Source organism: Desmodus rotundus, chromosome 3 (genome assembly GCF_022682495.2).
Source record: "Desmodus rotundus isolate HL8 chromosome 3, HLdesRot8A.1, whole genome shotgun sequence".
In the NCBI taxonomy this organism is placed as follows: domain Eukaryota; kingdom Metazoa; phylum Chordata; class Mammalia; order Chiroptera; family Phyllostomidae; genus Desmodus; species Desmodus rotundus.
The window spans coordinates 166677117-166821295 of NC_071389.1; the positions used below are offsets into that span (position 1 = coordinate 166677117).

The 144179-nt window shown below is 38.8% G+C and overlaps 1 protein-coding gene and 1 long non-coding RNA gene across 6 annotated transcripts; one reads left to right on the forward strand and one right to left on the reverse strand.

Moving 5' to 3' along the window:
- Window positions 1–3764: 3764 nt before the first annotated feature.
- Window positions 3765–76734, reverse strand: STK38L (serine/threonine kinase 38 like). Of its 4 annotated transcripts, XM_045184099.3 has the most exons (16): window positions 76656–76705; window positions 71413–71488; window positions 32252–32396; window positions 28459–28510; window positions 20026–20148; window positions 19729–19812; window positions 14860–14983; window positions 13138–13292; window positions 12740–12842; window positions 12258–12319; window positions 10265–10382; window positions 9705–9828; window positions 8594–8689; window positions 6526–6617; window positions 6257–6421; window positions 3765–4346 (listed from the first exon to the last, which is right to left on the reverse strand). In XM_045184099.3, the coding sequence occupies exons 3-15, from the start codon at window positions 32383–32385 to the stop codon at window positions 6294–6296; spliced, it is 1395 nt and encodes a 464-aa protein (XP_045040034.1). In that variant the 5' UTR covers window positions 32386–32396; window positions 71413–71488; window positions 76656–76705; the 3' UTR covers window positions 3765–4346; window positions 6257–6293. The 4 variants fall into 4 exon arrangements, with proteins under 4 accessions (XP_045040034.1, XP_024431161.1, XP_071077160.1 ...); XM_024575393.3 differs by having other exon boundaries at window positions 3765–6421; XM_071221059.1 differs by lacking the exon at window positions 71413–71488 and having other exon boundaries at window positions 3765–6421; window positions 76656–76734.
- A 120-nt stretch (window positions 76735–76854) lies between these two features.
- LOC123478178 (uncharacterized) lies at window positions 76855–101889 on the forward strand. Of its 2 annotated transcripts, none has more exons than XR_006653314.2 (4): window positions 76855–77052; window positions 85517–85695; window positions 86989–87076; window positions 100744–101889. It is a non-coding gene; the product is annotated as an uncharacterized lncRNA (long non-coding RNA). The 2 variants fall into 2 exon arrangements; XR_006653315.2 differs by lacking the exon at window positions 100744–101889 and adding an exon at window positions 87745–88479.
- Window positions 101890–144179: the final 42290 nt, after the last annotated feature.

The following is a 144179-nucleotide window of genomic DNA, read 5'->3' on the forward strand; positions in this document are numbered from 1 at the left end:
CACCAGGGTGGGGCGACCCACGTGGCTGCGCTGTGACACCATATGTGGGGGAGGGGTCCAAGAGTGAACAGTGCCACTTGTAACACTTTCTGCAGGTTTTCAGTCACTTCCCCCACAACCTACAATCAAACTGGGCCCTTCTGGTGCTGATTCCCAGTGGGTGGGCTTGTGTATGTTCTGGGACTGTGCAGATCTCTCCAACGAACTCTCCTATGGGGCTGGGAGTTTTTCCTGCTGCCACCTCAACCCCCACGGGTGTTTTCAATCAGAGGTTTGAGGCTTTATTTCCCTGTGCTGGAGGCCTGAGTTGTTCCTCCTGGTTTATCTGCACGCAAATGTAAGACCACCCAGTCTTCAAGACACTGCCTTGCAGGGTCCGCCAGCCGCTGCCTGTCTCTGCTCCTCCTAGTGGTCTGGATGAGTATTTGTTTAACTCCTTGGTTGTCAGACTTCCACACAGTTCGATTTTCTGACTGTTCTGGGTTTTTGTCTTTACATTTGTTGTCCTTCTTTTGGTTGTGTGAGGAGGAACAGCATCTACCTACACCTCCATCTTGGCTGGAAGTCCTAAGGGAGAATTCTCCAAGTTAGAATTCTACAGGAGGATTCTTCAAGTTCTGTTCATGATTATCTTACCCAAGAAGACAAAACAGGCAAAAGACAGCTGCCCTTTTCTTTTATGTGTTTCTCCCTTTGGAAGACACTTAAAAGCCATCCTGTGTAGGGTTTAATAAGGAATGCTTTAGTACGGTCAGTAAAGGAATTCAGAGATACCTTTGTGGCAGTGAGCACAAACTCATCTGGGAAATGTTTTTATGTCTATTAGAGCCCATCTTGTCCAGCCTGGGGTGTCCAACCTGCGGCCCGCGGGCCGCACGCAACCCAGGATGGCTGTGAATGTGGCCTAACACACAATTGTAAATTTACTTAAAACATTGTAAGATTTTTTTTATGGTTACATGTCACAATGTATTGAATGTGTGGCCCAAGACTCTCTTCTTCTTCCAGTGTGGCACAGAGACGCTAAAAGGTTGGACACCCTAATACCAAACAAAGCAGGTAAGTCAACAGTCATTAGGCCGCCCCACCCCCATCTGGGTCTTGGGGGAAAGCCAGTGAGGGTCCCTATTGTTAATATAACAGCTTTGGGTGGAGGTGGATCAATAAAGTGGTGAATAGGAGCTGGGAAGCATGGCAAAAGACCAATTTCCATCCTGTATGATGTACAGAGACCCACTCCTATTCCTTGTTCTCTGAAGGACAAGAAACCCAGGATCCTAGTAGCTGAGCCAGAGTCTAGCGCAGTGGCACGTGGTACTCCTGTCTTAGATGGGACAGGAAGGACCTCAGTGGACCAGCCCTTCTGTTCATACACAGGCAATGGCAGAAGCAGTTAACATCCAGGTGCAGTGTCTTCATGTAAAAACCATCACTATAAACCTGTGTGGCACCCTTTTCTTTTTTTATTTTGGAAGCTGTTAAAAGAACTCCAGTTTTATTCTGGTATCAGGTGGTCATGTGCTCTGGATGAACATCACCCAAGTACCAGGATGTGAATTCTGATTATTTTTAAGTCAATAACCATGCCAGGTACTGTTGGAGGAATGAACAGATGACATAATCATGGCCAATAAAATATGGGGGTTATTTTGCTTAGAATGCTTCTGAAAAAGATCTTATTTGCTCTTTTAAAAAGGGGGGATTCACAGGAAGTAGTACTCTTTTAGAGCTAACATGGTGCATGAGGATTTGATGCTTACTTAGTCCCTGTAGCCATCTAGCACCTGAGAAAAGACTGAAGATGACCAAGTAGAAAAACAGAAAGAACCTGCATCCTTGGTGTTTTTAAGATGCTAAATTGACTACCCTGGAAACTCCCTATCTTGTGTCTTAGTGTACATGAGACATTCATTTTCCTTGTTGAACATATTTTTAATTGGTCTTCTAACATTTGCTGTCAAAAGTACCCAAAGTAAAAACTGTCACTAGCTCCGTATGTATTTTTCTGAGGTCTAGAAGCATATGATGTAATTTACCAGTGAAGCATGCCCTGTGATTTGAGGGAGCAAAAGGAACCCTGGACTTGGATTCAAGAGCAATTTACTACCTGCATTTGGGTAAGTCACGCTCAGCCTTGCATTCGTCATCTGTAAAACTATGCTAATTATGTTTATTTCGGAGTAGTAAAAACTCAAATAAATAATGGAAGTGAAAGCATTTTCTATATAAATGTAAGTGCTGTTTAGCACAAGATGCTTTCGAAAGAAGATGAACTTAGAAGTCTCCAAGTTCGCCCCAGGGTCCCAGGGTCCCAGGCTGGACTCGCGCTGTCGGCAATGCCGTGCTGTGTCTTCACCAAGCATCACTGCGGCGCTGTCAGTCGGGGCAGTTGGGAGCATGGGCAGGCGGGGCAGGATTGTGACTGGCTCCTTCTGGGCTTAGCAGGAGTATCTTGATTCTGAATGTCTTTCATGGGACAGAACGTAGTGGTTCCAGGGTACTTGACCACTTATGTTATTGGTTTTCTAGCCATGTTGAGGCATTTTCAATTTCAGTTCTGACTGCTAACTGGTTTTCGCCAGTGGCATAGCTGTATATAAACCTGTACAACTATCTTGATTGTTTAAATGTAATACAACTGAAACTTCAACTGTTTATTGTGTTCTTGAGGTGGTCTTTAAGTGTAAAAGTTAGATATATTTACAAAATAGTCTTTCTTGAGTTTTGGGTAACATCTATCTCAAAACTCAAAAATGAAACCCAAAAAACCCTCTCCAACAGAAATATTATAAACGTAGTTTTTATTCTTTTCTTACCTTCAACGAAAAAGGGCCTCATGCCACCAAAACATTTTTTGAAACTCAGTAGCTGAACACTGAGCTCAAAAGAACCTGATGATTATTTTTCTAGACAACTGCTGAATAATTTGTATTGCTTTTTGAAAAATACCTAAGATGTTTTTATTACTTTGTTCCTTTTTAAAGTAGTAATATCCCCTCAATTTTTTCATAAAAACACAAAATATCTCTAGTAGTCCCAAGTGTCTTATATTTACATTTGTTCTAAGTGTTTTTCATTAAAATTTCTCTGAAATAAGTGCACTTCTAAAGAGAAAATAAAATTTAAAGACAGGAAGAAATAATCATGATTGTAGCAGTTATTCTGAACATTCTGAATCTTAGCAATTCAAATTAAAAATGTATTTAGTAGCCTGGGACCTCTCTAGTGATTAAAATTTCAATTCATTCACCTGTGGACCATCAGAAGATGGACAGCTGTTTATCTTACCAGCAGACACCGAATGATTCATTTTCTAAAGGTTTTTCCTCAACGAAACACCAAAAATAAATGTACTTAACAATATTTTAAAATTTATAGATTTACATAAACAGGTGTTTAAAAAAACAAAAAAAGTGTGCTTTTATAGATATAAATAAAACCCCATTTTAAGCATTAGCAACCAAAGAACGTTTTGAATGTTCCATTTGTTATTTTCCATTCAACTACTAGCTTATTAAATCAGCTATATATTTAATTCAAAAAAGGTTGATTTATAAGAAATTCCTTATATTTAGATAGCACTATGCTTCAATATAAATATTTAAAGCTATGTTAATAAGAAAAGCATAGAAGAAAAATAACATAACTTGCTTTAATACAAAGTTTTTTTTAATAAAAAAGTCAAAGTCTACATTAAATCAGGAAATCAATAAATCTGAATTATACAAGCTTTCTATATACTTAGAAAAACCAAAAACACACAGTTTATAATAAAACTCTTTAATTCAAAATAGAGTCTAATTTAAAGAAAATGTCATTATGCCCAGTTGAGTAGATAGGGTTTTGTCATTTAAATTAAACGGTTCTCCTGAAATATGGGAAATGTACAATAGAGAAAATTCAATCTCAAGGGTACTTCACAAATTGGCTAGCTAGCTTGCATCATGAATTAAATTCTTAGCTTCCAAAGGGCAGACACAGTCTTTAATTGCTTTTAGATAGGCACTTAAGAAATGCTTTTGATAAGGAGGAAACCCCAAACATTGTGAACTCCAGGGAAATGAGACTCTAAGACATAATAAGCTTCCACAACTGCCTTTCACAGCCAAGAAGTCACAACTATTTCCAAGTTCCACCTGTTAACAAGAATGAGGGAGAAGGAAACTAAAATGCTTGATTTCTTATTCAATTAAAAAGTAAATTTAGACAATTCAGTTCCTTTATCTCTCTCTGTCAACTTGGATTGATGATAGTCTTCTGTACCGGAACAGTTACCATGTAAGAACTAGGGAATGCTGCAATTTCCTCATGTATCACGCATTCACTATAACAGTAGCAAAACAGTCCTGTAACAAGGAAGGGGGGTGGGAGCAAGGTGTGGTGAGAAAAATCTCCTAAAATTGAGCAGAAGTTAAAGATTTTTTTTTCAAATTAGCAGCAGTTATAATTAGAAAAACCAAGTTAGTAAAATTGAGATAACCCCAGAATTTTAACAGTTCTCTCTCCTACTTGGCCACGTGATCTGAACAAAAAAATGGAGATGAATTATTAGAGGAACACATAGTAAGTATCAAAACAAATACTAGAATGAAAGAATGAAAGGGAGGAAGGAGGGAAGGAAAGAAGGAAACGGAGAGAATTTGGTGCGGGAGTCCCCAGAATGGCCTTATTGAAACATTGTGGAACTACCTAGCAGCAACATTTGTAACAACTTTAATAATCCTATGCAATTCTTCCCAATTAGGGAAAATATCCCTAAAAATAAATCATCATTTCAGATTTTGCTCACAGATCATTTGTAATGGTTATAGTTGTTTATCTTTTAAAAAATTCAATCAACAGCTAAGACAAACATTAGGCCATTCTTTGATAAGTATTATTCCTTAACTAGTACTTATGAAAGTAAAACCACAGAGTGTCATCTTAGAATTAAAATGTTGAGCTAGAAAGACTTAATTCTTAGGGAAATAGCCAGAGAAACTGATGCTGACATCATCTCCCTCATCATCTAATCACAACACCTCTGGCCTACATCTACCTCCTCCATTCCATTCCCAGTCTCCACAGTGATGTAGCTACACACGAACGACACTGCCCTTCAGTAAGCTGATTTACATCAAAGATCTGCCATGTCTGATTACGGTATTCCCACAAGAAAGCAAAATTCCACTTCACTGTGAACATCCACTCTGTTCAGGATCTTTGGTACATTTGGAGTATAAGAAAATAATGGCACAATCATACAAGTACTATCAAAGGAAAAATTTTCATTAAAAAAAATAAAAGTTAACCAGCCATGATATGTAACAACTTTCTAGAAAACCAAAGTAAATAGCTCTTTGTACTCTACAAGTCCATTTACATGATCAGAAGTTTGACATTTAAAAAAATAGTTTAATAAAAATACACTAGGTTCTACAAGCAGCCTTCATGGTCATTTCTTATAGTCAACTCACCATAATCAAATTAAAATAATGCATGTCCTCTTGTTAAAAAAGAAGTCCTCTTGTCACAAGAAAAGCAACTTTACATTTTATATAATATAGTACATCTCCCCTATGAGTACACAGACTGAGTATATAAAGGTCAGCAGTGTTTCTGAATGCAAAGTAAATATACTCGTGGAGTGCTTGAGTGAAGGTGTTAAACTTCCTCCTTGTTATGAACTTGTCACTCCCTACTGTGGAGTTTGTGTTATAACATGATGATAAATTCTACTTTTTAAATAACCAGTGTACTTCCTTTTTAAAATTTCTTAGAACCATTATAGAAATTGTCTTCATATGTATTCTACAGATGTCCAAACCAGTAGGGCAAGTGTTCTGACACCAACTATGGAAGATGGCTTTTATTGATTATCTAGACCCATCAGATTTGCAGGAAAACAGCAATACTGCGGTGTTACCTACAGGTTAGCCTATGTTGCTTTAAATGGTATGTTTCTCCTGAATTGATTAAAGGTGTTACAGTACAAAGCCACAGCACACACAGGCAGAATGGACCTTAATACGCATGTAGGCAGTGCAGTTAGAAAGGGATGTACGTTTCTTTTATTCCAGTACCTTCGTATAATAAAGTTAACAAAAATAATAAAATATTAAAAAAAAAAGCCAGCTGGCACTGCCAACCAATTCCTATAGTAGTCTTAGAAATCCTAATCCTGTAGAATTTCCTCTTGTAGGCATAAGCACCACCGTCTTCAGGAGTATTTCAGTGTATTGTTACCTATGCCAAGCAAGCCTGGTGATGCAGCTACCTGAGTTCTCTTGGTTGTGGGCGAATGTGATCTTCACTCATAACTTCCCAGGTTTCATGTAGGTGGGGATAGAGCCACGCTGAGTCAACCCTTCAAACCTTTTATATGTATAATTGAGGAAAACCCAGTCTTTGGATTTGTAGTCTGGTTCTGTGGTGTTTGGCACTAGAAAGATAGAAAAATTAACCAAGAGCAAAAGAATTTTATTAGTGAAAATGTCATCATTTATAGATTTTTATTAGTGTTAGCTGTGTTGTCGATTGCCTTACCTGGTTGTAAAATATCCGATTCAGGAAAGTCATCAAAATTTGAAGTATCATCAATGCTTTTGATCTCTATAGGGATGGCTGCCGGCCTCTCCCTGTAAAAGGTATTGAGCAGCCATGATAAATTTTCTTGAACACCGAATTTTCCAAAAATAATTCTACTTGAAAATCCTTCATGTTGTTCTATAGTATCAGAAGAGCCAAGGAAAGTTATTATGGATTTGAAAAGTTAGGTGGATTCATAATTGAGTATAATTTTTTATGAAAATAGTATCATTTACTTGGAATTTTTATTTCTGTGTATAAAGACTTACTCATGTTTTTTTCCAATGGAAAACTAGTGTTAATGAAAAAGAAAGTAAAACAGATTTTATTTAAAAGATCTTGTAATTATATTAAGTACACCAGGGGGACTGGATCCTACCTAATTAACTTAGGAATATAATTCTTCTAAGAGAAGAACCATACACCAAGTCACTTGGGAAACTAAGGGGCTCCAAGGGTGATGGGACTACACATTTGGAATGAAATCTGAATCCAAAAACTTCTTAGGAGTCATATAAATTCTAAGGGAATCAGGGACATTGGGTTAAATTAGGACATTCAGTCCTGAAAATGCCTTCTTACCAGGCTAAAAGTTTTAAAGTATAGGAATAGTTAAAAGAAGTTATCAATTTTTATTGCTTCTATAGTTTTAACAAATATTTATTGGGTGTATTCAGGTTAAGTTTACACAAAAGCATGTGTATATTCTTCCCAGAATTATTCCAAGTTATTTATACGCAATAAGAACCACAGACCCTAGTCCCCTCAGATCTAATCTCTTTTCATTAACTGGCAGTATGACCTTAGGCACGTAAGTCTCTATCTACTCTGTGACTATTTCCTTATTATTAAGCCAAGACACTAGACTGGTAGTCTCTAAGCACCTTGTAACTGTAAAAAGGGGGGAATCACAGTTCTGTTCACTGAGATGGTTGATACATGTACAGTATAATATGACGCAGCAGGATTCCAGAATAAAATTGCCCAGGTCCAATTCTGGTTAGTAATTCTAGCTGTTTACTAGCTGTGGCACTGTAGCAAGTCACTTCTCTATGCATTAGCTTCCTCATTTGTAAAACGGGGAAAATAATAGTGCCTATTTTATAAGACTAATTATAAGGATAAGAAATCTACATAAAGTACTTAGGAAAGTGTTGAACCTATAATAAATGATCAGAAAATTAGCTGTTTTTATAATAGGGTGCCTAACCCACAGTAGGAGCTCCAGTGAAGACCTCCATGGTAGAAGTGGCACATAAGCTGTCTTAGAAGATGGAAAGGAGAGGGTGTGGCAGGGGCAGGGGCTCAAATGAGGGCAGGGAGGACATGAGCGTTTCAGTCAGAATGAACAGCAAATGACGAAGCTGTGAGGTAGGGGGAGCGGGAAAAATGACACAAGATGAAACCTGTAGCGATGAGGTAGGAGTCACACTCCACAGGCCTGAAATGCAGTTAAGGATCCTTAAGTGTATTCTAAGTGCAAAGGGAAGGAAGAAAGTGGCATGATCAGATTTGTTTCTAAACTGTTCCTATGTGGAGAACAGATCAGAATAATTGAAGATAGTTTGGCCATAAACTGAATAAAAGCCAGTGCTCACAATTAACAAATATAAGCAAATTCTTATGTTACTTGCAGTATTTAACTTTCCTCACAATGTTTAAAAAGGCACTGAATCTTATAAATTAATAAAGGAGACAAAGGATGGTATATTAACAAGAGGACAAAATTGAAAGGTTCTAGAGTGAAATGGAAATGCAATTTGGTTGTGCTACCTGCCTTCATCATGTAAGTCTGGGTGCAGAAGTCAAACAGTGTGTGATCTTCCCCTGGAAGTGTACGCCAGTTAAAACCAGCCATTTAGCTATATTTCAGTCTCACTCACTTACATATTGCATAATCTGAAAAACACTGAGTTAATAATATAACAGTGTTGCTTCTTGTATTTAATCCAGCAGAATCAGAGACAAATTAACCACTGAATCATTTTTTACTCAGCCCTTTTCCATTCAAAGCTTATGAACATACCTGATGTGCCCCCAGTCTACACCTTCAAAAAAGGGATGGCCTTTTATTTCTTCTACTCCACTATTCCCAATTCTGTTTTCAGAATCAATACAAAATCTAGGAAATGGACACAGAAAAATTATCATATGCAAATTACATCTAAGGTTTTCTATTTTCATTATTTCAAACTTTTAACTTTTGTGTTTACTTAAGTTACCTCTGTTTATTATGGGAAATGTGGGAGAAAATATAAATTATCTGTAATTGCATCATTCACAGATAACTGCTATAAACAGTTTGAAGTCATTTCCTTCTAGTATTTTATTATAATTTTAAAAACATTATGTTGATAAATTATTTACTATTTTAGGACATTTTTTTCACTTAATATATTAAGAAAATTCCCCAAAGTCATTAAAAGTTTTTCTATAACTTCATTTTCTAAAATTTATATATGGAAATATTATAATTTATTGAGCCAGTGCACTACTGCTGAACATTTAGATAGTTTTCAATTTTTCATTACTGAAAACAGTATCATGATAAACATATTGTACCTAAATCTTTACACACATTCTGTATAAACAAAATTACTAAAAATAGAATTGCTGGGTCAAAGGTCATATACTGCTTAAAGATTTTTCATAATATGCTGTCAATGGCTGTTCCCATAGTTGTCCCAATGTATATTCCTTCCAGCCATTCACAACGGAATCAAAACACTTCATCTTAACTGAGACACAGAATGGAATCCTTTGCTTATATAAGATTTCATATAAAGACTTTTGTGATATTAACGGCTACTAACAATGTAGTTTTCCTTTTCTCTTTAATGGCATAGGATCACTGCAGTCTCCCAGGAGTGACCTTTGAAACAATACAAGGCCTCTGCTCTCTTGTTAACTCTTAGTTTGTTTTTTTTCCTGCAGACTTCCTTTTAAGAGTTTGCATGAACAACAACAAAAAAAAACCCAAAACAAAAAAAAAACACCTTTTCTTTATCGATCTCTTTGACTGTATATATCAGTGGTAGTCCTTTCCCTCCCATAAAATGAAATGGCCAATTTGGTCTTTTAGGTACCTGTGAAGTTTTAAGGTATGACAAACTCCTCTAGGGACTTTAACTACTGACCTAAGAATTAAATCCTTGGCTTTTTCAGATATAGGCACCTCTGGAGGAAATACCAGAGTTTCTTTCCAGTTCATCACTTTTCTGTATGTTTCTTGAGGTGTTTCAGAGCAGAAAGGTGGATACCCTACATGAGAGACATGAGAGAAAACAAAAGTTGTGTCAGCTTTTAGGATCAATTATGCTCTGCACCTGCTGTACACAAAGCCCTGAGTGCTCTAGTTAACAATAAAAGATGCCACCAGTCATCAATTCATGATGAAATTCCTAATGAAGTCAGTAAAATACAGGATTTAAAGCATTCCCCTCCTCCCACTTTTACCTGAAAGGCCATGCAGATACAATTTTGACACATGGGGGTTCAGTTAAATACCTACTTCTTGAAACTGGATCCCTAGGGAGCTCGTCATGGAGTGGGGTGGGGAAATGTGGAGGTGTGTGTGTGTGTCAGAAATTGGTTTAAAAGAATTCTGTTGTGTTAGCCCATGGTATCTGCATATGTTCAATCAGCAGTACTCAAGGCAATTTATATAGTATGCACATAAATGAATGACAAAACATACCTATCAGCATTTCATACATAATCACTCCCAAAGACCACCAGTCACACAATTTGTTGTAACCAGTCTGCATGAACACCTCTGGCGCAATGTAATCTGGCGTCCCAACTGTGGAATATGCCTGCAAAGGAGTAGCTTGTCAAACCAGTATTCTTAATATATTTTTTGAAAGATGTGAGCATGACTATCATAAAAAGCAACATATAGCAAAGTTAGTTTTCTGATACTTGTTTTGCATGTTTATCATGTATAAGGCTTAAGTGATAGGTACGGAGTCAGATAATGTTATTTAAGACATGATTTCTGCCCCCCAAGAAGCTCAACTATTGTAAGTTATCAATATATTTAGTCCTAAATCCATTTCAAAATGACTAAAAAGATTAAGCCCAGTAGGCCTTGCTCCCCCCACCCACTCACTGTTAATATGTTCTTAGGCAGGTTATTCCACCTCTCTGAGCCTCAGCTCCTGCTTACATAAAACTGGAGTAATAATTGGAGTCTGCCTGTACAGTTGATATGAGGATAAAATAAGAAAAGGAATGTGCTTTGTAAATTACTACAACCTACTATATATAAACATCAGGTATTTTCATTACAAACTGAATTCCAGGCCACTGCTCATCCATTAGGAAGCAATTCTTAATTCATATAAAGCCTGAAAGAAAAATTACTTAAGGAAAGATTTCTCCACTAAGGGTAGTACTCTAAGGGCCATCTAAAAATGTGTGACAGCAGATTTTGTCATTTCAATGACCTGGATGGAGGAGGACACAATTGGCTTTGGGTGGGCAGGGGATACAGGTTCTGAAGGAATTTCCTGCCCCAAATTCAATCAAGCCCCCTCTACTTCTCCATTGGGGAACACCATATAACTTATGATGATGGCCACAAGAACAGTAAAACATGCACAAAAGTAATCATCTGCAAATATTCTGAAAATAAGGGGTTACAGAATTCCCATCATATTTTTAAGCAGTATTCATTTTTCCCTTATAAAGTAGGAAATACTGTAATTCTTTTCTCAATGGTAAAATCTAATCTAAAAGTGACACATTTAAAGTAGAAGGAAGTTTTTGTGGTTAATGCGTAACTCGACACATTTTAAAAACATTTTTAAAGCCTTTAAAAGCACAGAAATGTTCTACTCGCTCAGGAAGCTTGCAATTACGTGCTTCGGGCTGATGAGAGAATGAGCTCAATAGTGCAAAGGTCATTTTATTTGGTGTGAGAGGGTATCCTTCTTGAGGGAATGCTGAATTAATTTCACGTTCATCACTTTGTTGAATTTAACATATTTACACAGTATCTATATGTGCGAGGCATTGTACAGGAAATTAGGAAAACAAAGTCAAAAGGCACATTTCTAACAGTGAGAACGTTCAAAGACCTAGTCAACAGGATAAAGGAAAAGAGGGAAGGGGCAAGTGAGTCTTATATTTGCAAAGTAAAAGATAAGAAGTTGTGTAGGGTAATGAAGAGATAGTGTTTCTGCACAAGGAAGGAGTAATTTATCTGTGGTAAAGTCTGCTTTCTAATTTTATTTATTGGAGGATTGTTAACACACCAAGCTTCTTGTTTACTTTATAAAGAAGTTCTTAGAAACACACAACCCCATTACAAGTGTTGATTGATATTTGTTGTATCAGGACAAGTATAGAACATGGAAAAATGGACATCACAAGACTTTCACTACAATTATGCTTATCTCAGTGAGTTTTACATAAAGTGCTACTTACTAGTAAATAGAGTATTTATATGTGGATATGCTGGATAAAGTACTCTAAAGTTAAATTATAAAGTAAAAATCAGCACTTCACTTTATAGGTAAGGCGACATTACAGAGAAACTAAGGAAACTGTGTGACCTTAGAGCAAGCTCCATCATTGCTGTAAAGTAAGTAATGACCCTTGAAAAAGCACAAAATATTCAAGCAAAAACCAAAGGAGGTTGTAGAACCAGGGCACACAACTGTTTCTTAAAAACGTGGCTAACTCACCAGTTGTCTTCGATTCTTCTTCCATGTTTCTGCTTTCCTCTTGGAGTTCATGTTCTGAAATGCTAATTTCAACAAGACAGAGTTGTAATCATGAGAGAAAAACTCTCACCCCAAAACAAATTCACACATATATGTTTAAAATGCATTGGCTGCCCTGACCAGTGTGGCATTTTTGGTTGGGCATCATCGCACAAAGCAAAGGTCGCCAGTTTGATTCCGGGTCAGAGCACATGCCTGAGTTGCAGGTTCAGTCCCTGGTTGGGGCAAATACGAAGAGGCAACCGATCGATGTTTCTCTCCCACATCAATGTTTCTCTCCCTCTCTTCCTCCCTCCCATTCCCTCTCTCTAAAAAAATAAATATTTTTTTAAAATGCATTGGTTTAAGGAGTAAGGAGCGGAAGAGAACATTTACTTCTCAACAGCACTGAATTAGAACAGCTATACTATTTTCATCCAAACAAAAACAAAAAACAAACTTACAGAAGTCACTTGGTGGGTTGTGTGTAAGGTTTCTGTAGAATTCAGTTCTGTGAGCTTTCTTTAATCCCGTGCATAAACCAAAATCAGATAATTTTACATGACCCTAAAAAAAACCAAAAAGAAACTAGTAAAATCAGTGGATTATATTGCTATTAACTTTGAAACAAAAGCTTTATTATAAACCCTTTTCAAAATTCAATTATTATAAAAATTCTTAGCTTATAATTCATACAAATGAAATGTAATATAAATATTTGATGATTGCATCATACTATGCAATAATGTATTACAGTTTAGCAATAATAAACTGCAGTTGTCAATTCCCAGTCACAAATCAGCTCTATTATTTCTCCATAAAATACTAAGCAACCTAATCATTCACCAGTTTATTCACATGCCTTGGCATCCAACAAAAGGTTGTCTGGTTTAATATCCCGATGGATAAAACCCAACTGGTGGATCGCGTCTATTGCCAGAACAGTCTCTGAAATATAGAACTGTGTTTCCTCTTCTGTCAAGGTATCTTTCTTCATTAGCAATGTCATCATGTCACCTGTAAGTGAAAAATAAGGGGAAAAAAGTTTCATGTGTTGAAAATGCCTCAAAAGCTTTCTTTGTATGTATATAATGCTGCCTGATTTTTGCATTTTCTGATCCACCCAGTATACCTCCAACCATCTCTAGGGCCAAAGAAAGAGTATCATTGCATAAGCAGAAGTTTTATGATATTTAGTGGGTTTTAGATTGAAAATAGGTAAAATCAAATCAAAGCAGAGATATAATGAAGTTATATCTACCACTCAACATCCAGAATAAGTTGCTGAGAAAAACATGTCAAATTGGAAAACAAATCAATAAGCACACCCAGAAATGGAATATACTCTTTCAAATTCAAGTTTCAAAAACACTCAGAGCTCTTCGGGCTAGCAAAAATAGGGCATCGTTCCACTAAGAGACTCACCTGTAGACATTCTTTATTTTCAAGGGATTTTTTTCTTTAAAAGGAGGTAAAGAACAAACACTGGTGAACTTACAACTCAAAATTGACAGCTGTCAATATATTTTCACGATGCTTCAAGACTTCTTTAAAAAAATAACGAATATTCTTTGTCCTCTGTTCCCATTCTATTCCTCTTTCCCTTTTTGCTGAGTAAACATTATCATGCATTTGGTTTGATGTGTACCCTTCCAACTTATTTTTAAAATGTGTTTTCATATACAATATTTATATATTAATCTATGGACTTATAGTCTTTTGTAGGTTTTTTAAAATTACAAAAATGGTATCAACTGTACACATAATCACACAGCTTGCTTTATTACTCCACTCTGTTTCTGAGACCTCACTGTTGAAACAAATATAGCTCCTGACTTTTAACTACTGTAGAAATGTCCTCACATAATTATGCCACATCTTACTTATCCATTCTTTCATGGGTGGACATTTATCTTGCATCCAGTTCTTCGCTATTATGACAACGCTGCAATGAGCATCCTTTTACAGGTCTCTTGTACGTGGGCACGGGGGAGGGTCTCTAGACAGTAGAGCTGGTTGTGGAATTGTGAGGCTGCAGGACATCTGCATTTTCCACTTCACTGCTGTGGAAGAACTGCTCTCCATAGAGTTATAATTTATATAAACGAGAGGCCAGTTTCTCCACAGTCCCATTGGACTTTTATGTTTTTACTAATCAGATGAGTATGAAGTGGTATCTCATTCTTGTTTTAATTTGCATCTCCCTGAATTTGGTGAAGTTGAACATTTTCCTATATATTTATAGACTAGCCAGAGTTCACTTCAGTGCGTTGTCTATCATTTGCCCATGGGGTTGTCTTTTTCTTTAGTGACTTGTTCTTAATTCTGGACTGAAAACATTCTAATTATATACAGTAAACCCAGAATGATAGTACTTAAAATGTGCCAACTTTATCATTCCTTCAAAATAATCTGATTCGTGGTCAAAATTAGCATTATTATGGGAGCAACCATTAGAAAACCATGCCTGACTATGTGAAACCTCAGAGCTAGGAACATAACAGTAAACCTAATCAATGAAATTATAATTATACACAGTGGTTTGCTTGTGTCAGTCTGTCGGTGCTGTTTCGTTTGCTTTTACCTCCAGGGAGAAACTCCATGATAAGATAAAGGTTCCTCTTATCTTGAAAACTGTAAAACATCTTCACCACCCAGGCACCATCTGCTTCTACCAAAATATCTCTTTCTGCTCGAATATGAGCCACCTAGATGAATGCATTTTGAAAAAATAATTGTAACACATCACACATTTTTCAAGCTTACCTCTTACAATTATCCATCCATTTCCTTAGAAGTCACGAAGGAAAGCTGGAGTTTTAGAAAAGATTTGAAACATATATGCATGTTCATATTCTTATTAAATATGGAGAATCTGAGGAAATAGTTTGTTTTAGCTTACATATTTAGGCCTAAAAAAGTGGCATCCACAGGTATATTAGAGGAAGCTTAGGCCTCTGAAGTACAAAAATGACTAGTCTAAAACCTTTCTGACAAGATTCTCTACCTGGGCAAGGATCCTGGCTTTGTCTTATAAATTTAGGCCATAGCCTGACTTTTAAAAATTAATAGTAAGAAAGCTCTATAAATTGGCATGGTAGTTGCTAAAGTCAGGGTCCTTAGCAGACTATTTTTAACTGTTAGGAGTCAAACAAAGGACCTGTCTTGGTCTTTAACCATTTGGTTGTTGTCTTAAGAAGCAGAAATGTTTCTAATAACTTTATACTATTTTGTTATAACCCAAAACTTCTATAATATCTATAAACATGATCTATAACAATTTAATGTAATTTTGGGGGGGATTGCTACTGACTTTTGTCAGATGCACAATTACTAGGGGTCCATTTTATAGGCTGGAATATTTTATAAACCGAGTAGTTTGTGGAGTTCATATAATCAATTTTCAAGTGTTTTTGCATTAATATATTTATACATTCTTTCTTGAAAGACTAACAATAAGATCTGATTTTATGCTTTTGCTATTTACATTGTGCACTATCATGGAGTCAGGCCCAAAGCAGATGACAACACGGAATTTGTAAAGCTTTTCATGTTAATAAAATATCTGCTTAAAATATCCCATTTGAGATTATTATGTTATGTAGTATGGTAAATGCTCTAAGATCGAAGCTGAAAACTTAAGAAATTGTTTTCTGGCATCAAATAACTTTGTAATCTCTCTGGATCTGTTTCAAAATTCTTACTCATTGTCTTTTACAAAACATTCTAGGATGATAAAGGAAAAACCTTAAACTTTTGGTGTTGCCTCTGGTTTTGTCAGGCAAAACAACCACACCACCAACTTGACTTGGTTATTTTTAAGTATCTTAAAGCCAGATGACAGAATATGTTCTCAAAATGAGCCTATGGTTCCAAAGGACAGCAAGTGCCATGCACAGTAATCTGGTACCACAGCAGTGAAGACAGAAGTTGCCACTTAACTTTGTGGGTAATTAGCATTAAACTAAATGAGATAAAAACTTAAAATTAATGATGCATTGAAATTCAGTGGGAAAAGATTTTCTAAAATAAAACTCAATGGTGCCAAATGCAGATTTATTCACATAGGAGAAAACCAACCCCAAAGTGCAAAGTCCCACTGAAACCGCCCCTGCACAGGAACAAACCATGGTCAGGGGCTCTTCAAATTCTGGCAAAATATTCTAGACCAGATCTGTCCAGTAGAAATACAATGCAAGTCACACGTGTAATTTAAAATTTTCTAGGAGTCACATAACAAGTAAAAACAAACAGGTGAAGGTGAATTTTTTTAAATAATAAAGTTTAATAACTTCATATATCTAAAATTATATTGGTTATATATTTAGTATAACCAATATAAAATTATTGAAATATTTTACACTCTTTTTTTCATACCAAGTCTCCAAAAGTTGCTGTGAATTTTCCATCTGTAGCACATCTCAATTCAGACCAGGTACTTTTAAGTGCCCAGTATCCACATGTGGCTAGTAGTTAAAGACAACAGCTGGACCTCACCGCTGCCTTTTGCCCTTAAAAGCCTACCCAGGACCAACCCCAGTGTGGCCTTGTCAGATTTCAGTTTATCTCCTCGTCTCTAAAGCTCTGCTTGACCCAGACACCTACTCCCCTCATTATGTGTAACCCTCTAATACAACTCAGTATCTCGACCTTCTCGCCTTCCAAACCCTCTGTAATCAATCTGTCTTCAACAAAATCACCTGATCTCTGCATGGTTCCTATCACCTTCTCATCCTAAATGAAACTGGGCTGGCTGTCTACTGAGAGTTCTGCCATCCTGCAGAGTGAGTTCTCAAGAAGGGCCTGCTTTTCTCTCACATGTTGCTGGTGAGGGGCTGGGTTTCCTACTCATTTCCTGGCTGCTCATGAACCACTGCGACACTTTCCTTCCCTCCAGCTCCCGTGAAGCACATGCTGTGAGACGACATCAGCCCTTGTCCTTCTTCACAGCTGTCCCTTACAGAACTCCTGGTCAATCCCCCCTCCTTCATGACTTCAGCGCCTGGCTCACCCCTTCCCAGAGGTGTGCCATCCAATACCCTATCTGCACAATGCCTCGACTTCCTCACCTCCAGTGATCCCTTCCCCTACTCCCCTCAGCCACCCACGGTAACCTTCTTGTCTTTCTCGGTAACCTTCTTGTCTTTCTCGTCACCAATAATCGTCCCTCCTCTAAAATCTCAACTCTAAGGAACCGTTTCTGATATCCACCTTTAACCTTCCAGGTCTCCTATTCTTGTACTTCAATCTGCATTCCACGGACCCTAGCACTTGTTCCCTATTACTCTCCTCACTACCTCATTCCTTTTTCTACCTAGCCTAGATTCCATCACTATGATCACTCTCTTGCAAATACCTTGACTTCCCTTGTCCTTCTCTCCCTCCATTGTATTTGCCTGGCCAAACCCCAATCCTAGTTAACCTCAATTTTCTGTCTACTGCGTCTATTCTGCCCCACAATTAGGTATTAGCAGGGGGAAAATCCCCTAATGATACCACTGGCTTCACTTGACATTCCTGACTACAAATCTCAGTGGGCATTTAACCGTACTTCCCTAGCATGTCTGCTTCCCCACATCGCAAGTCGATAGTTGGGACTATTTCACAACTTCCCTCTCCTTACACCTCCAGCAAGTGACCTTCCTCCTCTACTCCAAGCTGATGACCTCATTTATTCATACTCAGGCAGCAACTTGGCACTTTATTACACTCGCAGATCAACCACCCTGCATTTGCTCTAATTTTCTCCGCTCTTCCTTCCTGTTTTAATGAATCTGTCCTTACTCCTATCAAAGATTGACGCCCGTCTTCCAGTGCACTCCTGTACTTACCTGCCCTTTCTCTCCTGCACCGTCAACTTTCCTCTTCCTAATGGGTTCTCCCAACTGGAATGAACCATTCCCTGTCAAGTATGTGTGTATCCATACATATGATAGTAGCCACATGCCCTCCACTTTACCAAACTATTTTTTGTTCTGCTTCACACAATTTATCTATATTCTCTATCTCCACTTCTCAATTCCCATTTTCTCTGCCACTAACCCAATTAGGCTTTTGCCCTCCAGTACATTGGGAATTGCCCTTGCCAAGTTATTGAGAATCTCCACGCTGTGACACCTGTTTTCAATAGCTGTCTGCTTATTTTCCCCACTCCTATAAAAGAACAAGGATCAGGTTTGTCCTGTTAACCGCTGTATTCCCAGAACCTAGAACATACACATACTTGTTGGACGAAAATGAAAGAGAAATAAAAAGAATGCAGTGAGAATTCAAGTGAGCCATACTTAAATAAAAATTAATATTACATTGCTACAATAACAAAGTAAGCTTCAGCCCTGGCTGGGTGGTTCAGTGAATTGAGTGCTGGCCTGAGAACCAAAGAGTCACCAGTTCAATTCCCAGTCAGGGAACATGCCTGGGTGGCAGGCCAGGTCAGATCCCCAATTAGGGGGCATGTGAGAGGCAACCACATATTGATGTTTCTCTCTCTCCCTCCCTTCTCCTCTAAATAAATAAAATCTTTCTTAAAAAAGTAAGCTTCAGGGGAGCACTAGAAGACTGAAATAAATCATTACGTACAGAGCGGCGCCATCACCCTCTCCACCTCCACCCCCACTGTGGAGACCTTCATAGCACATATGCTCAATTTAGGGTTTTATAGAGTATCTACCCAGACTGGAAACACAGGTGAATACATAAAATAATACTATTGATGCTTTTTAGGATTTATGGCCGCTGCATAAACTGCATTAAGTCACAGGAAACAGAGAGAGTGAGCCCAGGAATATGAAATTAGAATGATTACAGATTTGGGAAATATATAAAATCAAAATCAGTAAATTCTCAGGAGACTGGTCTTACTTTTTTGATATGTGGCAGGGGTTGAGGGCACTAAGAACTATCCTTTATTTGCACTGAAGTCAGAAAAAAAGGTATTTTCCTATGGACCAAATGTTTGTATACCCCCAAATCCCCGTGATAAAGCCCAAACCCTAAGTATAACTGGATTTAGAGATGCGGCCTCTAAGGAGGTAATTGAAGTTAAGCAAGTTCAAGGGCGCGGGCAGTTGGGTGCCTTATAAGAAAAGACATCAAAGAGTTTTCTCTCTTTCTCTCTGAAAGCCAAGAAAAGAGCACTCACCAGAAACCAAAACCTGGCAGAACCTTTATTTTACACTTCCACCCTCCAAAACTGCTAAAATAAATTTGTTATTTAAGTCACCCAGTCTGTGCTATTCTGTTACAGCAGCCTGAACAGGCTAATGCATAGTTAGATTATAAATTTAGAAAATATGTTACTATAAGAATTGAGAAACAATGAAACTGTCTATCACAAAATTAATAGATTATATAGTAAGATGTGTAGGTTTCTTTAAAAAAAATTCCAACCTCAATACTTCCTCTAACACTTCATCAGTGGATGTTCCATTAGTTAACATGTTGAAGAACATACCTGCTCTTTTTCAAGCATATCAGCTTTTCTTAGTATCTTCATTGCATAGATATGGCCTGTGTCTTTCTTCTGGACCAGCCGCACCTAGAATGTAAAGATTGATCACATTATAAATGTTAAACAGTCGCTACTACTTATTTAGGAGAAACTGTTTTAAAGAAAACAGCGTTGCAATTTGCCATTCATGGTATTTAAGGAATTCTATTCAAATTAAACTATGTTAACACATATTAAATTATTTTAACCTATCTTAAGATACATACTTTCAACAGCAGTGACTTTAAAAAAGAACCACACCTCTCCAAATGCTCCTCTTCCTATAACTTTCAGAGACTCAAAGTCATCCAAGCCAAGTCTGGTCCTCTTGAGCCGTAAGAACTCTGTTTCCTTGCGGGCATGTTGTGATCGGCGTAACTTTTTCTATTAAAAAAACAAAAAAAAATAGTTTAAAAAGATGACTTTAGAATCAGATTGCTTCAAAGGAAACCTACAGCATTAAAAGGTAAGACACATAAAAATGGGGGTGAAGTATCTTATATTATTATATACTGGTGTTATAACTTATTTACCAAAATCAGGTATTTATTAAACATAGAAAGAATAAAACAATCTAAAGAAATTTTTTTTAAATTTTAACAACTGATAAATCTTTATTCTTGCGGTACACGCCATTAAATATTTCATCTTAACTAATTCATTGTATTCTTTCATATATGTGCTAACTTAATTCAAAAATAAAAATTAAACTTCAAGAAATGCTAATAGTATTCTGATATTGACTTTTACTGTCAAGAAATCTACTTTGCTTCAATTCTCTAAATCCCAAGGTTGCTCTGTCGTAAGTACTGAGACTTCAGACACCAAAAGAACACAACAGAGATTCCATAGAGATTTACTTAGGGTAGAATTTATTCCTGGACAAATTTTAATAAACTGCATGAGACTTGGCACACAACTTTCTGAAAATATGAAATTGTAACAAAATAATTACACAAAGTATTCATTAAAATATTCAAGTCAGGAATTTCATAATTCATTCTCCAGAGATCACAAAAAATAACTAGCATTAATAAGAAACATTATGAAATACCTTCAGGTTACATTTGCAATGGGCATTTGTTTCATTGTTCTATTGGATTGGCCAAAAAGTTCTTTTGTTTTTTTCATAAGATGGCTCTAGTAGCACTTAGTTGTCTTCAATTTCATTTGAAACAATTTTGTTACACTGTATTGTGATAGCTGTTGTGTCAGTGTGCATTAAAAAACTTATCTACATGGGTGAATTTTTGAGTAGCCATTTCAATATTGAAGATGGAAGAAAATACGCAACATTTTCAGCATATTAATTATGCTTTATTATTTCAAGAAAGGTAAAAATGCAACTGAAACTCAAAAAAAAAAAAAAAGGGTTTGTGTAGTGCTGTGACTGAATGAAGGTGTCAAAGTGGTTTGTGAACTTTCGTGCTGGAGATTTCTCACCGGATGATGCTCTACCGTCAGGTAGACCAGTTGAAGTTGATAGTGATCAAATTGAGACATTAATTGATAACAATCAATGTTGTACCATATGGGTGATAGCTGACATACTTAAAATATCCAAATCAATAAAGTTATCGGTGAAAATGAAAAATGCATCTTTTATTTCATAGAAAAGAAAACATATGGACTTTTTGGCCAATCCAATATATTTTTTTCCCCCCTCACCAATAAAAATTCTGTTTTTGACCCATCTCCTAGTAGAGGTAACACAGAGGGGGAATAAACAAAATCAGTGGAAAAAATCAAACTGCTGTTCATCTCTGAAACCCACCCCTATCAAGCTTTCAGTGGTTCAGTTCTAAGGAGGAGACAAGTCAAAATAACCATAAAAGCTCAGAAACCTAAATGCAACTCAAGTTGTAACTATTAAATAGTTGTTCCTGACCCTTGTATATATGTTTTCAAAAGGGTAAGGTACACTATTAATTAGAAATATATAAATATGCATATCAATGCAATGGAATTCTGATAGTTCTAACAAAGTTAATCTAAGAGGATAAAATTAAGAAATTACGTCTTCGATCTAAACATCTTTAAACAGCTAAATGAAGTTACACAGTCAGGCACATAAATGCTGGAAACAGTGAATATTATTTTTTTTGTTCAAAAATGCCTTTTGAATAACAGTTTAAAAAACTGAATTACTAGTAAACAAAAAGATCAAAACAGTAGTTTTAGACATTAAGACTATAATTTGAAAGGCCACATGGTGGCAGTGTAGGGCTGTCTTTCAAAGTAAAGAGACCGTTCCCTCTTTAATGACATAAATGAATACATACAAGAATTTTGTGAGGCATTCTAGATTTCTGACTTGGGTTATAAAACAGTACAGTGGAATATAGTTTCAGAAACCTGTCTAATCCGAATAAAAAAGATGACTTAGTTTCATAAATTACACTCAAAATTGACAGACGCAGCCAAAAGAAACTGTTTATTAATATTTGGTAGGTTGTGTAATGCAACAAGTAAACAATGTTTATGTGTGGGAGACAGCTACTTAATAGCAAAAAAGCAGAATCCCAAGTGTAGATATATAATCTTACCAAAATCTATTCCATGGTATTAGTCTTAAATCTTAAAGTCCATGTTATAGTTCAGAGGTAGCTAAAGAAAATTTATGAAAAAAAAAGCATGTTGACATATCTGTTCACGACTTGTGTTGATTAAGTTGCCTTGAAAAACAAATAATATTTTTGTGGTAATCACATCTTTCCTCTCCAAGAAACATCAAAAATCTGTGTACAAGGTCAGTATTTCATGGCTCTCTTTTGTGGCTTAAACTTGCCTGTACTGGTTTTCCATTAGAGTAAATGATATCCCCTGCTTAATGGGATTTTCCTAACTTCAATGAAGCTAAAAATCTATCCCTTTCTTCCATTCTCCAGTCCTTCTTAAATGGGTGTTCCTCAAACTCAACCAGCAGGGTGCTCAGTTTTTGTGTAAGACAGTGTGCACAGAAGTCTGGGGGCATAAAAAGGTCCGGCTAGCACCTCCCCTCTTGATGTATGCTTTTCATGGCCACATTACATAGTTTAGTTTTTACAAGTAACTTTCACGGATAATTTTCTATTACAGAATGAGTTAAAGATGAATACCAGCTTTCATTGAAAAAAACTAGATTCTTATTGTAATTAAACATAAAGATAGTTCCAACAATTTTTATATTAGGTTGAGAAAGTATGTCTTTTTCATAAAATTTGACATAATGCAAGACCTCACCTAAGGCCCACAATAATCATTTGTGAAATTAAAATATCTTTACTGAAAATTGTTAGTTTTATAAATGGTTATTATGGGCCATTGACTATTTTTTAGGGGGAAAATTATCTCACAGTTTCTCCAAGTTATTTAGAGGAATTAAAGAAAACAGTCCTAACATACTCAGTACTTCCTGGTGCAGACGAGGTTGCAAACCGTAGGCTACACACTGTATTCAATGTACAGTGTATCTGACTCGGCCTGCAACGATTTGTAAAACATTTGAATGACATGTCAATACTTTAAAAGGCAAGTGATTTCACATCAAGTCCAGATTTCCAGCTTCTCTTGAAAAACAGCAGGCCAGTAGAGACAGCCCCCTTTGGAGGGGCGTGGGTTGTGTGTTCCCCACTGACACCAGTCACCAGGTGACGTGCATAAATGGGCTGGTCCTGTCATTTTGTTTTGTTTGGTTTTTTCAGTGAGTTAAATGTGGTATGACTTTATCAAAAGATAAACTGCAAGGAACAAATATTTTAGAAAAAGAACAGAATTTCTTTTAGAAGTAAAAAATAAAATTCTTATGAATTGAATATGCAAAGTATATTAGATCAAAATAATATGACCGAAGATGACATTATAAAACTAACCTAGCCCACTTCTCTCATTTATGTTACTTGCCTGACCTGGGGCATCTGGTTTTGTAAGCTCTCCTCCAGATTTCAAATTCCGATCTTATGCATAAGATTTCTGTATCAATATAATGATGCATAATGTATATCAATGTATAATAATTATAATTACAAGGTTATTAATGAAAAGAAAGTTATTAACACTAATGAATAAAAATGAGGAAAGATGTGCTTAATCTTATTTTTCTTCTATAGACTGAAATATAGATCTAAACTATTACCTTTCTCACTTAAAATTTAAAGAAATGAATTTGATAAACAGTAAAATTTGAGTTTTCTACATTGATTCAACCAATTAATAGAATAATCATAAATCGTAAAATATTTTGTTATTTGATTTAATATTGCAAATATAAAACAAACACAGGTACAATCCTAGGAAAGGTACAGAGAAGATTAGATAATGGTTTGATTTTTAAATCATCATTTGGAAGACTATTCTTTAAATACTATGGATTTCCAGTCAAGATGGAGGTGTAGGTAAACATGGCTTGCCTCCTCCCACAATCACAGCAAAAATTACAACTAAACTACAAAACAGCTATCACCCAGAACCATCAGAAACTGAGCTGTATGGAAGTCTGACAACTATGGAATTAAAGAAGTCACATTCCTTCAGACAGGTAAGAGGGGCAGAGAAGCGGAGACGCGGAACAGGAAGTCCCACACCCATGTGTGGTGGATAAAGATCGGGAGGGATACCTCAGGAGTGAGGGATGCCAGCCCCACACCAGATCACCCAACCCAGGGTTCCAGCACCAGGAAGATAAGTCCTCATAACTTCTGGCTGTAAAAACCAGTGGGGGGTGGGGGGTGGGGCAGCAGAAGAAACTGTGGGATTCTCAGGTGTCTCCTCTTAAAGGGCTTGCAACAGACAGGACTTACTCAGACTCACTCCCTCTGGGCTCCAGCACCAGGGCAGCAGCTTGGAGAGCACTAGTGGCATATGGGGGGGGGAAACTGAAGTGTCTGGCATCAGGGCGAGTGAGTGCCAGCTTCCTCCTGGACAAAAACTCCAGAGGCCAGGCAGTGGCCAATGTCCATTTTCCTGTGTCCCTGTGTCCCCACACAGAGCCACAGAGAAGTGACACCATATCTGAGACTCCATCCAACTGCAGGGTGTACTTTCCTACAATAGACCACGCTACCAAGACAGGGAGTCAAAGCAGCTCTACCTAACACACAAAACCAAATGCAGGGAAGCTGCCAAAATGAGCAGGCAAAGAAATAAGAACCAAACAAAGGAACAGAACAAAACTCCAAAAAAAAACTACACAAAACGGAGATAAGTGATCTAACAGATGCAGAGTTCAAAACACTGGTTATCAGGATGCTCAAGGAACTCATTGGGCACTTCAACAGCATAAGAAAAACCCAGGCAGAAATGAAGGTTACACTAAGTGAAATAAAGAAAAATTTACGGGGAATCAACAGTGGAGTGGATGAAGTCGAGAATAAAATCAGTGATTTGGAACATTGATGGGGGACTCAAATGTTGGAAAAAGTTTAGTTTCAGGTAATAGCTAATAAGCTTAGCAATCAATGTATATATAAAAAGCTATTGTTCCAGGAACTGAAGGTATGACCCACCTTGACTCCAGGAGACCATAAGCAGTTCACCTTTGTGCCTCAAGAGGACTGCAAGCAATTGAGACGGTACCTGAGCCATTGTGCTCCAGGGTGAGACATCCACAGCCCAGGGCACAGATAAAGACCACCACCCAGGGCACAGATAAAGACCACCACCCAGGGCAGAGATAAGACCACTTCCGGGGACACAGATGAAAGAATGCTGCAGCTTTTATCTGATCAACTTTTTCCCTGAATTCCAAACCCCTTACCTATACTTTTCTTCTCCTTATAAAAAGGGCCCGTTTAAAATGATATTTAAGACGGTCTGTTAGGATACATAACCCGTCGTCTTCTCAGTTCGCCAACCATCTGAATAAAGTGCCCATAAAGACTCAATTCCTGTCTCTGCTCATTGGGTCTGGTAGGTGACAGACAGGCAGCATTAACACTGGCTTTTCCAGTTTCAACATAAAGAAGAAAAAAATTCAATCAAAACAGCAAGAAGAAAAAGATCCCCAAAACAAATATGAGGATAGGGTAAGAAGCCTCTAGGAAATCAAAAGTACCAACATCCAAATCATAGGGCTGCCAGACAGAGAAGAGAAAGAGATAGAAATTAAAGACTTATTTGAAAAAATAATGAAAGAAAAACTCCTTAATTTGGTGAAGTCCAGGAAGCACAGAGAGTCCCAAACAAGATGGACGCAAAGACAACCACACCAAGACACATTATAATTAAAATGCCAAAGGTTAAAGATAAAGAAGGACTCTTAAAAGCAGCAAGAGAAAAGCAGAGTTACCTACAAAGGAGTTCTCATAAGACTGTCAGCTGATTTCTCAAAAGAAACTTTGTAGGCTAGTATGGACTGGCAAGAAGTATTCAAAGTGATGAAAAGCAAAGACCTACAACCTAGATGACTGTATCCAGCAAAGCTATCTTAGAATTGAAGGGCAGATAAAGTGCTTCCCAGACAAGGTATGGGTAAAGGAATTCATCATCACCAAGTCATTAGTATATGAAATATTAAAGGGACTTATTTAAGAAAAAGAAGATCAAAACTATGAACATTAAAAAGGCAGTAAATCCACAACTATCAACAACTGATTCTAAAAAACAAACTAAGCAAACAAGCAGAACAGGAACAGAATCACAGATATGAAGATCATTTAGAGGGTTATCAGTTGGGAGAGGAAAGGGGAAGAATGAGGGGAAAGATACAGAGATTAAGAATAACAAATTGGTAAGAACTGAATAGACAGGGGGATGTTAAGAACAGTACAGGAAATAGATTAGTCAAAGAACTTATATGTATGACCCATGGACATGAACTAAGGGGGGTTTGCCAGAAGGAATGGGGGGTACTGGGTAGAGGGGGCAAAGGGGGGCAAATTGGGACAACTGTAATAGTATAATCAATAAACTACATTAAAAAATTTAAATACTATATAAATTCTCTGATCATTGGAAACTGTCACACCAACTGATCTAGGTTGCTATCTATCCCCATTGCCTAGAAAAAAAAAATACAGTATACATTTCCTAGTAAACTATTCCAAGCCTAGCTTTCTACTATGTGCTGTCAATTTACCTTGCTATTTCCTTTACTGCACCCTTTATTCATTATCCTGCATATACAGGGTCCGGCACAAATCACGTCCTTTTTTATTACATAATCTTTTATTACAAAATCATAAGCATGTGATTCTGTAACATAACAATATCACACTCCAGCACACCATGTGACATTTTAGGTGAAATGTTCAAATTGCTGTCCATCTCATGTGAGACATTCACATACCCTACCAACCTCACTCAAGCAAGCCTTACTCTGCCAGGCCCTGCATATTCATCATTTTATATATATATCTCAACTCTTATGTAAATTCTAACTACTTTACTAAGGTTCAAGTCAATTGTTACATCTTCCATAAAACATTTTTTGATTCCCCTGAATTAGGGGGGAAAATCCCCGTGTTTTTAAAAAATTTGCCACATTCTATCTTGTACACATTTTACACACACACCCACCTATGTAATTTGTCCTTCTAATCAGTAACCTCCTGAGAAGTCCATTATTGTGCACCAAATATTTATTCTAGCCCTCTGCCAGCTTTGGAGACGTAATGCTGAATCAGTCGTTGTGGAGTTTCTGCTCTGAGAACATGGTATTTTAAGGCTACCACAGGGACAGGGACAGCATTATGATAGAATGTAGAGGTACCTCAAGGGATTAGGGAAGATTTCTCCATGGAAGTGATGCTTAAACTGAGACCTAAAGCTTCTTAAAGAATGATGGGAGTGAGGCAGGCATAAGGAGGTTCTAAGCAGCAGAAATAACATGTGAAATGGTCCAGGGGCAAGAGCATGGAAGTTAAAGCAATTCAGTATGTTGGTCAGCACAGGGGTGAGGTGACAAGAGGTGAGCCTACAGAGAGAGAAGCAAAGGCCAATATGGGACCTTGTATACCAATGGCCAAGAGGATGCTCTTACTCTGAGAGCACTCAGGGGCCAATGAAGGACATTTAGCAAAAAAAGAGCGACGTGACCCAATTTGTTTTTAGACAAGTAACTCTGGTTGCAGTGTGCAGAAAAACTAGGTGGGAGTGCAGTCAAGGCTAGAGGAAGACAGACGAGTTTGGGGCAGTTGTTCTTCGTGGGAATATACGATGGTGTAAACTAAGGTAGTGGCACTGGACTAGGGAACTGGATGGCATTTAGAAAAAAGTTTGAGATGTGGCAATTGATTGGTTCTTCTTGGGAACCTCTTTTCCTGTTCCATCATCCTCGAATACTGCAGACACTGTTCACTAAATCTCTGTTCTTGGAATTTTAAAAAAAGCTGCTTCCTTGTAAAGATATCCATCATAACAACAAAGAAGCCCACATTCAAACAATGAAATACACGTCATCAACGTTGTAAAGTCATCTGACATCAGTAAGTGTACATGTCACTAGGGGTGCTTTTGTACGGTAAGTACTGACTTCCCCCAGCTTCATTCAGAAACAAATGACACACAACACTGCATAAGGTTAAGATAAATGACGTGATGATCTGACCCACACAGATGCAGTGAAACCATTACCACAGTAGGGTTAGTTACTGTGTCCACCACCTCACATAACTATTTTTTTTGTGGTGAGAACACTGAAGATCCACTTTCCTAGCAATTTTCAAGTATAGAACACAGGTTGTTAACTACAATCACAGTAATTACAGCTAACATTACCTCTTCATCTGCTAATCCTTCTTCTTCCATGGCCACTTCTAATTTCTTCTGCCTTAACAAAAAAATAATAATTTAAATTTTAAATGCATTCCTAACTATTCCCATTTAAAAATATGTTTATTTATTCAAGTTTACCACTTCAATTTGTTATGCTAAAATTTTTTCAAGCTCACTCAAAATAACCACTAAATATAGTTTTCTTTCTCAAAATATAAACCCAATTCAGATTTAGCTTTCTCATATTGGCCAAATAAAATTTACCTCTAAAACTGCCTAAATGAATTGTTCACAAAGGTGACTAATATTCTCAGAAGGAAAACTCTGTTATCTAATGTTCAAACCACCAAAATCATTAATATTTATCAAGTTTATATTACACATATATAAAGGTAACTATAGCGACTAAAAGTCTAAATTTTTAACGTGGATATCCATTTAAATCATGATTCTAATACTAGCTAAATGAGCTTGTTTACATCCTTCACTTAAAGTCTAAGCTTAATTTCTTAATCAAGGAAAGATGTTAAATGCAATTGGGTATATTTTATTCTATTATAATTCTTTATAAATTAGAAAGTCATCTATGTATATAAAAAGTAACCCATTAACTACTGGAAGGAACATTTACTTTTCAAGGTATAGCCAAGTTCAGTTATTCATTATTTTTAAATGGCACCCCTGAAGTTGGTTAAGCTAAGCATTGTGGGGGTGGGAAGAATGGTGGCGGGACAGGACACATGAACTAGTAACTAGAGAATGGTTGTGGTACAAGTTTTACAACTCATTTCCAACTGAGTATTAAGTATTTTATTTCTATTGTATTGGTTTTCCCTAAGGATAAATCTAAGCGAGCTCTTCCTAATAATTTTTGGAGTATGCTACAATAAGAATAACTTTCCAGGATTTATCCACATGGGAATGGGGTTGAGAATTGAAACTATCACACACATTGTTTGGTATTTTTTATAACAGTATGTCCAAAAGTAAGTTCTTCCCAAATCCATTAGGATCCCTTCTCTTTTTTTCTTTAGAAAAATTCCTAGCAGAAATGTCTAAGGCATGTTCATAAATTAGCACCCAAATGGAGTAGATAAGACCTAATATATTCTTCACCCACTTCCTCAGCATTTGTAATAGGTACCTTGCTGCTTACCACACTGATTTTTATCTTTGTTTACATATTATTCCCCTAAGCCCAACCTTAGAGAGGAATAAGCGCCTAGCATCATGCACCTCTGGGCACTGCGGAGCTGCTTGTTGAATGATTTTTGAGTTCTCCCCTCTGCAGAAAGAATCCAAAGAGTAAGAGGACCATTAATCTGGGAGGGATAGCAACATACAAGCAACTCTGTTCTGTCAAATCTCCAATGCCCCCTTTCCCTGCCAAGACTGACACTTCATCAAATCACCCTTCATTCAGGGGGGAAAGGAAGTAACTTTCATTTGTTCGCACCTTAACTAAGCGGGAACACCTATGACTTTCTTTTACCTTTTTAAAAAATCATTTTCCTCCTAAAATGCTCTGACATTTTGTTCTTTCATTGGTACTTTATTTGGCTTATGTATTTATCATTTAGTTAAGCCTTAAAAATTCATCACGTTTTCTTAAAGTATAAACAGTTTTTTTACTATAAATATTTTAGTATTAATTATTTTAATAATGCAATAACTTTTTATCTTATTTTTTCAACTACAGTTAAAATGCCGTGTTATTTTGTATTAGTTTCAGGTGCACAGCAAGGAACTTAGACAATGACGCACTTTACGAAGTACAGGGTGACCTGCCAATGCTTCCCTGGCACTACCATGCTGAGACCTTTTGTTTTTTTTTAATTTTTTAAAAAATTTTTGTTCAGTTACAATTGTCTGCATAGCAGCAGACACTTTGATTCTTACTCTCCTTTGTTTGGCAATCTATAGGTCTTTCTTTCCTGGGTTCTCTGCTACTTTGTTCACTCTCCCTTGATGACTTAATCACTTCCAATGACTTTCATTACATTGACAATTAGTGTAATGACTTATGTACTTGGATTTATTTCTTATTTTGTGGTTTCTATTTGTGTCCACTATTTGGTATTTCAGTTTTTCATTTTCTCTTGCCTTTTTTGAACAAATTTGCCCTCCATTCCTCTTTTTTCCTTCTACAACTTTGGAAGTTACAAACTTTATTTTTATTCTGTTAGTGGCTATCCTAGAAATTACATATACACTTAATTTGTCTAAGTCTGGAATTAATCTTTACCCCATGCTGTATCGCAACATGTATCCATTCTAGAAATGCAAAGATATCTAAGAACACTTTAATCCCACTTCCCTCCTGTCTGATAGTCGACTGTTAGAAAATATTTCAATTCTACTTTTAAAAAACGCTTAAGACATCATCATTGTTATTGTTATTGTTTTTACACAGTCGATTTTTGTTGGGGTTTACCCACCCATTTACATTTAAATCTGTAATCACTTCCTTTCTGTCTAAGTTCAATCTTTTGAAATTCTTCCTGGTGATGAACTTAGTTTAACTTTCCTCTGCTCTACTCTCTTTCCTCTCTTCCTTCAGGAACTGTGATTAAAGGTATGTTAGCTTTTCTCACCAGTCTCTGTGTTTAACTTTCACATTTTCTTACCCTGACTCTCTAGGTGGACTCCTGAATAGTTGTTTTATCTTCTAGTTCTAATTCTCTCCTCGGCTATGTCTGATCTGCAGCAAGACCTGTTCAAGATGAAGTTCGAAACCTGATTCTTCTTCTTGAGTCCTATTTCACTGAAGTTGCACCACTCTGTTTGCCCAGGCATGACACTTCAGAGCCAGTATTGACTTGTTTCTCTCACAGTTCATATTTGGCTAGTTTCCATGTTTTTTTCCAATCCTTCTCACCCGTCAATTCTTTTCTATTGTTGCTGTCACAATCCTAACTCAAGTCTCCTTTCTAAATATTTGCCTGGACTGCATCACTAGCCTTTCCTGCTTCTAATCCTTCTTCCCACAGTCCATTCTATATACCACAATTGAAGTGCTCTTCTAGAGAAACACCTGCAATCACTTGATTCTTCTGTTCAAGCTCATGCAGGCCCTCTACTACCCTGAGGAAGAGCTACACTTACAAAGCATCCAAGGCTCCCAGGAAATGCTGACATCCAGCTTCAGCTAAATTGAATAGTGCCTGACCTAGCACTGAAGGTGGTTTCTTCTGTCTCTAATACCTTTCCTCCTGCTCTTTTACTTTTTTTCTCCCTTTGATGTATGTATAAATAGGACTTTTTCTTTTAGAGCCCTGTTTAACACCACTACTGTTTATGCAGCGCTCCCAGTCGCCTCAGACAAAAGCAATCTCTCTTCTTCGCTTTTCTCTTAGTGACACTTTTCATTCTTTCATGCAGTATATATGTGCATTATCTCCTTTATTATATTTTCCTGAAGGCAAAACAGCATGTCTTTCATTTTTAATTCTACCATTCCCACTTATATGTACACAACACCATAAAAGTTTTTGGATTAAAGTCAATTATTCATAACGCATCTCTCTAAAAGCAAGTAAAAAGCTGTATCATAATTTCATGGTTGGAAAGGTTTTGTTTAAAACATCAACTGACATTTGAAATAAGCATATGGGCGCACAGCACAAGAAACTATTCTGCAAAAATAAAACAAAGAACTAGGTCCACTGGCGGCATGAGGAAAATAACACAGGGATCTACAATATTTATATCATCATGAGCAACGTGCTCACACTGCACTCACAGCATTACCAGCTTAGTTAATTGAACGGAATATTTTGACTAGCCATCACTATACCTGGTTTCTCTCTCTTCATGCTGTAAAATTAGGTTGCTGTAAAAATTCTCCAACGTGAGCTTGGCCACAGTCACTCTCTCCCGAGTATGGTTGCTCATGGGGAAGGTGGCTGTAGTCCCTGCCGTCATTGCCATAGCAACGGAAACTGAAATAACATATAAACACAAATTATTCAGTGGGAAAAAAAACTTTTTTTCCCTTTTAACAAACTCTAGAAATGGTTTGATTTCTACTAAAAAAATCATATTCTAACGGTTAAGATATCCATTATTTCACATTATAAATAATACAATAATTCAATACTAGTAAAGAAAGAAAGATGCACTATTCCCAGGGCAACAGAAATTAATTTTTTTGTGCTGGCAAAAATCAGGGGTGAATAATGAATGGTAAGGAAGCACCAGTGTCAGTCTATACTCAACATAAATACATTTATATAGAAAACGTTCTATTCATCAGGCATTTGAAACAAGAAAGGTTCAATCTATTCTGTTGCTGTTTTACTTATTACTAAATAAAATCCACAGGATTTTGCTAATCTTATGTCCCCAATAAATGCAAGTCTTCTAAGAGTTAATGTGGTTTAATTAAATAGTAAGAAATGGCTTCTGCTATATAAATTTTATGAAACATTAAGTGTTGTATCAATAAGCACACAAACATCAATCTGAACCAATTCTTGTGGGTATATGTTTTACAGGAAAACACTTTTAGGGAAAAGCCCCTTTGGATGGAGTCCACGGTTGCCCCATTTCATTCTGAATTCTGTCATTTCAGATAGCACTATAGCAAGGTCTAGTGTACTTTTCCAAACTATGCGGTCCATTTCACTTTCAAACAACACTCAAATGCCTGTAGAAACCAAGCAGGAAACACAAGTGTGTGAATCAAGCCAGATGACAATAGGGAAGTTTTGTGTATGTCTACTTAAAGCTATTCAAGTGCCACCTTTGAAAAACCACTGGGACAGTCACACAGAAGAAGACCTGGACAATTAGACAACATAAGGAATGTAACAAAAAGGCTACTTCACAGGGGGACAGATTAAACTCTAGTGGCTGCTTTGGTGGGCAGTGACCCTAAGAAATTTGCCTACCACAGTCCACATCTGGACCAAACAAACCTAGAATGCTTCCATATGTTAACGAGATCTTTGCTTATTTGGATGGGGGTCACAATAGACCAACTTAGAGAAGATCCAGATTGCCAAGAGTGAGCACCTAACATAGCTGGAAAGTACTCCCCAAACCTGCCACCTACTCCCCAACACCTGCCTCTCCTTAATTAGACAAAGATACAGACCCCTGTATATGGACCTGAACTGGACTGGAATCCAGGGATAAAGGAATGAACCAAAAGGGCTTTCCTGTGCTTCAATGTCAAGCACAGATTGAAAGCAAGCAATTTCCTGTCATGGAAACCGTCATGGTCTCCTGTCATGTTACTGAGTTTATACCTCAATGTACTGGAGGAGCCTCAAATCCTTTATGTCTAAAACACTACTTCGTTAGCATCATAAACTTGTTCCTCTACTGACTAAGTCTTTTTATAAGAAGAAGCTGATCAGTTACCTGTTTAAAATCACTGACACCTCCTCCCTTGCCTACAGCAAATCAGATTAGCTTAGTATGGTAAAGACAACTCACAGACACTAAATGCTAGTATGTATCAGGAATTTTAGGATACTTTATTCACTGAATTTCCCTTTTTTCTCCTCAGGATTTAAGACAGTGGCACTTCTATGCATGACTGCATTTCATCCTCACAAGGACCGTGTAAAGTAAGGAACTGAAGCTTAGAAAAGTCAGAGCTAGTGCGCTGTGGAGTCAGGACTCCAAGCGCTGTCTCCAACTTGCCCTTCCAGCCTTATCTGCTGCCCTTCCTCACCACGCACTCTTCTCCCAACAATATACCTGGCTCTTTCATTCCTCCAAGCCCTCACCAGACCCATCCCTAAATCAGTTATGTCCTGAACTCTCTTCGCAGGAATCCTGTTGATGCTTTAAGGCACAGTCTTACTGCGAAGACTTCTCTAACATTCCCTACCAGGGGAGACATCACATTTGGCATGCTTTCAAGTATGTTCTCTAGCATTTGTACCTAATAGATTCCAGGTACTGGTGCTTGTCACTCCATTTCTCTATCCCACTAAACTACAAGCACCTCTGGGCAAGAACTTCTCCTGATTCACTCTTGACTATTTATCACAGTAGCACTGATTCTGACACATAGTAGGCATTAATGAATGAATGACTCAACCTATCAAATGTGGGGTGGGGAAGAGTTGAAACAACAACAGTAATAAGCAAGTGTGGAAAAAGACATTACTGAACCCAAGAGTCAGAAATTTAGAGATCTAATCCAGACCCTGCTGCTGAGTGATCACATGGTCTTACTCAAATCACCAGCACACTCCGAACGTGTCACTTTTCCCCAGACAGCCATTATATTTGCTCTGCCCCGTTCACAGGTATAGTCTCAGGGCATCTGAGATAATATACAGCAAAGCTACAATGGCTATACAAATGTAAGGCATTATTTTAGATACTTAGTTTAATTTTTTTGACATGCTAAATGCTATAATAATAATTAGCATTATTTTTAAAAACCATAAATAATAAAAATAAATGAAACTCAAGAATTATCATGGCCAAATGATTTTTAAGCATTAAGCTGTTCTTCTTGGAATGCTATCTAAGGCAACACTATCAAACCATTTTTGGAAGTCTCAGAATCACTGGGTTCATGTTCTGTGTTTCAGGATCAGATGCAGAAAAATCAAAGAAGGAAAAGAGAACAGGGGTGGTGTTTGGCAGGCATCCCAAATCATGTTTGTTAACTGGGATCTGGGGGTTGGGGCACAGGGAAGGAAGCTGGGGAGGATGGACTGGAAGTTGAGGAATTCAAATAATTTGAGGAAAACCAAAATATACAAAATTAAACGAGTTTCTTATTGCAAGACTTCCCAGCATCTTTAATATGTTTATGTGTATCCTAAGTCCTCAAAAAGGTGATAACGTGTACAATTTGCAGTAGTATTATAGGGAGCCTTCTTTAGCATATAAAATTTGAGTTCACAGGCAATTCTCTTCAAACTCTAGTTAAAAAGTGCCTGTCCTTTTTAACAAACTTTTGGAGGGGGGCATAAAAGCTCCAACAAAGAGCAACACCTAGGGATTTTAGAGTCCTTTCTCAATTGTCCCAATCTGTAGCTGACAGAGAATGTTCAAATTGGTTTGCCAGTTCTTAGGGGGAAAACAGGTCAAGACCCAACTCTAGTTGTCCAAGGTCTGTATTTTCCTTTCCAAAAGATTGTGGCGAAAAAACAAACAAAACACTTTATAATGCCTCTAGAAAAAAAAAAGCACAAAAAAATAGCCGTAAGTAAATATTTCAGAAGTCAAAAAGAAAGATGTACCATGAATTCAGGGTGTGGCTGTGGAAGGCAGCTGACTGGCTGCCCAGGGGCCCCTCACAACAGGCTGCCCTGCTCAGTCGGTCAGGGGGCAAGGTCTGGCCTGCAGCTGTCAGCGTCCCAGGGCAGTCAAATTCTAGAAGCTGCTTGTCTTCAGAGAGTTCACAAGAGATGGATACGCAAGACAAATGGCAGCTTACTGATTTACACAATAAGAAACTGAGTAACAAGGAACAGATCCTTGCATCCTCTTGCACATGCCTTCTGTCCTTGTAGGCAAGCTAGATATAAAGCCACAAGGGTCAGATTGCTTGGCAAGCCTGGCATCAGGACAAAGAGAACTGTTATTCAATTTAAATGTTTAATGGCATCAGGATAAGGTAAACTGGAAGGAAAGAAGGCAGGAAGGAATGAGGGAGGGAGAGAAGGGAAGGAAGGAAGAGAAGGAAGAGAAGGAAGGAGGGAAGGGGAAAAAGACTAACTGCTCTCTAGCCCAGGGCAATTCTGCCCACTTTAAAGTGGCTGGAGATGACCAGTTCTAAGCTCTGCTGCGGGGTGGGCTTTCCCTGAATGAAACATTGGGGAGCTAGAGGAGGGCAGAAATATTACGGAGCAAAACTTTTGGGGAAATTTTTATGAAACGTAAAAAATGTGAGTAAACTCAAAAACAATTCCAAACAACTAGGAATTATTTGCAGTAACAGTACAGAAGTAAATACAAAGTTGTTTTAGATCAGGATTTGTGAACCTGAGGTCTTTATAAAAGAGGGGTAAACAGAAGATCAGGTTTCTCCCATCATAAGAGGATGTAACGTGTTCAACTCCCAAATCCAGAAGTGGCTATCAAGAAAAACAACTTCCAGACAATTTATGATTTAGTCATTAGTACTATATTCTTTCCATTCAAATTACATACACATGCAAGTGTGTATGCCTTGTTCACAAACCTTAATCAGAGTAAATCCTATGTCTACTCATCTTTGTAGTGAAAGTATTACAGCATCTGACATACAAGACACAAAGTACCAAGCACACAGCAGGCATTCTATAAATAAATGATGGTGAGTAAGGACCTTAAACTCAACGGACTTTCCATAATATGTGTTTCACATATAATAATTTCCTTCAGGTTATAAACTACAGAATCATTTAGTGTTACATTAACCTTCAGAAACAAATCACACTTGAGTGATACAATTGCAGAAAAGGCCAAAAATTCTACCCTTAATCTTGACGAAATAGTATCTCTTAGGGATTAGCTTTAAAATTAAAATAATACATTTCCTTCTAACCAGACACAAATAGGTTTTAAAAATTCAAATTAAACAAAACTAAGACCAGCAGTGACCATACTATTACAAAGAATGATCTAGATGACTGGCACTTATTATATTGCAAATTTATTCCTCTAATGGATTTAACACTGTTCTTTGTCTTTAACTAAAGCCCTTTTCTTTAGCCAGAAAAAGAACAGGATACAATTTGCAAGTCTAGAATTCCTGGACTGATAAAAACAACACTAGGTGCCCTTGAATTTCCTTTTCACATGTTTTCTCCAGACTCCCCTATTCGTTAACGGGGACACTACGAATAGTTAAGTCCAACATTATCGAGCCTGGGGAAAGGAGATAACAAATTTGGCACTCAGGCCACCTATAAATAGATGTGGTGTCTCCAACCACTTACCATCAAACTTTTAAAAGTAGGAAAACTGAACTGCTTTACCTGACAGGTAAAACACACTATTTAATGGGTGGTTTCATGTACTAAATTTCAGAGGAAAGCGTATCTTCAAGGCTACTGTAGCACCTCGGATTATAAAAATTTTCCTAAATTCAACATTAGGTGCAACCATTATGCCCTGGGCTATATAACAGGTCTTTAGGTCGGATACTGTATCCTATGCTGTATCGTAAAGGCAGAATAGCCAGGGCTTCTTTCCTCTCTGAGGTGTAACCCAAAGAGGAAGAAATTCATATTCAGGTAAAAGTTCAAGCCCCAGCCCTAACTTTTACTAGTTGTACTATTTTCAACCAACATCTATTGTAGATGTACACTATTTACTGACACTGCCCACAGTACTGAGTCTATGAAGACTGATAAAATATAGTCCCTGCCCTTAAGGAGGTTCACAACCTTAGGGGAACACAAAGGGAGAAATGCGCTCTTCAAGAGGAAATGTAGTGAAAGGTTTAATAGAGGAGGAGATGCTAGAACTGAATCCTGAGGTGAGTAGGGAAGATAAGAGTTCACAAGCCAGGTGCACAGGGTGTAAGAGAATCACGTAGACTGACACGGGTGTGGAGGACGACTCGAGTGCATTTAGTGGAATAGCAGAAGACAAAGGTGGAGTGATAGGTAAGAATAAAATACCTTTTTTTGCCATGTTAAAAAATTATCCTGAGTATTAAGTGGGAGTCAGTCAAGGCTTTTCATTAAGTGAAGAACTAACTGCCAATAAAGAACATTTATTAAGTGCTTACTTAAGTACCAAAATGTCTTCTAAGAATGTTACATGCATTCATGCATTTAATCCTCATAACCCCCCTGAAATCCTATCAGAATGCCACTTTGGACAGATCATGCTAGTATGGGGTGGGTGGTAAAAAGGCTGGGAGTAGATTAGATCAGAGGAATATAAATAAGGTTAGTAGGACTCAATAATAAATAATCAGGGGTTATAAACTGGTGGCCTACAACCACATTTATGTTGGATTGTACTGTGATTTAAAAATTGGAAGATTTCACACAAAAACCCAGATTTTAGGTGCCTAAATATTCAGATCTGTCAAATATAAGCCCACATTCCTGCCTGGAAATAGACTGCTGGAATAGAGAAGCAGCGGCCTCCTAGCAATACTGTTACCGTAGGTAGTTAACTAGTTATTAATAAAAAAGAAGGCAAAGGCAATTAGACATTGAGCTTAATAAACTGGGGGGCATGAGCCTACTTGCTTCACCAGGAAGCTACAGCTTCACACCCCAGGGGACCACAGCATTTCTCTGCCAAGGGGATCAACACTCCTCCCTTCCCCCCTCCAGTATCAGATTATTGGGAGCTGAGCAGGAGGTATCAGACCATAAAGGCCTGTCAAATCTAGCTAAAGAATAGACCCATCAAAAAACCCTCAAGAGCCTGGGAAGTTGATTGGTTCTTTTGAAAACCACCTGGTCCATCCCAAATCCAAGCTAATAATCCCAGGGGAACAAAGAAGTTTTTTCCTCCCCACCCCGACAACTGACACCCAGTAATGCACTCTCCACATGCGTTAGTGTGCTCTCTCTTCTGTGAGCACGTGCAACCACGTGGGTTTAGCAGCTACCAGGGCCTGAGTTGGACGGTTCAGGCTCCAAAAGGACTGAGTTTTAACATGAAGGGGAAGCTATGGACCCCCTTCAAAACAGAAGCTATGGCTTTTGTTTTAGCCTTGCTGAAGACAAGGTTGAACTTTTTCCATGGCAGGAGACAGAAATGGGACATTGGAAACTCAGGGGGCAGCTTCCATTTCCACCCGATAAACCATCTTGCCACACCACAGTCTCCCGTGCGTGGGTCTTTGGAATGCTTTCCTCACAATCCTGTGGAAGAGCCTCATTTCCACGGACAACCATACCACATCCCACAGGAGTCCAACAACTGTTTACTCCCTTATGCCCAGCTTCCTTCACTCATTTTATTACCTGTAAGCTTTATTACTTGCTTGCTGTGGGCATTTGAGATTACAATCCTTTTTAAAATAGTAGCAGAAGATATTAAAAGAAGGGCACGGCTACTCAGCTGGGAAGTTTGAAATCTGTAATTATCCCCGGATTTCAGATTTGGATGACTGGGCAAGTGGTCCTCTCTTTTATTAGTAAGGATAGGTGGTATTGGAAGAGCAGACTTGGTGGGGAAAGAAAACTACTTCAAGGCTGATCCTGTCGGAGTTATTTAACCGCAGTTGGGATCCACATCACTACAATGGAGAGAGTACGCACCAACCTTAGAGCATGGGTGTGGTGCTTCAGGGGTGGCAGCAGAGCGCAGAGCTGAAGGGCCAGAGTGCCTGGATCTGAATTTTGGCCCAGACACTCACTAGCTGTGTGACTTTAAGCAAATTACTTAAACTTTCTGTGCTCCAGTGTTGGGTTGATACAAATAAAGGTAACAATGTCCAACCTGTGTATGTGATGATTATGTTAATGTAAGACTTTTAAGAATTAGGAAAGTTAATACTTGTGAAAGACTTAAAACAGTGCCTAGCACAGAGAAATGTCAGGTAAGTGTTCAATAAATCAATAAATTAAATAAGAAAGTATTTTAAAACATGTCTTGACTCATATTAAATGTGCAAAAGTGATTAATTTTCTTCCCTTCCCTGCCTAGTCTTCTGATCACTTCTACCACCTTGGGATGCTATCCTAAGTTAGTTTGCAAATTTAGTTTCTAATGCATATTCACTATTTTTCCTAATCTTAAAAACTACTTGATTTGACAAATTAGGTTGCTTTTAATGTAGAGAAGAGAGAAATGTATCAGAAAGTACATATTAGTTTCTTAAAAAGATGAAGTGAGAAAAGAAGTCTTCATAAAAGTATACTAGAAGTTTGTAGTGATTTGGGGTTATAACTAGGGAAGAGAAAAGTATTCCAGGGAAGAACTAACCACTTCTCTCACAAGATGCAGTAATTCTTACGAGGTAACAGACCATTTGTTTATAATCTGATTCCTACATTTGGGGTCAAGAGCTTTTGTTTTGTTTTTTAATTAATGTGACTCTCTACATTTGTTGTGTGCCCTATTCACTAGTCCACAGGAGTGAATTCATAGATACTTGCTTTTTCTTTTCTTTTTTCTTCTTTTTTTTGTGAGTCATATGTCTGGCAGAGCTGGCACAATGGTGCTGAAGTTAACATTATCATTTTTATTAGCAGTATTGCTTTTAGAAAGAGATATTCTTTATTTTTTTCCCATTGACAAAAATATCTTCAGTGCTTGATTTCCCAAATGCTTATCTGGCTACAGTAATGCTGTTAATGGCAGACTATCTGACTATGTTGATCCAAATAATTACTAAAAACTCCTCTGAACCTTTCTTTCTAACTTCCAGAGGGAGGGAAAAGTGTTTATGAACCAAATATAAACAAACAAACTACAGAACCAAGTATAAATTTGCCAAAGTAGCAATTTTCCCTAAAATCTGGCCAGTTGATAGATCTTAATGATTAGGTAAGGCAGAATTTCATTTTTCTCAAAAATATTGAGAAAGCCATGTCTTCTTATAATATTTACATAATTGAATTTCGCTATTGCTATATCCCAATCTAGTAATGCATTAGAGTTTCTCTGCAAAAGACAGTTGACTGAATCTACCAAGTTATAGTTAACCTAAAAAAAGTTATCTACCTCAGCTCTAATGCCAAACAACTTCAGATATTTATAATTAAGCACTACAATGGAAAAACAATACCAAATTTTGGACAGTCGAGGTATCCCTAAAAGAGTTAAATCTATTTCTCATAATTGGTGCATATACAAGCACACGTAAGAATACACCTTGATTACACTTAAAGAGAGAAAAATACCACAATTTGCAAGGGAGGAAGTGGAGGACACAGGGAGGGAAGGGAGAATGGGGGTGAGGGAGGACCAAAGTAAGGATTTCGAAAGCACTTGTAAATGAGAAACTATTCAGAAGTATTTCAAAATAAAACAAAAATAACATGGAAAACAAAAATTAATAGACTAAATATACATAAATCGGTATATCTTTATTTTATTCATATATAGAATCCATGTATTTGGAAATTTATGGAGTTTATGGACATGAATTTAGTAGCCTACGGAAATTCTTGGGAAAAACAGAGCATGAGAGAAACAGAAAGGGGGAGAGAACAACGATCTAGAGAATTCTGGTCTACCAGATTTAACCTATGACTCTGAACTGGGGGGTCTGGACCTAGGACAATAACAAAGACGTCAAATGAACAGGAAAGGAACTACCCTCTTCTTTACCTCATCAACTGAGCCATGCTTCCCTCTACTTCCCACAACCCAACACCACGTTTTCCTTTGGATTTGCCACTTCTGTTACAAAGAATATAGGTCAGTGAATGTAAATTTCTTTATTGCTCACCTGAGGATATGCTTATTAATTTTAGAAAGAGAGGAAGGGGAAGAGAGAGAGAGAGAAACATCAATGTGAGAAACATCAATCAGTTGCCTCCCGTACATGCCCTGACTGGGGATCAAACCCACAACTTTGGGATGTGCCCTGACCAGGAATTGAACTCACAACCTTTTGGTGTAAGGGACAATACTCCAACTGAGCCACCCAGCCAGGGCATCAAAATTATTTTTTAAATAAAGAGTTCAACTTAAAAGTTTTAAATGTATCCTTTACAATGCTAATTTTAAAGGTATGCATTTAAAAATGAGAAAATAAACCTGTTCACAAAATTAGCAGGGAGGAAGAGATGGAGGACAACATTCATAAAATACCTAAGAATAATGCTGATTTTAAAAAGTTTGCTTTTTTATCAGGTAAAAAATCATAGATTATGGAAAGTATTAATTAACAGTGTTAGAATAACTGGTTATATATTTGAAAAACAAAGTAAGTCAGACATTCATTTCAGTCCAAATGCTAAAATAAATTTCAAATGGTTTCAAAAGGGTGAACATAAAAACTAAGGAATAAAAAGGGAAGGAAAGGAAGGAGTATGGCAATAAATGTAAAAAAAAATTAAACTTCAAAAAATTACAAGAAAGTATAGATAATTACAAGTAAAATTACTTCTAAGTATACATAAATATACTTACAAGTATATTTATATTACAAGTAAAATTACAAGTAAAGTATAGGTAAATATCTAATCTTTAAAAGGGAACTGACTGTCCTAGAAGGAAATCACAATGAAAATAGTGCTAGGTATCATTATATAAAAATTTGGAATATATACATGTGTTTATCAAGCAAGATTAAAAGACCATAATTTGGGGGCAACTACAAAAAAACATTGTATATTACAAGTATATATTAAAAAGAACAAATTGTATTTCTTAAAAAATATATAAAGCTTATAATACAACTATTTTAACATTAAAATTACAAAGGGACCACAAAGATCCTAATAATAAAAAGATAAATAATATTGAGACAATATATAAATAAAAGTAGCTAACAAACACATGAAAAATGTTCCGTTTTACCAGTAAATCAAAGACATGGAAGCTTTAAAGTAATGCATCATGTTCCCTATATAAAAATAGTGTTACTAGTTAGGGGAAAATCCTCAGGGTCCAGTTGGCCAAAAGATTCCTTTCTCATGTACCATCTGTACTTGTACATGGTTTTCTTTTTGCTTCTAGCTTTATTGAGATATAATTGATAGGTAAAATTGTGTAACTTTAAGGTGCAGAATGTAATGATCTGTGTGCACATGTTGTAAAATGTTGCCACAGTAAGGTTAGTTAACACATTTATCACCTCACATAGTTATAATTTTTTGTGTTTGGTGGTAACTTTTAAGATCTACTATCTCAGCAAATTTCAAATACACAGGACAGCACTGTTAATTAGAGTCACCAGGCTGTACATACATCCCAGGACTTATAACTGGAAGTTTGTACATTCTGACCATCTTTATCCTTCCCACCTACCCATCTACCCATGGCAACCACTCTTCTGCTCTGTTTCTGTCCTTCTTTTAAGATTCCACATATTAAGTGTTGACCTTTTTAGGTTCAACCTATTTGAAGTCTGTTGGGCCTCTTTAATCTGGATGTCCATTTCTCTCCCCAAGTTTGAGGAGTTTTCAGCCATTACTGCTTTTCAATAGGCTTTCTGTCCCCTTCTGTTTCTCTTCTCCTTCTGGGATTCCCATAATGCATACTTGTCTCTCCTGATCACGTCCCACAAGTCTGTAGGTTTTCTTCACTTTTTTCCATTCTTTTTTCTTTTTGCTCCTCTGACTGGATAATTTCAAATGACCTATCTTCTAGTTCACTGATTCCTTTTTCAGCTTGGTCAAGTCTGTTGTTAAAGCTCTCAACTGAATTCTTCAGTTTAGTCATATTCTTCATGTCAAGGTTTACGTGTGATTTTTTTTTTATATAGTTTCTATTTCATTGTTGAACTTTTCATTTTGTTTACAACTGCCTTTCTTATTTCATTTAGTTGTCTGTGTTCTTGAAGTTCACTGAACTACTTTAAGAGGGTTATTTTAAATTCTTGGTCAGATAGTTTATAGATCTCCATTTCTTTAGGGTCGGTTATTGGAGTTTTATTACTTTCCTTTATTGATATCATGTTTACCTGATTCTTTGTGGTTTTTGATTCCCTGTGCTGGAATCTACACATTTAGGTTAAGTGGTCTCCTACTCCTACTTACAGGTTCACTTTGGAAGAGAAAGACCTTCGCCAGTCAGTTCAGTTCGGGATACTGGTAGTGCCTGTGGGCAAGCAGCACTTTCTATCGGGGTCTCTAATTGGGTGAGGCCACTGCCCATGCTCTGAAGTTGGGGGAGTTGCTGCTGGCTGGGCTCTGTGGTTGGGTGAGCCCACTGGCTGAGCTCCACATTCAAACAAAGCCACTGGGAGGACTCCCTAACTGGGTGGGGCTGTTGGATGTGTTCCCAGTCAGGATGGTGCCACTGGCTAGACCTCATGATTGGACACAGCTACAGCCTGATCTCTGTAATCACTCCTGGTTGGGTGGGATCCCAGGCTGTGCTTCCTGACCAAATCTTGCTGCTAGCTGGACTCCATAATGAGGCAGGGTCAAAGACAGGGCTTGGAGGTCAGATTCAGCCTCTGCCTACACTATGCAATCAAACAGGGCCACAGGCTGTATCCTGAAGTTGGGCAGGGCCTCAGGCTGGGCTTTGTGATCAGGTAGGCTGTTGGCTATGCTCCACTATTAGACTACCTAGGTTCTCTGCTTGGGAGGGGCCTCCACCTATATCCTGAATTTTAGTACGCTAGAGACTGTGCTCCATGGTTAGGCAGGGTTGCTGTCCAAACTCCCACATCAGGTGAGGTTACAGGCTATATTCTGCAAATGGGTGGGGTCACTGGCTGGCTCCCTGCCTGGATGAGGCCACAAGCCATGTTCAACAATTGGGCAGGGCCCTAAGCTAGGTTCTGAGGGCTGTAGGGTTGGCTCCACAGCTGAGCAGTACCACAGACTAACTAGACTCCAAGGCTGCTCAGGGTCATTGCCAGGCCTCCTGGTTATGTGGGTTCAGAGACTATACTTAAAAGAGCTGCTTAACAGTATCCAAGGAAGGCTGCAGGAGGTCTGGGATGGAAGGTATTTCAACCTCAGCCCTGGGTTTCAGGGTTTTGCACTGGTGTCTCACCACAGATAGTTGCTAGTTGGTCTGTAAGGGGGACTGAAGTTGGGAATGATCTATGTCATCATCTTGATAATACCACTCCCTGTGCTTATGTTAACTGGTAGAGATGTAATACTTTCTAGCAGGGACAATGGCAATTTGTATCAAAAACCTTAAAAATTTTTATGCCTTTTGACATGGTAATTCTACCTCTAGGAAACTATCTTAAAAAATTAATCAAAATCTCAGCCAAGATTTATAGAGTTTTTTAAAATTAAATCAAAGCACTGTTTAAAAATAGCAAACAAATGTTTAATAGGTAAAATGATTGTTGGAATGATAATAGCATGAAATGCCATAGAAATAACAGTGAAGAAAATTTCCTCCCCAAAACATAATAGCCTGAGAAATGTTAAATAAACAAGATACAAAATTCTACCTTTATATAAAGTATAAACTCTATTATGTGAAGAAAAAAGGGGGTAAATTATAGATGATTTAAATTTTGTCCTTTATTTTTTAATTTTCCATTTTTCCATAAGGGAAAGAACCATTTTTATAGTAAGAAAAATGTATTTAAGAGCAATTGCATATAAGTAGACAGGGGAGCAATAAAAGAGATTCTCTTTTCACCCCAAAGAGGTGGTTGTTTTCCTAGGTACCACTGGACTTGGATTTTTTTCCCTATGAACCAAATTCTTAGTTCTGGTTTAGTGGAGGATTATAAAGAACAGCAAAAAGAGTTTGAAGTCATAGAATAAAAGTAAAAACAAACCATGAGACTAATGGGAATTCTGAAAATATGTTCAGTCATCTCCTATACCTCTTTTTAGGGAGAGTTTTTTGGTGGCTTTTACTTGTGTGTATTTCCAAGGCCTCAAACTGTCAATTCCTTCCCAAACAGCCTTTCTACTGGTGACTTGAAAGGCCCTTACTCAAAATCAAAAAGCAGGCAGCACAAATATTATTAGCTAAGTTAACTTCAAGTCTTATTTAAAGCAAGAAAACTACTCCTCCAAAATCATAAAAAGAGACAAAATAAATACTCTAGCTTTAAAGATGATCCGCATTTTCCTTTACTTCTACGTAGTCTGTTTTAAAGGAAATAGTGCCTGATTCAAAACACCAGGACAACCAAAAACATCTAGTTTGTGCTAAAAAGTGAAGGTCTGGTGTGACCAGAGAACAACCAATAAGTGGATAAGGCAGGAAAATGAGGAGTGGTGAGAGGTGGTGTGACTTGCTGGTAAAGGAAAGGGGAGGGGCAAGCTTTGGGAAGCAGCCTGAACACATGAATCACTAAGCAGCCCAACTATAAAAAACGTGGTCATCTTTGAATTCTTGCCTTTCACTTTCTTCAAAGTAAGCTTCTAAAAGAAATGAGAGACAGAGAGGGAAAGAAACAAATTGACATTCACATACAAAATAAAACATGAAAATAAACTATTTTAAGTGAGGATGTAAAATATAAATTTCTAAGATATCACTTTAATTGAAAATATAAACTCATATTTTAATTTTCCCATTCACTCGTAATATTCAAAGCTTCTTCATCATTGAGAGCTTCAGGAGAGATCAATGTGGATTCCTCCATTGTACCAGTTTCTTTTTTTAATCTTCACCCGAGGATACGTTTATTGATTTTAGAAAGAGAGGAGGAGAGAGACAGAGGGAAACAGAAACATTGATATGAGAGAGAAACATCCATCGGTCACCTCCCACAGGTGTCCCCACCAGGGATCCAACCCACAGCCTAGGTGTGTGCCCTGACCATGAATCAAATCCACAGCCTTTGGGTGTATGGGATGATGCTCCCACCAACTGAGCCACACGGCCAGGGCTGTACCAATTTCTCTGATATCTCTTAATTTCAACTTGAAAATTACTGTGTTATTTTGTTTATGGTTCCTTTTCAAATGAAAACCACTTGCTGAAAGAGATCAGACTAATTTAACAACTTAAGGGCCAGAAGAAGCAGTCCTTTTCAGGGCAAAAATTGGATTAGACTAAAATTGAAACATGGCATCATCAAGTTTACAATTTTAAGATATAAGGAGCTATGAGTTAGTTTTAGTTATTTTGAGTCAACTCTCCCAAGAGACTTTTTGACCATCACAAGTGACCAACGAAATCTGTTCCCAGCTAAAAGCAGACACTCCAAGTGACTCATCAGACTCAGATATTGTGTTAAACACACAGACTACTTGACTTCTGCAACGGTGAGAAAGTCCGGGGGTATCCACCTCATTCAAACACCAGAACTTTTAAAAAAACTTTAAGGTTAGCAACCTTTGTAATTAATATCCAAACAACTTACTATCTAAGCACCAAACAGGGCCACACCATTTTATTGACTTCTCTCTAGAACACAATTCTGGTTTATTTGTAAAAAAATATAGAAGAGAAAAAAATACCTAAAATGGAACATAAAGTAAATTGTACAGTTTGTGGATATCAAGGGTATCTTGTAATTCAAGTGAGTATACTGGCAAACCCTCCCATAAATCAGCTTACAAATTCAATTCTGTTTTCACAGTGGATTTCTAGAATCCACTATAAGTCTAAGATTGAAAATTTAGTTCACAAACAAAAATTAGATTACAGAACTTGAAAACAGCAACTATATTACCTGGTCCGTCTCCCTCATTTTATAGAAGTGAGGCCTACAGTCACTTGGCTACCTGGTGGAAAAGCTTGGGCTAGAACACTCAGCCTTCAATCTAGCTGGAGATTCCACAGTGCCGTGCCAGCTCTAGGACAGCGTACTGACCCTGCAAAGAAACTGGCTCTCAGGACTCTTGATACGCCAGGCCCGAGGTCTGGACTATGTGGTATCTGTAAGTTCTAACACCCATGTCCCCGTCTGACACTAAAAAACTGATGTATCAAACACTTATTTGATCGATCCATAGATGATCCATTGATCGATCTATGGATCAAATAAGTGATTCCTACCTGCTTTTCTCAGAGGGCTAAAGAATGACATTTTACTCCATTCTGGAAACCAAAATATTATGACTAAAGGCTTCTTGAAAGCTTTAGGATTTTAATTACAGAAAGTGGTCACCATGAAATGCTGTAGATTTAGGTTGGATCCATCCATCCATTCATTTATTACCTATCTATTCTCACACCTAAACCAAACTAGTTAATCTTCAGAGCTGTAAAATATATTTTGGGATCTGGTTGAGCAAGTTTCTTCTCCTTTCCTATGTCTTCCCCCCAAATTCTTACACTCTCTTTTATATGAATTTTAGAATCTGCTTGTAAAGTACAATTAAAAATAATGTTGGGATTTTAATTGGGTATCATCTTTTTGAAAAGAGTAAAAAACATCATTTAAACAACACAGCCTCAGACTCAGGCTTAAAATTACCATTTTGATTTGAGTTCCTCTGCCAAGGTATTTCTACCACCCAAGGAACAAGTATTCAGATTTGAGGTTAAGGTTTTTTAAAGTCCCTTTTAAAAAGCTGCATCCAAATTTACAGTGTCTGTTATTTTTTTAATTAATTTATTTATTTTTATTGTTGATCAAGTACCACTCCAGTGTCTGTTATTGATTTTAGAAAGTAAAATAAGGTATTTAGTAAACCTATCAGGCGGTGCCTGCAAGACAGCCAGCGCTGCAGCTAACCAAAGACAGAGAAACAGAAGGGAGACACTAGCTAAGGTAATAGTCCCACTGACTCCAGGTAGGGCTGGCATCAGTAGTGCCTGTCATACCCTGGACAGTATGCTAGTGGGAAGAGACCCAAATAATAAGAGAGATGACAGGAGCTCTCTATAATTCCATAATGTTGTGGGAAACAGCAAGACTAACCCACAAAAATAATTAGTACACGTGACAAATAAGCTGGGTGGGCCTTTCTGACACAAGCAGGGCTTCAGAACAGGGAGTGTGGGCTGCAGTGCTCAATGAAAATAAACTGGGTAGCTCAGCTCTAGCTTAATCGAATCCCTGGCAGTAATCAAAATTTAATAACAGCTATTGAGAAACCCATGTCAAGAAAAACAGCGATGATCTCAACTTGGTCTAAAAATCAAGACTGAGCCACACTTACAGCATCCTACTAAAAGGTCAGAGATCCTGTAAGCAAGCATCTCTCATTGTTCTTGCAGCTGCTACTTCAGATGATAGATTACCCCAGAGAGAAATCCCTAAATGCTGTGTGGCTTGGGGGACTATTCAATACCAGAAGCTGATCCTACTTCCCCCATACTTGGTCTGAAAAGTCCCTATTCCATTGGACTCGCATACACAAAAACTCCACCCAGTTCCCTGACATTATGGAAATTTACCAGTTCACTCAGAAAACCTAGTATGTGGGTTCATCTATTTGTGGAAAGAGTTCTCTCCAAAATAACTGAGTCAGAAATTTTTAACAGCACTAGATTTGTTTTTTTTTTAAAGAAAAAAGGGGAAAAAAGAACTTCTTTTTGTCATTGCTGAATAAACAGGATAAACACTGAGTCCCCTTCCAAGTAGCAAAAAAATAATGCTAAACATAGTTGGGAATACTGGGAGGAAATACAGTAAAAACTTTTTAAAGAATTTAAATCATATGCAAACTCTACACTTGTTTAATTTTTAAAGTGTTAGATAATGTAGAGTAAGACATTTCAATGACTTCTTTACCAATCTGTCATGCCTGTAAGTGTTATCTAGGGAGGGTGGGTATCTTCTTTGAAAATGAGCAGAAAACTTACCTGGAAGTTAAGACTATTTAACCCTCTAAGGTTCCTGCCAGTCCTATTATGCTGTTTGTATTTTTAAAGGTAACTATTGGTACTTCAAATTAAGCAAAGAACACAGCAGGGTGTGAACAGTTTTCACAAAGAAGCCTCAGAACTCTATTTGTAATGAGATATACTGTCAATCATAAAACAGTACTTCACACCCTATAGCTATTATTAAGTAAAACTGAGATAATTTGGTGGGCTATAGATTTTTAGAAATGAAGATCAAATGAAAGAGGTAAAATTGCTTTATAAAAGGCAAGAAGACACTGTTCAACATAAGTTTATACATGCACTGGGAACAATACAAATTCTCAATACAGGATAATGGTTATTTCTGGTAAGGGAGGGAAGGGAAGGACTAGAAAGGCATCTCAAACTCTATCTGTGATGTTTTGTTACTTAAATAAAATCTGAGGCAAGTATTACAAAATATTAAGATTTGTGCAGCAGACACATAAATATTCCTTTATTTTTCTCCATAATTTTGTGTATGTTTATAATAGTTGATAATGAAAACTGCAATGATAAGTTTTATAGTACATCTTGAGAAAGTAAAATGACAAAGATTCCAAGAAATTTTAAAGGTGTCTTGTGACTATTTTTTTTTAAGCTACTTAACTTTACACATGGAGTATCTCACTTTGTACTAGCTATTTTCCTTATTAATATCGTCGCCATCTTTTTTTCCTTACACCTCCATTGCACAGAGTTTAAATAAAAAAGCACAACTCCTCCCAGAGCACAGGGACAAAGGAAGCTCCATGAGATGGGCTCCGTGGGAGTGACGGTTCTGGGAGCAGCTGGGTAGAGGAAGGAGAGAGCACCAGACAGAAGACCTCCTAGCCAGTGCCACGACTTTTTAGAACACCAGAAAGACCCCCTTTCAAAGGTCAAAAATATATACCACAATACTAAATATTTCTGGGTGAAATAACGAAACACCAGGGCTGTGCTACAAAATAACACAGATGCAACAAGCCTGGTCATGGCTGGATAGCTACTCAAGCTGGTGATGGTGCCTGAGAATACATTATAATCTCCTATTTATTTCTGTGTTCACTGAAATTTTTCTGTTACAAAGTTATTTTTAATTCCAAACTGAAACAAATGATTGAGCCAGCATCACATTAAAAATCTCACCCCGTGTCAACTATTAGGCCTATTCATGAGAAGGGGATCAGGCAGCCAGGCCAAGGTTAATCCTGAAGCTGCCACTAGTCAGCTCTGTGCCCTGGTCTCAGTTACCAGTCTCTTTGCTCTTAAGTTTATGCATCTCAAAAATGAAAGGGTTGGATGAGATGATATCTAAGCTCCCTTTTAATTATAACATGATTATTAGAATCATAAAACACAGTTACTGTATAATACAGTTAAGAACTGCAAATGTTACTAATAATAAACTATGGCCACGTGGGAATATCCTGAATCCCTCATTTATTTATTTGACAAACATTTAGTGAATGTGTACTATGTGCCAGGCAGTGTTACATGTAGATAGAATACAAAGTCAAATGATGCAGAACTCTGCCTTCAAGATCCAGTCTAATCATAGAAGATACATGTATAAACATATGAAAGCAATACAATGTAAGGGATGATCATAGAAATGATGGAGTTGAAAATACCAAAAGGCTTTCCTAGTGCGAGAGAGAAGGGAACTGCAAAGGATTTCGTATACAGATGGTCAAAGAAAGCCTCAGGAGATGAGACTGGACAGGCAAGTAGGGACTGGAATGAGAAGGACCATGAATGTAATGTCAAGATATTTGGATGGTATCTTGAAAAGTGAGAAGGAAGGCATTTTAAAAATTCTAAGCCTGGGAATGATACAATCTACTCTGCATTTTAGATAAATTTCTGGAACCAGAATTTAGACTTGGTGGTGGTTGGTGGGGTTTGGAGGACAGAGGAGAGAAACAAAGAAGGGAAGGGAGGTTTATCTAGTAGTTAGGAGGTAACTAAAATGATTGGCAGGATATGGTGAGGGCTTGAATCAAGGCAGTATTAGCGGAGATTCCTGAGGTACTACTGATAAAGCAGTATCTTGGGTTTTGGAGTAGGGAAAGGAAAGTATACTGAGTTACATTAGTAAATGGTTGTTAATGTACAATTAAAGATAATCGGTTCCTTCTTGAAAGTACAAAAGAATCAGATTTTTTAGAAATGCAGATTTTAGTGACATTTCTTCCCCCACTTTTCAAGGTAATATAGAAACTGTAGCATGAAATGCTAGCATTTACTCATCATTAGTGGGTTACAGCATCAAGCACAGTGTCTAGCATACACAGTTTGTGCTTAATAAATGTGGGTTATGTGTTGAATGTGATAAATTAAGAAACAAAAGAAATAGTGCCACGTGGTGCAGGGGTTAATTCTCTGTTCACTTGATAAAACTCACAAGTAAAAATTATTTATTAGGTGATTTTATGTCTCTCCATAATTTTCCCCTTAAACACCATCCCCCTCCCCCAGCTTTTTAAATGGTATCAGCAATAACCCTCAATGTTATTTCTTAAAACAATGAAGTGGACAGTTAAATTCCTGTGATCTAAGAGTTAGACTACTTCCCCCATGTAGTATATAATAGAAGATATTTTTTTCCTTATAAATATTATAGAGTGCCTTTTATCTGTGCCCCAAAAGGCACTTCTAAGAGAAGTATTAGAAGTGCTCAGTCAGTCCCAGGTGCCACAAACCATATGGACTTTTGTCTCAATTTTTATAAAACAGCAGCAATATTTTTCCCTTAAAAACCACTATCTTGCCCTGGTCAGGCGGCTCAGTTGGAGCATTGTCTCACGTAACAGAAGGTTTTGGGTTTGATTCCCAGTCAGGGCACATACAGTAAGCAACCAATCAATGTTTCTTTCTCACATCAATGTCTCTCTGGCTGTGTCTGTCTGTCTCTCTCTCGATTTTTCTCTCTCACATCGATGTCTCCCTCTCTTGATGTTTGTTTCTCTCACGTCAATGTCTCTGTCTCTCTCAGTATGAAATAGCAAATTTTGCCTGTTTTTTTAATTATTACTTCCTTACATTTTGATTTTCTCAGAAGTAAGCCTGTGGCACTAAACATCAAAACCTTGAAATCTATCATTCTATTCCATACACATAACTTTATAAAATGTTAATACCACCCCAAACGTTACTGACAATAGCAATGCAAGGTGGGGCAAAAATAGGTTTACAGTCCAGAGTACTCAAAAGTTTATTCTTGTATTATTAATTAATAACTGTAACCTACTGTAAACAACTGTAAACCTACTTTTGCCCCATCGTGTATAAAATTCATAATAATTAACAAAATATTAATCATGTGCCAAGTAATATGCTTAACACTTTATATATGTATTACCGCATTTGATTTAGATCTTTGCATTAACACTAAAAAGATGTACATAAAATAACTGCCATTTTACCATATTAAAAAAAACGGTCTATGGCCATACCACCCTGAATGCACCCGATCTCGTCTGATCTCGGGGAAAAAATGGAGCTTAGAGAAAATGTGTGTTTTATCCAATGACATACAACCAAAACAAGCCTGTCAGACTCAGTCACCCAGGACTCTTCACAACCATGCTTTACTGCCTCTCCCGAGCTACGTGAGGTACGTGGGCAGGTATCACTATCTCTATTTTAAAAACCCGAGGCTCAGAAAACTGCCAAGACTTGAATAAGGTCACACACTCAGAAATGGAGCCGGCATCAGGCTTTTAGTTCAAGGCCTCTACCACTCCACCTCTAATACTGGACCAGTTCCATGAAACAAATCATAACCACTCCACGGAAATTAGCAAAGTATAAAATCCCCACCCTTGTTTTAAAAAAATCAAACACAAAATGGCTTTGTCAACAAAACATAAAGGTCACGAGGTTCCAAAAGAGAAAAGCCAATAAAGTTCTTTTTCTGACACATCAAGGCCACCTTTAACTCAAATCATAAAAGGAGCTGATTTAGAAAATAATGCTTTTCAGATTTCTGATGTGTGCATTTGTTTTCCCAATATTTATGTTTCTTTTACAGTCCACATTCAACTGCCAAGTACTTATCTAAGACTTGGGAAAAGGTTAAAGTGCAGTTTTGTGTCCCCAACCCAAAGAGAAAACAATGTCTACAATTAATCCTCACAGACTCTACTGCCAAAGAGCAAGCAGGTGCAGTATTTCTCCGACGCATTGTGTGTGGTGGGGGCGGGGGGAGGGGTGGAAGAGGGAAGAGAGAAACATTAAAAACAAACCACATTTGAGGGGCTCATTTCTTCTAAGTGACTTACATCTCATAAGGCATTTGGCTGTTGACAAGATGATCCTGCCTTTGAATACAAGGAAGTTGCACCCAGTCTCACAAAGCTCAGATTCAATCACCCCAAACAGAAGTCTGGCCTTTCCTCCAAGACAAATATGGAATTCAATCTGTGTAATGCCTTGAATGCAGTGCATTAATTTGCCATCTTTTATTATGACCATACAAGGGAGGGAAAAGAGCTACCTTGTTAGTCCCTCCTTGAGAGGGAAGCAGTAGAGGAAAAAGCATATTATTTAAATCCCATAGCAAAGTTTTCAAACTTTTCCAGTAAGATACACACCCTAGCTGAGTCATCTGCATAATGCCCTCCAAGTGTATCTATCACCTCAATACTAACTACCTTTCCTATACATGATTGTTCCAACTTGGCGCTAAATTCTACTCAGAATAGTTAAGAAGCTATAATTTGCTTCATTCTTTTCATTTAGTCACTTAACCCTGTAATTTTTAAAGTAAATGCACTGACCTTAATTCACTTAAGTACTTAATCTATAGCTAAATGAATAAGCAAACTACAGTTGCGTGAAAATTATATCTGAAAATAGCCAATAGCCAAAGTACTAATAGCAACATAAAGAAAACTGTTTCATGAACCAATGAGAATGATTTAAATCCAAAATAAAGATTATGAGAAGGAAAATTCTCTTAATCTAAAGTTAGGATGTGGACACTTTTTCCAATATGTGTAGCTATTTACCAAACAGTTGCATGAGAGTTCCTACAGCATAGCCTTTTAGGAGGGGACAGTAACTATCCAAGCTTGAAAGCCATCTGGAACCCTCTGGGAATTTGAAAAACTATTCTCACTGACTATTCTCCAAATACTTGAACATGGCACAAGGGAGATTGAATTAAAAGCTATGAATTTCCTGCAATCTTTTGCAGGCCACGATCCACTCACAGAGATACAAAGTTATTGTTAACGGAAGCTGGCACATCAGGCACCTCCAGCTCCAAGCTTTGCTCCTGCCTTAAAAGTACTTGATGCCATTTACCACACTGAAAATGTGTTTCCCATTCTTTAGCCTTCACATTAAACAAAAAAGTTTTAGGTGAATTCTTCTCTTAAAGGTAAAAATGAATTAATACTTCTTTGGATACCAAGTTGATAAATATCTTATTGATCTACTTCTAAGACTCTGCAACTAGATTGCCTGAGTTTGAATTCCTGATTCCACTCTCACCAGCTATATGATCTTAGAGAGGTTAATTACTCTGTCCGAGCCTTGGTGTTCTCATCGATCAAAGGGATTCTTATGAGTTAATAAAAATTTTGACCAGTACCTGACACACAGTAAGTGGTCAATCTAAAGAAACGATTATTATTATCACCATTGCTACCGCCACTCTTGTTAACTTGAAAATTATACTGTTAACATGTCCCACATGTCCCTTTTGCCATTTCTCCAGTATGTGGGAAAATCAATCAAAAGATAATTAGATCTCTGAACTACTACCAAGCTAAAGAAAATAATGCATTGACAGTTTGGTCAGCAAGTCACATATTAAAAAGAACTTAAGTCTATGATTTAACATCATAAGGACTCAACTATAATAGTAGTTTAGGATTCATCTGGATCTCTTATGGGCAACTGTTACGGATTTCTTTCCCTAAGTCATGAGTACTAAACTTTGGAAATCATGAAGCTAAAAATAACCACAATACATTTGGAAAGACAGATGCATCTACAACTAGGCTACAACATAGAAAATAAAATTAATTTGAACAGGGGATTAAATGGGTTAATTTTTCCTGACATTAAAAGGAGGAGAAACAGCAGCAGAAACAAAACAATGGTAATAAAGACTGAAAAGTTACAGGTTATGAAATATATGCAAAATGAATATGTCATGGTTATTACTATGTTTCCAAGGTTATTTATATAAAACCCAATTTATACATATTAAAATACTAAGGTAAAAAAACAACAGTATCATAGAAGAAAAAATAAGCCACAAAATGATGTATCTGCAACACCTAAAAACACAGAATTAAATACAACAGTAATATATTATATATATAGTAATAACAGCTATTTTTACTTAATTCTTACTATGAATCAGGCACTGTTCTAAACAATATTAAAGTGTCTTAACTTCATAAAGAATTCCTATGGCCCTGGCTGCTGTGGCTTGGTAGATTGAGTTCTGGCATGTTGACGGAAGGGTCACTCACTGGTTGGACTCCCGGTCAGGGCACATGCCTGGGTTGCAGGCCAGGTCCCCATTTGGGGGCGTGTGAGAGGTAACCACACGTCGATGTTTCCCTCTCTCCCTCCTTTCCCCTCTCTCTAAAAATAAATTAATAAAATATTTTTTAAAAAAGAATTCCTATGAATCAATACAAAAACACACAAAATAGAAAATGAGCAAAAATCCCCAATAGAAATTTCATAGAAAACACAAATGACTTATAAATAAAACAGAAGGTTCTCAGTTATAATTCTAATCAGAGAAATGAAAATTCTCATATGTGACACACCCCAATCAGAGATATGATTCCACACACCCAGGTAGGCTAAAACTTAAAAAGCTGTCAGTATCCAGTTTTGTTGAGGACCAATGGGAACTTTTATTCACTGCTGGTGAGGGTATAAATTGGTACAACCTCTTTGGAGAATAGTTAGATGCCACTCAGTAAATCTAAACATGCACATCCCCAATGCCCAAGCAATTTCCACTTCTAGGTATATACCATAAAGATACTTTATCTCCTGCACATGTGGAACAGGGGGCAGTGCTTAACAAAGTCACAGGAACATTGTTTCTACAGACAAACAACAACAACAAAAAATAAACAGGAAGCAACACAAGTGACCACTAACATAAGTGGAATTAAAGAAAAATACTATTGCTCTGGCTGGGGTGGCTCAGTTGGTTGGAGCATCGTCCTGTAAACCAAAAGGTTGCAGATTCCACTCCTGGTCAGGGCACATGCCTAGGTTGCGGCTTCAGTCCCTGGTCAGGGTGCGTGTGAGAGGCAACCAATCCATGTTTCTGTCTCAATCGATGTTTCTCTTCCTTTCTCTCTCCCTCCCTTCCCCTCTCTCTAAAATCAATAAGCATGTTCTCCAATGAGGATAAAAAAAAATTACTGTGGTATGTTCATGTAACTGAAAATTACACAGCAGTGAAAAAAACAAAGAACCACTACATGGATAAACTCAGAAACAAAGTTGAAATAAAAAGCATGTCACCAAATATAATACATACTATATGTGTCCATTTATACAAATTCAAAACAAGAAAACCTAAAAAATAACGTTGAATCAATGGGGCATATTCCAAAGTGATAAAACTAGTAGAAGCAAAGCAAGGGAATGCTTCCCACAAAATTAAGGACAGTTGTTACTACTGGGAGGAGGAAGGACATACAGGGACACACGGGGAGCTGCTGGGACATTGGTAAAGTTCTATTTCTCAATCACCATGGAAGGTGTGTTGGTGTCTGTTTCATTATTTTTCTTTACAATGTATAGATATATTTTAAATTCTCATATGTGACACACCTCAAAATTTAAATAAACAATTTCACATTTTCCTTTTAGCTGAGTTGTGGGCAAATCCATATAATGAATTCACCACCATCAAAAAAAATAAAGACAAAAAAATAATAAAATAAAAATAAAGACATTTAAGACCAAGAAAGTAACTATCCTAGAATAAAGAATATAATAAAAATTTAAAACCTGAAACAGAAACATCCAGAAATTTTAAAATTGAACCTAAGTGCCCTGGCCAGGTGGCTCAGTTGGTTGGAGTGTTGTCCCCTGCACCAAAAGGTGGCAGGTTCCATTTCCCCGGGGCACATACCTATGTGGGTTCAATCCCCAGTCGGAGCGTGTACAGGTATGGGAGGCAACTGATTGATGTTTCTCATACTGATGTTTGTCTCTCACACAGATGTTGTGCTCGATCTCACTCTCTCCCCACCCCCCAATGCCTGCCCCCTTCCCCCAAATCTGTCCTCAGATGAAGATTAAAAAAAAATTTGCACACATGTATTTCTCTTAGAAATTAGTTTATGGGTGGCGATGAAACACATTTTTAAGAAAAAAATTATGAAGCACAATGTATCTTTATCTTTTTAAAAAAGATTTTATATATTTATTTTTAGAGAGGAGAGGGGAGGGAGAAAGAGAGGGAGAGAAACATCAGTGTGTGGTTGCCTCTCACATGTTCCCCACTGGGGACCTGGCCCACAACCCAAGCATGTGCCCTGACTGGAAATGAACCAGTGACCCTTTGGTTCATAGGCCAGTACTCAATCCACTGAGCCACACCAGCCAGGGCACAATGTGTTTGTATCTTAAATATGATAAAATACTATTTGAAAAGAGTCAAACACCTGTCTTTCTAGGGTACCACAGTGATTCAAATTGAAAAATGTGGTTGGTACTACCATGAGTTTCTACCAGGTAAAGGCTAGAGGCTGTCTTCTTTAGAGAGTTCTCTACAGAGTGGTATTTATTACCTTGGTGATTAACCACAACCCAGACCCAATCTACAGCCTTACAGGAATTCGATTTTATTAGCATCAATAAGGTAGCTCCACATTTTACAAACAAAAATTAATCAAACTTCAACCGAAATCAGAATATAAATTTATTAATATAGAATGATAAATGTATCTGTGACAGAAGGAAGAATGCTTTTCCGTGGTCATATATAGCCAATACTTTAATTACAGCTAGATTTACATGGATAGCCAAATTATAATCAGAAGGTTCCTGGGAATGCATGGAATCTAAATTGAGAACATAAGAGGAACTGAATATTTAATGGTCTGGTTTCATTCTGTCAATAATTGTTTTTTTAGTTAAGCTACTACTATGTCTGGGCCTCTCCTAGATGCTAGGGATATAGAGATCTCTGCTTTCAGAGAGCTCATGTCTGAGAACAGCTGAAGAGTATATATTTCACAGAAGTTTACTGTAATATTATTAAGAGCAAAAAGTGTTGGAAGCAATCTAAATGTTCAACAATAGAGCTGTGATTAAATAATGATAAATCCAAATGATGAAAAAAATTGCAGCTCTTTAAGGACAGTATATTTAAGCAGTAATTCATGATGGGAACATTATCATGTGCAATGTGAAATGAAAAAAGCAGGCTATAAAAGTGTACATAGTACAAGCATATATGTATGTACTTCCTATCCTTTTATATGCACACAAAAAGTCATCAAAATACTGTAAATTATCTTTTTTTCTTTATATCTTTTTGAATTTTCTAATTCCTGAAATAGCATTACATGCCTTTTATCACCAAGGGAAAAAAATACCTGTTAAAATAATTTCAATCAATACAATACTAGGAAATCTTCAGATTTATGTATTAGAAGATATCCACCAACACCAGTCCTTGAACCTCTGCCTTTGAACTCTCAGAGAGAGCTCATCCTTTCCCACACCTTTACAGAATATTCTACAAGGGTAAGTAATGTAACTGATAACACACCCTATGTCTTTATCCAACCTGTACTCTCATACTTCCAGTTGTCTGCTGAACTTTCCAACTTAAATTCCTTACAAATAACTCATATTTAATTATGTCCAAAAATAAATGCATAACTGTCCCCCACAGCCAACCTTCTAGCAACCACATTACTATCCACGGCAATAACCTTTCTCCCAATCAGAAAGCTTGGAAAATAACCTTAATTCATCTCTCCCTTTCCCATTGCAAGTTCATCAATAAATGGATGTCAAAATCTCTCTCCCAGTGCACCCTCCTCTTCATTCTCACTTCCACCACCTTATCAGTCCGGGCCCTGACGGCACTATCAGGCAGCATCACTGTTCCAGCCTGCGAGTGGGCTTCCTGACGTCATGCCCTCCCACCTCTAAATCCCGGCTCCTCAGACAGAACTTGGATGATGTCATTTGTTGGCCCCAAAACTATTAAAGCCTTCTCCTTTCTTCCACTCCAATCTATGCCTAGCTTTTATTAAACCCCATAATTTGGATCCGCCCTAACTACTTAACTTGGTTTTCCATTATTCTCCAGTCTCCCCCTCATCAACCAACAGACATGCCATAATCAACCTTACAACCAAGCTGTGGAATATCTGAACTTAGAAACAGTCCTTCCTTTCCCCTCGACTTGTACTTAAAGAACCTAATGAATTTCCCTCTTCTACAAAGCCTTTCTTGACTGCCCGACCTCACTTGTTTCACTTTTCGTCATTTGTCTAGCACGTATTATGAATCTCACCATCAGACATTTATTCCCACACTCTCATTGTAGGAGGATTTATTGTCATGTATGTTAGTCAGTTAAATTCCATACTCCTTGAGGACAAGAGCCACACCTTATTCCGTCCCCTAAAATATTTAGCATGATGCAGAGCTCACAGAACGTGCTCAGTATTTATTGACTGATCCAGCAAGAAATGACCAACTTCAGCCTCAGCCTCTCTTTAACACGTATGTAGCAGTTTGCACAGGTCAAGCGTCATCCTAAGGGATACCACAGCAGCCTCAAACACATTCTCATGGAGCCCTGTAAGAAATAATACTGTAGCAATGACAGGGGTCTTTATGCCCCATACCAGGAACAAGAAAGACAAAGTTTTAGGAAATGATACTTGGGGTTCTCTCTAAGTATAAACAACTTCCAACCTCCATGAGAACAGGTCTTTTGAAAGAGTACTTTGATTGGAATGTATGTCAAAGAGAACGGCATAATGAAACAAAAGACCTGAGCAGAGTCCTGCTTATTCATAAGATGGTACTGCATAAATCACCAAATCTCACTGAGCCTCAGATTAACTTAAGAGATGCCATGCTGCTATTGGTTAAGAGATAGTAACTGCCAACTGGTAAGAAATATCTTCATATGCATACTTGTAGTGCCCATATTTATGAAGTTCTCTGAGTCTTCAAACAGCTTTCTATATGCATGATCTTTAATTATCTGACCTTTCTTTCCTACATACAGAGTGAAATGGACACAAGTGCCACTTAAAACAGAGTTCATATATAACTAGTATTTTGTTTTATTCTGTATCTACTTTAAATACATTTACCTGCACTAGCTGGTGTGGCTCAATGGATTGAGCATCAGCCTATAAACCAAAGGGTCACTGGTTCAATTCCCAGTCAGGGCACATGCCTAGGTTGCAGGGCCAGGTCCCCAGTGGGGGATGTGCAAGAGGCAACCACACATTGATGTATCTCTCCCTCTCTTTCTCCCACCCTTCCCCTCTCTAAAAATAAATAAATAAAATCTTAAAAAAAAAATACCAGGTTTAAACTTCTGGGTTTTAGAGTAAATAACTCCTACAGCTACATCAGTAGAAGTATCCAGGAAAGAAGGATGAGAGAGAATTAAAGAAAGAGAAAGGAGTCAGGAAAAAAACCTCTATTTATTTTAGTCATGTTAGAAGAGTAAAACTTGAAATAATCTGGCATAAAAAAATGGAAATCTGGTTACAAACTGCAAAGGATATTAACAACAGAGAAAAGGGGATTCTGAAAAAACTGGCAGCACAAAGTGCTCTCCATGAACCAAGATTTTAAAAGACATGCGTAAAAAATAGAAGGCACAGATAACATGGATGACTATCAAAGAACATAGGATGATGTCAGGAAGGCAAATGTCCAAATAAGCTGAACTTAAGAAAACCATTAAGTGCTACAAAGAGGGCTTTTGAATATATGTCTGGAAGAGATAATGTATGAAAGGCCTGGTAAGTTGGTTAAGGTAAATGGTGTTTAATATATGACAGGGGGGAAAAAAAAGAAAAATCCCTGCTTCTATTTTGGTTTTTAAAAAATCTCACAGTCCTCCCTGGCTGGTGTGGCTCAGTGGATTGAGCACCAGACTGCAAACCAAAAGGTCACTGGTTTGATTTCCAGTCAGGGCACATGCCTGGGTTGCAAGGCCAGGCACCCAGTACAGGGTTTGTGACAGGCAGCCCCACACTGATGTTTCTCTCTCTCTTTCCCTTCCCTTCCCCTCTTGTCTAAAAATAAATAAATAAAATCTTTAAAAAAATTCTTACAGTCCTGGGCCCTAGCTGGTATGGCTTAGTGGATTGAGTGCTGGCCTGTGAACTGAAGGGTCACTGGTTCAATTCCCAGTTGGGGCACACGCCTGGGTTATGGACAGGCTCCCCAGTTGGGGGAGGGGTGTGAGAGACAACCGATGGATATACCTCTCACACATTGATGTTTCTGTCCCTTTCTTTCTCCCTCCCCTTCCCCTTTCTCTAAAAGTAAATAAATATTAAAAAAAAAAATCTCACAGCCCTAGCCAGGTGACTCGGTTGGAACATCATTCCATTTACTGAAAGGTTGAGGCTCTGATTTCCCATCAGGGCACATACCTAGGTAGCAGGTTCAATTCCTCAACAGGGTACTTACAAGAGGCAACCAATCGATATTTCTCTCTCTCCCTCTATCTCTCTCTCTCCCCTTCTCACCTCCCACCACTTCTCTCTGGAAAAACAGTAAACATATCCTTGGGTAAAGATTAAAAAAGTAATAACAAAAAAGTAAAATCTTTGTTTTATTCTGGATCTATTTTAAATACGCATACCCGTATCATTCTAAAATTAGGAGCTACTTCGGAAACTGACTACTCAATGATTTCATGAGTTTTCTTCCATAAGTGTAATGTTTTTGAATGCTTAAACCTATCAATACCTACCTTGAATACCACTTCAGAGTTTACATATTCCTATTTTACAACACACCCTTGAGAGGTAGTCACCACGCCTGTATCTCTTCATTATAGAGGAGAACTCTCAGTCCAGTGTGCATCCCACCACTTGAACTCTGCCTCTCTTCTCGGCCTAGGAGAATGCAGGCCAACCCGAAATGGAGTGCTGGGACATGAGAACTGAAGCGCAACAGACAGGAGGCCGTGGAGAGCTGCCCCCAATGCACTGCAAATCTCTGACTTGGCCAGCTGACCAGTTCACACATCATGACCCTGCACACAAAATGTGCAGAATGCTAGAAGTGCTCTTTGGTGGATTAGAAAGACCAGAGAGCTTTGCTGAAAGACAGGAGACAAGCCACATAATCTTTCAAAATAAGGAAAGAACATGAACATTACAAAAGAACATGGACATTACAAAATATTAACTGTTGCACTTACCATTCAGCCTGAGGAAAGTTCTACAACAGAAAAGAAAGCTGATGGTTTTTGAATAGATCAAAGCTGGGTAGTCATTAAAAATCAGTATATGCTCAAGAAGAACATTCATGCTGGGGAACTTTATTTCTTTTTCTGGCATATCTACAGGATAAATAATCTATGTGAGTCTTTCAAAGATTATTTAATAAGCTCCACTTTCCAATACTTTTGGGTGGGAGGAGGAAGGAGGGAGAAAGATGAAGAAAAATGGGCTAATAGACATTTATAACTGATTAAGCAACAGAACTCAGAATGCTCATAAATAAATTCTGCAAGACTCTTTGGGCTTAGGAAATTATATTACAATGAACTCAATAAAACTTTTGACAACATCCTTATCAAAATGTGAGGATGATCAGAACCTAGAGAGAATAATCAAAAGTGGGACAGCAGAGTCAGATCTCAAAACAATTTTAACAAAAGATTAACTTTATCAAATAAAACTTAATAGGGAAATGGTAAAGAGTTATATTTGGATAAAAAAATCAAATGCTAAGTATAAATTGTGATAAACTATTTATACATAAAGAACTACAGATTTCTGTTGAGTAAAACTTGACACAAATTAAGTGTGAAATGTCTGCCCCCAAACTTTACTCAATCTTAATCTTTCTTTAATTTAATTAAGATTTTATTTATTAGAGAGAAATAGGGAGAGAAACATTGATGTGCGATAGATTCATTGATAGGTTGCTTCTCTCACATCCCCAACCAGGGACCTGGCCCACAACCCAGGCACATGCCCTAGCCTGAGAATCGAACCAACAACCTTTTGGCTCACAGGCCAGCACTCAATCCACTGAGCCACACCAGCCAGGGCACCGAGTTAATAGACAGGCAAGATCAGGAACAAGGAAGATGAATGTCATACTCTATACTGTACTGGTTGGCTCATACCTGAAGAAGTTTTCAATACTTGGCAATGCCTTATGGTCAGTACAAAAGGACAAAGTAAAATGCCCTCATAATTTGAAAACTGTCACCTCTGGGAGTAATATCAGCACGAATCAAATGGAATGGTAGAAAGTAGCTGTCAACATAATTAACTCCAAGAAAATGTGTGACTGAAGGTACTTGGGAACACACAAGCCCAATCAAAAGTGAGCAGGGTATAGTTTCTGAGAGGCAGGATTAAAATGTGAATTATGAAAACTGAAACCTCATTGTTTCTTCTGGCTAAAAAGACGGTGTTAACAGAAGAGTGTTACGTTAATCTGGGGGGGGAAGAAGCAGGACTTAACAAGCAAGATTTTGCCTGCACTCCCCTAACACTCTCCAGGGTGAAAAAGGGCTGACTACATCTAGAGCAGTGCTGGGCAGGTGCGTCCTCATAAAAAAGAGGCTCCCTCAGGCTACCGTGGCTTAGTGATACTCCCCATTGAGACTACCCACTCTGATAGCATGACTGGCTTCCCATCTAGGTTGTCCCATTGGGGTGACGGTGTGCTGGCCAAATGACACAGGTTTCCATTCTATTCACACTAACGTTAACAAACTCATTAACTGGCAGTCTTGTTTTTACGTCAGTCTCTTGGTCACTTGCTAATATAAGTCAATTTCCATAATCCTGATTTATTTCTGGACGCACACACACACACAACACTCACATTAAGGACCTGGAAAAGTGAGGCCTACACCTTAAATGTGACAATCCATATCCAGATACTACATTCCTGCGAAGTCCTGCCTCTCTTTATGACAACCGTAAAGTTATCTAAAACTGAATCATACATCTTAAGAGAGAAAACTAACAAAATATGATACAAAGAAAGTGGTTGGGAAGGTAAAAGTCCTGAAATCCATGATATTTAAACAAATTAAATGAACATGCTTAGCCAGAAACAGATGATATGAGACAGCGGCCCCCAACCGTTTTGGTACCAGGGACCTTTAGGGGGGGGGGGGCGGGACCAGGAGATAAGAGGTGGAGCTCAGGCAGTATTGCCAGCAAAGCTTTCCTCACTTGCATGTGGCTTGCCTCCTGCTGTGCGGCCAGTTCCTAACAGGCCACAGACTGGTACTGGTCTGCAGCCCCGGGGGGCTAGGGACCCCTGATGTAAGACAGCTGTCTTCAAATATCACTCTGTTGTGATAAGGAATTATCTCTAATTCTGTGATTAAAACCAGCTGAAACTTGCATAAGGAAGAACTTTCTAATTAATACTGTTCCATGCCTGGCACATGGTAAATACTCACAATGTTAGCTATGGTTGTGTTTTAGGATATAAAAAATGTTGTAAATGAGATATACACAAGATGCTATGGGAAAGCAAAGGAGGGGCACATAAGCCAGACAAGAGGTGGGAGGTCAAGGAAGGCATCCCTGGAAGTGGAGATGCCTAAGCACAATGCCAAAGAAAGTACAGGAACTACCCAAAAGAATGTGGGGAAGGGCATTCCAGGAAGTAATATGTAACACCTAGGGACAGAGAATGCTAAGTGATTACAGTGAGCAATGAAAAATAAGGCTAGAAAACTGAAAAGGCACCACTTCTTAAAGGGACTCGGACTTGCATGGTTTTCTAAGGAGTCTGGAGGAGGCTATGAGGAATCATTGGAATTTTTTTAATTTTATTTTAGAGAGAGGAAGGGAGAGAAAGAGAAACACTGATTTGTTGTTCCACTAATTTACACATTCATTGGTTGACCCCTGCATGTGCCCTGACTAGCGTTCAAACCCGCAACCTTGGCATATTGGGGCAACACTCCAACAAACTTAGCCACTTGGCCAGGGCCATTGGAAATTTTAAGCTTGGGAGTTACATGATCAGAATTATGTTTTAGGAGAACCTTTCAGCAGCCACATGGAAGACACACTGGAAGAAGTGCAATACTAGTAAAAGAAAGATGGCTTTTTCAGTAATTTGGAGCTTGAATAAAGATACTAACACTGGAGAAAACAAAGAGAATTCAAAAGGTAGTAAGGATGACTTAATTGGATGTAAGTGACAAACAAGAAGGAGAAGTCAAACAAGGCTCGGGCAACAAAATAGAAATAATATCATGCACTGAGAGAGGTTAAGTTGCATGAGAAAAGATTCTGGGAAAAGAGAAGATAGTAAGCTCTGGGCAAGTTGAAATTCTAGTTACCTACCTGTAGAACATAACAAGGTGGTGGTGGTGGTGGTGTGTGTATATGTAATATGCATGTATGTGTGTGTGTTTTTTTTTTTCTTTAAAGATGGACAATGAAGTCTCAAGCTCTTAGACCTCTTAGAAGGGAGGTCTAAGCAAGGTACACAGATTTGGAAGTAATCATTACAGAGTGGTCTCTAAAGGTATGAGAGCACATGATACCATCCAGACCCCAGAGTGGACTCGGTGTAAAGAAAAGCAGACTGGGACCGAAGACAGGAGATAACCATGCAAGGGAACGCAAGTTAGCTATCTTGTGAACTATTAGGTTTCTTGTCTTTAGGCAAGAGACTAAAATCTTCAGGCAAATACTAAGCATCCACTTCTCGGGGATTAGAGGGCATTCACAGTAGAGAATTCAACTAGATGACCTCTACAACATCTTTCAACTCTGGAAGGGAGTCAAAGACATTAGTTCAATCCAGTACTTCTTACAATCTGAGAAGTAACTTTCTGTTACCATTCAGAAAAACTAAAATCACACCTATTTTTATTCCCTGGCTTTGTTAGTCCAATGATGAAAAAACATTTTGAAAAATTAGTTTTTTAGTGTTTGATAATGCTGTTTTCTGAAAGGGAAAGAGTACCTGGATTACCTGGCCAAGACAGCTCAGGCTCTAGATCGAATTTCTCACCCTATTCTCCCCTCTGTGGGCCCAGTTATATGGTTGGTATGAGAATACAGTTTTATCCAAACACACATTCTACTTATTTTTCCCACACCTGGGCCCTCTTTCTGCCACCTTCTGCCTAACTAGGACTATACATGATTTATGGGTTTAAATTTTAAATGCTTTACATTTCAGAAATGTACCTATAATTTTCACTCATTATTTTTCACAGTGTGTTGGTGTCTCTTGCCCTTTCTGCTCAATTCTAAAAACAAAGAAACACAGGTACATATACATTTTTTACTAAATCTGAAGATATTTTATTAAAACAAACTCACTTTGGCACAGTAATACACGCAGAATATTGCTAGACAAGATTACTGGCAGTTTGACTTAACCTTAACATAGGGCACTGGTCCCACCAAGTGACACCTGGAACAGGTGTTAGAGAAACTTGACCTCTTTTAACCACATGCACCTTTCCCCCTTCTGCCACTCCCCGCCTCTCCCGCCACACTGCAAGCCTTCCTTTTCTTCTCCTGTTCTCGTCTTTCATTTTTCTTCCTGTAGTGCCCATACATTGTTATCACTACCACTAATAGCACCAAAGCTAACACAGCTGCCAACCCAGAGTCTAGAAATACAGGGTCCAGCAGAAGTAAGGCCTGCTTGAATGTGGTTGGGAGGGTAATATTATGGGTGTAATAATTTATAGTTTTAATTTGAACATTTCACCTAAAATGTCATATGGTGTGCCCAAGTGTGATATTGTTATGTTACAGAATTACATGCCTATGATTTTATAATAGATTTTGTAATAAAAAGGGGGCATTATTTGTGCCGGAACCTGTACAATGGATATAATTATAACTGGAGTCTTAATTTTTGGTTGACCCCCAAAACAAGTTAACTATATTGTTTCAGTGGCCCAATCCACAGAATGGAAAAATAAACAGCTATAGAAAGTAACCCATGTGAAGAAAAAACCTAGAGTTCTTCTCAGCTCTAGCAGTCCAACACAGATTGTACATACAGAGTTCAGAATCGTGATTTGCAGATGCAGGTTTGTGAACGAGCAAAAAAGATGGGGGGTGGAGGGAACTAGAGACAATGTTTGGTACCATTTGAAGTTCAGAGTCATGTTAAGTTAGTTATTAAAATATAGGAAGGGTTAAGTAGAGAAGATGAAAAGAAATCAAGGCTAGGATTAAAATTAAAGAACTCCAGCACTAGGTATTACAGTTCTGGGAAATTTTTAAGGGTTCCATAAACTTTATGGGAAAGGTAAATAATTATGTTCCTACCACAATCCCTTCCCTCAAGTCAAGAGCTCTTGAAGTTAAGCTTTGATGCTGCATTCTCTTTATACAATCCTACTTGCTCCACGCATTCATCAAAGAAAAGGTTTTTCATGGATTTCTTTCTCTTTTTATCTCTATGGCTAATGGTATCCTTACTTGCTCTGTTTAATTTTGCAAAAAGGAAGCAAGAGACAACTTATCACTGGCAGTAATCTTCCAGGTGGGGGCAGGGGTGGGGGAAGCACAGCACAGGTTTTCCACTAGGCTGCAAGAGGCAACAGAAACACTTAAAAAGCTCAGAGTGCTAAAGCTGGATAAAATAAATATGTTTAATGCGGCACATAAAAAGTTATTTTATAAGGACAACTTCATTTATCCTATCTAGACTCATGTCCCAACACTAAAATAATACAGGTTCTTGTGGCTGCCTAAACAGTCTTTACATCTCTATGCTATCATGTCCTCCTACTGCTTGTTGGCCTGAAAAACTCCCACTCACCCTTCAAGTCTAAGCTCAAACACTACCACCTCCAGGGAAAGCTTCTTTGATTCTCCCAAACCCGTGCTCCTTTCCCTTATGTGCTCCACTCACTGTTCCTTCGTTATAACCGCAATATGCTAGCGCAATTATTTCTATACCTGTGAGTGTGGCCTGCCTGCTTTCCGAGGGAGCACTGTGTCTTTCCATCACTGCGTCTCCTAGCACACAGGACACACCCTAAGTCCCAACACTGATCAACCCAAGTCTCTTCTTTCCAATCCCACCGAGTTTAGAACTTCATTACCTATTTCCTAGATTAGTTAAATTAGTCTCTTCATTGGTCTTCCAATTTCTGGGCCATCTTCCCTTGAGTCCATTCCACATACACTACTGCCACTGTAATGTTACTAAATTATAACTTTAGTTAAATGTGCCAGGTTGAGCAGTTGAAGATGCAGAAAATGGAAAGCTGAAAAATACCTGTTTTCTAAATTCAACAAGCTTAAATGCAATAGGGCAGAGAGAGAAGTAAATAATTAAGTAAATAAGTAAATAATTTATCAGGTGCTATAGAGGTATATCCAAGTCATGCTAACTCCTTAGCCTGGCATGTCCTTCACTCTTAAATGGTCAATTCATATTTCACTTTCTGTAGGAAGCCTTCCTAATCTCTCCAGCCAGGAGCAATCTCTCCCTCCTCTGCTCCCACAGTACCTGGTCCGTTACTCGCTTATCACTTTCTACTTGAGTTTGTACTCATATATTATGTCTCTTACTGGATGAAACCTTTCTAAATGGAAGGGTGATATATTTTATTTGTCTCTATTTTGCCATGGTACCTAACACAGTCCCATGCAAATTAGTGATAAATGTTGAATTATGATGGTTAACCTCACTAAAACATTATGAGCCTGAGATTCCTTTAGGATTTGCCAGCATTAAGAATACCAATGGGTCAAATACATGCAATTCAAGACTGAAATTTTTTCACTCTAGCCACTAAAATAGGAAAAAGTCTATTCTGTTTCACTAGATGATAGTGGGCATATGGAGAATATCCTCAACCAGATTAGAAAGATGTGTCCAAATGAAATGGACCTCTTGAGAAAACACAATAAAAGGTAACTCCCTCGTGCTGTAAGCCAGGCAGCCAGCCCCTGCTGACAAATACAGAAAAATTACTAAGGGCAAACACGATGTGATGTTTCCATAATGGGGGCGAGTCAATGGGCAACTGCTTAGCTATGTCACAATGTCCACAGCTTAGTAAAAAATTAAGTTCATTAAAACAAGACACTGGCGCAAGAAAATATTTCAAAAATGGCTCATTAAATAAGCTCTTTATAATACAAATATTCATAATACAACTTTCCAGAGGTGAATACTGACAGCTTTTATACATACTTTAAAGTCTACACCCAATTTCCTGTAACAGTGCTACTATAAGATACCTCAACAAGTCTTTATTAGGATCCCCAATTCTTTAATTTTACTTTTGAAACTGTCTGTCCTCTCTCCACCCCATTCCTTCATCATAATTGTTTTAGTTAAATGCAACAGTTATGTGCAGAATGAGGTAGAGTAACTTAACTATCATTCACTGAATCACAAGAATTGAAGGCTTTTAACATTTCATGAAATGTTAATGAAGACTTTAACATTTCACAAAACGCAACACTAAAATTCCAACCTCTCAATTTTGGCTAAAAACAAAGCTCAAAACTATAACACCTTTTAAGAAAATGCTGTGCTATAGATATGTATCTGCTCCTAATTGGCTTGAAAGAAGTCAGAACATCTGACTGTATCATTCATTTCAGCATTAAAATTGCTGCGGGCAAAAACTGTGTCTCATCAACTAACTGTGGAGTCTGTAGTAAACTGCCTATAGCAACTTTTAATCTAAAGACCCGAGTTTAAGTTTGCAGTTAGAATTAAGTAACAAGATGTATAAAAATGCTTTATAAAACTCCAAAGCACAAAACAAATAAGGTATTACTAGTATTATTCTTATAATTAGCTCTCTCCAAAACCAAGTCCTCCTCTATAGGAAATCTAAATAGAGCTGGATTATTTCTGTATATTTTTCCCAAGAGAATTTATGTATGACATTCAAAACTGTAAGTAACTCCTACAAAAGGGTGGGAGGAGAAGGAAAAAAGATAACTCAGGTGAGACTAAAAGAAGGAAGTATTGTAAATTGAAAGCAAAGGGGAAGTTTTTGCAATAAAATAAAGCAATACAAGAGAAAACAAACCTGGATCTTAGAGATCCATTTCTCTCTTTTATTAACTATATATATATAGTTAGTTAGTTAGTTAGTAACTATAGATAGTTACTATCTATACATGCGACCCTTTCTGGTCACTTCACCTGGCTAGGCTCCAGTTTCCTCATTTTTAAGTAGAAATGGTACCCCATAGGGTCACTGTGGGGATTAAATGAGATAATATTTATATAAAGTACTCAGCACTATGTCTGGTACATAATAAGTGATAAGAAAATGGTTACTGTTCTTGACTGAATTACTATTATACCTGTACCCTAACTGGTGACATTCAGGAAGAAAAAGGAGCCAAAAACACGTCAGGGGAAGGTGACATACAGAGAACTAAGTTTATAGATTACTGTTAAGAGACAAAGTCTGAGAAACGTAGATTGCACAAAGCATTTTTCATATTCAATGTCCAAATTACTTACTGTGTCTCCAGGACTGCTGAGGAATCTAGAGAACCGAAGCCAGTGTCTCCAAGTCATAAAAGCAGAATAGCAATGACTGTATGGAAGGAGAGAACAGGACCAAAAAATGAAAAATTTAAAAATGTGCTCATTGACATACACAGAAGTTTCTCTGTTTCCAAACTTTCAGTCTTCTAAATTTGCATAGATAGAATGAAACCTAGGCCCCGCAGCAAAGGCACAACTCTGCTTGCCAAAAATAAATGGTATTAGCAATCATGCACCGCCATTTAAGTTTCTGACATCTCATTCTTTAATCTGGGGAAGTTGTATTTGTGGTTGATTTTGAGGTGTTAAATAGTATTAACTCCATCACAGTAAGTAAATGCAAAAGCAATAAAAGTGTTCCAAAATTAGGAAGAAGAACAGAATACCCTCCTGAATCAGATGTAGAAAGAGCAAATAATTGTAAAAGGTAAGAAAACAATGGATGCTCCCTGTGCGTAAGAGATCAGAGACTTATATACTGTAACACAAAAAATCCCTACCTGCGGAATCAGTAAGAATCAGCAAAAGACAAGGAAAACAGGAAACCTGCATGTTTGGCCAGAGACTCAACATCAGTTCTGGCTGTCAACTGGTCTAGTGTTAATTAACGGGATGGCAAGGAGCTTAAGAATTTAAAAGTTGAGCATCGTACAAGTGCTACTATCACAAGCTACAGATAAACTGTCAAAGTTTGAGGCAAAGTTCAAACTTTTTTGAACTTACACAACACCAATGTGAATGGTCAGCCCACTAAATGAAATTTAACGAAGGTCTTCCTGAAAACTGGTGCAGAGACCATCCAAGGTAGGGGGTTCCCTGTCTCAGAGGATTTTCAAGGTAGACAAAACTAGTCTACTACAGGAAAAGATGCGCCTCAAGTTCTGTCAGCAAGGAGGTGAGAGTATATATCTGGCTTCTTTTTTACTAAGAATAGCTGTTCAAAACCCAACCTGTACTTAAGAGGAACACATAACTTTCTTATAATAAAGCATAATTGACTTATAAACTCATCTCCATGAAATTTCATCTCCATGAAATTACAGGCTCAGATCCTGAAAATTTTGTCAGTCGGCATGGTAAATGCAAAAAATATCCCATCCCCTATTAATGTAAACTGAGTATAAAAAATATTTTTTAAATTTTTGTTTTTGCCACTTGTACCTTATAATAATAATATAAATATATGGGCTTTATATCCTGACTTTAGTTCTGCTGCTTTTCCTGTTAGGTTTTAAGTTCATCCACCATAAATTATCCTACTCTGGGAGATTTCTAGAACCTACCCCACTCAGACCAGGAAAGAGCACTTACATTCATTCACAGACTATGCCTCTGGAGTTCTACTTAAAACTGAATCAAACAGAGCACTGACAAAGGAGCTGAAGGGTTCGCATCTTGCTTGACCCATAGGGATGGGCAGTACCCCTACCACTGCCTAGGTGCACTTTTTTTCCCTAATCTTTAAATCCACTTGAGTTCATTGTGATGCCAACACTTAGATAACCAAGAACGAATGGGAACTATTCCTGAAACTTCATCAATACAATCAACTGAACCATTCATTTGACAAAGCAGCATTCATTGAACAGGCCGATGCTAGGCACAGTGCATTTCTATAGCACCTTTTATTTCACAATCCCAAAGAGCTTTCAAATTGCCCTAACATAAAGTAGCAGTGATTGAATGTCTCTCAAATTATACATATACAACACTCTATTCAAAACCTTGACTACGATTCAGGCATTATAAATTTAGCTGTTTATGGAAATAAAAACTAAAAGGGCTTTAGACTGGCATTTGATCATTAAATAAATTCCAACTTCACAATTCAAATACCCAGTGCCAAGTGAGTTTTAAAAATGCAAGCCAAAATATATGATTCAAAATTCCATTAAGCGAAGGAGTTAACATAGTTTTAACTTATTTCTAAATCCTTATGTGTATGCTACTAGGTATTAAGTCAAACTTATCAAAAGTCCCACTCACTATCTTTAATCTGCACAAAGAGCAACTTCCAAAAACTGACTAAACATCTAACATGCCAAAAACAGCTTATCTACTAGATTTTCATTAATTTTGGAGCTCTTTCGAGAAAATTGGTCCCTAAATTCAGGTGCCAGAAAGATGTATTTTCCCAAATCAATTAGTTGAAACCACAGACCTGAGAAAGATCACCAAGAATGGGAGAGAAAATAAGGAGAATGATTAAGCACAGATAAAAAAAAAAGGGGGGGGGATACAGATATAAAAGCCAGAAAGCCTGGTTGTAATCCTTGTTCTATCATTTTCTAGCTCTCTGACCTTGGTACCTCAGGCACTCCATCTGCAAAATGGGAATAATACAAATATCTACTTCATGTGCTTGTTATAAGGCTTAAATCCAGGTAAATCAATACATGTAAGGGTTTATCAGCAAGAAGCATTATATGAAGTATTTGCTTGTTATGATTATCATAAGATTATATCATCTAAATCATCTACACAAATGCCTTTCCCTACTCACAGCCTTCTTTATTTGGTCTAGTGAAATTTAATCCCTCCCTCCTTAACTTCTCCACAAAATGCACTGTGTATTTTATTATTTAGATATAATTCCCTCCCATTAGATTGTATCTCCTTGAAGACAGAGACCACATCTGAGTGTAACAGGCAGCAAATATTGTCCATCATTGCTTTTCATTTCTCTCTGTAAAGGTTCTGAATAATAATATCCTGTTAATTAGCAAACCTATACCTGGAGACAGGAGCTTTCTGTTACCAGTACATTTAAATATTGGTCACACTTTGATAAGTATTCTCTTAAGACAAACAAAAATTTGGGGGGTGGAGAAGGAGAGGAGAAAAGAATGATTCACTTAGTATTTTTAAACTACTGATCAAAAATGTCTTTTAAGATTAATTTATTTTTTAAAATATCCTATGCTTTAAAAGCTTATTTTCATTATCTCATTCCAAAAGCCCATGGTGTTTTTAATATAAAAATACAGTAGCATAATTTCTGCATATGCCAAGTATAACCTAATCATAACTTTGCCCATCTGCTGATTTAATGTAATCATGGGCATGCTGGATGACAATATACTTGCTTGATTCACCCTACATTATATATGTAAAATAAAATCATTACAACTTTATGTCAAGATGTAAATCTTTCTGGTTTTGATTTGCGCCTCTTTCCTCTTAACACAGAGCTGTGTGCGCACGCACCTCCAATTTATCCAGGATTACCTGAGAAAGCACATTCTAAAGTATTATCCAACTTTGGTAACTCAATGAGGTTGCTCTTTCTTACAACAGAACGTTTCTGAAACAAATGCCAGAACTGAGTCTCTTGCTTTGTTACCATTTTCTACAAAGTATAATTTTCCCTTTGTTTTTATAATGTGCTACCTTTTGAAGTAACTTCTCAGCATAAAAAATGCTGAGGACACCTATTTACTTGCACAAATATTCCTAGTCTTAATTCTCTAACTAGGATTCTTCAAATTTGATTCTCAACTTTAAAACAAACATAAAAACAAAAGACTAAAGAATAATTGCACCCATTTAACATGGTTTTTCTAATTTTTTCATTCCCCACACGGCAGGGTTTTTCAAAGGAGCACAAAAAGTACACCCTATTTGTTTCTCATTCTAAACACATCCCAACCAATGGGAAGCATTATCAGCCATCTTAAGGAGAAGAACACAAAGTGCAAAAAGCTAAGACAGACCAAACCAAAAACATTTTTATTCATTGTACTTCTTTTCAGAAGAGAATTTTTCACATAAAAGTACTTTGATGAACCTATGCAATAAACAAAAGTCATCATAATTTAACAACATATTCTAGACTACTTTCCCTCCCCTCAAAAAGTCACAAGAATGGCTAATTCACATACAATACCTCTCAGCTACTCGGGAGAGAGTATAATAAACTTAATTGTTTTATACATCCTGAGGTATACGAAGAAAAGCAAATTAAACACAAAGAGATTTCCATTACCTTAAACACACATATATGATTGAGACAATGAACTTTCAAAAACCTTCACTGGATAAGTAAAATGGCTTTAAATAACAGACCCTGCCTTTAAAGTAGTGACCCGACAAGTTTAAGCCCCCACTCCATCCGCAACCGCCAAAAGGCAGGGTCTCATGTGTGCATCCCCATCTGACAACAAGGAAGCACAAATTAAAACACTTCAAGTTGTTTCCTCGGACTTTACCCGTAATAAAGCTAATACTCAGGCCTTTTCTAAGAAATTGGCTTCTAGCAAAACTTATCAGGAGTTATGTGAAATAGACAAGAACGTTGGTTCTGCATTTTATCAAGAGAAGAACAGAACCACACTTTTGGACAAGCCCCTATTTCTTCCAGCACCACCAGCTCAACCCCGCCCAACCCCGCCCCCCCCCATTTCTTTTTACATCTTTCCTCTAAACTTACAACCCGAAAAGCGATCCACAAAAGTAGCATCAGTAAACGGGAGGCCACTGGTTCTGAAAATAAAAGTTTGCTCTTCTGCTGTCAACCTGACAACTTTCTAAAGGTGAAATGTCTTGTACTCAATCGGGGACAACCCTTCTCATTCGCATGAAAAGACCACTCGTTTGTCCGCAATAGTAAAGGTGCAGAAAGGAAGTGGGAGAAAATGATGTGCAAAGAAGGGTCGACGGTTCCAGGGACCGGTTTGGAGAACTCCGTGGCTTCTGGGAACAGGGCGGCTTTACTGTGTCTGAAAAATGTTTAGCAATCTGACGCATCAGTTTTTAGGAATGGTACACAAATAGCCCCCACAATTGAAGAGCCATGCCTAGAATCCTTCCCCTCGGTGACATCAGCTGGAGGGCAAGGGACAGAAGAGCGCGAGATACCAGGAGAGGATCCACGACATTTGTTATTGTTTACCAAGCCCAGGCAGGGACTGGGAGCCGGGCGCTCGAGGGCCGACGAGTAGAAGGGTGAGAGGAGCAAGAAAGAACAAAGATTCCTCCCCAGGCTCGAAGCTACCTCTCCAGACACACGGGGCCAGTATTACCCCGGGGAACAAGAGGGCCAAGGCCGTGGTCGAAGCTTCAGCGGAGGTATTACCAGCCCCGAAATTAGCCCGGCTTTCCCTGGACACCCAAAGACACACAAGATCTCTTTCTTCTGCTCGCAGAGTTAGGGCAGGTGAGGCGAGCCCGGCCCCCCTCCCAGCCCCGGCCGCCGAGCGCCGCATCCGCGCACTCACCTGCCTCCGGTCGCGCCCGCGGCCGGCTCAGCCTCCACACGGACCACAGCCGGCCCGGCGCCCGTCCGCTCCCTCCTGCCAGCTCCGCCTTCGCCCCGCCCCCGGGAGGTGGGCCTGGCGGCCGCGCCGGAATCTCGGGGCAGCCTCCCTGAACTCTCGCGAGCCCTCCCTCCTCGGATTCTTGGTGGCTGGGCCCGTCCAGCTCGGCCCTAACGTCACACGCACCACAACCGGAAGTAGCCTTCTGTCGTCAACGCCGACCTCCTGCCCCACCCACCTCCGCCTGGTGAATTTTTGACTGGCTCTGGAACAGTTGACTGGAAAGTCACCACTTGCCTCCTTCATCAACCCGACCTCATTTCCCTCTTGCTACTCAGAGCTGGCTCAGGCTTCTCTGGTGAGTGGCCCAGTATGTTATCACAGCAGTCACAGGTCCTGTAGGTGGTCAGAATTTTTTCCAAGACTTCACAATGAAATGCAAAGTGTGTTAGAAATAGGGGTTGAGAAATATCCATAAACCCACACGTTCTTCAGATTAGGAAAATGTGGTCACAAAGATGGATTGGCTGACCAAGTCGTTTTTAGGCAGTATCTATGGGATCTAGAAGCCACTCTGGTTCCCTGACCCTTTTCCATTTCACCATGGCTCACTTCTAGAGACTTGAGAGGGGGCTCAGACTTGGAAAAACCACAAAAATTTGATGGCGAGCATGGATATTTTGCCTGCATTGTCTTAGAAAATCTAAAATAACTGACAACACTGAGCTGCTTTTCATTAGGATCAGAGAACTACGAGGAAAATCTCCCCATAGTACGACGCGGAAGTGATGGCTTTGGGAAGGTGATGCATTTGCGTTTTAGGAGAAAATTTATTGGGCAAAACAAATAAGAGAACTGTTCCTAATTATCTTTAATGACAAATTTATCTTTAATATGAATATTGGAAGTTTTATAAAGTACCCTTAGCTCTTAAACTACTAAGAAAATTCACAAAGCTGGTACTATGCTTGCAAATATATAATTCAGAGATGCCAACCATTATCCTTAGTTTCACCAAGAGCAGGTGACCCATGCAGAAGATTTAGGGAAGAACCATGACATCACTTCTCTCTTTTTTATACTTTGTGCTTTTCCATACATAGCTAGGTAGAGGAAAAAGCGCTAGTCTAATAATTAGTATATTCTTGGGGAAATCAGTTCCACCTATATCATCTGAACATTTGGAGGCTCAAATGGCAATTGCCATATACAACCATAAGGAGGTCTAATTGTGACCCAACACGCTTGACAGAAGCCTGTACACCTCTCTCCTGTGTATGTGTGTGTGTACTAATTCAAGTGGGTACAACTGAGAACAGTTTATGGAGTGTTCTGTAGCAAATTTATGTTTTCTAATGTCTCATACTTTTTTCATAGCACACGACTAATACGGACTAGAACAGGGTATCCGATTAGGATAATATGAGATAAGCTAAGCTTTGACCTCTAGTTTCTAAATTGAGGCCATTATAAACATATTCCCCCAAGAGGTTGTTGAAGGTGCCTGAACTGAAACAAACATAGAGCCATGTGTCCTAGTGGAAGTTTGTTGAAATCTATGGACCCTTTTTCAGAATAGTGTTCTTAAATGCAAAAAGTACACTACCCAGGGCTGCAAAGGAAATTGATTATATTAATGTACAGTTATCAAAATACTAAAAAGTAAATTTGTGATATAGATATGTGATATAAATACAGTTATTCTAAAATGACTCCCAATAATCCTCACCTTCTGGTATTCCTGTCTTGTTCTGAGTGTACACTGGACCTAGAGACTTGGTTCTGAAAGAGAATATAGCCAAAGTGATGGGTTGTCACTTACATTATTAGGTTACAAAAAGACTGGCTTCCATCTTGTTCACCCTTTCTTACTCTCTCACTTATTCTGATGGAAGCCAGCTGCCAGTCTGTGACCTGTCTTATGGAGAGGTCCATGTGAACTGACAATGGTGTCCAGTCAACAGTCTCCAAGGAATTGAGGCACTCGGCCCAACAACCCATGAGTATCCTGCCAACAGCCACGTAAGTGAGCTTGGAAGCAGACTTTCCCCCAGTCGAGCCTTGACATGACTGCAGCCCCAGCTCACACCTTAATTGCAGCCTGGGAAAAGACTCTGAGCCAACAGACCCATGCCAGATTCCTGGCTCACAGAGACTGTGAGATAGATAGTTGTTTTAAGCCACTGATTTGGGGTACAGTTTGTTACATAGCCATAGGTAACTAGTAGTTACATACTTGATTCTTTATTAATGCATTTTATAACAAGATTAAGACCTACAGAAATTTTGCTGTCATGATGCACATAAATAGTATTTTCAGATATGTGCAACAACTTTTATGCGGTAGTAAGTGTGTGTGATTTACTTTTGCCCCCACTCTACTGGGAGCAAAGACACAGATTGTTGCTATTAGCTACATTCATAATATAAGAAATGCTCATTTTCTATTGCAGTTTACTGAAATATATAAATATACATATACGTTAATATGTAAGTATATATTATATATACATTATATATGCTTATTTATAATTATATGTAATATATATACACATATATATACTTTTTCATCAAAGTTCACAGACCCAGATTAAGAACCCTTGCCCTAAATAATAGATTATTTGTAGGGCCTTCCAAAACTCTTATTAGCAATGTTTTCAGATGAAGAATTAAAGTTCAAGTAATAAGCCCAGGTAACAGATCTACACCATGGACATTACTAACTTTATTAACCTATAGTTGAATATGAATGGCTATCTGCTATCTTTCACTTATTTCCTCTTCAAATTTATGCTAACTGTAGTTTGATAAGCTAAAATTGTAGGCCAGAGAGAGTGAAAAAATTTATGGTGAAAACTTTTACAGCACTCAGAATTCATCTGATTTTTGTTTTCAGTGGAATTGTAAGCTCCTTGACCATAGGGATTTTTAGTATTACTTTCACTCTCCTGGCATTAGTAAATAACCAATAACAATGTCAATGCCAAATGACAGTAGTAAATGATAATAGAAGGAAATTACCACTAAAACCTTTCCACCAAGTGAGTAAAGTTGCTTTTCTGTATATGCAACTTTACAACTATAGGATTCAGCCAGAACAGTATTTACAAAGTAAGTCATTGAGTTGAATGTATTTAACAGAATACACAAACATGTAAAAGCAAATGAACCAAGCTCTCAACTCAGAAAACCTGAAAAAGAAAACAAAATAAATCCAAAGAAAGTAGAAGGATATAAAGATTAGAGCAGAAGCCCCTCCAGAGGTCCATGGTTAAGTAAACCAAATATTATAGATGAAATATGCAGCCACTCCTATATATTACTCTATTTTTCAGATGGATTTAAATTCTATTATGATTAACAAATTCAAATTCAATAGGGAATTTTTTAAATTAATTAATTTATTTTTATTCAGTTACAATTGTCTGTATTTTCTCCCCTTCCCTCCACCCCACCCCAGCCAGTCCCACCTCCCTCCCCTACCTCTACCCTCCCCCTTGATTTTGTCCTTGTGTCCTTTATAGTAGCTCCTACAGACCCCTCTCCCCACTATCCCCTCCCCACTCCCCTCTGGCTATTGTTACAATGTTCTTAATTTCAATGTCTCTGGTTATATTTTGTTTGCTTTTTTCTTTTGTTGATTATGTTCCAGTTAAAGGTGCGATCATATGGTACTTGTCTCTCACTGCCTGGCTTATTTCACTTAGCATAATGCTCTCCAGTTCCATCCATGCTGTTGCAAAGGGTATAAGCTCCTTCTTTCTCTCTGCTGCGTAGAATTCCATTGTGTAAATGTACCATAGCTTCTTGATCCACTCATTTGCTGATGGGTACTTAGGTTGCTTCCAGTACTTGACTATTGTAAATTGTGCTGCTATGAACATTGGGGTGTGCATAGGTTCTTTTGGATGGGTGTTTCAGAGTTCTTAGGGTATAATCCCAGCAGTGGAATTGCTGGGTCAAAGGGCAGTTCCATTTTTAGTTTTCTGAGGAAATTCCATACTGTTTTCCACAGTGGCCTCACCAGTCTGCATTCCCACCAACAGTGCACTAGGGTTCCCTTTTCTCCGCTTCCTCTCCAACATTTGTCTGTTGATTTGTTCATGTTGGCCATTCTGACTGGTGTGAGATGGTACCTCATTGTGGTTTTAATTTGCATCTCTCTGATGGCTAGTGATGCTGAGCATCTTTTCATATGTCTCTGGGCCCTCTGTATGTCTTCCTTGGAGAAGTGTCTGTTCAAGGCCTTTGCCCATTTTTTAATTGGGTTGTTTGTCTTCCTGGAGTGGAGTCGTGTGAGTTCTTTATATATTTTGGACATCAGGCCCTTGTCTGAGGTATCATTGGCAAATATGTTTTCCCATACCATTGGTTCTCTTTGTATTTTAATGCTGTTTTCTTTAGCCATGCAGAAGCTTTTTATTTTGATGAGGTCCCATTTGTTTATTCTTTCCTTTATGTCCCTTGCTTTAGGGGACGTGTCTGTGAGGATGTTGCTGCGTGGAATGTCTGAGATCTTCCTGCCAATGTTTTCCTCTAGGACTTTCATGGTGTTACAACTTATATTTAAGTCTTTTATCCATTTTGAATTTATTTTTGTGTATGGTGTAAGTTGGTGATCAAGTTTCATTTTTTTGCACGTAGCTGTCCAGATCTCCCAACACCATTTGTTGAAGAGGCTATTTTTGCTCCATTTTATACTCCTGCCTCCTTTGTGAAGGGAATTTTTTTTAAAGACTCAATTTGACCAATAACAACCGAAGTCTGATTCTTTGAAAAGTCATGAAACTGGAAAAACTTTGGCAAGGCTAATCCAGGTTTTAAAAAAAAAAAAAAAAAGACTAGACACAAGCAGTAAGAATGATAATGGAGATGTGGAGAATTTTAAAGCATAAAAATTATGATTAAAAAAAGAGAGACAACTATTGAGACAAGCTGGTTGAGCACTCCCTTCTGTATGAATAAAAGAGTAGCTAATACTTACTGAGTTCTTTCTGTGCAGCAAGCATTTGGCTCCTTGCTTATACCATCTTGTTTAATCTTTACAATAAGCCTGTGAGTTAGGTATTATTACCCCCAGTTTATAGATGATGAAACTGAGACTCAGAGAGCTGTAGTAACTTACTTAAGGTCACCCCAATAGCGAGTGATAAAGCCAACAATCCAGATTCCAAATAGTAGGTAAAATAACAAGTACAAAACAAATAATCTAGAGACAAAGAAACCGGTATGTTTGAAGCCACTTGCTTATTTAGAACATATTCAATGAATGTTAGCTATTACTATTATTATGAAAATCCCCATACTTTAAGTGGTCTTAAGAAGACCACCCCTCAAATGTGTGGATATATGGGCAGCAATGTGCTTTCTAAGATGTTTATCCTAGCATCAAATGTTAACTGCAAAAAGTTGGGACCAATCTAGATGTATAAAATGGGGATTAGAATAAAAAGTTATGGTGGATCCATACAATGTAATACCATGTATGTGTTAAAAATCATATGTAGGTAAATGGCTAATGACATAGGAAGATGTTCAGAAGATATTGTTAGCAGTTCTTTTAAAGCAGGTTACCAATGGTATAAGATCTTTTGTATAAAAATTATTTGAAAACTATATATGTGAGCATGTGTATATTCATAACACACATTTGCATGTATATTGAAGACTGAAAAGAAAAACGCTAAAATGAAGTTACTCTCAATGTGATTATGAAAGTGCAGCCATTAGGATGTACATTGTTATGCCAGTAGACTTTCTCAGAAGAAAAGGAGAGAGAAAGAAAGAATAGGCACTTTTCATGATCCTGGAAGGCCTTCCTAATAGAACTCCATAAATTTTTTTCCTATGGTAAATTTGATAGGAAAAAATTAAATTGAATGGGCTTTTTTAGGTTAGCACTATCATGCTAGACTCCTAGCTCTTCTTTTCATAGCCATGAGTTTCTCTTTTTCAATTACATTTTATAGATTAGGCTGTTAGAGTTGCCCCAATTTTTCCCCCTTTGCCCCCCTCCACCCAACACCCCCCACTCCCTCAGGCAATCCCCCCAGCATCGTTCATGTCCTTGGATCATAAGTGTAAGTTCTTTGGCTACTGCACTTCCTATACTGTACTTTACATCCCCATGGCTAGTCTGTAACTACCTATTTGTACTTCTTAATCCCCTCACCTCTTCACCCATTCCCCCACACCCCCCTCCCATGTGGTAACCATCAAAACACTCTCCATATCCATGATTCTGTCCCTGTTCTTCTTGTTTGCTTAGTTTGTTTTTTAGATTCAATTGTTGTTAGATATGTATTGCCATTTTATTGTTCATAATTTTGATCTTCCTCGTTTTCTTAAATAAATCCCTTTAAGGACTGCTTAAAGGGAGTCACAGATAGAACCGCTGTGACTCCTGAACTGCTGTGACTCCCTGACTTGGTACGTGGCCTAATGTAGTAGGTGGACTGTAGGGTCCAGTGGCACAGCTTCCCCTATCACCAAAAGTGGTTACTCAAGGTGTGCCCTTGGTGTGGGCTGAGTCTACCCTTCTCTTGTATTTAAGCCTTGACTGCTGTTGGCAGGTCAATGGGAGGGATTTAGCTGGGCCAGTCAGCTGCAAGGACTGGCTGTGAACACTGACCACCAACCTCCACCCTCTGTGGAGAATCAGCTGTGTGGGGGCAGAGTAGTGGTGCTCTGACATGCTCTGTTGCTGTCCACTGGGTGTGCAGGCTCTGGGGCTTCCGAGTCATGCAGGCCAAGGTTGGCACCCACCTGTATTTTTCCCCGAGGCCACCCTGCTTGAGCTACAAAACAATCTGAGATGGCTGCTACTTGTGCTGGAATTGGAGATTCCCTGGTGAAGCCAAGCTGTGAATCTAGGCTGTCTGCTGCTAGTGGTTGGCCTAGAGCCACTTAGCAAGAGGTATGGGGGCTGGATGCTCACTGAGACTGGATGTTGCTTGTTTGAGAGCATTTAGGAAGTTGAGAAGCATGAGCCAATGTTACCCATTCATATGGAAATGTCACTGTTAACAGTTTAGGTGTGCCAGTAAGAGTCTCAGGGGATCTCCAGGGCAGGGCAAACAGTGTTAGACAGATTGATGGAGTCTCATATATGGCACCTGCCTGCCAGCTCTGTGGCTATGTGGGGGTAGATCTCAGAAAAGGGACAATGGCCTCTGCCTGCCTTTCTGTTGTGAGAAAGCTGTCCTCCAAGCTCCCACTTTGATGCCAGACACTTCAGGTCCTCCCTGTGTGCCACTGGTACCTTACAAGCTGCCACCCTGGTGCTGGAGCTCAGAGGGAATGGGTTGGAGTAAGTTTATGTGTGGGTTCTTTAAGGGGAACTTCTTGGCACTCCAGAAGTTTCTTCCACCAACTCTTCCCCACTGGTTTTTGCAGCTAGAAGTTATGGGGACTTGTCTTCCGGGCACTAAAATCCTTGGCTGTGGGGCCTGGTGTGAGGCTGGGACTCCTCACTCCCAGGATATCCCTCTTGAATTTTTATCCACCACACGTGGATGTGGTACCAGCCCATTTCACATCTCCACCACTCCTACCAGTCTGGGTGGATGTGGTTTCTTTAATTCTGTAGTTGTCAGAATTCCATTCAACTCAATTTCTGATGGTTCTGAGTGATGGTTTTACTGTATTTTATTTGTAATTCAGATGTGGTTGTGAGTGGAGGCAAGCTGTGTCTACCTATGCAGCCATGTTGACTGGCAGGCCCACCCATAGCCATGACTTTCAAAGAGGAGCTCGCTCAACTGGGCTAAATGCAATTGAGTTTGTTTGTTTGAAAATAAAGCTCGAACACATGACATTCCATTCAGAACTCTCATCAGACTGCCTTCTGCAAAGCAGTTTGCAAACTTGGAAACAATGACTTCTAATTGACCCCTGCTTTAATTTTTAACTGGCTTGACTAAACTGCTAACTATATATTTATCACCTAGAGTTTAAAGCATTTCAAGATTTAGGCTATTTCTCTCCAAAAGATATATCACCTATGTAAATCAGAAGCCTGAAGAAAAGCATTAAAGAAAAGTGAAAAACATATTATGTATAATTATCTATTTACATTATGTTTATCGCTCTGCAAAGTGTAGCAACTATACGGGATTTATATTCCAAGGACCTGGTACTGTTACCACCTTATACCTAACACATCAAAAGAAGTTCTCTGAAGTCCCATTTCCTGTTCTGTAAAATGGGAGAATAATAGCCCAATAGTTACTGCAAAGATAAAATATGATATTATATGGTGAAAGTACTTTGCAAACCATAAAACACCATTGCCATAATAGAAATAATGCTGGTTTGAAGAAAGCTCTGTTTGAATAATAGCTACCGCTTAGGATCACTGTGAGATTAAGAGAAATTAAATGAGGTAATATAAATTAAGCACCTAGTGTAGGATCCAGCATATATTCACACTGAGTTCAAGGTACCTATTATTATTACTGCTAATACTAATAATTAGCGATATAACAAAAAACATGTTTCAGAATGAAACTCTTCTTTTGTCAGCTACAAATAGAATATGGATTCTCTGCATTTAAGGAACATTTCTGTGAAATTTACATTCATGAAGAGAGAAAAGGTCCCTGTCAGACTTTTCTTGGTTTCATTCTTATCTCCTCTATTAATTTTTTACAAATTTCTGATACTAACAGAGATACAGATGGAGTGGATTTTCCATCTGTGATGCAGGAAATACAGGCATAAGTAAGATGAGGCTAAGTGGTGCTGCAGTAACAGACCATCACCGGATATTGGTGGCTTAAAATAGGAAGGATTTATTTATTTATGCTTTATGACCTTTTCAGGTCAGCAATAAGACTTTGCTCATCAGAATCACGCATGGTTTCAGGCCAGTGGAGCAGCTGTCAGCTTGAACTTCGCTAACCTTCAAGCCAGAAGGAAAAGATAAGATTCAAGGGTCTCAAGTAGAAACTTTTACTCACAACCCATTGGCCAGAAGTATTTGTGTGGATCCATACAGGAGGTACCATTTTTGACATTCTGGGAAGGAGGGAAAACCAGAACTATTTGGCAATAGTACTAGTGATGCCAACATACTGTGTATGTGAAAAACACTGTCAAAATGCTACATATCACATGATTCCCTTTTGCCACCTTTTAAAGAAAAACTGATAGTTAAACTCTTTACAGAAGAAAAAAGCAAGACACTATAATACTTTGTGCTAATATATGCTGTATTTGATATGGTTTTAAATTTTTAAATATCAAATTATAAAAAAGAAATTTCTCTTTGGTGTCTTCACTCTTAAAAATGATATTCCTTGACATTAGGAATTCACTCATATCATAGTTAAATTTTTTAAAAGACTTTTCCTTTTTAAAAAACTAAAAAGTATTTTTTCCTTAAATCTCACTGACTTTCTCATTCCTATTTTAGGGTTGAGTCCAAAATTTTTCTTTTCTTAAGTGAGAGAAAGAAGACCCTCCAAGACACTGTTTTTCATCGGAATAGTGGAATTCAATTTACAAAATAACATTGATATTTAATGTAGGCATCCCAAGAAAAGCTAAAATAATTCAGATACCTAGGGAATTATTATAGTCACTTTGTTGTATCTACTCATATCTTATGGTTTTAACAGTTAAAAGAACAATTACTTTTTAGTTTTAAAAGGAATTTTAATGATATCACCCCTATTTTTAACTGTGAGTTGTGTGTGTGTGTGTGTGTGTACTTTGGTTTTTGGATCTGACCTAGAGTTCCAATACTTTATTTGGTTTTTCCTCTACAATGTATTAGTTGATTTATTATAGAATATGTAAATAAGTTAGTTTCTTTATAGGTGATTATGACTCTATTTCAAAGTCTATTTGAATTGTTAGAATTAGCTCTTTAGAGAGGGTGGCAGGTCTTAGATACTCTATAAACTAAAAAGCCTTACAGGAGATTTATTTTTTACCTTTCCCATCTTTGTGGGTGGGAATGTCCTTTCTTATAGCCACCCTATTCAGTGACTCCATGTGCAGGTCCTACTCCTTCAATTATCTACTTTCTTTCTTTTTTACTTTATATTTATTTTCCGGTGTTGAAATTTCTGGGACTGGGAAATAGGTCGGATGGAGAATGTCTCTGACTCATACTTCCATAATGGCACCAGGTACTAATAGATGTTCCTACTTCGGTCTGAGCCTAAAGGGAAAGTCAATGTAGGGGCAACTAGCAGATCTATATTTGGACTAAGGGCTGAATCCTTAGTCTTGTGGTCTTGGGTACATTTCTTAAAGTCTCTGAACCTCAATTTACTCATCCATATAGGGAAAATTTGAGAAGAAGTCCTCACTATCAGAAGGTAATTGTTACCAGGGAAAAAATTAAATACCTGAAGAAGGGCCAGTGTTTTATGGTAAGTACAGGAAAAATTTATGATACATGTATTTTACCATAATTTTAAAAATTGAAAAAAAATTTAGGTTACAACTGCTGCCATGCACTACTTAGACTAGGCAAAACTAAATCACATTAGAGATTATTTTAGCCTATTGTTTGATATGAGTTGGCATCCCTCAGTTTACATATGACATTGCATCACAATCATACAAAGTGTTGCTCTTGAAAAATATGTTTTCTAAGATCTATTAATGTTTATATCTTTCTATTTTAAACCATCATTTTCAAACCATTGTTTTCAACAGTTTCCATGAGGTTAAAGTAGTTAAAACAATTGAACTTCCTTCTTAGTTATTTCTTCCCACTAGAGAATGTCACATTTGGGGCAAATTCCTAGAAGTGGGTCAAAGGGAATGCACATTTTACATTTCCAAACCTATTGCCAAACTACCATTTAGAAGTTCATTAATTCCCACTGTTACGAACAAGCAGTACAAGAAAATTCCTATTTCCCCACATGGTTGTTTACACTAGACTTTGTGTTTTCAATCTTGCCAAAGAAAGAGAGACTGAGACCTTGACATGATATTTGCAGATAAACCCTAGTGTTTAGCAGAATGGGAAGTTTGTATAGAGACATTTTGTAATAGGTCAATTAGTAAGTAATATATTTTCATGTTTCAGTGATTTTTGCTTTCTTGAACAATCTTATAACAATGGGGACTCAGGGAAAATACCTGGACAAGAGGTTCCTCTCCCTCCATCTGGCAGCGTTGTAAAAAACTAAGTTAGGTAAGGTATGTAAAATGACAGCTACTTCACAGGCGCACAATCTAAGTTCCTCTTCTTCCCTTCAACTTTGGGGCTAAGGTTGAGGACAAGACTGTGTAGGGAAGTAAGTTACAAAACCTGTGGCTTTTTTGAATGTAGAGAATTTAAGTAGGATCTGGGGCAAGCCAGACAATTCTTTTTGCTAGGTGGTTTTATAAATTTAGAGATAAGGGTTGTGGGGAGAAGTTACTGGACCTGCCTCTCAGTCTGCTTACACTTTCCAACCTTCCTCTGAGTCAGGTGTTTTCAGAGGGTTAGCCTCATGCATTTTATGCTGACTCAGTTTCCTGGAGGAAGTAACCCAAATAGGGCTTTCAAAGAATTGATTTTTTTTCTGATTAGGCCACACATGGCCTTGAGGACAAGATTAAGGAGATTTATCTTCACTTAATAGCAATAAGAAGCTTTTGAAGGGTTTTAGGCAGAGGGGTGGCATTGAATTTGCATTAAAAAAAATACTCTGCCTCTGATGTGGAGAACTGGTCTGTGGGGAACCAGAAGGGATATTAGTGGGCCATTAAGAGGCTGTTTTATATTTTGAAGTATTAAGTTGGATATTGTAAACTATCTGGGGCTAGAGTACCTTGGTAAGCAGAAATGAATATCTGATTTCCTTGGAAGTATGTCTCATTGGGGCTGAGTAGTACGAATATGATTAGATCATGATAAATCAGATAAATTAAAGTTGTATAAATCATCTTATGCATCAAGTAAATTTCTGATTTGGCTTCCCATGTAGATTTTCTTATGGAATAAGAGTATGCCAGTTAGCCAATAAGAATTTTTGGTTTGTTTGACAATTACATTCCTCATTATAAATTGCTACATGTTTTATTAACCAATGCCACCCCAATAAATGCAATTTAAAAAGAATAAAAGTTGTTATACATTCTTTTCTGAGTTTGATTACCTTTACTCTGTGTTAGTTTCTCTGAGTTCGATCACCTCTGATGAAGTTAAATTTCTGGCCATGCACAGTTAAGAGTAAAGCTCTGACTATCCTAAGCAATCTAGACAGTCTCTTATTAACATCTTCGTACTGTTCTCTGACCGCACGGTTCTTCTGGTAGAATCATGCTGGAATAAAACTCGTGTAAGAGGATTAACTTGCATACTACTTTAATAATGTTAATATGTTTTCAACTGACCTACTTTAATGCTTGAAATGATTACTGAAAGACTCACATATGTAAAATGGCCCAGTGGTAGGTCAGATTTCCTGGGGAAGAGATCTTGAAGGTCTCAGATTAATGAGCAGAAGATTACTGCGGAATGATCTCTGGAACAACTCAGGTGAGAGAGAGAAGACAGCAAGCAGGATTAGGTAGAGGGAGAAGTTGAACACAGATGCAGGTGCAATCGAAACCTCAGCCTATCCCACAGGAACTCTGGAGTTCGGAGGGCTCTTCAGAGTTGCCCGAGCCTTTGCACCCTAACCTCAACCAGCTATTGAATGTGGGTGAAACAGGTCACTACGTAGATTGAGGGAATAACTGGAGAGGTACTCAGCTACTGGTAGTCGAAAGCCAACTTTCCCAGTAGCTGTGGATTTGGGTGGTGCCCCACAGCATCCACCACCAGCCCACTGAAGGTTTTGTCCTCAGCCTAGGCTTGTTATATTGCATGTACCCATGAAACACTGTTCTTTAAAAATGTTCCATTTTGCTCTGGTTGGGTAGCTCAGTTAATTAGAGCATCATCCCTTACACCAAAGGGTGGTGGCTTTGATTCCTGGTCGGGGCACATCCCCAAGTTAAGGGTTCCATCCCAGTCTTGGTGGGTGCAGAAGGCAAGCAATTTGTATTTTTGCCTTTCACATCAATAAATGTCCAATTTTGCCTCTTCAAGTGATAGCGGGGGGGAAGCCAGAAAAACCTGGAATTTATTTATCAAAATTTGCCTGTTTGTTCTTACATGTTTAAATTTCAGTCAACCTCAAAGTACTCTCCACTTGGTGCAGTACACCTATTGAGACATTTTTTCCACTGCTCAAAAGAGTTTTTGAACTCAATTTTAATGCCTTTTAGTGCTTTGTTTCACCTCTTCCATATCAGCAAAATGTTTCCCTTTGAGGACTTTTTTCATCTGGGGAAACCAACAAAAATCTTGCTTGGGGTGAGATCCAGTGAATGGGGAGGGTGGGGTGTGGCGGTCATGCCATTTTTGCCAAAAACTGCTGAACAGTCAGCAGGGTGTGAGCAGGTACACTTGTAAATCACCCATCATGGAATTGGCAAATGCATTGAGTCTTCAAAAAAAATTCACTGGTGCCAAATGCAGCCTCTCACAACAACACTAGCTGGCACACTGATGCAGGTGAGTTCCTAGAACACTCACCTAGTGGGGGAAACCACCACAAGGGGCCCACCCTCCAGGTTGTAATTCCTGTTTTTTCGGGGGATCCCCCTTGTATGGTCACATCTCTTCTGTATCACCCTGCTTACCCCAGTCTTTTTTGTCTGATGTTGTCCTATGAGAAAACATCAGACAAAAAAGTGAGGGTTATTATGCAAAATAACTGGCCTATACTCTTTAAAGTGTAAATGTTATAAAAAACAGACTTGAGAAATAGTTTCAGATTTTATTTTTTAAAGTATATTTTATTGATTATGCTGTTACAGTTGTCCCATTTTTTTCTCCCCTTTATTCCCCTCCACCCTGTACCACCCTCCCACCAACATTTCCCCCCCCCCTTAGTTCATGTATGCAGGTCATACATATAATTTCTTTGGCTTCTCCATTTCCTATACTATTCTTAACCTCCGCCTGTCTATTTTGTACCTACCATTTATGCTTCTTCTTATTTCCTGTACCTTTTACCCCATTCTCCACCCTCTCCCTCCCTGCTGCTAATCCTCCATGTGATCTCCATTTCTGTGAATCTGTTCCTGTTCTACTTGTTTGCTTAGTTTGTTTTTATCTTTTTATGTTCAGCTGTTGATAGTTTGTCATTTTACTATTCATATTTTTGATCATCTTCTTTTTCTTACATAAGTCCCTTTAACATTTCATATAATAAGGGCTTGGTGGTGATGAACTCCTTTCACTTGACCTTATCTGGGAAGCACTTTATCTGCCCTTCCATTCTAAATGATAGCTTTGCTGGATAGAGTAATCTTGGATGTAGGTCCTTGCCTTTCATGACTCTGAATACTTCTTTCCAGCCCCTTCTTTCCTGCAAGGTTTCTTTTAAAAAATCAGCTGATAGTCTTATGGGAACTTCTTTGTAGGTAACTGTCTCCTTTTCTCTAGCTGCTTTTAAGACTTTGTCCTTATCTTTAATCTTGGGTCATGTAATTATGATGTGCCTTGTTGTGTGGTTCCTTGGGTCCATCTTCTTTGGGACTCTCTGAGCTACTTGGAATTCCTGGAAGTCTATTTCCTTCACCAGATTGGGGAAGTTCTCCTTCATTATTTTTTCAAGTAAGTTTTCAATTTCTTGTTCCTCCTCTTCTCCTTCTAGCACCCCTATGATTCAGATGTTGGAATGTTTAAGTTGTCCCAGAGGTTCCTAAGCATCTTTTGAATTCTTGTCTCTTCTTTCTGTTCTGGTTGAATGTTTATCTCTTCCTTCTGCTCCAAACTGTTGATTTGAGTCCCTTCACTGTTGGTTCCCTGTAGATTTTCCTTTATTTTACTCTTCATAGCCTTCACTTTTTCCTCTATTTGTGACCATACTCAACCATTTCTGTAGCATCCTGATTACCAGTGTTTTGAACTCTGCATCTGATAGGTTGACTATCTCTTCATAGCTTAGTTCTTTTTCTGGAGTTTTTGTCTGTTCTTTCATTTGGGCCATATTTATTTGTCTCAGTGCATCTGTTAACATTGTAAGGGGCAGAACCTTAGGTATTTGCCAGGGCGGGGTAACCCACATCACTGCATTGTGGCGCTATATGTGGAGGTTGGGTCAGGGAGGGAACAATGCCACTTGCTGTGTTCTTGCCCTGCTTTCAGTCACTTCCCCTGCTTCCCATAAGCAAATTGCACCCTTCTGGTGCTGATTCCCGCATGGGTGGGCTTGTGTACATTCTAGGACCCTGTCGGCCCCTCCAACAGACTCTCCTGTGAGACTGGCAATTTGTCCTACTGCCACATAGGATTTTACAGCCAGAGGTTTTGAAACTTTCTTTTCCTGGTGTTGGGACCCTGAGTTGCATGGTCTGTCTCGGTCCCCAGTTGTTTCTCCCAGTTTATCTGCAGGCGAATGTGGGACCACCTGGTCGGCCAGCCGCAGCCTTGCCGCATGTCCTCTCCACCCCAGCTGCCTATCTTTGCCCCTCCTACCAGTCTGGATGTATGTTGCTTCTTTAACTCCATGGTTGTCAGACTTCCACATAGTTCATTTTTTTCTGGCAGTTCTGGTTGTTTTTTGTTTTTAAATTTGTTGTTGTCCTTCTTTTGGTTGTGCAAGGAGGCAAAGTGTATCTACTTATGCCCCCATCTTCTCGTTTCAGATTTTAAAAGGCTAAAAAGATAAGCAGATAAACATAATATTTAATCCCCAGTTATATCTTCAACCAGATTTTTTAAATTATAATTTGCCATAAAGGGCATTACTAGGACAATTGGCAAAAATACAATTAAGGTCTGTAAATTAGAAAATGTTGATGTAAATTTTCCAGCTTTGATAATTGTTCTGTGGTTATGTAAGAGAATGTCCCTGTTCCTAAGAAACACACACAGGAATGTGTAAGCATAAAAGGATAAAATGTTCCATTTGAATGGTACTATTTATTTTTATCTCAAATATTCCCAAATTAGCCCCAGGAAAAACTACAGTATCTGTCAACGGAGAACCTGACATCTTCAGTAAGGAGGACTAAATACATCTCACAGAAATATGTTTACCCAGAATGCATACAAGGAAAATAGAGCCTTTTTTTAATAGGAGCCTCGTTATATAGTTTTTTACAAAGCCATTACAAAATGGTTTCATTTATTTCAGACTTGTAAAGCTACCTCCTTCCTGCCTGTGTATTTTGTTCTTTAGATCTGAAGTCCCTATATCATTTACCTTCCTTTTGATTTTTTTTTTAAAGAACAACTTGTTGTGAACTAGTTCCATACTATGTAAATATTTTTAGTGAACCTCCATGGAAATTATAGTATCGAGATAATGGTAAAGTTATCCCTTATGTTCAATCATAAAGTTGAATTATGTTGAATCCTTCAACATTCAATTATGTTGAATCTTTCTGAGTCCTTCCAAATAAAATAAGAATAATAGTGTTACAAACTTATACAGTTACTTAGTGCTTTCATCAAAAGATCCCAAAGCAATTTACAGACGTTAATTAAACAATTGAACACTTCAGTGAGCACCTTGCATATTATACTCATTTTAAAGATGACTCAGCTAAAGAATTAAAAGGAGATAGATAAATAGATGGATAGATATGTGCATACATACATACATACACACTGTATATATTTAAGTTATTATATGGGATATAAAATTTAATAGAAAATAATGTCTACCGCGTAGACCTAATCCCATACACACATGCATGTGCACACACACACCCTAAAGGCATAAAACTTATCCCGGTTTTCCTGGGAATTTCTTGGGTTTGCCACTGAAAATCCGTTGTCCTGAGAACTCCCTCAATAGTAGGCAAACCAGGGCAATGGGTCATTCTAAGTATACCTTCCACTTTTCTTTTAAGATAAAGGAATGAAACTGAGTATGAAAGTCAGAGATCCCACTAGTTAATAAATTATGGACTGGCCAGTGGAGCCACGAACTTAAAATCTCACTTCGACCTGTAATAAGAGTGACACATGGATCAGACGTGGGCTTCTGCATTCTCCACCAAAAATTTTAACTTGACTTTTTTTGAAGTGAATATGTAAATAGTGATAAAAACCAGAATTACATGTTGTTCCTAGCTTTTTGTGAGCCAATATTAAAATGTATACTATAACACTGAGAACCAGAAGTTATTAAAGTAGTAAGGGGATTGAAGCTTCCTAATAGGAAGGTTCACTAGGAAAAATGTAAAACGTCAAAAAACACATCAGTAGAACTCTCAGAGATGTTGTGAGAAAAAACAGACTTTGGCAAAACAGAAGCAAGAATTAGATAAATGACTTCCTACAGTAATATTAGATCATCACTACCACCATCATCATCATCAGTCATCATCTCATCATAAATTAGTACTGTATGGGTTTTCAGAATATCCATATTTTATACTTAAAGATGAGTTTAAAGGTGATTAAAATGAATAAAATAACCATTATGTTTAGCCATGATTATATACACGGTCTGTCCAGAAAAAGTCCAGCCATTGTTAATATGACAAGAATGGTTTGTGGGACATTGATGTAATCTGGCAGCCAAGGAGGATGGACTGGAATGCACGTGTGTGAACAAGGAAAACTTCACTTTACTAGTCAGTGGGGGTGGTAGATGTCATTGAGCGAGCATGTGTACTGTGTGGTTGTCGCATTCAAAATGACTGAGCAAGTAGAGCAGGGGTGTGAAACTCATATTCACTGGGGGCCATATCAGCCTCGCAGTTGCCTTCAAAGGGCTGAATGTAATTTTAGGACTGTATAAACGTAACCACTCCTTAACAGTTAAGTGAGAGAGCTCAGCACTGCCGCCAGGTAGAAACAAGGTGCCAGGCCAGATAAAACAAGGTGGAGGGCCGGGTTCAGCCCGCGGGCCTCATGTTTACCACTTGTAAAGCAGAGCAACAAATCTGCATCAAATTTTGCATTAAGCTTGAGCATTGCTCTGTGGAAACTATTCAGATGATTCAGAAGGCTTTTGGGGACGATGCAATCAGCCCAGTGCAAATAAAAGCATTTTCAGGGGTGTATCTGGACTTTTTTTCTCTTCACTTGTGCTGTTCTGTAATTAAGGGGCTTTTGCTCTATAAAGATTATATGTTTCTCCATTTAACTTTTCTATCATGTTGCTGGTTGTTTTTTTTTTTTTTAGATGCTTTTTAGCCAGTTTGGACTTTATGGAATGATTCTTTATTTCTTAACTTTCCCTCCTATTTTTTTTACCTTAATGTCTTTTTATTCTATATTTTGCCAAATTTCCTTGTTTTATTTTCCAAGATGTATAATATTTTTGTGCTAGGTACTTTCCTAGGTGCTAGGGATTCAGCCACTAATGAGAAAGTCATAATAATGATTATATTGCAATAAGAGAGAGAGAAGAGAGGTGATAAAGATGTACATAATCTAATTGTAGGAAGTGTAAATGCCATGAGGAAAAATGTAACATGGATAGGACAGGTGTGCTTATTCAGGCAAGGTGGGCAAGGAAGGACCCTCTGAGGGGTGACACGAGGTGAAGCTGGGATGAAAGGAGGAACTGGGCCTTACGAAACTCTGGGGGAAGAGTATTTCAGGAAGAAGAAAGAGCAAGTGCCAGGGCCCAGAGGTAGAAATGAGTATTGTGTGTTTGAAGGGCGGGAATGAACCAAGAGTGGCAGGAGATGATGTCAGAGAAACAGGCAGGAGCCAGGTCACGAGGGCTTTCTGTGCAGTGTTAACTGAAACATGATGGGAGATATCAGCTATAAGGAAAATTGGTGGCACAAGAAAATAAATGTAATTATAGCACATTATGTGGCTCTCCATTGAAAAATATTTAACTGAACACAATGATATAAGTAATTTTTATTGACTTTCAACTTTTAGGGTGAGTTTGGAAGAAGTGTTAAATAGAGCAAGCAGAATAGCACAGGAGTTATGAGCATGGCTTCTAGAAGCAAACTGAATTCGAATCCCAGCTTTGCCATTTATTAACTATGAAATCTTGGGGAAAGCGATTTAATTTCTGTTTTATTCAGTTTCCTTACCTATAAAGTGGTAATAAGAAAACTACCTACCTCATATGGCCGTCAGAAGTAAATAAGTTGCCACTGGTAATGTAGATAAAACAGTGTTCGCACATGGTTGGCATTAAATGAGTGTTTCTTTGCATTATCAAGTACTGTATGACTAAAAGCTATTGAAAAGTGCTCCATCCAAATCTCTCTCCTACAGGTATGAGATTCCACATTAGAGATTTTGTTGAAGACTACAATCTTTTAGCGTTCCCTACAAAGTAAAACTTCTTCTGAGAGGAATAACATCTTAAATTCTCATTTACTCCAAACTTGTTTGACTTGATCAAATCCTTTTCGACCTTGACCCTTGTGTGAGTGCAAAGGCATCACAGTAGGCAGTTGAGATAGGGAGAGGTGCCAATTTGCTAGGAGAATAAAAAGTTTGGACAAGGGAGGTGAGAGGATAGTTGAAAAGGGAACTAACTAGGAGAACTCCAAGACAAACAGCTTCCCAGTCTGGCCAAGAACAAGACTTCAACCCACAGAGTCCTGGCTCCTGTTTCCCAACAGCCAGTCCTGTCTGTGCCACATTGAAATAAGCCAGGATAGACCAAGGAATGAGTTCCAGGTTTGGCACAGGCTCTCATTATTTATTACCAGACTGAAAAACCTGGTATGTTGTTTCTGGGGCTTCCATAGTGTCAAGTACCAGGGACCACTTTCTTCACATTTATTGTTGTCCAGGGCTTACTGGCCGCTACAGTGGACCTGATCTCAAAGGGTGGTCCCTGAACCAGTTTAGCCTCAAGGCTTGGGAGGGACTGTTTGTTCAGGTCCTAGAAACTGGACCCGCCTTGGGAGTGGTTGCAATGGGAGACATTTCAATCCACTCAGACTGCGGCCTCTGCCTGGCACAACTCTTCTACTATTTCCACAAAATGTGTCTGCATTCGAGTGAAATGAGCATCTGTACAACTTAGGACTTGCCCCTTTTTAAGATGAGAATTTCAGAGCCATAGACAATCTTTTTTGGGGAGCTGATGAAATCTGAAATGTGGCCATTTAGAGTAAGCTTTTTTAGGCCTTTGGGTTTCACTTTGAGAACAACATGATGTGGGAGGAAACTGTACTTAGTCATCATCTGCATTTATATTTAAAGTATAGAAATCATAAAATTTTAAACCTGGAAGACACTTGACATCATCTAGTCTCCCTCCCTTCTTGTACATATGAGGGTGCTAAAATAAGAAGGAGTTAAGTGACTGAGAGGGACTGAGATTAAACTCAGATATATTGGTTTCCAAGATAGTAATTCAACTCATCAGACAGCATTTGTAATCTGGAGTTTTGGTGAAATCACTCTATTTTCTTTGTATGACATAATTATCTACAAAAATGCAAAAATTATTTCAAGTGCTATAAAATCTTTAGTAGTTCTTATATGGTTTAATATTTTTTAAACTGTGACAACTTAAAGCCATCGATATCTCATAGACCCCTGTGGCATGTCCACTGAGAAACTTTACAAATTAACTCAACTTAAGAGTTGGTAAATCCCTCTGAAGTACAATGTAATTAATGTTATTTTAAAAAAAAAGCAGCATTAGATACCTCTCTTGCAGGCCCACTCCCAATCAAATGGCCAGGCATAGTCATCTGGGTGTTTGTGAGGGCAAAAGACACTCAGAAGTGTGGGGCTGGCAAGGACCAGACCAGGCTAGGTCAGTCTAGCCCAGCATGTCTACTATACTATGAGTCTAGGGGTTCTGGATCCAGAGCACCCAAGAACTGGAGACAGAAGGGTAGTATGAGAGGAGACCAGAAAGTCTGGGAGCAAACAGGTAGGAATCAGACACGTAGAATTGTGTTCAGTTAGGGCTGAGCCCCTCCCTCTGGAACTATCTCAGCATGGTCCGTCCATGCACGGCCTAGGATGTAAAGTGTATCCACCCTGAAATACAGAAATACTAGTATGAGATCAGACTAATAAAATGAACACATGGAGAAAAATAAAGTGACTGAATGGTTAAAAGAATGGAGGTAGGGATGATGTGAGAAATGCAAGATATCAGAGAAGAAATCAAACTTTTCTTAGGGTAACACAGGTGAAAACTAGCATCTGCCATTCAGCACTTTTATTCCCCTCTCTCTCACTCATTGCTTGTACTCATCACTTTATAACAAATGTAATTTTTTTAGAGCAGTTTTAGGTTTACAGCAAAATTGACCACAAAGTATAGAGAGTTCCCATATCTCACACATGCACAGCCTCCCCCACTGTCAACATCCCAGACCAGAGTGGTACATATTTTCAGTCAACATCAGTATTACCCTTGTCACTGTGTATTCTGTAGTTTACATTAGGGTTCACTCTTGGTGTTGTACATTCTATGGGTTTTGAAAAATGTATGATGGATGTAATCCATCATTATAGTATTATACAAAATAGCTTCAGTGCCCTCAAAATCCTCCCTCCCCTGTAGCTCTGGCAACCACTGATCTTCTTATTACATTTCCAAAATGTCATTTAGTAGGAATCATACAGTAGGTAGACTTTTCTTATGGGCTTCCTTACTTAGTAATATACATTAAGGTTTCTCCATATCTTTTTTGGCTTGGTAGATCATTTTTTAGTGATTTTATTATCTGGGTGTACCATAGTTTATTTATCTATTCACCTGCTAAAGGATATCTAGTTTCCGTACAAATTTTGGAATAGTAATTATGAATAAAATTGCTCTGAATATCTGTGTGCAGGTTTTTGTGTGGACATAAGTTTTCACCTCCTTTGAGTAAATATCAGTGAACATGATCGCTGGATCATATGGTAAGAATGTTGAGTGTTGTAAGAAACGGCCAGACTGTCTTTCAGATTAGCTGTTCCATTTTGCATCCCACTGACAGTGAAGGAGAGTTTCTGTTATATGGAAAAACTTATTTTTTTAAATCAATAAAACACGTATTGAGAAACAGATTTACTTACTACTTCACTCCCACTAGCTGAAGGACAGGAAATGTTCTTTAAAAAAATCTAACGAACGGTTCCCATTTTCTAAAGCCCTCTTCTCTCTTCAGTTTTGTTTGTTGGTAATTTTATGAACCAGAAAACATTTTGAGAAGCACATGAAAGGATGAGTCAAACAAACCACTCTCAAGAAACTGCCAAGGCCACACATTAATTGATTCAGGAATTTCATCTGATCACTAGTGCACACGTTCATCTCAAAAATACCCCAATTAGGTGGGCTGCTGCTAATAAGGAGCGTTGTTTGCATTTCCCTTCGCGGGCAGTGGCTGCCTCCGTGAGACTGGAATCGACTTTCATTTCCTTAGCCACATAAGGAGTTGATAGAAAAGCCAGAGTTAAAGGACACTGCTTTCCAATTCCTTCCAGGGAAATGTTAGAGTTGCTTTGTTTCTGCCAGTGTTCTCTCAGCATCCTTTTATAATCACCCTGCCCCACCCAGTCCTCCCCCAGTCTCCCACTGCCTGCCTCTTTCATCTGACTCCAAAACTTTGGTGCCACCTAGTTCGATCATAGTTCCTTTCCAAAATACTCTTCCTTGGCTCACTGACTTGAAGTTGACAACTTACTCCTGAATAATTTACCTCTCTTCTTGGAACTGCCTCCTCTTATGTCTTCTCTTAACTTTCACTTCTGAGAGTGGAAGAAAGCAAAGGTGTTGGCGAATCACAATATAATTGGCTAAGGAGTACATTGACCTATTTTCCCCTCATTGACAGCAGGGACTTTTACTCACCCTTCCATGTAAACATACTATAACCCTAGCTTGAACTACATTCATCACAAGCTTCACCTTCACTCACACTTGAGTGTGATGATTTCACTGGGATTCTCTCCTTTAGTCGGGAGGGGACAGGGGTGTGGGAAGAAAGGATAAGACTGATTCACACTGTAATTCTTCACTGGCCAATTACAGCAATATCAGCTATGATTCAATTCAAAATTCTACATTTCACAAATGTATGTGGCAATATATATTTGAAAATATGCTTCCAAATCTCAAATATATCAATATTAGTCTAGAGTTTTGGTGCCCTAAAGACAGAAAGCCAGCTCAAATTATTTTAAGCAAAAAGGGGACTTTCTTAGGCCAAGTAATTGGAAAAGTCTAGGGGGGCATCTTGCTTCTGGCATGGCTGAAACCAGGAACTCAAACTGTGTCATCAGAAATCCCCCTTCTCTCTCCATCTCTCAGCTCTGCTTGCTTCCGTGTGGGCATCAGCATGGCAGAGATGGCCCTATCAGTTTTAATTTTAAATGGCCATTGGTGCCTGTAATTTCAGAAGAAAAGAGATGTTTTATTCCAAGTATTGACTCTGTGTGGATCACATGCTCCCTCCTGGACCAGGCACTGTGTTGATCCTGATTAACCCCAGCCATGTGACAGAAAGTTCCACCAGGTGGGGGAGAAGGGATTCCTGAAAGGAAATGGAAACAGGGCATCGGAGGTCAGTTCTATCATCTGAAAAAGGACAGGAACTCTGGGCAGGCAGAAACAAGGGATATCTGTACTGAATGTTTATCCTTTTCCATACATTTACCCTTAGGAAATAATCAGGGGTGTGAGAGAGTTACAAGGTTATTCACCACAGAATTATTTACAATAATGCAAAACCAGAAGAAATTGAAATGTTGAACCATAAAGGTTAGTTAAATAAATTATGGTACATGTATTCAATAAAGCACTATGTAGCCTTTGAGAGTGTGTTGTAGAAGAAAAACTGCATGACTCGAAAAAATATTCATGGTTGAGCCCAAAAACAGTGTGCAGAGCACGGTCCCAATCTATACACATTTTTACGCATATACATACTTTATATAAAACAATGTGTCAATGGTATGAAAGATTAAAAAATATATATAATGTTGATTACTTTTAGTTGACAAAATTAGGAGTAATTTTAATCATTCTGGTAATTTTCCCTGTTTTCTACAATAAATACATATTTTTAAATTTAAAAACATTGTTGAAAACCTTTTAATTACCCACTACCAGCTTAAAATTCATCCTGCTATTTCTTTCTCTGAAAGGAGCTGAAATGGAGATCCTAATTACTGGTAAGTAGCAATTGTTGGTTAGATTTTAAGAAAACTAATTAAGAGAATAAATTATTCACCAGTTTCCTAAGATTAGCTCGGACCTAAAAGTATTCTCCATTATGTCACATTCCCATGTTCTGAGGCCTTATTTGTATGCACACCACTAAGCTTTTCAGAATTAGTCAACCAGCCGGATCCCTGCTCAAAGCACAGGCCCAGAGAGCTGCACAGGGAAAGACTCGGGATATCTCTTCTAAACTTCATTATTACCCTTGAACATATCTAGAGAAAGTGAAATGTATTTCCTGCTGCCAGAGACAGGGAATTTGTCTTGATAGCAGTAGAAATATACAGATTAGAGGAAACCAGTTCAGCAAAATAGAGAGTAATAAACATCCTAAATGAACAAACCTATGGCTCTGAAATCGCTTACTCCACTTGCTTCAGTCCTCCCTGGAGAACTTTCTTTGTGAATGAGACTTTGCATCATCAAAAGAGTCTCTGCATTACTCGATTTCAGGGAAGAGGACCGAAATATTGGTCTCTCCCCCATTTGCCAACCAACAATATCAATAAGCCAAATCTTTCTAAGCCCCATGGAAAAAGCATAATTAGCCCAGTAACTTTAGAAGGGAGGGCAAAAAGCAACACTCATGTTCGTTTATTGCTATCATTACCTGCCAGCTAACCACATTTCTTCCCCCGCCCCCATTTCTTTTTGAATTACCCAACATGAGAGGCAGCTTGATGCCATGGGAAGCTGTGCTGTCTGATGAAGTTGACCATTCTGTTTCTTAGACCCTTCCACAACGGGACACAGGTTTTAAAGTAAAAATGAGAAAATCTGTATTTCAGACTTAGTGTACTGACTAGTTTCATCAGCAAAGGTAGTTTTTAAAACATGACTTGTTTTACTTCCTTCACAAGTTACTATAAAAATCAAATGGGATAACGACTGTAATATGATGTACAAATATAAATTAATAATAATAATAGTACTAATAACAGCCATCACCACCAAGGCTCTGTGCATGCCAGGCACCATTCTATATATTGTACTTTACACATTTTAACTCATTCAATCCTTGCAACAACTCAATAATTTTATGTGGTGTGATTATGGGACTCAGAACACTGAGCCCCAGAATCTCCTGAGGGAAATTCTTCATGATATTTGCATTTTATGGGTAGCCATATTTATATGTAATAAATATGCTTCATAATATTTTCACATGTTCATGAATAACAGGAAAGGTGTTTAATTATAATCTAGTTGAACACTGAGTTACTCCTATATCTTTGTGCTCCTAATTATTTTTAGGAAAAGAAGAATGACACGTGAGTAAAGAATATTGTTCAAGAGGGAGGGACCTTCTTTCATTTTTTTTTCTTCATTTGTTTGCCATAGTCCAAAGAAGAGGAAAACTCTGCTACACTTCTGTCCTCTCTTGCTTAACCCCTTTCTTTGTTCCTCCTCACTGGAGTACCTGAGATGATTGGTCAGAGTTGGGGACGTTTGTTGGATCAATTTCACTAGTGGGCTAGACCTGTACTGAAGGCTAAGGGTCAGTGCTTATTACTGCCTTGTCCCCTTATTCACTTCTGAGCCCACCAGCCTCTACCACTTCCTGTCAGAGTGACAGGCTCCTGCAGTCAAGTCCCGGAGCCCGTGTTTTGAAAAGAGGCTTGTGGTGCTTGCCTTTTGTCTGCTGTTGGGATAAGTAGATTCGCAGTCTGTTCAGAAGGCCCCAGCTGTGACTTTGCAGCAGCATGCCTGAATATTTAGGTACCAAGATTGACTAACCAATGTACGAAGTAGGAAGCCCCAGTGCAGCCAGGATCAAAATTCAGTCTCTAACACGGCAGTTTATCACAGCCTTGAATTTGGAGGGATAGACTACTGTCTGGATTAAGATAATGGTATGTATCATTTTCATTTGCCTCATGATCTTTGCATGCGTATTCCTGGAAGACCAGAGGCTGGCGGCACCCTAATCCTCTGAAAGAAATCTGGCCCTGAGTCGTTGGCTCAGTGGGTTGGACTTTGTCCTGCAAACCAAAAGGCAAACCAAAGGGTCACTGGTTCGATTCCCCATCAGAGCACATGCCTGGTTGCAGGCCTAGTCCCTCGTTGGGGGCATGTGAGAGGCAACTGATTGATGTTTCTTTCCCTTTCTTTCTTCCTCCCTGCCTCTCTCTAAAAATAAAATAAATAAAATCTGGAGAAAAAAAGAAATCAAACTATAACTTGAGAAAATTTATTTCTTCTGCTAGATGGAACCATATATTCTTCTGTCTCCAGGTTGTGGCGTAGGATTTGACCAAGGGTAGTGGCTTAAAAAACGCTTGTTGGATGAATTAGTAAAGCATGTTTAAAAAAGAAAAAGCACAGTTTAAAAGAAAATTTGGAAAGGAGAACAGGTTTCCAGAAAGATGAGAAGGGAAACTTAACTTAGACTGAGCAAGGAAGGATATAGACTTTCATAGTGTCAAGCCAAAGTACCCAGAACTGGGGAAAAAAAAATATTGGACTTTGGAGCTAACCGAAGTATCCACCCTGAAGGGCCAGAGTCAGAACAGAAGAGCAAAAGTACTCCAGTATTAGCAGAAATGAAAATTAGCTGTCAACAGGTGGGCTGCCCTGCTACACAGCTCCCCACAGGCAGATCTTGAAATATCCACTATCAGATTCCCAGCAGTTAAAATATCTTAGAAGGTTTGGTCAAGATATCTGTCAATATCATGTGTTGTATATGTCAAGGGGAACAAACCAACATATGATAGTTTAAACTTCTTAAAAAGAGATGAAAGGTGTAAAAGAGATACTATGGGCAATACCCGACTTTTAAAAAAAAGATATTGTTTAAAAAATTAACTAAATCTTTTTCAAAAAAATACATGTATGGTTAAACCAATCAAAAAGTTAAAAAAAAAAGGCTTATAATAAAAAATTTCTCCATTCCTCAGGTGTCTTTAGTGTATGAAAGGAAAAGTATTACAGAGTAATGTACAAAAAGTACTGTCCAGCCTGTATTAAGGCATCTATGAGCTCCAGGTAAGCTGTTCATTTGGTGCCTCTTCAAACCAAATATCTTAAAGATACTGCCTTAACTTTCTTTTTCTTTTTTTTTTTTTTTTGGAATTGAAGGGATAAACTAATTTTCTGCAAATTGCAATTGTATGCTTTTTTCTTCATGTCTCTAAACCTTATGACAGAAGTATACTTATCCTCTAGTTTCCACAAAACAAAACTCCATTTAACAATGTTAGTTATTCAAATAATTTTTTTTCCTGAAAATTCCACTGGGAATAGTACACAGCTTTTACAAAAAGAAAAAAGGGAAGGAAAAAAAGAAAGGAGTTCATTAACTATATCCCTTTTTTTCAAATTCCTGTATTTGGCCTTAAAACCACTCTTTTTCTCTCCACTGTTAAGCCTCCCTAACAACTTCCTAAGCCTTTTTGGATCTCTCCCCTCCTCCCTCCCAGGGAGGAACGGCTGGATTTGGGTCCTCCTTCTAAAGCGGCACTTGGGTATATTAGTCAGAGCAACTTAGGAGGATAAACTAGACAAACTTAAGGTTTATCAAAGAGAAAGCAAATACCAGGCATGGAAAATTGTGTAGTGAAGGAATCTGAGGGGGCACAACTGCAGGAGACCAGTGCTGATGCCACTACATCCTGGGCCCCAGGAGCATGGCTTTATTCCAAGCCACCTTGGTGAAGCTACAGCTGAGATAGGTCCTGAAAGAGAGGGACTAGTTTTAGAGTGGGCACCCTGCTGCCAGGCTCTGGGAAGGCAAAGACAGAAAACCAGGGACAGGCTCGTTACTATGTATCAGATGTATCAGACTTTCCTTCTAGAGGTCCCTCGTTCCCTCCTCATGCTCTCTTGTCCCTGTTCACCTTTTTACAGGCTCCTCGTACAATCCATTTCCCTCTCTCCAGGTGAGCAGATCCTATACCTTTTGACTTTTCTAAGCCAGAAGTATTTGGTTCTCACTTACACCCCATTTTACATCATATTTAGGTTACTTGCTTATAGATAGCCTCTACTATACTGGATTTTGGACTTTTTTATACTGTGTTTTGTATTTTTATAATCTCTCCCCATTGTACAGCACAGAGCTAGTACTCTCTTTTATGAAATGCTCATAACCTTTTCCCTTTCTTTTAGTTCAGGTGTCAGCAAACTACAGCCTATGAGCTCAATCCAGCCTTCTACCTGTTTTTGTAAATAAAGTTTTATTTGGATATACAGATCATGTATCACAAAAACATACGCTTGAAACCTATATGATCTCATTACCCAATGTCACCCCAATAAATTTAATTTAAAAAAGTTTTACTGGGACACAGCCATGTTCATCAGTTACATATTGGCTGTAGCTGCTCTAGCTGTAGAGTAGCATTGTCAAATAGTGGAAACAGACGTCTTATAGCCTGCAAAGCCGAAAATATTTATTACCCGGCCCTCTGCAAAAAAGGCTTGCCAACCCTTGTTCACTTTTAGTAAGAAAAGATATTTGCCCCTTGGACTTAATCCATTAGACCACTCACTGCCTTCCCTTTCACTTTATAAAATCTGCAAGCATTAGAATTGTGAAGTATTTTGAGAAATGTTCATCAGAAAACAGGATGGAAAGTATCGGGTGTCAGTTAATGGCACTGCGGTAAGCTTGTATACAACCAAAGAAGTGTCTGGAATCTTGTCATAAATAGTTACCATTGAAAAATAGTTAGCTACAGGAGCTACTATAAAGGACACATGGACAAAATCAAGGGGAAGGGTGGAGGTGGGGGAGGGAGGTGGGTTTGGCTGGAGTGGGGTGGAGGGATGGGGAGAAAATGCAGACAACTGTAATTGAATAACAATAAAAATTTTTTAAATTTAAAAAAAAAGAAAAGAAAAATAGTTAGCTGACATTTTAGATTTACAGATAATTTTCTCTGAGCTTAGATCATATAAATCTGCCGTTTGTGTTCGCCCCAGCTGGAGTTAGTCTCCTTCCCTCGGCGCTTTCAGGATACTTCATTCTCTCTGTTAACACATCGATGTTAATTGACCTTGCATCAGTTTTTTTTCATGAGTGTACTTCCAGACTGGGGTTATGAACATCCTGTGGTAAGAAACTCTTCTGTGCAACTGTAGCCTCCATAGGGTTTTCCCAAAGCAGGTGTGAATGAATGAATGTCATTAATGCAAACGTGAAAAATAGGTTTACAATAACATTGATCTCATGAAGCCATGGTGGAGATTCTGCATACTGTGCTGCACGTGTACACATTTTCAATGTTGTCCTGTTTATTCCGCTTATATCCCCGTTTAATTTGCTCATATATGTGTATAGAAAGTAAGTCATCTCAAAAATGTCTGCTATACAATAGCTCTCTGTTGTTTAAAACAAAACAATTCTCGTAAATGCCTTGTCTGGGGTCAGGCAATTTTCTCAGGAAATCAGCATTATTGTGAAACGGAAAACCCTTCTAGACTTTGTTTCCTTACCTATTCACTTCACTGATACACTTCAGCGGGAAATGAATCCTATTTAGCAATCCAAGAGACATGATCCAATAGACCTCAGGTTTTCATCTATGTGAAATAATATTTACAGCCAGGCCCAGTAAAGTCTAACTGGAAAAGCAAACATTGTTGGTAAGGCACTTTATTTGTCTTTGTATATGTAAAGCTCTGTGTTTCTTGATGATAGAAACACAGCTTGAATTAGCCCAAGAGAGGGGGATGGGTGCAGGGGTTGCTGGTTCACAAAATCCAAGGAGGTGAATAATGATGTGGAAACGGGAATGCCGCTGAGCCTCTGGAACAATGGGAACCAGAGACTGGAAAGCAGCCAGAACCTTCTTCTGTGTTTTGAATGCTGCCTGGGTATGGATCAACCTTCTCTACCAGGAGGGTACCTAGCCATACACAACTCCTTCATTTTTCTTTTTAAAGCCCTACAGCTTTATTCCTAGAGAGGAACAGTTCTTAATTTTAATTTAAAAAATTCCGGGGACAACCGTTGGCCCCGGGTGGAATCAAACCTAGCAGGAGATATGTCATATTAAAAATGACACTCCTGACATAGCCATGGTGATGAAGAGGGAGGGAAAGAGAGAGGGAGGGTGGAGGAGAGACGTTCCTAGGAGAAGGGAGCTGGAAGGGCACTGGGTTGACAATTCCATAGGTGTTCTTTGCTCTTTTTGAGGGCATAGGCTGTCCTATTTACCAACAAACGTCTAAACTTCTAGAAAGGGGGATAGAGAGCTGTCTACCACATACTTCACCTCAGAGAACAGTTTTTCATCAAAGTAGTAAAGGTACCTCTCAGCTAAAAAGAAGAAGTGAAATGCTCGCAGTCATTTGAAGTAAAGTTAGTGACAATAGTCTTCCCATCACAGGGCATTGAGAGAAGCTGACAAAAAGCACCTAAAATGTGTAGCACGGGAAATGGCCCCTTCCAGTAAATACTGTGTGGGGTCTGGTCTGTTCTCCTAATGCAAAAGGCCATGACTCTGGACTAACTCATGGTTCTCTAAGTCCTGCCATAGCCAAGATTTCTGCCAGCCCCTGGAGTGTCATTGTGCTGACCGGAAAGACAAGCCTTCCTCAAGGCAGACCCACACCCCTTCCCCCCTAGCACCATGCCAGGACTGTGGCAACCGTGGAACATCAGCTTGCGTTTACCCCTCAGCCAGGCAGGGTCCCAACTGCATAGGTATCTGTGGGTAAGCAGGCTATCTATCTCTTCTCCAAAATCGAGGACTTCCAACATCGGTAAAAGTGAGACTTGGATAAGAGCACGGGCTTGGCGATAGAAGACAATCGCAGGAATGGTAACAACAATGGCTAAATTCAAAAGACTCTAGGGATGGACAACCCACTTCCAGGTATTGGAGCCACAGTGGCATCTCTGGGAGTAGAAAGATCAATGGTGATCTTCGGGGGCTGAACTACAACAGAAGCAGCACTGGCTTCTGAGGTTCCTGAAATGATTCAAGGAGCAAGAATGATGAGGATCCTTGCTTGTCTCTCCCAATTTAAAGCAGGGCTGCTGCTGCTTTTAAATAAAAAATTTATATAACAATACCTTGAAGTAAATGAAACATCTTTTTTCTTCTTTGAAACACTAAAAATAACTCCCTTTTGAAGGGGATAGTTGTATAAGGGTTTAAAGAAGCTATCCTTAGAACAACGTCACACCAGGATATAGGAATGCCATTTTTACAAGGTTGTATTCAAATTCATAGAGTAGCCACTCTCAGAAAAGAAGCCATACCCCCATTGTCTCAAAAGAAAGAGAGATCGGTACTTTTGGGGTAGTGTCCAAAAGACAAGCAATGGCACCTGAAGCAGGAATAGAGGGAGGGAAAATGATGAAGGTCTGGGGAGGGGAACTGGAATCTAGGTGTGCCTTCTGATACCAGTTGGAGGTCAGCATTTATCCTGGAGGTCTCGGTCACCCTGAACCCTGGTGATTAGTTAGGTACAGTTCTCCTGTGAGTGGGCATCACGGCAGCACCCAAAGGCATGGCCAGAATAGAGGAGCCATCCTCCCAGTGCTGCAGTCCAGGGACTAAATGCCCAGGCAGTCTGCCACTGTGCTGTTAGATCCCCATTTATTTCCCTGCCTCAAAGGAGCCGCCCATGATGTTCCAGTCACTGCATGAGTCAGAGCCCTGTTCCCCAAGAGCTGCTGAAGGGCTCTCCCCCTGCTTCCTGGACTCCATCTGAGACACTGCTCACCAATTCCCCTGACTGGGTGTGAATTAGGGGCTGGGCTGGTCTCACACTCGGATACCACAGCAGAGCCCCAGGTCTACAGATGGTGGGGGAATGGGAAAGAACTAGGTACCAGTTATGTTTGTGACAAAAAATGGCATTTAAATCACTGGAGTAAAGACCAAGTTAATAAAAAATGTTGTGAAAGTTGTCTAGCAACTAGAGGGAAAATATTAGATCATTGCCTCACTAAAGCTAAATAATTGTAGACAGGCCAAAGTAAATGTAAATATTTTAAAACATAAAAGTAAAAGAGAGCAGGAAAAACTAGTGATAAATAATGTTGAGTAAAAACAATTGAAAACTTCTGTAGGGCAAAAAAATAATCACATATAAGGTAGACTGAGGAAAATATTAACAACAATAATACAAGGCAATGGGTTAACAGCCATAATATTAAAAGAGTTGTACAAATAAAGAAAAAAAGTCTAATAAAAATGGGCAAAAGTGACAAACAGGTGATTAAAATGTAACTGGTCAATAAATATATGAAATAATGTTCAACTATACTAATATTTAAAGAGGCAAATTAAAACAATGAGATGATAGTCACCTGTCAGATTGTCATAGATTTTTAAAAATTGCTCGAACTCACACATTGACAAGGTTGGGAGAAATATATCTACTTTGTGTTTTTCTGAGGGCACTGTAAAATATGAATAGTATAACTTTTCCAGAGGGTAATCTGACAAGAGGTATCAAAACATAAGATGTACATACTCATTGTTGCAACAATTCTACAAGGAGACAGTATACAAATTTGAAAAGGTATATTCACACTTGTTAATAATTTAGAAAAATATAAAACAATGTCCCCTAGTAGGTAGTGGGTAAGTAAATGTGGTACAGCATCCATGGACTATTAAGCAGCCCTTAAAAAGAATAATGAAAATCTATATTGACACAGAAAGATGACTTCCATTATTGATTCTTTGAAGCCTGTGCCATTCAATTGGATTTTGCCTTCTCAGCAACATTTGACTCTGCAGATTAGTTTCAGCCTTGGGCTTCCATGATATCTACTTCTTTTAGTTTTTCTCTTTCTCTCTGGCTACATCCCCTCAGTGTCTTGACTTATCTACTAAATGATGCTGTCCTCAGCTCTCCAACCTTCTCCATCAGTAGTCTCATTCACTTCCACTCTTCCAATTGCTATGCTAACGTGAATGAATCCTAGATCTACAGAAATAGCCCAGATTTCTCTGCTGAACTCCAGACCTAAATATGCATTTGCTTAATGCAAACACTCAAATCTGTCACTTTGGCCAAGTCATTAAACTTCCCTTAACCTTTGTTAAGGAGATGAGATGTTGGCAGATGTAGAAAGAGTCAGAGTGATGAGATTTATCTCGCAGTAATTCCAATAAACACAACTCCCATCTGTAACAAAGAGGAAGGGCTTTCTCAGCCTAGCACCTTTTTTGGGAATCTCTCACATCACACCACATGGTCAGTTACCCACTCCACCCATCTGGTGTCTGCCAGGGTATGCCTCACATCACTGGCACGCCCTGTGCTTGCTGGAGGAACCAGGGAGACCATCTGACCTCAGCTTGTCTGCTACTCAGCTAGAGTGTGTGGTGACATTTGTCTCAAGGCCCAAGGAAAGTGGTCAGTCCTAGGGCATAATTTCAAAATTCTGCCTAATTGTAATTGTTCTTGATAGATAGGTAATAGTTCTCTTTGCTCCATAATAATGATAGTCATTAGGAGATTTCTGAAACTGAAAAGAAAAGCAAAACAGAAGAAAATGGCTAAAGAAACTTTATAGGCAATTATACATACATTCATGGCTACACGCACCCCACATAGAATATGTGTGTGTGTTTACCACCAAGTTTCTGTTTCCATTAGAGGGAGAAATAAGGGAGTATTCATCCAACAGTGATTCATGTTGTTATTATAATAGGTTTTAATTAGAGCAAAAGTCAAATTTGTGTTGCCTTAAATAGTATGGTTAAAGTCTCTGAAGTGAGAAACCTTAGCTTGGAATCTTTGTGTCAACAGTGAGCAATTTGTGTTGTCTAGTCTGCAAGGCTTGAAGAGCAATTATTTGATTTCCAAGCCTTAAACTCATTTATCAGTTGTGGTTTATAAACTTGGTAATGCAACTTGTGAGCTGATGTCATACTTCCAACAAGGTTTGGAAATGATCCATATGGGAATTCATTTTCAATGGAGGAAGTGAGAGGCATGGAATTAAAGCAATACCTGGGCTCCTTTATCTGGGGAAATTTGGGTGTTTGGAAGTACAGTGTGTCTTGTACATTGAGTGGAGGACCCAATTAATCTTTCATCAGAGCATGCCTGATTTTAAAGATCTGTATTCACAGAGAGCACGCACACACTGATCAAGTTTAGGACAGGGATCTTGTTTCGTTCTCTGGCATTTATTCAGTGCTCAGAACAGTGTCTGGCACATGGCACTCTCTGAAAATTTTTGTTGAATAAATTGTCAATAAAACTGTGTGCACAGGAGAAAGAAAAAAATCAATAGGTATTCAATTGTCGACAAATCCAGGGCACTATGGGTAACAATATCACAACTTGAACTTAGTCACAAAGCCTATTGGGTCACAGAAAAATGAAGTAGGGTTAAGGAGAAACCAGGAATCAGTAGAATAAGGACAGAGAAGACAACCAAATCAGTTCTGGAAACTATACTTGGTCCAGGACCGGCTTGGGTTGGGTTCGGGCAGGTTGGTCTAATCTGAAGGGTGGGGCATGATAGTGGGAATCCCAGGGACAGGCTAGAATCAATGTCAAGTGGATAGAGAGCAGTCCAATCCTTGCAGAACTCAGTCAGTGACTGGGGACAACAAGAGAAAGGGTTTGGTCTTATAGGGAAGGGACCAGGCAAGAATTAAGCAGGGTGAAAGGGTCCAAATACCAGCAAAGAACTAGAGTGCAGGACAATGGAACTAAGAATAAAGCCCAAACTTACTGGTCTAACACGGTAGATGACTGGAGAAGGCTGCAGTCTGGTAGGTCTACATGGGTACTGCAGGCATCCAGCTTTCTACATCTTTCTCAGCAAGGACTCACTCACTGGCAGACAAGGGCTTGTAGCCTAGGCAGGGCTAAGCCTGCAGGTAAAGGGAATCAGATGGCTTCCTCATTGTGTGCTCCCCTAGTGTTCTTAATATGCTTTTGGGTTAACACACCACAATTGCAATTACTCAAATAACTTTTTTCCTTGCTGGTGCAAAGGACTGTTTTTATATTGATTACCACTATATACTCAGCACTAATACTTGGCACATAGTAGGCACGTAGTATGAAGAAAAGAAGGAACCAGGGCTTCCTCATCGAAGAGGCTTGAGAAAGCGGAGACAGGCCCTGTGACTAAGCATACTTGCATCATGGCAGTGTTTCTCATCTCCTCTACCTCCTACTTCCTTGTGATGGTCAGAACTGGCACAGAGGAGAGGAAAGGCAAAGCGGGGCCATGGCCTGCCTTAAAGAGCAAAGCTCAAGAGGGCAGCTCTGCCACGCTGCCACTTTTACCCTTCAGCAGCACCAGGTATTCTGTTGCAAGTATACATTTTACTCTTTGATTAGTGTATTCTCATGCCAGCATTTTCCTCTATGCTAAAGAAGAAAGCTTCTAAAGCAGCATGAGTTTCAAGGAGAGGAAAGGCGAGGAATAGAGAAAGGAAAGAGAGAAAAGAAAAGGAGAGAAGCAAAACACCCCATTACCACTTGTGCCAGGACTGTATTTGGGTTGCTAATTGCCCCGCCTCCCAGCTACTGCCCCCATCCTGTCCTCTGCTGACTTCCACTCTGCCACAGGCGGCAGCTGTAACAAACCACAACCTCGGGAGAGTGGTGCTAGAGGCAGGGGGCCCTGCCTGCCACGGGCCATCACAGCAGCCACCTTGCTCTGACCTCCTGTCTTGCATACTCCATACATTAAAGTTCTTTTGGAGTTGCTCAACTTTTAGAGCTTTTTCCTTGTAGCCTGAGCATCCCAACCAAGCTGAAAGACCTTACACTCTAGGATGCTTCTGGAGCCAAAGCTAATATACACCCAAAAGAAGGGTGGGTGATATGAGAGAAAGAAAGACTCTCTCTGTGTGTACATGTATTTTAAAATTAATGGGAAAAAACAGTACACATAGAATTCCAATGGGACAGAAGTGCATCCAACAGGGCATTGGAAATGGCTCCAAGAAATACCAGAGAGTGTAAACTGTCTACAGAAAAAACAAGGAATGACATCATCAGCTCTAAAAAGACTTGGCATCTGAAAATTAAAGAATACACTGGCCCGTGAAGCAAACAGATGATGGGAACATATCTGGGACATGGGATTCTTTGCCCTGTATTTTTACATCAAATAAAAATAAAGACTTTCAGGCAAAATCCTAAGAGGGTGGAGGAAAACCAAACAAAATGACTTGGAAGTAGCAGAAGAAATTTCCAGAAAGAGACTCTAACGTATATAGAAAGGACAAAGACTAGTATCTCATTCAGTGTGTTGGTCACTTAGAAAGGAGGGGATTTTGACTTTTCCTCTAAAACCTTCTTCTGGTAAACTTAGTGTTCCCTGATCCCCAAATGGGAAGCGAAGCAGCTAGAACTTCCAGCAAGGTCCGCTCAGTGAGACAGGTGGTCTTGGAGTCAAGCCCAGGGCTCTGTTACCAGGTTCTCTTCCAGGAAGTGCATGCCAGTTAGAGGCTCTGGCAGAGAGCAGGAAAGACCAAGTACCAGTGGGTTGAAATTCATTTTAAGAACTTCATCAGTACAGTAATCCCCTTCATGACACTCCTTATGGGTTTGGGGTCATGTCTTCTTTTTGAATGACAAAGCTAATTCAATATAGGAATATCTAATTGTTGTGCAAAAGAGGTATGAACACATGCCCTAAAAGGGCTACACAGTACAAATGCAAAATACAATTTATTTGGGGGAACCTTACAAGCATAGAGGTAACAGAGCCACGGTCCTTCAAGTACCTTCTTCCCCCAGGGAAGAATACTCAGGCTGAGGCTCCACAGAGCTATTCACAGGGACCTGCTGTACAGTGCTCTGCATACTTACTGACAAAGGTGATTGGGTAATGATGGAAGCTTCTAGATCACGTTAGGAAGGAAGCTGCCTCGCATCTCTAAGAAAAATAATAACAGAGCCTATCTCATAGGCTATTAGGAAGATTAAGATAATTAATACTTATAAAGTATGTAGAACACTACCTGGCACATAAGCAGCTTTTAATTTTTTTAATTATAAAAAACATGTCTTAAGTGACAACTATGAACCCAATGCTGTTGTAGGTGCTGAAAATACAATGGTGAGCATGGAACTTCTATCCCAGTGGAGCGACAGATAATAAAGCAATAAACAATGCAGAATAACATACACTGGCATGTAATGATAAACACTCCAAAGACAATAAAGTGATGAGAATGTTTTTTACGTGGGGTGATAAGGAAAGGCCTCTGTGAGGAGATGATACTTGACAAAGGTCTGAAAGGAGTGAGGCCATGAATCCTAAGGCTATCTAGTGGGAAGTGTATCCTAGGCGAAGGAAATAGCATATACGAATGTCCTGGGGCAGGGTCATGCTTGGGGTGTTCCCAAGAAAGCAAGAAAGCCACTGTGGCTCAAGAGGTGTAAGGGAATATGGTAGGAAATGAGGTCAGAGAAGTAGGCAGGGGCCAGATCTCACAGAGCCTTACAGGCCACGATTTCAAGGTAAGTTGTAAGCCACTGGAGAAGATAGACTGGTAAAGTGACATTATCTGAATCATCTGTGGAAGGATTGTGAGAGTAAGAAAGAAAGCAAGGAGAGGAGCTAGGAGGCAATTCTCGAGATGTGAGATACTAGAACTTGAGACTGGGTAGCATCAGTAGAGTTAATGAGAAGAAGTTGAACTTGAAGAGAGAAGACATAAGTCTCATTGTCAGGTTGAACACAAGGCGTTAGAGATAGGGGGGTGACTGAAGTGTTTGAACAACTCAGGAGAATGGTGTCAGTCACACTCACTGAGATGGGCAGCATTCAGGAAGGGACCGTGGGAGTGGGGTTGGGGGTATTCAAAAGTTTGGTCTTGACATACTGGTTTTGAAATACAAATTAGATAGCCAAATCCACTAGGCAGTAGCAATGAGCATTCGTAGTGGGCCCATGAATCAAAACTGTGATGCAGCAATCGTTTCCTGAGACACGTTTGAGGGCCCACATGGGGAGAGTGGGAGGCTAGAAGACAGGAGCCGCTTTGCTAAGGAAGAGGATGGAAGGCTCAGAGACCCTCTGGACTGGCGTGGGGGACCGTATTGGTGAAGTGACAGTGGCAGCATTTGGGCAGGTAGGGGAAAGAGGTTTCTTTCCAAGATCCAAGTACTCTCACTTGGTTTTTCCCTGTCTATAGATTCTGAAGTGGAGGGTGTGAGGCAAAGATAACTTATTTAACACTTCTAAGCCTCTTGTTTTTATCTGTACAGTAAAGAAGATAGACCAATAATACTGATAACAGTGAGTAATGACTATTTTCTCTATGTTAGGCCCAGTACTCATCACTTCATGAGCATTGTCTCATTTAACTGTCACAATAACTGTGGGAGACAGATGTCATTTTACAAAGGAAACTGAGATTGAGAAAGGTCAAGTAACTTCCCTAAGGTCACACAGTTTGTAAGTAAGTGATGAAGAAACAGAGACCAGGATTAAAATTGAGCCACCGAATCTAGAGCCTGCTAAACGTTCTACTTCTCGCTCTCACACTCTACTACTGTAGGATCAAAATTCCACCTCAGATGTGTATCATATTACAAAGCACGCTTGACGAGCAGTGGCATGTTGAATTTAGGGCGCCTATGGCAGTAGCAGCTGGCCAACATCAAATGGCGTGGTAGGCTAATGGTGCCCCTGTGCCCCTCCCCATGGACATGACAATGTCCATCCTAATCCCTGGGACCTGTGACTGTAATACTAGATGGTAAAAGAGATTTTGCAGATGTGGCTCTACTGGGGATCTTGAGATCAGAAGATTGTCTTGGATTATCCCAGTGGACTGGACATAATCACAAGGGTTCTTGAAACAGACAAAATAATGTGAAGATGGAGGGGAAGACTGACATTTGAAGATGGTACCCTGCTAGCTTTGAAGATAGAAGAAAGGTCCGTGAGCCAAGAAATGCAGCTCTAGAAGCCCCAGGCAAGGACAGATTCTCTCCCAGAACTTGGAGGAAAAGGCAGTCCTGCCCACACCTTGAGTTAGCCCAAGGAAATTTTGGACATCTGGCCTCCAGAACAATAAGAGTATAAATCTGTGTTGTTTTTAAACTGTCAAGTGTGTGGCAGTTTGTTGCAGCAGCAATAGGAAACTACTACGAACGGGGTAGTGTGGCAGGCATGGCAGCTGGGTGAAGACCTGAGAGAGATCTCCAACTGGTGAGGTGGTGCAGGTTGCTGGGCATCTGCAAGGGTACGACAGGCTGTGAGAAAACACCAAGAAGTGGCCTCAAGCTGAGGGGGACTAATTTCTAACACAGCTCCTAGAAGGGCGGGACCCGGTTCCCTAATGCCAAGAGGTGTGCTGCATCAAAGCAACTTCTGTTGGTCTGACCAGCTGTTTTCCAGGCTGAGGACTGGCACACCTCCACCAGGTGAGATGGGGTCCCAGGCTTTGGCAGTTGAGGAATGGCACCTTGGCTCAGCACCTGGCGCAATGCCCTGTACATAACAGGGCTCCAGTAAACTTTGTCCGTGTTTCGTTATGGATAGTGTGGCTCAGAAACAGAAAACACATGCATGTCTACCCACATATCTCAGAACTGAGACAAATGCTTTCTCCCTTTAGATTTCTAAATGAAACGAAGCCCTAAAAAATTTTATACCCAAACTCAAAGGATTAAGGAAAGTAATCAGGTATAGGGAGTGGCTCTGATTCTAAGGAAAATCATGCCATTTCTCACAGATTTCCAGACTCATGAGCACTTCACCCACAGAAGTAACAAGTGTCAACGTTAGCAATAACAAGTTACCACTTACCTGATATATCGCTGGTCCTGGGGTAACTGCAAACATGTCAGAATAATTTAGTTTTTAATCAACCATTGTACATATAACTAATTGAAATACCAATGCCCTACCATTTTTAATCAGGATGGTCTAAATTTCCTAAAGTTGGCCCCTGTAAAGGCAGCTTGCTAGGATTGCTTGATCTGCTCTCCAGGAAAGCACTACTCACAGAACGCCATCACAGCATGGCAGGGCACTGGGGGTCTGTCGAGAGCTGCAAACACCAGTGGTTTGAGTGACATTGAGTCAGATTTCAATGGGGTTTGGCCCATGGTCATCAGAATTTACAAATAAGATACCAGATTCAGTGTCACTTTTTAAAATTATTATTAACATTTTTCTGATTATTGAAAACCATGCATATCAACCTGCCTGGTGTGGCTCAGTGGATTGAATGCCAGACTGTGAACTGAAAGGTCACTGGTTCAATTCCCAGTCAGGGCACAAGCCTCGACTGTGGGCCAGGCCCCAGTTGGGGGTTTTCCACCCTCCAGGAGCAGTTGATACACCCAGGTGACATCAAATGGAGCAGAAAGTTGAGCTATGCCCACCAACTCCTGACCAACTTGCAAAATCATAAAGAAGTAAATAATTTGTATTGTTTTAAGCTACAAAGTTTTAGGATGGTTTGTTATATGTCATTAGATAAAATAAGTGGTGTTCTTCTGTTAATTAAAATCAGAGTCTTTGTGACTTTTCCTCCTCTGTTAATTATATTGCTTTCTTTCACTTAAGTTCTTTATATTTCTATATTCCCTTGTTCAATTTTTGATAGTATATTTTAGAGATTAGTTAGGATGATTTCTCAGTATTAGAAAATGCTGTGGAAAAATACATGTATTTGATGTATATGGTTTCTCAGTTTTCAGCAATACAATAATCATTTTTCATTAAGAAGATATAGTTCAAAAAATTGTCCAAAAAGCATACTGGGTTGCTTTTGGTGCAGTAAGTAGGAACTTATTAGAGAGAAACATGAAGGCATGTGAAAGCTCATGTGTCTCTGAATGTGTCTTACTCATGTCGGGGGAAGATGGGATGTGTTTTCTAAGTCAATGAATGGACTTCTTTATAAGAGGTAATCTCCCTCATGCATCCAGCCATGTCAACTAGAAGTGCCAACCATCTGTCTCTTTGAAGCACTCCAGCGTCCAAAGCCCTGAGAGCTGATAAGATATTCCATGCTGTAAGACCTTCATAGGATAGAAACATCCCTCTATTCAGAATTGCTTTCAAAATTTTGACCTGCCAAAATAAGAAGAACATATCCTGACAATAGTTAGTAAATTCATCATCAGAACAGGTCTGAATGCTAATAATTCATTTTAATTTTCTGCTTAATTTAGTATATCCGTTGACAACTTTCACATGCCTGATATTTTAGAAACAATAAACTTTAAGCATCATTTTGCCTTAAATCCAAGATACATTTAGATCTCTATACGCTTCACTTTTAGAAGGAAGTATGTCCTTTAGAATCAGCTCTATTATTCACAATGTGTTGGTAGTAAGCCAACTTTGTGAGTCTTCATTTTATAACCTATTAACATAAACCACCCCTCCCCCCGCCCACCATTACTGTATTCCCTTTCAAGGAAAAATGTAGAATTTCTCTCTAGAGTGAAGATCTCCTTTCTAAATTTGAAATTGACATTATTACACATTTTTGACAATGCTACTCATTCAGTCAGTCAGTAAAATTTTTCAAACACTTGCTATGTTTCAGGTATTGTTCGGGGACCTATAGATTTAGCCATGAACCAAAGAGAAAAGGTCTATTCTCATGGACCTTAAATTTTAAGGAGGAATGACTCAGTCAATTAAAAAAATGAGTGAACAAGATAATTGCAGGTATTGCTATGAAGAATATATAACCCGGTAACGTGCTAGAGAGTGCCTGGGGTGGATGGTACTTTAGATTGATGCCACTCCTCTCCTGGCCTGACAAGGAAGGACTGCAAAAACAAGTAGAACTTCCATATGTGATATGCTCAAGCCTTCTTCAATGGCAGTAAGAATGGGAAATAATCTTAGAGAGACTCTTTGGATGTGAACTTATGTTTTTCCCATTTCTTCTGGTTGGAGCCAGGCAAGGAGATGTGAGAGCCCTGGGTATCAGGAAGCAGGCAGCTGCCATAACAAATTATGACAAACTGAGTGGCTTGAAACAGAACTTTATTCCCTCACAGTTCTAGAGGCTAGAAGTCCAAACTTGAGTTGTTGGCAGCATCATGTTCCCTCTGCGCTAGGGAAGGATCCCTCTGTGTCTCCTCATAGCTCTGGTGGTTGCCAGCAGGCCTTGGTGTTCCTTGAAACTTAAATCTCTGCTTCAGTCTTCATATGGCCTCCTTGCCTGTATTTCCTCTGTGTCTCTATGTCCAAAGTTCCCTCTTTTTTTTCCTCTATAACAAATACTTTATGTTTTTGCCATTTCTCCCCTACCATTCCCCCCCACCCCAGTCATCCCCACCTCCCACCCTTGATTCTACCCACCTTTGGCTTTGTCCATGTGTCCTTTATACAGGTTCCTTGACAACCCTTCCCCCTAACTCCTCCAATATCCCTTCCCACCTCCCCCCTGGTTAAAGTCAGTTTGTTCTATCGTATGATCTCACCTATAAGTGGAACCTAATTAACAAAACAAACAAGCAAGCAAAATATAACCAGAGACATTGAAATTAAGAACAAATCTCCCTCTTTCTATGAAGATACCTGTCATTGGATTTAGGACATACCCTAATCCAATATGACCTCATCTTAACCTGATTACATCTGCAAAATCCTGACTCCAAACAATCTCATATTCACAGGTTCTGGGTAGACATGAATTTTGCAGTGACACTATTCAACCCACAAAAGACCAAGTCAACTGGAACTCTCATCAGTAGGAGGAAATATACCCCAGCCACTTGCTGTCATCCAGGGACTAAAGAGGAGATCACAGCAGCCCAGAGAAGCAATTGCTACACACACAGCAAAGACTGATCAGCAGTTTGGGTGTGAGATGACAACGAGAGCCAGGACTACCTAGGTGTCCCCCAAAATGCTTGGAGCCAGAATCTTTAATGGTGCAGGGTTCATTCACTCCCCAAACAACACTCATTGAACACTTGTCATATGCCAACTACCTTGTTAGTGTTGGAGATAAAATGCTAAGCAAAAGGAGACGGGTCTCTGCTCATGAGAAATTCATTGTCATCAAGGAGAATATAAACTACTATCTGGATATAAAATAAAATGTGACCCCAGAAAGCTCAGTTGAACACACATGACTTACACTGATTATAGAGAGATTGATAGTGCAACAGATGTTTGTGGGTTGCCTCCCACATGCCACTGTACAAAGTGCAGGCATTCAGAAGCAGCTTTCTCCTTGCTTCCTCTCCTTTAGTTTCCCCTTCTCTGTTCCATGGAATCTTAGACACAACAAATCTACAAGACACTGATGTCCCTGTGACCTTACCAAAATAATTTCTTTGATTGGTGTGCTTTATTTGGAAATAGCCCTATAATAGTATCAAAAATCAGACACTTGATTTCTCAGCAATCCAGCCTGAAACACCCAAATCAATACCTCAATGCCCCTCTCCTTGACTTCTATTTAATCCTAAACCACTACACAAAAACACATAGCAGTGTCTGGGACAAAGTAGACATTCATTCATTCACATTTACTGAGCAACTACTATGCACTAGGTACCAGGACAGGCACTGACCAATTAGTTTCCTTTTCTTTCCTAAATAAACATTGCCATACTTGTTTGCTGATCATGGCAATGAATTTAGTATAAAAGAAAGAATTCTGATAAGTGATCTCATTATAATTTAGCCAAAGAAAGAATCACTATAGTTCAAAATTTCAGAAAAGTCATGTCTTTGCAAGATCTTATAAGAATCCATCTCCAGCTCTTCTTTGACTTTGAATTTCCCTTCAGGCATAGTTCCTGTTGTCTAATGCCCTGGTCTTCTTTCCTTTCTCATGTTTTCCTCTGATCACCCACCGAAGATAGAGTCACTTACTATTAAGTTTGGCCAACCACATGTAATTTGTAATGTTTACTTCCAAATAAAAGTTAGGTGAGTAATTATAAGAGCTTCTAGAAATGAACTAGACATCTAGGCCATGCCTTGTGAGCATACCTGAGATGAATTGGTTTATTGGTTTACTTTTCTTTTTTTTAATCCTCACCTGAGGATATACACATTGATTACAGAGAGAAAGAAAGGAAGGGGGGTGGAGAGAGAAAGAGACAGACAGAGACAGAGATGCTGATTTGAGAGAAAGACACCAATCAGTTGCCTCCCATACATGCCCTGACCAGGGACTGAATCCACAACCTAGGTATATGCCCTGACCGGGAATTGAACCCACAACCTTCCAGTTTATGGGATGATGCACCAACCAACTAAGTAGGCCACACTGGCCAGGACATGGTTGACTTTTCTTGTACAATTATGACATCATGAAATTTTGGAGAAGACAGCACAGTGAAGTTAAAGACCATGGGCTCTGGGAGCAGGTCTGGCTTTGGGTCCCTACTCTTCCATTTGTTGCCCGAGTGGAACATAGGCAAATTACTTACTTTTTTTTCAGCTGGAAACCATAGCTACATTTTTGAGCTATCATGAGAACTAGAAACAATCTTTGAAAATTGGCAAACACTGGGCACTTAATTCGTGGAAGCTATTACTATTATACTAGTCATGCACAGTAATCTATATAATCTCTTGGATCTATTTATGGTTGCTTCTGACATTTCCACTTTTGCCTTTTTTGTATTAGCTATTACTGTACTTATAAATATAAACCTAATGTCTTCCAAATGCAAAGGGGGAAAAACCCAATTAAGATTACATTGCTTTAAAGTGAGTGTGCTGGAATTCAAGCTGTGAGATATTAAACAGATTAACTACCAGGGGCTGTTGGTGAGGTCATAAGCCTAGAATAATTTGGCAGAGCTAAACCAGACTAACACAGACAGACTTCTGAACTGGCACACAGCACAAAAGGTAGTTCTCCTTATGCCCAAATATAGATGTTGACTCATGCAGTCTGGGTGAAACATCTGGGGAACAAAGTGATATCATCCAAGAAGGCAGGGTGACATCATTCTGCAAATGTTTCTCGTCTGTCTGGTTTTTGGCATTATACCTTTTTGGCTCCTAATTCTCATAATTCCCATCAGTTGCTCTTAAAAACTACCCTCCTTGAGGGAGGCAACATCAACACCTGCCTATCTTTGTATTTCCTGTACATTATATTTTTCCATGTCTGACACAGTATCTGGTTTCCATTCTGCTCATTTTATTGAAAATGGTCTCAAAAGAGTCACTAAAAATAGTCTGGTTGCCCAATCCAATAGGTTCTTTTTAGTTTCCTTCCCACTGGAACTATGGACAGTGGTTGACACTGATGATCAATGCCTCTTCCTTACCCACTCTTTCCTTGCTGCTTTATACTTGTCTCGTGTTACTCTTTTTTAAAAAAAAAATATTTTATTTTTAGAGAGAGGGGAAGAGAGAGAGAAAGACAGGGAGAGAAACATCAATGTGAGAGAGAAACAATGATTGGTTGCCTCTCATATGTGCCCCAGCCGGGGATCAACCCTGTAACCTAGGCATGTGCCCTGACCGGGAATTAAACCCATAACTTTTCAGTCTATGGAATGATGCTGCAACCAGCCAAGCCACACTGGTCAGGGCCTGTGGTACTTTTAATTCTGAAGATCACTTCTTACAAGCCTCCTTCACTTCCTTCCACAACTCACCCTTAGATGTTCTCCACAGCCATCATTCTAGCTGCTTCTCTGGCCACAAGCCCCCTTAGCAAGCTTATCTCTTAGCTCCTCACGGCTTCAGCAATGGCCTTCTCAAAACCAAACCTGTTCAGGTCACTGCCCCAACTGAGAACCTTTCATTTCCAGGATATGGAAATAAAAGAAATAAAATGGAAGTAAATATCCTGTTGCTTTCAGGATAAAGCCCATTCATTCTGGAAAGACTGTTAAACCCTCACCCTCATAACCTGGACTTCACAAATCTTCTGAGCTTCATCTCCCAACCCTGAGCTTCTCTTCCTCTATTCATGTTGGTTTTTTATTTCTCTACTCTCTGTCTCCAAAAATCTTGGAGATCCTCTAAGATCCAATTAAAATGTCACTTCTGAGAGAAAAAAAATCACTTCTGCAAAGTTTTTCTTAGCACCTTCCTTCCTGCCACCCTGGTGGAATTAGTGGTTTCCTCAGAGTTTCTACATTTTTGCACCTACCACATTTTATAACTGTTCTGCAGTTACTGTCTGTTCCTTAGATGGTGAGTTTTTAGGAGTAGTGACAGTACCTTCTTTATCTTAATATTCACGCCACGCAGCACCGCACAGATAATTACATTCTCAATAAAGAGTTATCCATTTAAACTAGAACTGTTTTTCAAAGGTGGTCTTATAATCAAGCTCAGTTGCTTTGCTGAGACAGAGAGAGAGAGAGAGAGAGAGAGAAGGAATCTCTGTCATGAATTCAATGTATTGTAGGCCATATTAGGCTTTTGTGGCAAAACTTTTTTCCACTCTCTCTATATAATTAAACTGTGGGCAAAAGAAAAGTGTTCCATGCTTTATATGCACAGCCAACTCCCAGGTCTGCTAGATTCCAATGCAGAATCATTGGGAAGAATCAGAATGTCAAATTCTACTCTAAGCAAATAAAGAGCCTACTGAATTAAGTTGAGGAAGCTCCTCTAGGACACCAGGGTAGCATTTAGTAAAGTTCTTCTCATAGGTGATTACTTAGGGCCTGCTTATGTGTTATAAAAGATGCACATGGGCTCTAATTTCATTCAGCAGAATAAATGGTTACTTAAAACTAAGCCTGGATCAACTCAAGTGTGTCATGTAGCCAACCCAGACAGGAATAAAGCTCATGACAGTGGCTGGAAAGAGCACCATTTTTCTCTTTTCACCTGCTCTTTTCAGTCAAAATCTAGTTCGCAACGCTCTCTCAATAGGAGATCAGTGGAGTTCTTTAGCTCAGGAATTCATAAAGACAACAAAGATCTATTGTAAATAACTGAATGGCCACTGCTCAATAAGGGTGCACACAACTTACAGTATGCATTTCTATGAAAAATAATGGACAACATATCTCGAGCAATAGCATGTATATGTCAAGCACTGGCTCTATGGCTTATATGGAATGTGTGATTTCCTCAAAATCCCCTTGTGAGGTTAGAACTGTTATTTTCTCCATTTTATAGGTGAGGAAACTGAAGATCAAAAGGTCTAATAAATTCCTAATGTCACAGAGCTACTGAGCAGTGAGCTAGGATTCAAAGCCTAAGTCTGATGCCCATGAATTTAGAGCACGTAGGCTACTTTTGATGTCAGTTACTAGCACCTGTTTATAAAAGGAATGATGACAACCCATAAGCGGTGTGGATAAGGAAATATGACTAGTCAGGTCCTAATCTGTATGTGCTTTCTTCCAGCCCAGTCTTAAGGACTGAGTCTCTATCAGTTATCTGTACAGGAAATTTTGTTTCTCTTTGAAGTGGGAAAGGGAGTAAAGACAGGAGAGATGTCAAGGAAGTTAAATTATATGAGTACACAGTTTCCTGTGCAAACATCAGGTTATACCCAGGGGTGGATAAGTGGAAGCTGTGCTCAAAATCCCTTAGGTCCTTCACAGTGGGTCTGATTGCACCTTAGCAGAAACCACTCTGCCCTCGCCTGGGTCTCTCCTCCACCTTCCTGGGGGACTCCAGTACACGATTGTCGAGCACTGCCACAAATCACTAAATTTACATAGACATATCTTTTGTAAACTAGCACTTCTCTTTCACTTTTTTCCAGTATCTACTGGAAGAAAATCTCCCATATTGGTTTTGAAGTGGAAGAGCCAAAATATTAATTACTTACTGAACCTATTTCATTCTCAGCAGAAATCTTGAAAACAGTGCTGTGCCTTCCTACTTCCAGGATAGGCTATCTGCAAATATTTCTTTCCAGTTGCCAGTTCTTATGTTCCTGGCATGATCAGCCTGCTCCTGAGAAAGCTGGCTTCCTACATTGCATCTCCAAGAAAAACTGTAACTGTTGCTCAAAAAAGTCACTTACAGGTTATCATTTAAAACAAACTGTAATTATGATGAAATGTGATAACTCTGCTTTCTGTTAGCTAAAATCGCATTTCACCAATCTTAATGGATCATTAGTAACCATTAACAACGATGGTATGGCAAAGCATAAAGCATTTTGTAGCACACTATATTGTTGAGGGTGTGAGAAACAGACATTCTTATACATTACTGGTAGGAGTATCCATTGATGGAATTTTTGTAGGCAGCAATTTGGCAATAACTACTGAAATTACAAATACATTTATGGGTGATTCATAGGTGATTCACTGTAGCATTGTTTTGTAACAGCAAAAGACCGCTGCCTAAATATCCATCAAGGAGATACATATAATGCAAACCTAAAAAAGATTGAGGAACTCTATTGGTGTTATTGAATGATATCTAAATTCTGTGTGTGTGTGTGTGTGTGTGTGTACTGTGGTGTGCTGATAAATGTTCAACCATCAACTCCCCAAAATGTTGTTCTATGAATGTTTATTGACAGGTGATATGAAAAAACACTAAAAATCTATTCTGGGACTTCACTGGTTCACCAATGATGAGAGGAACTTCTTTGCTGAACTGGATAATGATTTCAAATGCCGGAAGGGCATTTCCTCAATTTTTCTTATATTCACAATAACAAACTTTTAGGTTTCATTTGTATTATTAACATTTTTACCATTATTTTCTTAAGTCTAGACAATTAATGAAAAAAACCAATTAAGTCCTGATCTGTATCGGTTGCTGATTTCTGTGGTGGAAGTATGCCCACGATGGCTTATTTCGAGCTACCGAAGTGACACCACTGAGTGCAGAGCTGGGAGGAGATGCACTCACCTACGTGCACATTGTTATATAGTGCTCCCACCAGGCAGATACAGTAGACACGAATAATCTCCAGATACACAGATAAGAGCAACATGTAGTCAAATAAGTAGAAAATGATACAGTTTCAGTATTTATTACCTTTTTCATAATATATTTAATTTACTTTTTTATTTTTAATCCTCACCCAAGGATGTGTTTATTGATTTTAGAGAGCGAGGAAAGGGGGGAGAGAGAGAGAGAAACATGAAAGCAGGAGAGAAACATTGACAGGTTGCCCCTCCTACACACCCCGATGGGGGATGGAACCCGCAACCTAGGTATGTGCCCAGACCAGGGGTCAGACCCGCAAGATTTGGTGTACAGGACAGTGCTCCAACCAACTGAACCACCCAGCCAGGGCTTAATTTACTTTTTATTAGTGGTCGGGTTATTAAGCCCGACCACAAAATTCCTGAAAACTTAACAATTAGCTCTCATGCGTTGGTAGGAGCTGGCACCAGCACAGCACTGTGTAGATAATCAGACAGTGTCACACTAGGAAATGGAACACACTTAGATGAAAATCTGACGAAAATTCAGTGAAGAGACTATTTATAAAGGTCTGGGCAAGGTTAGGGAGACAGTGCTGACAGATTATTCCTGACAAACCTGTGAATATACAAAAAGTTGCTGAGTGGCACACTTGACGTGGGTGAATTGTATGTGAATGATATCACAATAAAGCTGTTTTTTAAAAGACAGAGACTGGGGCTCCCAGGGACAAGCAGTGGCAGGAAGCCATCACCATCCTACATCTTATGGAACAACAAGAGGGAACAGTATTGCCGAGGCCCCTTGAGACATAGAGACCCAGAGGAGGGGATCCCAGCAAGAGCTGTAGTTATAGGGAGACTCAGCCAACACCCTAACTGTAGCTCTGAAACAGAGGAAATGGCTGGTGGGGAGGGAAGGCCCCAATCTTTCTCCTTTGCTGTGCTTCAGGCTCCTGTGGATGCCTCGCATTGAACAAATTCAACACACCATCGGAAGGTATGGGAACCTGGGTGATGTCTGCACAGGGGTCAGCGCCCTGGGCACAGAGCAGATCGTAAGTGGTGGAGGATGGATCCGAGGGCAGAGAATAGCCAGCACTCACGTGTGCGCATGTGCATACATGCACACACGTATCTACTAATGAAGTATGCGGTAAAATCGCTAGCACTCATTGGCTCCAGGAGAGGAGGACACGAGCAGGACATGGACTTCTCACTCTACAACATTTTGTAGCTTTTGAATTTTTAGGCATGTAAATCTATTACCTATTTAAAGATAAACAACATTTCAATTAAAAAAAAAATGAAAATAAACCAAAAAACAAGTAAGTGTGTGGTTGGGAGTCACTAAGGCTGTTCACAAAGAGTGTGAATCATCTCTTCTTCCGAGCACAGAGTAGGATTACAGTTCCCTTTCCCTGTTGCAGTTAGGTTTGGCTACATGTTTTATTTAAAGAATGTAATATGAGTGGAACTGATATGTGTCCCATTCAGGCAGAAGCTTCAAAAGCCAGTGTGTGTGTTGCCACTTTCTCTTTTCCTGCCTCATGAATCCTGGAAGCATCATGGAACTGCTGTTAGCCCTCGTCCATGACTTCTGAGGAGTAGACAGCCTCCCTCCCACCACTACACTCATATGGGACATGCAGCACGAGTGAGAAACCACCTGTGTTTTAAATTACCGAGATCATGGGATTGTTTGTTACCACAGCGTCAAATAGCCTAACCTCATTGATGGAAGAGGAAACCAAATGGCTCCTGGCGTTATTTCCAAACCAAAAACATGGAATTTGTAAGAAAACTAACATTTAGCCTATTGTATTAAAAACAATATACTAGTTGCACCCATGGAAATATCATTGATGTTAATAACAGTATGAATATTGATTTATTAATATTAAGCTTAAATTTGATGATTTGTATCAAAACCTTAAAAATGTATACCTTTTGAAAAAATAGTTCTACTCCTAGGAATTAATCCTAATGAGATAATCAATAGTAATAGCTAAATTTTATTGAACAGTTATTATGCATCAGGTATTATTCTAAGTGTTTTGCCCAAAGTAATTTATAATTCTTATAGCAATCCTATAATGTATGATCTACTACTATTATACTTTTACATAAGGAGACTGGGGCTTAGAGAAGTGCAGCAACTTGATAAAAACTATACAAATAACAGGCAGAGGAGCCAGGATTTAAGTCCACAGCTTGACTCCGGAGGCTGTGCTTTCAACCATGATGTATACTGTTACCACTTTTTTCCTTGTAAATTTTCCTCTTTATTTCCTCTTAGACGTATAAAATTCTTAATTTCCGAATGTATGGTCTTTTTCTAGTAATACTTTTTCCAACCTTACTGAGAAATAATAGATATTGTATATGTTTAAAGTGTACAGTGTGATGATGTGATAGTATACATTGTGGAGTGATTACTAAGATCAAGATAATTAACACATCTGTCACCTCACAGAGTCAACTCGTTCCTTATGGTGAGCACGCTTAAGATCTATTCTCAGCAATTTTCAAGTATGCAATACCATATGATTAACTATAGATACTGTGTTGTGCGTAGCACCCTCAGAATTTATTCAGCGTATAACTGAAAGTTTGTATCCTTTGACGTATATCTCCCTATTTTTCCTCCCCACCAGCCCCTAGCAACCACCATTTTCTTTCTATAAATTTGTCCTTATTTTTCCAGATTCCACATATAAGTGAGACCTACTACTACTTCTTAAATAGCTTTAATGATGTAAATCTTGGCCCTGCTTTAGAATAAAAAAGCTGGGGAACAACCATAATGTCCAAATGTAAGTGTTGAATCAATTATGGTAGCACTCAGTGACAGAATACCATGCCCATGCAGTCACTGTTTTAAAGTCACAAAGAGGCACATGAAAAGATGCTTTCAATATTCAGAATAAGTACAATTTTTTAAATGGTCCCATTTCTTAAAGTATATGCATAAACCATAGTCTAGAACAGCAATTTTCAACCTTTTTCATCTCATGGCATACAAAAACTAACTACTAAAATTCCACCGAAAAAAAAGCACACCAAAAAAATTCTATTTTTTGCCAACCTAATGAAAACAATAAGTCTAATTTTGATTCATTCAAACCAGACAGCTCTTGTTGTGTTGGCTGTTGTCACTTTTAAATTTGACAATCTAAGGGAAAAGAGGTCAGTGCCCCTGACTAAATAGCCACGTACTGCATGTCTCAAGTATTCTTGTAGCACACTGGTTGAAAATCTCTGGTCAAGAAAGCTTATGTCTAGGTAGCAGATCGTGTATGAGTTTTTCTTCTGAGGGCCTACATGTATTTTCTGACTTTCTATCACAACACGTATGAACTTGATATTCAGTAGTGCCACACCCGGCTCACGTAGTAGATCCTGAAACAAGAACTTGGATGCAGGTACTGGATTTCGGTGAGCAATCCTGGAGGATAGGAGTGGGAATGTGGAACAGTGGAACTGGGATGGAAGGAAAGCCAAATCAAAGGGGCGGGTGGATTATCAAGCTGATCACCACTGCGGGAAACTGGGGTGTTCTCTCTAGAAATCACTCTAAAAAGCGGGGTAGAATGGACCTCATGACTGTCTGCCTGAGGAATATAAGACTGGAGGATTTATCCAGGCTCCCTTCCCCATTGGTGAATGGGACTTAAGTCTCTCCTGTTTCCAGGTTTTCACATTTGCCAGAAGCTCTAAGAAGATTGCGGCTGGTACCCCACTGGCTATAAGAGGGAAGCCTCGGGGCGGAAAGCGGCTGCTGGCAGAGCACTGGGGTGTGAAGGAAGTATAGAGGCCACTTGAGAGGGTGAGCACGGGCACAAGAGCTGTGTGTCATAGACACATAGCTTGCATAAAGTTTAGAGATTGAAATACCTTGTTCTTCAAGTTGTAGCCCTCTTGTTCATTGGAATGTGATGAGATCCAAGTTTTTACTTTAGTTTTCTTTTAGAGTTAAGAGCTATTGTAGAAGAAAAGTCCAAATGAAATCTCCTGAAACTACCCACCTCCCAATCCAGGCAAGACAAAAAACCACACCACGTTTCCGAGGGGCATGGCAGAGATTAGAGAGTCACTGCAAAGATTTCAAGGTCGCAGGGGTCGTGGTTCCCACTTACTTTTTTTTTCTGGCATCTACAAAAGCCAGATGGTGGGTGGTTGTGTACTACTTGAATTTAACAAAGAAGCAGCCCCAGTTGCAGCTGCTGGGCTGGCTGTGGTATCTTTACTTGAGCAGATTAACAGAGCCTCAGGGATATAGCATGTACCTACTGATCTGGTGAGTATATTCTTTTCCATGTCAATCAGCAAGTAGAGTCAAAAGCTCTTTTAATTCATATGGAATGACAACAGTGTAAATTCACAGGATTGCCCCCAGGACTACGTTAATTCCTCCAGTTTCTGTCGTGGGGATCTGTACTATCTGCATAGTTCACGTAAACTATATTGGTCCAGTATTTTGAAGATACGTGTTGAGCAAGATGTGTCATGTACTCCAGTTGCCGTGATGAGAGGTATGTAATGCAGAGGCTGAGATGTCACCCCACAAAGATCCAGAGGCCTGCCAGAATAGTGCAGGACGTTGAAGGAACCCCTCCAAGTAAAGGGCTTACTTCATCTTTTCCTTCCGACCGGTAAGAAAGAAGCACACCACTAGTTAGCCTTCTCTAGATTTTGCTTGCAGAACATTCTACATGGAGGCACTCTGCTTCAATCTATTCATAATGTGACTTGGAAGGCTGCTAGCTTTGGAGAGGAACCCAGAGCAAGAAGGCTCTGCAGCACGTCCCTTTTTAGTAAAAGCAGCCTTGCTGCTGGGGTCATACAACCCAGCAGATCCCACGGGAGCAGGGGTGCCTGTGGAAGAAAAGACACCATGTGAGTTCTTGGCAAGTCCCAGTGGGAGGACTGCAGTGCAGACCCCTGGGGTTCTCAAAGCAAGACTGTGCCATCTGTGGCAGAAAAATGCGCTTTGTCAAAAAGGCAGCTCCTGGATGGCCCTGATACAGTCCGAGTACCTCACCATGGGACATCAAGTGACCCTGTGGCCAGAACTGCTCATCCGAAGCTGGATGCTCTCAAATCCCCAAGTTACAGGCTAGGCGGGCCCAGCAGCAGTCCACTATAAGAGAGAACCCGAACACTGGAGAGTGTGCTTGAGCAGATGCAGAAGGCAAAAATGAGCTGCGAGAAAGATGACTCAAGCCCCCCCACCCCCGGATCCCCTCGGTGTTACACTGACTGACATCTCTTTCTTAGTTCACACCTATGACCTCATAGTGGTTTCCCTATGACCAGCTAAGAGGAAGAAAAACCCAAGCTTGGTTCACAGATGGGTCAGCTTGGAAGAGTTGGTCACAAACGGAAGGACGTGACTCTGACGGAAGCTGCCCCCGCAGCAGCCACAGGGCTGGGATCTCGCTCACCTCTGGATGTTGCTGGTACCTACTACCACTTAACATATTTGCTGATGATTGAATGAATGAATGAGTGGAAGAACAGTTCTACTTTTTTTTTTAACAAAGTAATAGCAATAAAAGCATCTTTGAAAATATTTGTTTGGAGCCCTTCTTTAGTATCCTTCCATGTGTTGACTTCAGTTTGCCAGTTCTCAAAAGGAGTTTTCTGTCAGTTTTGAGGCCATTTGTGGAGTAAATCTAGGTCAGTGTTCAAACTATCCTGCTTCAACTATCTTAAATTTAAAGAGAGAATCCTCAAATAGTGAAATGAAGCAATGACAACTCCACAGGTTCTCCTAGCTCAACTCATGGTCATTTTGCCCTGTGATCAAACTGTCTTTCAGCCAGCGGAAGTGAAACTAAGCTACTCATTAATGTTACCTTGATCAAGCTTAAGTCTGGTTATTTAGAGGTTTTCAGCTGATGCTTGTCACTTGGTTTCCTATATTAAGCTTGCTGAACAGCATGGTTGGTGAGGGCAGCTGCTAGCACAGGGAGTAATGGCCTGTCGAGGCAATTTTCTGAGGTAGAAGACCCCTCGCCCAGCCCTATCCAGACTCCTCTCCGTTCTCAGTTGCACCACGGAGAATCCAGCCTCACCAAGGCTCTCTCAGCAGCAAAGTGAAGTTCACAACAGTCCCCCTGAGTGACAAAAAGGGGATGCGATGCGGTTTTATGGGAACCAAGTCTTCCCCTGAACAAGACTTCCAATGAAATCTAGCAAAGTGATGTTTTCAGTTCAGCAAATTTATTTTCCTGTAGTTGCCTTTGATTTAGTGTAAGTGGTCTGAACTAGCTCTAAAATGTGATGTAATGTGATATGATTTAACATGACATGATATGAAATGATGTAATATGAAATAAGATGATCTCATATAGGATATGGCATGATAGGATATGGTATAAAATACGATACACCTTACTCCTGTTGCTCATTTATTCTGTTTGTGCTCCCTCACCTGTTCCATTGCCTGGTTAAATTCCTCTCTTACTCCAGTTCACCACGGACTGGGTTTATTAACAGAATTAAATTTTACATATTGTGCTAATAGTTTGAAACAATGTTGAGAACTCTAGGCCCTATAAATGTAGCAGAAAAAAAAATCTACAGCAAACTTCCTCCTAGAAGGGAAGCCTCAGGGTGGATCAGAACAGCGAATCTTTCATGCTGACATCGCCCCCGGAGCCTTCTACAGAGTTCTGTCCTCGGGCCTAAGTTGCTCCAAAACTGGTATCATTGTCACAGGGAGCCAGGTCTTTTGCTGATTTTAGCTGCCTCTTTTAAGGTTGCTTTTAGGATAGACTGCTTTCTTTTTTTCCAGTTTACATTCAATATCATTTTGTATTAATTTCAGGTGTACAGCCTAGGGTTTAGACAATTGTATACTTTAAAAAGTGCTCCTCCCAATATTACCAGTACCCACCTGGCACCGTACCTAGTTCTTACATATTACTGACTGTATTCCCTATGCTGTACTTTACATCCCCATGACTGTTTCATAACTACCAATTTGTACTTCGTAATTTCTTCACCTTTTCCACCTCATCCCACAATCCCCTTATCCTCTAGCAACTATCAGTCCATTCTCTATGAGTCTGTTTCAATTTTGTTTGTAGGATAGACTGCTTTTAAATTAATCTTTACATTCACTAACTTTGATGGAAAACAGGTGGTACTATGTTGTAACTTCTCTATGAGATCTCTGTGAGAATAGAATTTCTTAGAATTATTTCAAAACCCAGAGAGCAAACTTTTTGGGCATTTGAAAGAGCACATCTCTGTAAATACAGTTTAAAAATCTTATTAAGTAAATTATATTAACTGGATTTATTTCACAGCAAAATGGTGAAAAAGAAAAAATTACATCCTGCATAATAGTTATGTTTTAGAAAGCCTCGTTATAAAATCACAAAAGATTTGAAGAGATGGTGACACAGATTTCCTCAGATATGGCTTTCCATTTTGGGTCCTAACAGAATAATCGATGCCTGGAATTCTGTTCCTGATCTAAGAATTTCTAGGTTTCTTTTTTTTTTTTTTATTGTTATTCAATTACAGTTGTATGCCTTTTCTCCCCTTCCCTCCCCCCTGTTTCTTTAATTTCAAAAAGATTGAGTAAGACTTACCCCATTCCCTGATCCATCCCAGTGCCCACCAAGTTCCCTGGCTGGGATACCACCACACTGTCCACCCAACACCTCAAACCCCATTGCTCAGATGACTCAGTGAACCACAGAGGCCTTGTAAGGGAACGGACCCTAATGCCAGACTAGCGCTCCTGCTTACTACCTATGCAACACCGGGCAGGGTGCTTAAACCCTCTGGTCCTCATTTTCCCATCTGTGCAATGGGGATAGAAGTGGAGGTACTTCCTAGTCTTAGGAGGAGGAGTAAATGAGTTCATCTTTGTGAAGTGTTTAGAATAGCGCCTGGAAGGTAGTAAGTACTGCATGAGTATTGTTACATAAAACTTTACCTGACAAAGTCTAATCCTGACTGACTTTTTCCTCTCCAAAATCAGGAATATTTTTATCCCATAAATTCAGTAGAAGAAATTATTAGTAAGTTTAATGCCTTTTAATATAAATAACATATCTAATAAGAATCTTTATCACAGCTTATAAACAAACTAGATATCCAAACTTAATGTTTCAATGAAATATAAATATATTTTCAATATGTGATTGAGCAAAAAATGCAGGTTGCATAAAAAATGTTATGATTTTCTTTTTTATTGAAACAATGCGTTATATAAAAAGGCAAAAAGAAGTCTGAATAGATAGACACCAAAATGTTCATAGCAGTATTTTAGGGTGATAAAATAATGGATGGTTTTTATTTTCTTCCTTTCCAAAATCTGGATCTTCTAAATTATCTCCAAAAATATTCATTACTTATAAATAAAGGGAAGCTAAAAATAAATAATAAAAATATAGTTTTATGGTTGTAAAAATTTATTTTGTCTCTATAGGAATCTCTATGGAAAATGGAGAAATATACGGGGTGGGAAAAAGTAGGTTTATAGTTTACTACAAATAAATAATATAAAAATAAATAACAATACAAGAATAAACTCTGTTTCACATACTCACAACTGTAAGCCTGCTTTTGCTCACCCCTGTATTGAATTCCTCTAATTAAATATTGAACTTCAAATTTAATAAGGAGATTTTTTTCATTCCATTGCCTTGGATAACCTAAAGGACTGAAAGTTATTTAAATAATCTTGCATTTATTAGCTTGGATATTTTAATCATTTATTTTCACTTTTATCTAAATTAGTTGTGGATATAATTAGTTTGATGTTGGTTTATTTTGTATAACCAAAATTTTAAAATGCAACACTAAGTTTGAGACCTGACGTAGACATTCTGTGATAAAGTAATTTTAAGTTTTTTCATTTCTGAAAAGCATTAAGGCATTATTTTTGAGGTAAGATAGATGACTACTTAATTGGATACATCTTCCAAGAGCCAGAGAGAAAATTTAAGTGTACCATCTTACCAATATTATCATCAGGAAGATTTTACTAGATCACTTCACTTGACAGAGAATCAAACTGGTGAAAAAAATGTTGGTATTTTTTTTCAATCAGATAATTTATGGAAGCAGCCAAAAAAAAAAAAAAAGAAAAGAAAACCTCTATGTATAATGCGAAGATGAGCGATAGTGACTATTGCCTATCAGATAAAAAGGAACACTGTTGGTGGAGAAAAGATCAAGTGGAACTTTTGTTCTGCTCACCTTCAGGTTTTCTGACAGCCACCCATCAGCTGCAGCTGGGTTCCTTGACTCTGATTCACACATCTTCATTGGGGGACCTAGGCCGTATCTCCTGGCAGGCAGAAGAGGGTAGAGAGTGAACCATGCCGCGGCACCTGCCTGATTTCTGCTTGGAGGAAAGGCAACCTCTACTTGCCTTCTATTGGTCAAAGCAAGTCATATGGTCACACCAGCTGTCAGTAGGAAAGTTAGGATAAAAGGTTAACAAAATCTTTTCCCTGCTGCATGGGCATTTGACCTTCAGTTAGTTAACTCACTACTTCTGTTCCCTTGGAAACAGGCTAGAGTGCTATGTTAACAGTATTCCTCAGAAATATTGCTTACAATAAAAACAATCTCTGATTGGAAATTGCACCCGGACTGGAAGGAGCTATAAATGCACTCTAAATACCTGAGGAAGGCTGTGTAGCTTTTAGCTTCCCTGACTGTGATGACTGTTTTAACTGGGCATGTCTGTGTCGGGATGCCAGAAGCTATACCGCTGAAGTTGTTACAAGGGATAGTGGCTCCTGTGGGGAATGGGACTTTAAGTCTGAGTGGTTCCTACACCTGCCTCAGGTGGATTTCGTCCTGCATTTGTGCTGTCCCTGGACAGCTGTGTTATTTGATGTCCCACAGAAGAGGGGCACTTGATGCTGCCTGCTGACAAATTTTGGTTTGTGTCTTATGTTCTTCTGAGTGAATCTGATATCAGAGTGGTCAGTGGTACTCTTCTGCATCTGAATTCTGAGTTGAACCTAAGAATACGCCATGGTGGGTATGGTAGGCAGAATGTATACGATTCTGTCACAGGGGAGCACTACAGGGACATATGCTCTTCTTACTGGGAGAGGAGCTAATAATTAGGAGCAACAATAAAATCTCAACAGAAGGATTCGCCTACAGGACTCTGGTACCTTTTGGTACCTTTCAGTAGATAATACACGGATGGAAATCTAATGACCAATAGAGGAAAAAATGGAAATCGGTTTGTGGCTGAGAGAGACCTCAGAAGGATCTGCTGCTTACTGCTTGTAACTTGGGTGAGTGAGCATCAGAATCCTTATTATTTTTCTTCAGGTCTTTTTACTAAAAAGAAAGAAAATGCCCAACTGGAACTCAATTAAGAAAAAAAAGGTGGACTTACTTGTTCACGTAATTTAAAAGGGCAAGGATGGAGCTAATAGATTTGCGTTTCCGTGACTCTGTTCCTGTCTCCAGCATTTCCCGTTTCTGGGCTTCATTCTGTCCTACTCCAGGGTTTGTTTCTCACATGACAGAGCTGCTGGCAGCTCTGGTGCACATTCTTCCAGTGAGCACACATGTCCTTTTTCTTTTTTAATTAATGATTCATTTAAATGTGTAACTGGGTACTCTCATTATCTTACCTGTCTTAATTGGACTGAGTTCCTTATTTAGGCTGATTGTTCTGCCATTCATAGTTCGAAGATAATCCTTCTTGCTAAAAAAAAAAATCTGTGGAAACAGTAGAAATTGAGTAAACTGATAATAATGAAGTTCTACATGTGATCATCTAGCGGCCAGACGTGTTCAACTCGTGGCCCACGGGCCACATGCAGCCCAGGATGGCTATGAATGTGGTCCAACACAAAACTGTAAATTTACTTAAAACATTATGAGACTTTTTTGTTTTCATTGGTGTTAGTGTATGTAATGTATGGCCCGGGACAACTGTTCTTCCAGTGTGGCCCAGAGACACCAAAAGGTTGGACACTGCTGATTCTAGCCCATGTGTTCTGCCTTCATCTAACATCCTTCCCAGGAAGTTGGCCTCTTCTTCACTTGTTCTTGTTCAGATCATGGCTTAAAAGTCTTTTCATTTTTATTAAGATATTCACAGACCTACGCTAATTCTGGACTTTAATCTTGTCTTAGATTGCATTTCCTGGAAACAGTCTCTGAGGCGAGCAGTTTTGTAGAGTGAGTCATTGGAGTGCGCTCTTGGGAGATACACATGTAAGGAAGTGAGGAAGGCAGGACCAGGGAGAGGGAGAAGGGAGAAGAGCCATCTGTGTAGGATGCTCTACTGGCACTGACCTCTCTGGAGAGTCACAGCTGTGCTGCTGGCATCTCCTTCTGAACACTTATCCTTGTGCCTCTGAACTTACGGTGTGTCTGTAGATGCAGTGACTATGCTGATGTTACCAGAATTAACTATTAATTAACCAGAAAGACTATCATTCCCTTTCAGCTTCCATGTTGGGAATGGTGGCCCTCTATTCCTCATTTCTCCCTTGTGAGTCCCTGCAAAAGAGAAGATGCTCATGCACCAGGCTACCAGAATAATAAATAACCATTAGAAAAATATCCAAAAGATGTAAGGACTTTCCAGTATTACTCTCTTAGCATAATTAGTTTTCAGAATGTTGGTATATTTGGATTCTTATATTAGCACTTGTCCCTCTGCAGTTTTGACCATTTATATCAGGAAAGCATCTCTAATATAATCTACCTTCTCATATCCTTATTCTACTCCAACAACAACAGCATTCTTGTTTGTCCCTGTTTTTCCTAGTCTGAGATCCTATGAGATGTTCAAAATATGTTCTATTGAGGGGGTGGGGGAAATAGTCTTTAGTCACACAGAATTGAGAAGTACTACAAACAATTGAAATTGAAATTGAAAATAGTCAAGGCGCAGGAGCATACTGGGAAATACTGAAGTAAAGAAAGGGATTTCATTCTAACTCAGCTTTGACCATCCTTAGCAGAGTTTTGTTCTTGTTGTTTGCCTGTTGGCCCTCAACTCCATGTTATCCTCTTGTTTGTATCTCAGGGCTGGAAGGCTGAAAACCACACTTCCCAGACTCTCTCGTCAGCTCGTTTCTGATTAGGTTCTGGTGCTGGAGGCCCTGACAAAAGGTTAGGAAGCAGGAGAAAGGCCCATATTTCCCTTCTGCTCTGGCGGGGGCAGCAGCAGTGCAGGCCATTGCAGGCCATCGCTGTAATGGTGGCACAGCTGTAACAGCAGCACAAGACAATCACCAGCTCCAACAGCAGCAAGTCTGTCAGCAAAAATGGGCCTATGGCTTCCAGAATCTGGAACCATCACTGGGATGCCTCGCTCCCTGCAAGGCAGCTGCTGTGCTGGTTCCAAGAGCAGCAGGGATAACAGTGCTGTTCTAGAAGCCTCAGCAGCCCAGCATGCATGAGATCTGGGCAACACCCTTCTCCCTCTTGCTCCTCCAGCCTCAGGGGGTGGCAGCTAGCTGTAGTAACTGGTCTCTGGGTGGTGTCCTTTCACATCTTTGCCCATTCAGGACTTGTAAAGCTTTTGCAAACAATTCTCTGTATTAAAGACTGGAGATTAGAAATACCTAGAGTTGTTTCTATTGTTCTGACTAGACACTAGAAGATACAAAGATGGTGTCCCCCAACACACAGAAAACATAAAATCTTTTATGACTATAGTATTCTGCATGACAGGGCTTGTAAAATGAAAACAGCCCAAAGCCTATCTACCTTCTATTTTCTAGTTGTTGTTGATTCTGTAAATGAGTACTTTGCCTATTTACAGTACTTTTATTCCTTACATTTTATTATATGTTTTGACCAAAATATTACTTAATTTCCATATTCCATTTACATGATTCACTTGAGTTCTTATCAATACCTACAAGATCAAATATGAAGTTAATTTGTTTACCATCATTCTGTGTACTGATATAGAAATATGCATAACTCTCAACAAACTTTTTGTTCATTTTTTAGATAACTTATATGCAGTAAAGTGCACAAATCTTAAGTAAACAGCCTAATGAATTTTTCATATACATGTAATACATTTTATATATACATACATTACACCTATTGTATAAGCACCAGCCGGATATAGAATATTTCCAGCATCCAAGAAAGTTTCCTTATGCCACTCTGCCAATACTCCATTAAAGGTAATGAGTATTTTTCTATTTTCTTGAGTAACTTTATTTGATCAAAGACATATTCAGGCCTTTAATCATATCCCTACCTAATAAAGTTAATTTATTAGGTAGGGATATGGGTTAATTTTTTTCATATCAGTACTCAGTGAACTTGACGCCATTTATTGAAATGACCATCTTTCCACTGCTGAATGGCAGAGGCCTCTTGACTGTACATTGTGTGACTATAAATACATAGATCTGTTCTAAGCTCGGCATTCTGTCTATTCTTGCACTAATATTACTGACACTGTCTTATTATTACAGCTTTCAAGTTAGTCCTTATATATGATAATTTAGTCAGTCTCCAGTTTCTTTCTCTTCATGATTGCCTTCTTTATTCTTGGCCCTTTGCATTTCTACTTGCATATATCTTTTTTTCAAAGAGAGGCTTTAGCCCAATGTATTGTAATTATTGAAATGCATGGGTTTGAGTATACCATCTTTCTAATTGCTTTTTTATTTGCCCATCTATTTTACTTTTTTATTTCTCCTTTTTTGCCTTGTTTTGTATCACAATATTATTCCATTTTCTCCTCTATTAGCTTTTTAAACAGCTTCATTGAGATATATCCACAGATATGCAATTCACCCATAGAAAGTATATGATTCAATTGTTGTTAGTATATTCACAGCGATGTACATCTATCACCACTATTGAATTTGCAACATTTTCATTACCTCAGAAAGAAACCCCACACCTCTTAGCCATCACCCTCCAATCCCTCATATTTTCAGCCCGGGGCAACCACTAATCTACTTTCTGTTTCTATATATTTGCCTCCTCTGGACACTCACATAAATGTTTGGAAAAATGTACTCAGTGAATATGAGAGTGGTATTATCTGAGTGTGAGTGTGTGTGTGTGTGTGTGTGTGTGTAAGAGAGCAAGAAGGGAAAGGGCAAGTTGTGAATAACCGTACGTGAGAAGAAAATGGGAAGAAACTAAAAGTGGAGATAGGGTGAGATTTTATATTTTCTTGAGCGTGGACAATCATGTGTGCTTAAAGATCAGATTTGTAAATAGGGACACTAAATTCTATTGAATAGGTGCTTGGTGAGGTTTGCTAAGAGAAACTTAACATTTCACAGATAAACTAATTCTCTTAAGTATGAAAGTTTTAGTTCTCAAATATCTGCTACAGAAAGATTATACATATTTTAGCACTGTGATAAGAGTCAACAAGCTGAAACCAGTTTTTCCCTTCAAAGTACTTCAAAGGAGAGGTGTGCCTCAGCCACTTCTATCCTTATTTCTAGAAGGTAAATAAAGGTAACAAATGCAATTGGTGATCCAAAGCTGGTATTTTTCTTAAATGGACAAAAAAGACCTCATGTGGATTTGAGTTTCATTATTCATAATGAGTCTCTTTTATTCCTATAACATGACAAATCTGTTCCCACCTCAGAATTTTTTTTTAATCCTCACCCGAGGACATGCTTATTGATTTTAGAGAGAGGAGAAGGGAGGTGGAGAGAGGGAGAAAGGGAGAGAAACATCAATATGAGAGAGAAACACTGATTGTTTGCCTCCTGCATGCCCCCCAGTTGGGATCCAACCTGCAACCTGGGCATGTGCCCTGACCAAGGATCGAACCTGTGAAGTTTTGGTTTACAGGACAACACTCCAACTGAGCCACACCAGGTAAGGCCACCTGGGAGTTTTTAGAACTTGCTGTTTCAACTGCCTGAGCCCTGGCTCCTGGCTCAGCTGGTTCTGACGATCAAAGTCTCAGCTCAAATGCCACAGATTGGTCACCCCAGACAACTTATCTAAGATTTCCCAGCTGTCTTCCCTGTCTCTCCCCATCAGTCTGTATCCCTCTACCTTGTTTCATTGTCTTCTTAGCTCTTACTTACGCTATTTAAATTACACTTTTTAATCTATTTGTTTAATTGTCAATTGCTCATCCCTTCCTCCGAAATGTAATCTCTCTACAAGCAAAGACCTTGTCTGGCTTTTTCATTGCTGTATTCCAGGGTAATTACTGCCTACGGTGGGGGTGTAATAAATAGTTGCTGGGCAAATAAATAAATGAATGAACTCCTGTAGTACACTCAGTTGTTCAAGCCACTGAGCTAGACTCTCTCCAATGGAAAGCTGGCCTCTGCCCTCAGGAACCTTGAGAAACTACCATGTCAGGTGTGAGCCAGTGTTCCCAAGTGTAGAACGTTTGGCCCATAAGTATCATATCTACTGAAGAAAAACAGATTTTAATATCCTGTCAGGGAAATAAAGCAAAATATAGTCAACAGAAAATTGAATAAACCCAGTAATTAAATAATGTCTGCTTTCTTCACAAACACTCAAAGTTCAAGTTTATATACTTATCTAAACTCTATAAATCCTTTGAATTTATTAAATGAGGTCAAAGACTATGAAAGAGATCATACTTTTATGATTCTGATTCCTATACTTATAACAAAATGAATGAAATGTATAGATTTGGGATGGAATACTGGGAAAAGCCCTGAGTTTGGAAACAAGAGGCCCTTCCACAGGCAGGCTCTGGATGGATGAACGATTAACTTCTGAGTCCTAGTTTACTCTCAGGGTTAGTAATATCTACCCCACAATAACCACAGGGATGTTGTGAGGCTTGAGAAATAAAAGAAAACCAATTATAAGTAACATTTATTGGTCACTTCCTATCAGACTGAATATTTTACATATATTATTCATATCAACCATATAATCCTACAAGGTAGGTCATTATTTTCATTTTACAGATATGGTATCTGAGACATGGAGTGGTGATGTGACTTAACCAAGGTTTTACATGGCTTCTAAGGGGCATAGCCAAGGTTCAAACCCAGAGCCTGTGCTCTAAACCATTACGTCATGTCTTCCAAATAGTAAAGAGTTCAAAGGTGACGGATGCATCAATAACCTTTCAACCAAGAACTCCTCACAGCAATACTCAGGAGACTGCATAGTTATTTCTGCAGCAATAATCAGGAATTGCATATTAGGATCCTACCTTTCCTAAGCTCAGTTTATGCCTACTGAGCCTAAAGCCAGTGCATCTGGTGTTCTCAGTGGCTGCATCTCATTTCCAGCAAAGTCATGCGAGTAAAATTCAATGCTGAGTCACCATGTAAATCCTGGAGTCTGCATAGTGTGCTTTAGTTGGCAACTATTCCTTTGTTTTCATTTAGCCAAACTGAAAAAAGGGCTGACATTGAGTTTGCATCTCAAATCTAAAAAAGCCTTTCTGAATTCCTACGTATCAACCATTGTTAGAAAGAATAAGTACAAATTGAGGGAATTAAGTTTAATCCCTCTAATAAATAAAGAGAGCCTCAGCCAGGGTTAGGGAGGAATCTCTTCCAGCACCTTTCTGCGCTTAGGAAGGGTAGGAATGTACTGTACTATTTTGCACTATTTGCTGAAGCATTTAGAATTAGCCAGCATCTGATAGAACATAGTATGTCAGGATGGAACTTAACTCTTCTAAAATTAAAGTGCGTATTCAATCTGTATTGGATTTTTTTCCCTTTGGAAAAGACTTGTTTTTAGTAAGTGATTTCTTTACTGTGGGTTAAGAACAATAATTTCAAGATCATAGATATGACCATAGTGTCTAAGGATCTTCTTAAGTTTTTAGCTCTGGCAGGAAATTATTTGTAATTTAAGAAAAATCTTCCAATTTTAGGCAATCCTGGGTCAGAAAAAATAAACATGATCATTGTAAACAGTCTGGATAACTGACTAGGAAATGCTTCACTTTAACTCTAGCAGGGTTGTGGGACTTGAGAGGGGCATTTATATTGTCAGAATGCTTGTCGTAACAAAACAATTAAGATAAAATACGAAACCATGACAGACCTTAACCACAAGAGCAATAACTCTTAACCCTTAAACAATCTTAGTAGGGAAAGGGATCATGCTGTCTTATCTTTCTTTTGAAATAGCAGTTCTCAAATCTTTTGAGTCAAGACCCTTTATACTCTTAAAAGTTATCAAGGAAACCAAAGAACTTCTGCTCATGTGTACTATATCAATTAAAATTAAGAAATTGGCCCTGGCTGATGTGGCTCGGTGGATTGAGCACCAGCCTGTGAACTGTAAGGTTGCAGGTTAGATTCCCAGTCAGGACACATGCCTGGGTCCAGGCCGAGTTCCCCGATTGGGGGCAAGATCAATGTATCTCTCTCTCACACATTGATGTTTCTTTCCTTCCCTTCCCCTCTCTAAAAGTAAATAAAATATTTTTAAAAATTAAGAAGTTGTTTAAGTATTAATTTAAAATAGAAATAATAAAACCATTACATATGAATATAAATAATAGATTTTATAAAAATTATATTTTTCAAAACAAAAATCATTGAGAACAGAAAGATTTTTACAAATGCTGATTGTTGTATCTACTTCTGCATGTAATCTTTATATATTGTTTTGGTTGAAGTATGTGAAGAAAATTTGGATATGCAGTTTAAACAGGGAGGAGAAAAGACCATTTTAATGGTCTTTTCAGATAATTGTGGATATTCTTCTTTGATACTGCATTAAGATGTTTACTCAAAAGAAATGAAAGTGTATGTTCACATAAACCCTTGTGAATGAATGTTCATAGCAGTTTCATTTGTGTTGGACAAAAATTTGAAACAATTTACTCATATGTGTCCATACAATTAATAAGTGGCAGTTCTTAGGCAGGGTAGTAATCATTTATTATATTGCCTTTCCATACAGGGCTGCCCTTCAGCTACGAAGTCGCAGATTTCCGATGTGTGACCTATCCAGCACACACACATGCATGGATGTGCACATAAAAGATAATTTACCACCCAGGGAAAGTGCTCACTTCCTCTGTGGCCCATTAGCACTTAACAACTTCTCTATGAGGAACCTAAGTCTTACACCATGAAGTTGTGTCACTGCTTTTGTTTTCAGATGCAAATCAAATGTTTGGCTGTCACTTTCAAGTTATTGGCTCCAGGATGACATTAGTTCAAGTCAGAATCATAATACTAACTTTAAGTAGATTCCAGGGGCATCTCAACTTGTGGCTACTGCTTCCAAGCTAACTAATCCCCAGGACCTCTCTGAGCACAAAACTCCCTAAATAGAAACAAAGTTCAGGGTCAAACTGCCCCCTAGTGGTGAAACATTGATATCTGTTCGGTGTCAGAAGCTCCAACCTGAAGCATGGGTTACTTCTTGATGAAGATTTCCCACCACTATGAGGCCTTCCTGGGGCAACCAGAAAAAAATAAAAATAAAAATGGCAACCCTAAATAGGCAGGGTTGAGGATGAGGAGCAGGGACACAGTAGCAAGCAATTTATCTTTCGAAATTCTACTTACTGTCTAACTTTTCAGAAGGAGTGCAAGGGACAGAGTTGTGGGTCACTTAAGTGGAGGAGTTTGAACAGCCTGTTGCAGTTCTATCTACAATGGGTAATAGCAAGCCTGTTCTGCCGAATTCAAACACAGATAAAACAATATATTGTGCT

Coding starts and splice junctions, on each gene's coding strand:
- STK38L (XM_071221059.1), bottom strand. CDS start 32,385: ATGGCAATGACGGCAGGGACTACAGCCACCTTCCCCATGAGCAACCAT. Junction 20,149..28,458: donor AAGGATTAGCAGATGAAGAG/GTAATGTTAGCT, acceptor TTTTTTTAATAG/AAAAAGTTACGCCGATCACA. Junction 8,690..9,704: donor GCCAAGGATTTAATTCTTAG/GTCAGTAGTTAA, acceptor TCCATTTCCTAG/ATTTTGTATTGATTCTGAAA.